Source organism: Heterodontus francisci, chromosome 2 (assembly GCF_036365525.1).
Source record: "Heterodontus francisci isolate sHetFra1 chromosome 2, sHetFra1.hap1, whole genome shotgun sequence".
Taxonomy (NCBI): domain Eukaryota; kingdom Metazoa; phylum Chordata; class Chondrichthyes; order Heterodontiformes; family Heterodontidae; genus Heterodontus; species Heterodontus francisci.
Genome location: NC_090372.1, coordinates 9,057,248 through 9,201,426, shown reverse-complemented (window position 1 = coordinate 9,201,426; position 144,179 = coordinate 9,057,248). Strand labels below are relative to the sequence as shown.

The window sequence follows — 144,179 nt, the reverse complement described above, 5'->3', positions numbered from 1 at the left end:
AGATTTCACAGCCTCCAATGGGGATCCGAGAAACAGCTGCTCCCTGCACTACATCCACCCATACCAGCCTAATGAATACCTGAAAGCACTAGTGGCTGTGGGCGAGATCTGCCAGGACTATGACAGGTAAGGTGTTGGAGAACGGTCAACGCTGTTTCACTGTTCTTACTCAGCTGGTCAGTGCCAATCAAAACAGAGCTGGAAGCAGCCATCCCATTAACAGGCTCCTGTTGCAGTATTCACTTCCCAGCCATGCCGAAGTAGCATTCATTGGGAACCTTATTTACATTTTAAGAGTTGTCTCTGCAAGGAAATACAGGTCCCTTCATTTGAAGGGGTGCTGCGTCAGTGAGAAAGCATCTGGTGATTCTTCATCTTGGAGTGGCTGAAGATTCACTTGAGAGCTGCGTGTGTCATGTTGGTCCGATGATGGGTTTCTGTGCTCTCACAAGATTTACACCATTCTGCCTGTCAACAGACAACAATGCTTTGTTCAATTGCTTGTATTTATATACAGACACGGCAGCATAAATCTTATATAAAATAAAGCACATCCTGTCACCATGCAATTGACGGATTCGCTGCTGTGCTACCTACTCTTTACTAGGTATCTTCATAAAGGACAACACAGTGTAGGAATTCAAATCCGATTTAAAATCATGTTTTTTTTTAAAAAGACACTTGCTTCTAACTTATTCCTGAGGATGGTGTCTCTTTCAGTTCAAAATATGGTGGGTATGTGTTGAGGGTTGGAGGAAGTTTGAGTTTTGTTATACGTATGACACAGAAGAAACTTGTTTCCCTCCACCTCGCACACCCCTCTCTCACTCCACCCCCAGCTACACTCCACCAGATGTGCATGCATAATATCAGGAACTGCTCTGGCTACAGGAGACTAACTCTGTACATTTAGTTAGACTATCCCAGAACCAGTAGGGGAAGGGGGAGTTCAAGTCTCTGACCGTCCTGGGCTGCAGTCTCAAAGCTTGTTTTCAATTCCCTCCATGCTCTTGCCCTTCCCAACTCTGTAACCATCAACAGCCCCACAACCCTTCAAGATTTCTTCGATCCTCCAAATCTGGCCTTTTGCACATCCCCGATTTTAATCGCTCCACCATTGGTAGCCATGCCTTCAGCTGCCTGGAAGCTAAGCTCTGGAGTTCCCTCCCTAAACCGCTCCAACTCTCTAGCTCTCTCTCCTCCTTCAGACCTACCTTTTTGACCCACAAATCTCTCCTTATGTGGCTCAGCGTCACATTTTTGTTTGATAATGTTCCTGTGAAGCACCTTGGGTGGTTTTAGATTTTAAAGGCACTATATAAATGCAAGTTGTTATTGTTGTGCATGTTGATAACAAGAGCCGACAGCAGCAGCTGGATATTGCCCTTAACTCTGTCATGCTGATTTTAGATTTGTAAAGTGGCCCCATCCCTCTCGGAGATTTCTCCCTTATGAGTGGGGACTCCACACACATACTGCACAGTAGGTGGGAGTGTGCAGTGATATTGCAGAAGGTGTTACATCATCTGCCGTGTGCAATACACACAGAGTTTTCAAAGCAAGCTCCTCCAAGAATGGGCTCTGCCTCGATGCTCCCCGATATTGTGACACTTTTGTAGCTTTAATGCTGTTTTACTCAGGTATCTTGTTTCTATGAACTATTTCAAATAGGCAGCACCAATAGCATTGAAGTTACAGATCGGCCATGTAATTCACAAGTTCATTGCAAACATGGGGCAGGATTTTCACCCCAATATGTGGCAAGAATGGAGGTAGGCAGGGGTGTGATTTTGCACCAAGTGTGCCGGTTTGCTGGAGACCAGATCGGGGGCAGTATAGATACCTGCTCACCAGCAGTGCCAAGGTCGCTTGCCAAGATAATCCATGAAGGTGGTCTGGCAGAAGTGGCCATTTTTTATTCCAGATTTGTTAAAGTTGCTGAGAGGGCACTTCAAGATGGTGGCCCCACTCTCCCTTACCTGCAACAGCAGTCTGCACCTGCTTCAGTGCTGGAGGCCTCCTAGAACCATAGAAAAGTTATGGCACAGAAAGAGGCCATTCAGCCCATTGTGTCTGCGGCCAGCAAAAAATACTAGCCGCCCATTCTAATCCCACCTTCCAGCTCCTGGTCCGTAGCCTTGCAGGTTACAACACTTCAGGTGCATGTCCAGGTACCTTTTAAAAGAGTTGAGGGTTTCTGCCTCCAACACCGATCCTGGCAGTGAATTCCAGACACCCTCCACCATCTGGGTGAAAAGGTTTTTCCTCATGTTCCGTCTAAGCCTTCTACCAATCACCTTAAATCTGTGCGCCCTGGTAATTGACCTCTCCGCTAGGGGAAACGGGTCCTTCCTGTCTACTTTATCTAGGCCCCTCATAATTTTGTACACCTCAAGCTATTGGCCCTCCAACTTCAAGAGTCCACCCACCATCCGTAATTGGATAGCGAGCGCTCTGTCTGAACACTAATTGGCCAATTCAGGGACCATCCGTGTCGAGTGACTGTTCCCGACTTTGCGGGGTCGGGACCACCATTTGACCCCCATGTGGGGGTCCCAACCCAAAACCCAAAATCCTGCCCCTGGTTTCTATGATACACCAGGCTCTGTTCTATTCTAGTGATGTAATGTTTGTTTTTTGAGGAGGAGAACAATTTCATTTGGTGCATTTTTTTTTAATGCTGTAGTACGGAGTGATGCATGTGGCTGATTTGCAATCACTGCTTTCAGTAACCAGTATTTCTTGTGACACTAATGCGACTTCAAAAATAAGTTCAAGTGACGTGAAGCATAAACCATTAAGGGGTATAAAGAGGACATGTGCTGTTTAATGCATAATAGTTCCCTATTTTCTCATCCTCCCCCTAAAGGAAATCATTTTGTGTGTAGCTTTGATTTTCAAAAGGCCTCGTCAGGAGTGGGTACTTTTATTTCAGTGATTAACATTGCTTTTATGTCATTTCAGTGACAAAATGTTCCCGGCATTTGGATTTGGAGCAAGAATACCACCTGATTCTAAAGTGAGCACAGTCGTGAATCGATCCCGTGTTCGTTTCAGAGACAGGGATTTCTTAGCATAAAACTTCCCACTGTTATCATCTGTCGACCTGCGCAGTGAGCAAGTGATGAATGTTACAGGATAATGTAAAAGGGGACTTCTCTTAACATTTGCACATGTGGCTTGTTATATGGAAAGAAATCTCTCTGGTTAATAAGGAAGAAAACACTAGCTTCAATCTTTACAGAATGTACTAGTGACTCATGAAAGTTTGCTCGATCTCTACATTTCACGTTGGCGCCCATTGGGCCCAATTTTAACTCTGCGCAAGAGGGTGTGTTTTGAATGAGTTAAAATCTCGCCCATTGCTTTCATGCATCTATAAACAGAGTTCTCTTCTGTGCCTTTCTTCTCAAAGGTGTGTTAGAAAAAAGAGATGAAACTTGCTTACCATAAATTCAGAAGAGCGAATTTTAACTCTAACCGTTCGTGGGTCAGCTGTCCATTTCTTACCTTACCCCGATTCCTGATTTGTTTCCACCAACTCCAATGGCAACTTAAATCAGGTGGGGAGCAAAGCAATGGCCGATTTGCCATTGCCCTCTTTTTTTTTTTACTGCCTAGGGGTTAAAGTGAAAATCCACCCTCTCTGGCAACATGAGAAAGGACCAGAAGTTAAAAGCTGCAGACCCCATTGAAGCATCAAACCCCAGCTCTCCCATTGTAGTACCTCTCTGTGTCTGAATGTCCCTAATGCTTCTGCCTCTGTTACTCAGTAAATTGTTTCAAGCATTTCTCTGAGCACAGAAATTCTTCCAGGTATGTGTTTTCCTAATTTATGTCCTGAGGTCTTAGTTTTTCTGGTATGATTTGCACTGATTTTATGGATTTTCTTTATTACCAATGCCATCTAAAGTATATCTAAATGATAAACTTCAGGGTTCAATATCTGACAATTAATTAACCAATCTAAATTCTTCTGTAATTTTTTGCTGTACCCTCTAGTTCTACTGCTTTCACAATCCCAGATCTCCTTTTAGATGATAGGACTACAAGAAATATTCCCTCCAGCCTTTATACCTTAGTGAAAATAATGAGGATTTAACATTTTAATTAACTAATTGCAGCATTACAGCAATAAAAAGACATATAGCACAGAACAAGGCAAGAATCTAAAAGGTACAGAATGAAGAATTTGTCTGGAATTCAGAGCTAGCCCAGCATCTATAGAATTACGGCTAGAAATTTGGTTGTCCTTTTCTTTGGGCACAGGGGTAGTGGTGGTGGGGGGGGGGCGGGGGGTTTGCAATTCGCGACCAGCCCGCGCCCATTCAGGTCGAGGTGGGCCGCATGCAAGCTTGGTGTACCCACCTCATTTGCAGGATTGTAGCATGTGGCCGAGCAAGGTTCTTCGCTGCTGCCTTTATCCTAGCGTTATCAGCTGCCACTGCGCTCAGCACGAGAGCCCAGTAGCGTTGTTCAGAAACCACGTGGTGAAGCCAGCCTGCTCCTCTTAAAGGCACCTACCTTTGGAAATCCAAATCTGGAATCCTGGCATCACATCAGCTAGTTGGTGCCATGCAACCAAATTTCTAAGTCTTGCTCGTGAATGTGTAGAATGTGGAGCTGATGTCTGGTTCACCCGTTTCATTATCTGCTCCACTACCCAGGCTGCCTGTTGCTGTCCGTCCAATGAATCTCATTATCTATCTCATCCCATTCGATCCGTTCATGCTTTACTGCATCTCAATATCTGCTTCATTCCTTGCCTCTGCACATCTCACCCATTTTCTTTTTTTTAAGACAAAGCTATTCCTAAGAATATCTGTTGAGAAATTTGCAGAAGCTATGGGATGAATTTTTGTATCCTGATGGGGTATGGGGGAATGTCGTGCTGCTGGCGAGCAGGTTCCCCTGCTCCATCCCACCCCCAAGCCATTTCCCCCGAGAAGGGATGGTTGGGAATGGCAGGGCTAACTGCCTACAAGCAGCGGCTAGCCAATTAAGATACTTAATGGCCTGTTGAGGCCGATCGTCGGAGGCCGACTGGAATTTTCAGGTCCCCGCAGGTGTCAGGAATTGTGCAGCCCCTGGAGGTGGGCTCCCGGCAGCAGACTGGGGGTGGTGGTCTCCCCCTCCATGATGGTGACCCGGCTGCTTAATCAATTTTTTATTTAACATAAAAGTTGGAGAGAGGGCACCTCAAATTGGAGGCACTCTGTCTCTCACATACCTGTAATGCAGGCTGCTGCTTCTTCAGTGCTGAAGGGTCTCCTATTGGTCCTCCAGCTTAACGAGCCCGCCTCTCCTCCTTAATTGGATGGTGAGCCTGCCCTCTGGCAATTAATTGGCCAATTCAGGGAAATTCGCAGGTGACTATTTCCCCCAGTGTGGGGTTGTGACCCCCCCCATTTGCCCATGGTGGCGGGATTCCGAAGCCCACGGGGAAAATCTTGCCCTAAAAATCACTGAGCGAGCCTTTTTTTCAATACAAGCAGCAGCTTACTTTTATTTAACGTCTTTCACACACAGGAAAAAAAAAAAATCCCAAGTTACTTCATAGTGACGTAATCAGAGGAAAATGGCCACCAAGCCTGCAGAGAAGATTCTAGAAGGGGTGACTAAATGCTTGGCCAAAGAGTTGGGTTTTAAGGAGGGTCTTGGAGGTTTTGCTAGAAGTGGCCCTCAGGTCAGGGGTAAAGGGTCTGGGAAGGGGGAGGTGATTGGGTTGTGAGGGTGGGTAGCAGTGGTCAGTGGGGAGGGCAGAGGTTGGGATTGTGGGGAGGGGTGTTGGACAGCAGTCACACTTGCTTTTAATGTAAATTTGGGAGGAACAATTCTGTTCCCCCGGCTCCAAATTCAAGTATTTTTTAAAATATGTTTTTGATGGTGGCCTGCAGCGGATCCTTTAAGGAACCCTCTTGTGGTGATGCATGTAGGCCTGGTTTTTATCTGAGCACTGCTGACACTGGCTGCCTTGAGCAATCCAACTTTGTACAGGGAGCCTCAAAACATGCCTTAGGCCCCTTATTTACATAAGCAAAGGGCATAATGCCTATGTCAGGAAAAGCTCTGGACACTAAAATAAAAGCAAAATACTGTGGATGCTGGAAATCTGAAATAAAAACAGAAAACATTGGAAATACTCAGCAGGTCTGGCAGCATCTGTGAAGCGAGAAACAGAGTTAATGTTTTGAGTCGGATACGACTCTTCTTCAGAACCTTCTGGACACCTTTTTGGGTCAATACAAATACGGCAACTGATGTGCCTCTAGCTGGTAATGAGCATGTTCTACCTGCCTGCCACACACGAGGCTTAATGAATGATAATCGTGCTGTGTGGTCATATTTGTAAGCCCTTATTTTTGTTGCACAGCTAATAATGTGCCTTTCGGAGTTAGTGACATGCGGCGGGTAGTAGGTTGGGGGTCAGTAGGCAATGGATGTATTGCTGCACTGATAGCTGGTGTGGCCTGAAAACTTTGTTAGAAGTTGAAACGTCCATCCTCACAAATGTAACCCACACCTCAGAGTGATTTTTAGGCTGCAAGTAATCTCTGGTTCACACTGCTGTTAAAAACCTTCACTCTTGTGGTCACAGTGTTGGCTGAATGTTTTCGATTAGTTCATTGTCTTATAATCACTCATCGACATCCGTTGATTTCTATGAATAATCACCTGGGGTGACATGCAATGAATTTGCTGTACTCATGTAATCTATTCCTGTCTAGGGAATGGGGCCTAACTCCAGTCGGAGGGTCTCATACTCTGTAACTTATGTCTTTATGACTCTTTTAAACTTAGTGCAATTTAATTTTTTCTGTCAGGGTGAGAAAATTGTCATGGTTTAATTTATGTAAATATTATCCGGATCTAGTATTCTCTGACTATCCATACATCTGTCAAATTCACATCTCCTTATGTGGCTTGGTGTCAGACTTGGTTTTGAAATGCTCCTGTGAAGCACCTTGGGATATTTTATTATATTAATGGCGCTATGTAAATGCAAGTTGTTGTAAACATATTGCACCCGTCTTGAAAGTTGACTATTGGGTTGTTTTACAAAAGAACATTTCATCAGCCCATAGTCTGTAAAGCAAGAGAAGACTCACTTATGATAATATGATTGGTCTTCCTGTAATTCTGTAGTGCTCGGAAGTTATTATGTGGAATTAAATTGGATAGAAGTCCGGCTGAGTTCAGGCTGAAGAAACAGAATGTGCATTACCGGGACTTTCTGTTCATTTGTGAGCCTCTTGATTTGAGGAAATGTTTTCCGTGCTTGCAATTCACACAGGAAATTTAAAAATTGTTTCTGTATGTTCGAAATTCCCATATGAATGAGGAACATTAAAAAAAACTTCCGCAATCCAGGAGACTCCGGAGCAAATGTTCCCAATGTGGCAGAACACTTAGCAGCAAAGCTTCATGCTCCTGTGGGTAGCAATTTTCGGAGCTGCCTGCCTGTGTTAAAGTGCTTTCCAATTGCATTCTTTCATCAGACCTCCTAATAATATAAAAATAAACTGTTCCCATTGCTGCCCTTCACACTCCCTGCCTGAATATGTCAACATCGCAGAATTAAAAAGTGGGCTGCTTAGCACAGTTCACTGCTCCAAAGCAACCATGTGCATGTTTTCTGTTGAGAAAACATGCTGTTTCTCTGTGGGGTCTGCCAGTCTCCTGCCAAAGATCCAGGAGAACCTTCCCATGGAATTTCAGGGCCGACAAGTCATCTTTCTTCGGAATAAGCATTTCGTTCTATTTATGCTTTAATGGCTGTCGTTTAACTGTCCTATTAATGTAGCTATAAAACAGTAGGGACTAGTTTGACTCACGGTTGATCGCTCTTTTTCTAACAGCTTTAACTATACTAAGTTGACTTTTGTACAAATCCCAATCCTCCCCCATCTTTAGTTTTCTTGTACCATTAAACTATTTCTCCTTGTTTTTAGCTTCTTTATAAGCTGCTTATTAACTAGTTGTGGTCTAGGTCTAACTATGTTCCTCTTTTGTTTAGAAACAGAATATATTCTCTCTCCTCACATCCTCATACTATATAATAACATTTATCTTCTGGTCTATTTTTAAACATTTTCCCCAAAATTCACTCTTTCAAAGTCTTGTACCAACACATTATTTTTGGTTTTACCGTTAATAAACATACTTTATATTTAACTCTGAAGGGCTGATTTGAACTTGGGGGTGTGAATCGTGAGGCTGGGGAGGCTGAAGTGGGCAGTGAACTGTCCCCCAGCCCAACCCCAACAAGAGTATGAGGCCTGGAGATTATAACTCCAGGGCTTCGTGTACAGGCCTTGACCTCTAACTCCCATCTAAAGGGAATGGCGTCCCCACTAGTGGACAGGGGTCAAAATTGGTGAGGGGGCAAGAGCACTAGGCCCTGCCCAGTGAATTTGAACTCATCAAACTCAATTAAGTCACTCGACTTAATTGAGGTGTACAAAATTATGAGGGGCCTAGATAGAGTAAGCAGGATCGACCTGTTTCTGAACAGGTCAATTACCAGGGGGCACGGATTTAAGGTGATTGGTAGAAGGATTAGAGGGGACATGAGGAAAACCTTTTTCACCCAGAGGGTGGTGGGTGGCTGGAATTCACTGCCAGGAATGGTGGTGAAGGCAGAAACTCTCAACTCATTTAAAAGGTACCTGGACATGCACCTGAAGTGCCGTAACCTGCAAGGCTACGGACCAGGTGCTGGAAGGTGGGATTAGATTGGGTAGCTAGTTTTATCGGCTGGCGCAGGCACAATGGGCTGAATGGTCTACTGTTGTGCTGCAATTTTTCTATGGTTTTATGGTTCATGATTGGGGGAGGAGGGCAAACCCAGGGCTTGGGAGGCTTAAGTGATGTTTCTGGATCCAGGAGGAGCGGTACCAGTGCAGGTCGAGGTTCAGCCTGCGGGTTAAAATGGAGTGTATATCACAACGATGTTATCGGGGCACAACACTGCTGTTTCAATATAAGATAATCAGAGGGTTAGATAGGGTGGATAGTGAGAGTCTTTTTCCTCGGATGGTGATGGCAAACATGAGGGGACATAGCTTTAAGTTGAGGGGTGATAGATATAGGACAGATGTTAGAGGTAATTTCTTTACTCAGAAAGTAGTAGGGGCGTGGAACGCCCTGCCTGCAACAGTAGTAGACTCGCCAACTTTAAGGGCATTTAAGTGGTCATTGGATAGACATATGGATGAAAATGGAATAGTGTAGGTCAGATGGTTTCACAGGTCGGCGCAACATCGAGGGCCGAAGGGCCTGTACTGCGCTGTAATGTTCTAAAATTCTCTGGGACATTCATGCCTGAATCCATGCAATTAGAAGCAGTGGAAATCATCAACACTTTGGGAACGTGACATGAGCCCCTGACTCTGCCATCTTATCCTCCCCAAATGCAACTGTTCTGCTGGGTGATGAAATCATTCCTTAAAAATCCCAGTACCTCGCCACTGTGAATATCTTTACTTTTGTGACAAGAATTGTGTGGCAAACATTGTATAGCGACTGTGAAGCTCTGTGATTTTAACACAAAAGATTTTGCAGTAACCTAAGTTTTATCTATCAACTCTTTAACGCTCCTTTTTTCCCCACCCCTCCCTCAATCCATGATTTCCAGGTGTCTCATGACTTTGCAATCAACTTTAATGAAGACAACCCAGAATGTGCAGGTAAAACCCAATGGATGAATCTTCTCACATACCTATAAATGCCTTTGTCATCTTTCTTAGCTCTGGGGGGAGGTGGTGTCACCGGACTAGTAGTCCAGAGTCCAGGCTAATGCTCTGGGAACATGGGTTTGAATCCCACCATGTCAGATGGTGAAATTTGAATTCAATTAAAAAATCTGGGATTGAAAAGCTAGTTCAATGGTGACCATGAAACCATTGTCGATTGTTGTAAAAACCCACCTGGTTCACTAATGTCCTTTAGGAAAGGAAATCTTACCTGGTCTGGCCTACATGTGACTCCAGACTCTCAGCAATGTGGTTGACTCTTAACTGCCCTCTGAAATGGCCTAGTAAGCCACTCAGTTCTCAGTGGCAATTAGAGATTGCCCACATCCCACAGACGAATAAAAATTTTTTTTTTAAAAAGCTAAATACAATGTTTTGATGGATCTATTTGTTCAAAATGTTTGTATCATTGGATGGAAATTCCATATCTGCATCCCAATGTCAGACTGCTTTCTCATTCTATTTTCTTTTGTTACTTCAAACACCATCAGTTGTAACAACTGCAGAATCAGATCTTTGTCTTTAACGAGCTCATGTTGCACGATCCAACATGAGTACTCAGTCAAATCATATGACACAATTCCATTTATATGATTCTTTATTATTGAGTTCACTAAATGATCTCAGGTACCAAGCTTTACCATTCTAGCCATACTACAACAAACGGTGGTTTGCTCAAAACACTGATACAAATTCTACCTTTGATCTCTACATGTCATGCACGCTAACGTTAAATTGCAATAAATGAAAAGACACACAGTGCAGACTTCAGATAACATGGAATCAAGAAGATACACTCCTGTTCATCGGTTTCTCCCAATGATTCCGTTACCATGGTTATATGGTCCTCCCAAGCATTATTACTTTATTACTATAAACAGTGAGTGAACAACATGTCCCACACCCACAAGACATGGGTGAATGACTTTCTCATTCCTTCAGCTTCTCATCCTTTACAAAGTTCAGCAGAACTGAAAGATGTTTTAACCCATCGTGTGCTGAGCCCAACAAACAGCCCAAGACATTGAGATATATGGGTTGCGTGAAGCCATATTCTCACACCCAACACTTTATGAACAAGAGTTCAAACTGATATGGATAAGTACTGAAGAATATTGAAGCAATTGTTTTTACCACTTACTCATTCTCCTACCTGACTGTACTTTTCGACAAGGTATACAAGGAGTTGTAGAAGCTTATCAGAAGTGCCTTCCAAAAATCCAACTTTATGGACCAACAAACATTGCCCCAATTATCCAGAAGGTGGCCAGTTCAGCTTCAGAGGAAATGCATACCAAGGAAGCAACAGTAAGTAACCATCATGAATACTACACAGGGTCCCAAACAATACACAACAGAAGGGGACCATCTCTTACTTCTCCAAAACATAGGGGGCAATTTTCTCCCTTTGCCCCACATACCAAAATTAGCTGGTGGAGTTCCTCCCCTGACCCTCTGGCAGCAGATTTGGGAAATGTTAGTGATCACAGTTTTTGTTCTAACTATTGTCTATCAGGTTACTGATAGTGCAGCTCCCTCTATATGGAATAAAAATTCTTTGTGCACTATTTTAATGATTTGGTTTATTTTGAACGAATTAATGGCTTTTTAAAAATAATACACCGAGGAATATCACCCCCGCCCCCCCTAATCAAGCGAAGGGAAAGTCCTTGCGCAAGCAGAATGTCCCTGATGAGGCAATTGGACGACAGCATTTTTCAGAGAATAGATTGTATCTCCTTTAGCTTTACATTCTCGCTAATCTCTTCCTGGCTCCACTCAATCTCACGCCGTTAAACCTGTTAATTATTTTTTCTGAATTATCTATCTGCAATATAGGGTTTCTTTGAGAAGTGTTTATTTTTAATCAGTCTACAGCTAGTCCATTCTACATGCAGTCCAGCTTCCATTACTATCTCAACCTCAGCCAATTGTCTCATGTTCAGTGAACTCTATAAGGGGAAATATTCCTTGGTGCAATCTGCATGTTCCATCACTCTTGTCTATCAGGTAATGTCAAGGGTAAGTGGATAAGTAGGGAGATCCACAGAGAAATTAAGCTAAAAATGGATTTTACAATGTAGAACATAGAAGCAGGTGGGGGGCATTCAACCCACTGAGCTCGTTCCACCATTCAATTAGATTATGGCTGATCTGTGTCCTAACTCCATATACCCACCTTTGCTGCATATCCCTTAATACCTTAAAAACTATCACTTTCAGTTTTAAAACTAACAATTGATCAAGCATCAATTGCCATTCGTGAAAGAGAGTTCCAAACTTCTTCCCTTTTGTATGTAGAAGCGTTTCCTAATTTCACTCCTGAAAGGTCTGGCTCTAATTTTTAGACTCTGCCCCCTAGTCCTAGACTCCCCAACCAGCGGAAAGAGTTTCTGTCTATCTACCTATCTGTTCCCCTTAATATCTTGAAAACTTTGATCAAATCACCTCTTAACTTTCTAAATTCCAAAGAATACAGCTCTACTTTGTGTAGTGAAGTAGAGAGCAATAATCAAATAACTGGGCATAATTGAAGGCAGTATGAGGAATGCCAGATGACAATTGGTAAGTAGGTAGCAGACAGTTGCAGTGATAATGGCAAGGTTTTGCTCCGTTACATTAGCGGATGTAAAAAAAAATTAAAGACTGCATAGTTCCATTGAGGATTTATCAGGGTGGGTTAGCTGTGAGGATAACCAAAAAGATATTTAGCATCACTTCATGAGAAGTAATTGTCGAAGTGATTTTCGCTAAGGTGAATGTATTTAACATTGAGACTGCTGCAGGACATGATGCCTTTTATCCCAAGCAGGATGATAGAAATGGGGAGAGGTTAGATTCGAGCCACTGGTTTTATTTAATAACTCATTGAGGTCTGGGTTGGTTCCCGTGGCTTGGAGGAAACCTATGTCATCCCATTATTTATGAGGAAATGATTATGAATTTTATGTGTGTGAGCTCTACCGTCCGATTCATCTCAAATTGTTGTATAATCGCTTCAAGAGTGATGTCCCTTTAAGAATGTATGCTAATGAGCTAAGTGCCAGGACGTAGTCATGTGACTAGGAACCAGAGTCACTCTGCAACTGTACATAGTTTGCTCTGTATCATATATAATAGTTAGCTGTTCATAAACCTGTTTGAGATCTTCAAAGAATTGGAATCAATGTAACTCATTGTGTTACCCAAGATAACACAAAGAACACAAGATGCAAATAACTCATCCAATCACATTGAAGTCAACGCTTTGTCATTTTAAAAGCCTCAATCATATTTCCTCTTAAGACTGTGGAGTAGAGATTTGTATGTGTTGCACCTGTGTCTCAGGGATAAAACAGGTGCATTGCAGACAAATTTAGTCATAGTACAGCCTGCGTTTGGCCTCCGCTAAATTATTTGGGCCTATTTTATAGGTGTCCAGGACAGTTGCCCAAAACAGGCATTAGGCTCCTTGTATATATTGATTAGGGAATTAACACCAGTTGAAGGACCCCTCTGAAATTTTTTTTACTATGAGCAGAGCAGGTGCTGCACCTGTCCAGCTCAGAATTCCTCAGTTTTAAATAAAAATTCCCCAGGGCTTCCTGCTGTCCAACATTTCCACTATCACCGGCCGGCCAGATTGTGTTTCATGCCAGGCTATTGGGCAGGAGATTCGGCTCCACGGTCCACATCACACCCAGGAGTTAAAATCTCTGCCAACCGAGTTTCAATATTAAGCCAATGGCCACATACAGTCAGGGCTGTAGAAGCTGAGAGCTGGATTTTAGTTCTGGGGTCGAGACCCCGACATTGGATCTAATTCTGGGTCCTGACCCTGCATCGTGCTGATGGAGGGGGGGTGCAAACGGGGCACCTGATGCCCGATGTGAGTTTTTAACAATTAGTGTCCAGGGACCATGCTGGCCGTCCAGTTAAGGGCCAATAAGAGGCACTCCAGCCCTGAGAGATCGGCAGTCTCACCCCGTCAGTTGTGGGAGCTGCTGATATATGCAGGAGAGAGAAAGGGGGCACCTCAAGATGAAGGCACCCTCTAAAGACTTTCTTAGAACTTGAGATGAAAATTGGCAGCAGCTGCCAGGTCGCTAATGTAGAGGGGGAGCCCCCTCCACGGGGCGGGTGGCCTGTGGCCGCAGCTGTGGACATCTCGCGATTGCGGCCACAGGGGGTTCAGAAATGGTATGGAGTGCCTCCCCATCCCCCGCCACCTGCCTGCCGCTGGAAGGCTACTACGTCCCTGCACCTTGTTTAGGCCGCAGCGGGAGGCCCACAGGCTAACTGGAAAATTCCAGAGCGGCCTTAATAGGCACTTATTGATGCCTAATTGGCTACCCCCCACTTATGGGCAGGTAGCTATTTCCCCCCTCCCCCATCCCCCGACCGTCCCCCCGCCCCGAACCAGCATGTTAAAACCTACAGGTATAGCAAGTAATTAGGAAGGCGTTTGGTATGTTAGACTTTATTACAATGTGTAAGGAAGTCTCACTACAATTATACAGGGCTTTGGTGAGACCACACTTGGAGTACTGTGCACAGTTTTGGTCTCCTTACCTAAGGAAGGATATGCTGCCTTAGAGGGTTTGCATGGACGGTTCACTAGACTGATTCCTAGGAGAGAGGGATGAGCGGGCTGTCCTGTGTGGAGAGATTGAGTAGAATGAGCCTTTATTTTCTGGAATTTAGACAAATAAGAGGTGATCTTATTGAAAAGTATAATCTGCTTTTAATTGTAACTACAATTAATACTCAGCTCTCCATTTAATCTTCCATTCAGAAGCTGGGATAATCTGTTTACATTGTATCATCCACAACTATGTAGTGTTGGTGAAATATTTGAATAATAGCATCAATGTTTGGGATAAGCCAGTATTGTTTAATGAATGTTGTACTTGTATCCAGCTGGTAATTGAACTATTTTAATACTGCTGTATGGCAGGAAACGTTTATAACAGGATGTCTAGTTTGACTATCCATTCTCAGATGCTGAGTGGAGAAATGGGGGGCTTGATTTGCAAATCGGGGTCAGGAATCCATCGCCTGGATAATTTCCAAGTCCCGGCCCCGCTCTGTCTGCACCACTCGTGTGACGCAATCTTCAAATGTTAAAGCCCTTATTGGGCTGGAGGTGACCTCGGTGCCCAATTAGTGGCGCTGAGATCTGCGAGGAGGCGGGAGATGCCTATTGGAGCAGGAACCTCGAAGGCAGACGGCAGCTATGACGGGGCCTGCCTGCCGCTGCCTTGCACAGGAGAGGAGACAGGATTTTGGAGGGCCAGAAGCCTCAGCACTCAGAATCAGCCAGGTACAGCACACAATCTCGCAGCGAAACGCTTGGTGGCGAAAAAAATTTCCGTTCCTTAAAAGAAACTTTGCAGCTGCCCACATTGAACCCCGATAGCTTTGTGTGAACATGTGCCAGCCTCTTCAGGTTTGGAGATTCCACTTTGAAAATCGCCTCCTGACCCTCCCCAGCCCATTAACAAGCTCCTCGAGGAGCTTAATGAGCCGCTAATTGGAGACGAGCCGGATCCCGGTTCCCGCTTTCCCTTTGGAAATTGCATCGCGTTCCGGAGGCATTTGGATGAATTGATGCCCTCCCGGAATGCAATTTTCAATCGCTGCTCACCCCGTCCTCCATTTGAAAATGCAGCCCGCGGTGTCTCCCATAATGAATCTCAGTAGGCAGCTTGATGTGATGTGTTCCATGGCCTGGGACTCATGGCCACAATCACACTTTGGGCCGTTCCCCCATCTTCCACATGTGGAGCAGGCGGCCATGGTCCACGCCCTGTGCTGATTCAGTTGAGCGCTGTCCACTGTCTCCGGGGAGGTCGAAGCCAAGGCCCTCTGCTATTGGCTCGGTGATGAGGTTTTGGGTTTTTAATGCTGCATCTCTCCCACAATTCTGTCCATCTGGATAGTGGGTTGATAGCAGCTGCATGAATATTAGCTGGTGGTAGCGGAACTAACTGTGTCTGGCTTCTTACCACACTGATTTGATTAACGCAGGACAGTTCCAATTGCCAATTTAGGCATCAAAAATAAAAAAAACTAAGCGGGACAGAAGGGATTCTTAACTGCCTCCCCCTAACTCCCCCCAGTTTCTGCCAGGCTGTGGAGGGGAATGGGTGGAGAGTTAAAATGGTTATTGCTGCAGCACCTGTGACCTTCATCCAATTACATGCAATTCACAAAGTGTGTGAACTGTTGGCAACAGGTTAAACAGGAACTTTCTAAACCCGTTTTAGAATGACAGGTTATAAAAAATAGCTGGAACTGAGAACAGCGTGTGGGATTACTTAACGATTGAAGGGAAAAGTTTCCTCCAGGCACTGTGTGTAGAAAAACAATCATATTCCTGATAAACAACTTGATGGTTTTGTTATATATAAAGCACAGAGGGAATTTTTCTGATTAATGTCCATATTGAATAGAGGGAAAAGCATCTCAATTTTCTTCACACAATGAATTGTTGTGATCTGGAATGCACTGGCTGAAAGGATGATGGAAGTAGATTCAATAGTAACTTTCAACAGAGAATTGGATAAATACGTGAAGGGACATTTTTTTTTTACAGGGCTATAGGGAGAGTGCAGGGGAGTAAGATTAATTGAATAACAATGAGCTGGCACTGGCTCAATGGGCCGAATGGGGCTCCTCCAATGCTGTATCATTCAATGATTCTAAATATCTTTCTTTTCTTTGACAGCAATACTTCATCCTTCTGATTCTGACAGATGGGGTGATCACGGATATGGCTGATACCAGGGATGCTATTGTCCACGCTTCCCACCTTCCCATGTCGGTGATCATCGTGGGAGTTGGAAATGCCGACTTCAGTGACATGCAGATGCTGGACGGAGACGACGGGATTCTGCGGTCCCCAAAGGGTGAACCCGTTTTACGAGACATCGTTCAGTTTGTGCCGTTCAGGAACTTCAAGCATGTAAGTGGGACCTCAGCTTTGTCCCAGGACGGGCTCCCTGATGTAGGGCGTCCTTGTGTTATTGAACAGTTTGCTGGGTTCAGTTTTCACATCTCCGACAGTATAACATGGGGCGGTTAATGCTAGTTCTGATTCATTGACTTTATTATTGATTTATGGAGAGTTGGGAATAAGGATGGAAATTAATCAAACGGTCAGACACCATGGGCTGAATTTTCACCATGGAGGCGGGAAAAAGGAACCGAGTTTGTTTTCTGGTCAGAAACCCACCTCCAGTGGGAAACTGATTAACATCCCGATTTTCACATGGGGAAGCTCTTAATTGATATGGAGACGGGTTTCCTGTCCACTTAGAGCCAGTGGGGGCGGGTACGGGGGTGGGTCAGGTGAAGTATGGGACTCGTTTTGACTCCCTACAACAGCCGTCACTGAGGCTGCTGATTGTCCTGAAGGAGAGATCTGCGGTTTGAGCCAAAGCCGTCCACTTCAGAAGGAAGTGAGATGTCACGCGGAGCTGGAGGCTTGGCACCTGGGGCAGGGCTACCCCTCACTTCATTGATGCCAACCTGGATCTAATACTGGAGGCTGTGAGGGAGAGGAGGGAGATCCTCTTTCCGAAGTGTGAGAGGAGGGGGCCACCAGGTCTCGTGAAGCACTGAGTGGGTCATGGGTTGTGCTGTTACTGTCCGTGTCTCCTGTTCTCCTCTCTTTGCACTGTATAAATGATGACACGTTAAGCCTGGGACTGCTTTTATTGCTGCCATGACAGGAAACAAGGTATGAGGTGGTGAAAGAGATAATGGAATCCTCCATGGTGAGGGCAAAGCCTCTGGGCAGATTTGCTTACTTCATTGGCGGTGAGTGATTAGATGCTCCAGGCTGTGTCTTCCATGCATGTGTTAACACAGATATCTCAGACTCCTTTCCATGCCATGTCCCTCAACCTGGGTTAGAGGGGCTGAGGTGAAACGTTCCTGGATCAGGAGATTCCTGGCATCCTCACAAGCCCATCATGCCCTGAGCCGTACCCAGCCACCCCGTTGTGCAGCTGGGGCATCTCCCTGTTCAGCGTCGTCTCCCTCTGCCTCTAATTCCTCCTCCTCTCTTACCTCCTGCTCCCTCCCTTATGAACTGTCTCCTTATTGTCCTCAAGGTCGACACCTCTCTGGAGGACCAGGTAATGGAGAGTGCAGCAGACCGCCACAATGAGCGAGACCCTTGCAGGAGAGAATTGGAGGACATCGCACAACCGGTCCAGGCACCGGAATGGAATCTTCAGAAGCCCGGTGGCCTGCTCAGTGGTCATCCTGCTGAGCAGGTGACTTTGGTTATATTGCCTCTGTGCCTTTGTCTGGATCTCCTGTAGACGGGTCAGTAGCCATGTCTTCGAGGAATTTCCCTTGTTCCCCAGGATCCATCCACGCACTTTGGGAGTTGGAGTGAAGATCTGAGGCTGCTTGTACTGCCGAAGGATGAAGGAGTCATGGCAGTTGCCAGGAAAGGAGCGCACATATGGAGGAAACTCTTGTTCAGTCACAGATCTGTTGGATGTTGAGGGAGTAGAAGCCCTGTTGGATCCAAGCGGCTAATCACTGGGTGCCTTGGTGATCACATGGGTGCATTCGATGATGCCCTACACCAGGGGGAATCCAGTGATGGTGGCGAAACCCACTGCCCTCTGTCTTTGTGAGGCCGTGTCTGACGTTAAATGAATGTACTCTCCAGCTCTGCCAAAGAGGGCATCAGCGATCAGCGAGATGCAGTGCTGTGCAGCCGTTTGCAAGATGTTCCACAGCAGATCCTTGGAAGGATCCATAAGTCAGAAAGTTTAAGGCCACAGTGACTTTGACAGCTGCTGACAGTGCATGGCGACCAGTGCTGTGATGTGTAACTTTTCATACCTAGCTCTCAAGGGAGACACAGAAAGACATGTTAGCCAGATGATTGAGTCCTTCCCTTTCTTGCATTTTTCATGGAGTCCTTGGCACAGGTTGAGTCATTTCTTCAGGCGTCTACTTTTTTGGAACCTAGTTTATGGAAAGGTCAAATTTGTCTCTGCGTTTATTATGTTTTAAATTCTAGTGTGTGGTGGGAGAAGAGCTGTCATGGTGACTGTTTGCCACGGAGTGGTGAAGTAAACCAGGCAAAAATGATGCTACGGAGATGGTTCTCTGATTTGATTGGTTGAAAAAATAGTGGCGTGCGATCTAATGATCTGGAATTTGATGTTTGGTGCATCAATGTTGTTGCTTGAATTTTCTCTACAACACAGCGGTACCAAGCACATTGACAAAGATTCACATCTGCGCACAGGCACAAGATTTTAATTAGTACAGAAACTATGGTATTAACAAAATGAAAGCATGCAAATGACAATTAAATGTTGAGCTGTAATGGCATTAACATCTGTCACAATGATCAACAGAAGATTATAATGAGAACATTGCTTTATAGTTAGAATTACAAGGGAGCTAAGGGCCTTGTACACACTTTATTCCATCTATCAGATACGACATTAAATTAAGACACCATTATAGATCCCATAACGCTCGACCAACATCACGAAAACAGACTATCCAGTCATTGGTCTCTTTGCTGTTTTTGGAACCTTGTCGTGCACAGATTGCCTGCTGCATTTCCCTACGTGAGCAGACAAGCACATATTCACAACAATTCTTTCTCTCCTTCCTGACTTCTTCTCTTTCCCTTTTTCTTTTCATTTATTACACTTCCACGTGTACCTGTTTACACTGAAAAGGGGGCTCCCTTTAACCACCGCCCATAATGGGTGTGGAGTTGGTCAAATGGCCGCTCACCCGCCTGAAGCCAGAAGTCAAAGGCCCAAATCATTGTCATGTTTGGGCCTCAGCGGCAAGACTCGGGCAGGTTGCCAAGCACTCAGTAAGTGCTGGCTGGCGGGCAGCTCACCCCAGCAGGGAGTGAGGAATTTAGTGGCTTTATTGAGGTTCACCCATTGGCACAGTATTTTTGCGAAGCAGAGTTCCAAGTTGGCAAGGTTCCCCCACCCCCATCTCACCCCTACTTCCATCACCTGACTGATTTTCCACTACCACCCACCCATTTTTCAGAGAATTAGGCAGGTAGGGATAGGGAATCACCTCTGCCCCCGGCTCCCTACCCCGCAATATCTCTCTCTCCCTGTGCCTGTTTATCAAAGAGGTGAAACGTGAGCTGTCTATAGCATTCAGCAACTTCTGAGAATAGATCAAAACTCGCTATGTCTTTGGATCATATAAAAAGACTGTGGGGTAGTAAGTGAGATGTAGAATTAAAGATATGAGATGGGAAGAGGATAGTGAGAGGCAGAAAGGAGAATTGAGGAAGATAAATTGGGGACTGAATTGGGGAAAGAGAGGCACAGAGAAATCAGAGTAGTGAGAAGGATGGGTTGGAAAGAAGAGGGAAAGCGGAACAGCTAAAGAGATGAAATCTGGAGGGTGTGAGATGAAGAATAAAAATAGCAGGAAATGTGGGATAGAGAGAGAAATGGTGGATGAGATATAGAGAGAAGAAAGGAGGTAATAGAATGAGGGGGGGTTATGGTTGAGAGAGAGATGCGAATGGAGAGAGATGCAGGCCCCAATCTTGACAGGTAAGAAGCTCAAAGCTGCTACTGGGGGTGAGGGGTGGGATTGTGGTCTGATCCTGGGGAGATGGGGTTCCGATCCCCAACCCAGGAGGTCTTTGTGCTAGGTGGTGGTTGTCCAGGTAGGTGGAGTTTGAGGGGCAGGGGGAAGCTCTTCTGCTCCCCCTGGCCCACAAGCAGTGCTGTAAAGGCACTAGCATTTCCCCAGAGGGTCCTTACCTCCCTTCAGCTTCTGGGTTTCCCAAGGGGAAAACCAGCTGCCAGAGTTAAAGCTGCAGAGCAGGTTAAATCAGAGGCTGTCAACCTTATTAAAATATTCAATTGGCCAACCCACCTCATAGGAACAGATTAGCTGCCCACCTCTTGTCCCACCTCCATTAAATCCGGATGTGAGCAGGTTGGGGTCAGATTTGAGATTTAATAGGTTTAACATCTCACCCAAACCCAACTCACCCCTTTTTGGGGGGCTATATTTCAGCCCGTAGATTTTGAGATGGCATGAATGATGGGGAAGGAGACAGGGAGATGGGTAGAGATTTTGCACACTTTACACATACATGCAATTGAGCAGGAAAGAAAGCAGCGTAAGTGTTATAGGAGATGGGATCAAAGATTTCCTGAGGCTGGGGATGAGCACCCCTCCTTAACCAATTCCTTTAATAAGTGCATTTACTCATTAAAGGGCTGTGTTCCCATGGTGACACAAAGCAGCAGAATATTAGTATACCAACAAGTTCCATCAGGAAGTGGTAGGATTCAGGTGTACACATGTGATTCTCCCTGTAGCAAGCTCCCAGTCTTAATGGGACCTTTGTAAAGAGGTCCACATTAAAAAACAAGGCAGCTTCCAACAAGATAAGAAGGAAAGTTTGGAGGACACGTTATTTTGCTCATATTTTAAACACTCACATTTGTTACAAGTCAAGAAGAACTGCAGACTGGATGAGAATCTGCAAGTTACTGCTGTAACCATTTTCATATTTGCTTCCTCCAAAGATTAAACATCAAAGTACTTAAAGCTCCAGACTGCAAATCCAACACAGTAAATATTTAATGATTTGTGCATCACTGCCTTGAGTATGCATGACTAATAAATGCAAGTCTCCCACTTTGATTAATAAAAAATGTAATAAATATTATACCTGCAGAATATTCAAAGAACTTTTCTGGCTATCACAATCAAAAAATGACTGCTTACGTCAAACATTTGGGTCTGATATTCTGAGACAAACTTCCATTTGTATCTGTTTTATATATCAATGTCCATCCTGTGTAAAATGGCAAGACATTTACAGTAAGGAGTAAACTAGAGGGTTGTTTTGCATCGAAGGGGTTTATTTAGGGCAAACCAAACCTGAGATATCTGATCTCGGGCAAATCCAGCTGCTGTGTAAATATTTTAAAACTTGTCCAATTCAGAGCTCCTGATGTTTGATTTGCCACTTGCTGCTACTTCCCTGCAGACCAGGTAGATTCAAAAGGCATGTGCTTTGATAGTTTGGAATTACTTAAGGGCATGACTCAGAGAAAAAGTTATCAGTGTGGTTTCTAAATCCTATTTTTTGTGCTAATTAAGGTGAAGACCACATATGCATCCAGCATTAGCTCCATTCTCCCTCTTTTCTGTCCTGATGACATGCCTTATTTCCAATATGTGAGGACTACACCCACTGCACCACTTTAACATTTCCTGCAGTCGTCACCTTCATAGATTCTTTCACTGACACCAGACACAATTTAGTTTGAGTTCATGTTGAACTGCAGAGCTGGGTTGTAATTGCTGAATCTTATTTATTCACTTAGTTTTCTTATTCAGTTATGCAGGGAGTGACACAGTTCTTCAGGTCGTGGTAAAATACAGAGAAACTAAGTCTGTGTTGCTTTGTAGGTTGTACATACTTGCAAACTTCAGCATTGAGGGTCTTACACAGCCTTGACATATGTGCAGGTCTTTACTTTAACACAGTCACGAGTGTCAGAGCAAGGGTCATTCCTCCTCGAAACTGTGTTCTTGACTATATAAATACATTGCACTGGTTTTGATCCAGTGTTGAAGGGGCAGTTGTTAATCAGTATCACTATCAATCCCTACATTTGCTTTGAAGATGATAGTAGAACAGTTTTGAGTACGACAAAGTGCGTTACCCATTTTAGGAGATCACAGACGCTGATGTGACAGGGCTGGACATATCAGATTTTTTTGTGGGATGGGAGTTACAGGAAATTGCACAATCTTGTGCATGTTACATAAACACAAATGGGTACAAGATTCTATGAGAGTGAAGCTCAAATGCCTTTAGTAGTCATTTCAATCCCCCAAATGATCTTGATATCACTCCCATGATATCTTTGATTCGAATGTCGGCAGTACAATTCATAGGAAGTTACTTTACCATTTTGAGTTTCTTTTATTCACTTACAGCAGCTGATATAAATCAATATTGATGAGCCTTGAGCTTCACACTGTTGCTACATCATGAAAAACATACTGAAAGACTATTGATTGTAACAATTACATGCTGGGAAAACTGTTCAGTGTACGCTGTGTTGTGCTTAGCAAGGTTAACATGGAGTAGTCATGGATTGCGAATCAACTATAACCACTGCTCAGCTAGTTGAACAATAAATGTATGAAGCTTTCTTTTGTGCATCAGGAATTGAAACTCAAACAAATTTTATTTGACCTTGGCCTGCCAGACGGAAATAAATATTTCTGCAAGATTCAAGAATACTTGAAAGGAATCCGCACTAAACCTATGTGTACTATAGCCAAAAACAATGAAGCCACTTAATAAACACAGACACAAATGCAGTAATCACTAAAAGTTTATTTTTTAATTACCATAAAAGTGTAAATAATATAGTTATACGATGCATTATAATAGTGTCCATCAGAAAAATGCCATACTTATTCACACAGTTCAGTCAATATAGTGGCGGTTTGGATTATTCATTGTAGTGATGGACATTGCAAAGGTTATGAAGTTGCTACAAACCAGAATTATCATTTAGCTGTTTCCATTGTTCGGCTGCATTCTCAGCTGAGGACTTTAAGGGTTCAGAAATACACCATTTTATGCTGTTTTCCTTGGGGGGGTTCTGCTATTCTTCTTCCACAGTCTCAGTACATGAGTGGGAGATCCCTCAGAGAAATGAAGGGTTGTGCTGGGAACTGTGCATAGGTGACGTTCAAATTAGATTAGATTAGAGATACAGCACTGAAACAGGCCCTTCGGCCCATTGAGTCTGTGCCGACCATCAACCACCCATTTATGCTAATCCTACACTAATCCCATATTCCTACCAAACATCCCCACCTGTCCCTATATTTCCCTACCACCTACCTATACTAGTGACAATTTATAATGGCCAATTTACCTACCAGCCTGCAAGTCTTTTGGCTTGTGGGAGGAAACCGGAGCACCCGGAGGAAACCCACGCAGACACAGGGAGAACTTGCAAACTCCACACAGGCAGTACCCAGAATCGAACCCGGGTCGCTGGAGCTGTGAGGCTGCGGTGCTAACCACTGCGCCAATGTGCCGCCCAAATGGGGCAATTGAAATAAGACCTGCTGACTTTCACTGGCCTGGATTTCACGATCAGACAAATGCTGGCCACGACGGTCTGGTGATTTCTGGGCTGTGGACTTCCTGTTACCCAATGGCAGTCTGAATCTGGCATCAAGTGAAGGGGATCTCCAGGTGTCCAGAAGCAGTGATGCCATCATGCAGAGTAAGCAGCCAATCACATTGAAGTATTCTCAGACAACAAACCGGGAAGTAAAACATGCATGTATATTTTACTTAAATAAATGATTAAAACACACACATGGGATTAAGGCAGAAGCTGAAATGACATAAACTTAAAATTATTTTAAAAATACATGAATTTTTTTTTTTAACATAATGGAAAAATTTGACATTCCACAAATATGAAATTAGTTTTTCAGGACCAGTGGCGCTGTTCTGCAGTAATTATGAATTTAGTATGCTGCTAAAAACCCGGTTAAACCTAATTTAACAAGGAGTACATTTTTCAAGGGTTTTTACTGTGAAACTAATAGTGGGGGTTTTCATCAGTTCACTGATTTCTAATTGATTGCAGACTGATGGAATTTCAACAGTGCACCCTATGGAGAAACTTAGAATCATTGACAGCAACTTTCTGGATTTCTGCATTTAACTGCGCAGGTGGGGACCCTAGATGTTGCTGTCAGTTTCAGAGGAGTAATGATGGTGGACGCTGACAGTTTCACCATCATTACTACCGTAAAATCAGGGCCAAAATTTATAAGCTATTGTACAAATTATAGGGAAGCATTTCTGAAGGGAGAGAAATTTAATTGTAAAGAGCTGCACTCATTTATATAGCGCACCAAAATTAATGAAGATCTCCGCTATTTGGAAGAGAAATGCAAGTATGAACAATCTTCTTATTACTCCGGAGAACTGACAGTTGATAAAGAATCATTCAGTTGACATAAACATCTGGTTCATTTCCGAGAAGCTCCAGAGAATTAGTTTGTATTAGGATTTGTGCTCACTGGACTGAGCATTGTTTTCAGTGCTGGGTATCGACCTCAAGCAATCAATGACGCCTTTAATTTCATGAGGGTTTTCACTGTGACTTGATCCATGCAAAATTACAGAAATCTCATTCATTTGGATTGCATGCAAATTGGATTAATCAGTACTGACTGGAATGGAAGCCGGTTACTTAAAGACCCATGATTAATGTTAGTGAGGCAGTCCTTTGCCATACCTGAAATGTTGGGTTTGCGTGAGGCTGTAATCACAGAATGGTTACTTCACAGAAGGAGACCATTCAGCCCTTCGTGTCTGAGCCAGCTCTCTGCAAGAGTAACTCAGCTAGTACCGCTCCCCTGCACTTTCCCCAGGGACCTGCACATTTTTTCACTTCAGATGCTTATCCAATTTAATGAGAAAACCCAAAGTCAGAATTCCCCTCACAAATATAAACGAATTTGATACATTAACTAAACTGTGGGGGTGGGGGCTAGACATTGTTTCACATTGGTAGTATCCTCCCCCATTTTATAACTTCCCCCTAACATAATAGTCCCCTTTAATTCCTAAATAAGACAGGACTATAATCTGTTTATTTTCTTTGCAGGCATCCCCGGCTGCTCTCGCAAAGAGTGTCCTTGCTGAGGTTCCTAACCAAGTGGTGGATTATTACAATGGAAAAGCAATTCCGCCAAAATGTCTGTCGGATTACGAGTCTTCCCGAACACTTGCACCGTAATACTTTAGTGACCTTCTACTTAGTACAAATTATGATGCATAGCACGTCTCAGTGACTTTTAAAATGAATAAGAGAAAATATTTTGCATGTGTAGCCACAAGGCTTGCATTCTCCTAAGCTGTTGTACTGTTGACAAATTTTTACAAGATGAACTACTTTGCATAACAGCATGTCGCCTTGAAACGTATCAGTATCTGTTTTTTATACAGGTTTATTGGGATTTTACTAAATTTCTTAATATTCTTACACTGTAAAGCATTTTGGAACATTTATTGAAAGTTGATTGTGAGCAGCATTGGCTCCATCTGTTACTAATGATGGATTTTTCAGATGCATGGACTGTATTTTGCATGTCTATAATAAAATGACACTGTTTTCCATTTTTTGTCCTTTTCTTATGTGGCAGCAGATTCTCAGCAAAAGCAGTTAACACTGTATCAATTCAATCTCGTAAAAAGAGTTGGATAGATACTTGGTGAAGGATATAATTTAAGGTTATAATAACAAACATAGAGGTACTCAAACACATTTTGAAATACAATGGTTATATTGCGACTACAACCATGTCATCTCTGTAATGAATAATATAGATTGGAAGGTTAGTTTGATATTCTGGAGCTTCACTATTCAAGAGTTAGGTAAAATATTTAAAGCATTCCTCCGGAAGCTAAATACATTCAATAGGATCATTACAGGCCACATTGGACCTTGTCAGTAGAATGAACAGTGTCACCAGTGGCTCAGTTGGTAGCACTCTCGTCTCCGAGTCAGAAGACTGTTTGTTCATAGTCCAACTCAAGAGACTTGAGAACAAAAATCTAGGCTGTCGCTCCATTGCAGTACTGAGCGAGTGCTGCACTGTTGGAGATGCTGTCTTTGCATGAGACGTTAATCCGAAGCCCCATCTGCCCTCTAGGGTAGACATAAAAGATTCTATGGTGCTATTTTTATTCGTTCGTGGGATGAGGCTAGGCCAGCATTTATTGCCCATTCCTAATTGCCCTTGAGAAGGTGGTGGTGAGCTGCCTTCTTGAACCGCTGCAGTCCATATGGGGTAGGTATACCAACAGTGCTGTTAGGACGGGAGTTCCAGGATTTTGACCCAGCGACAGTGAAGGAACGGTGATATAGTTCCAAATCAGGATGGTGTGTGGCTTGGAGGGGAATTTGCAGGTGGTGGTGTTCCCATGCATCTGCTGCCCTTGTCCTTCTAGGTGGTAGAGGTCACGGGTTTGGAAGGTGCTGTCTAAGGAGCCTTGGTGAGTTGCTGCAGTACATTTTGTAGTTGGTACACACTGCTGCCACTGTGCGTCGGTGGTGAAGGGAGTGAATGTTGAAGGTTGTGGATGGGGTACCAATCAAGTGCGCTGCTCTGTCCTGGATGGTGTCGAGCTTCTTGAGTTTTGTTGGAGCTGCACCCATCCAGGAAAGTGGAGAGTATTCCATCACACTCCTGACTTGTGCCCTGTAGATGATGGTGGACAGAATCTGGGGAGACAGGACGTGAGTTACTTGTCGCAGAATTCCCAGCCTTTGACCAGCTCATGTAGCCACAATATTTATATGGCTACTCCAGTTCCATTTCTGGTCAATGGTAAACCCCCAGGATGTTGATAGTGGGGGATTCAGCAATGGTAATGCTGTTGAATGTCAAGAAGAGATGGTTAGATTCTCATTTGTTTGAGATAGTCATTGCCTGGCACTTGTGTGGCACGAATGTTGGTTTGCTTCAGTATCTGAGGAGTCGCGAATGATGCTGAACATTGTGCAATCATCAGCGAACATCTCCGCTTCTGACCTGATGATGGAGGGAAGGTCATTAATGAAGCAGCTGAAGATGGTTGGGCCCAGGATACTGCCCTGAGGAACTCCTGCAGTGATGTCCTGGGACTGAGATGGTTGACCTTCAACAACCACAGCCATCTTCCTTTGTGGTAGGTCTGACTCCAACCAGCAGAGAATGTTCCCCCTGATTCCCATTGACTCCAGTTTTGCTAGGGCTCCTTGATGCCATACTCCGTCAAATGCTGCCTTGATGTCAAGGGCAGTGACTCTCGCCTCAGCTCTGGAGTTCAGCTCTTTTGTCCATGTTTGGACCAAGGCTGTAATGAGGTCAGGAGCTGAATGGCCCTGGTGGAACCCAAGCTGAAAGTCAGTGAGCAGGTTATTGCTGAGCAAGTGCCGCCTGAAAGCACTGTCGATGACCTCTTCCATTGAAGAAGAACAGAGGAGTTATTCCCCCTGGTGAACTGGCCAATAGTTCTCCCTCAATAAACATCATAAAAACAGATTATATGGCCATTACATTGCCGTTTGTGGGAATAAACTGTGTGCAAATTGACTGCCGCATTTCCTACATTAAAACAGTGACTACACCTCAAAAGTATTTCATTAGCTGTAAAGCACTTTGAGATATCCAGTGGTTGTGAACAGCACTATATAAATGCATGTCACTCTTTTTTCACTATTTCTAAGAGGAGCAGGGAAGTTATCCCTCGTGTCCTGGCAAATATTTATCCCTCAGTCAAGATTACTTAAAAAAGATAGTCTGCTCATTATTGCATTTAATTTGTGGGAGCTTGCTGTGCACAAATTGGCTGTCATGTTTTCTACATTACAACAGTGACTACACTTCAAAAGTAGTTTATTGGCTGTAAAGCACTTTGGGACGTCCTGTGGTCATGTAAGACACTATATAAATGCAAGTCTTTCTAGTAACAGACTTGACAAGGTGAATGGCCCTTTCTCATGTTCTGCTGGCAAGTTGTTATTCCATTGTACATACTGTGTTTACAATCCAAGCCAACTCAGCCGCAATCCATTTTCTTAAGGAAACCATGGCTTCTCAATACGAGGAAAGAAATAGCAACTACCAAAATCAAGGTTTTATTAAACAGATAACTTATCCCATTTTTGTGGGAGGGTGATGTATGGTAATTGGTATTCTGGGAAACTACTACTAAGGAACATTTAGCAGTGACGGGGAAAATTGCAAATTTGTGAACCTTGATGATGAATTTTCCACAAAATGTTGGAGCTGTTGACAACCCTGCTGGGGAGAAGTTTTACCAGAAGCTTGACAATATTTATTGGTTCCCATATCGCAGTATAGAACTGTACATTGACTTGCTATTGTTTCGCCTTTTATTGTATTACTGACAAAACCATATATCTAAGAGTTGTTATTAAACTAAAGGATTATTACTGTTGGCACCTAATGATTAAGAACTCGCTATTTCATGTCCCCACATCAATGAAATGGAATGTTATTTATCTAAACTTAAGAAGTTCAAAAGCCTGTCTTGTTTGACATAAGTTTCAATTAACTTGTATTTATTTTCATTCATCCCACCCTGTATTTTCTAATCCCTTCTTATCTTTCATGCTCTGGGAATAAAATGATAGAGTTTGGAATACTTGAGTCTGGAATTCAGTTTTTGTTTAATATTTTGAGGTATTCAGCAGAATTTTGACTTATTAAGGAAAATGCATTAAAGCCCCAATATTTAAAATTTCTTTCCTACCTTAGAATGCGTAATCTTTTTTTGTTTCCAATTTTAATGCAATTATGCATTTAAAAGTTTCTATTTTAGAGACTCTCCTTTTGGAACGGATCCATTAATTAGAAGTCTTTATTAGTGAGGGTGAAAACAAATCTGAAGTCCTAGAAAATCTGATGAAGCAGAGAAGCCTGGTTGATTCCTAGAAATTAGTCCACATAAAGGATGGATTCTTGATTTTATACTCAAATACCCACCCAACTGATTCTCACATTGAGGTCACTGTATGGTCCTGTTCTCTGGAACTCATCTCACCTCAATTGTTGCATCACCGATCCCTTCGGGGAATTAAAAACTTGAAGTATTTTTAGTGTAGATACTTGCCATTCCAAAAGGAAATGATTGGAAAGTAAAAAGACAGAAAGATTCTCTCGGTGCATTTTCTTGATGCTGAAAAAGCAGTTGAAGGGTTAAATGAAGTCCTCGAATTCTTTAGCATGCTGCAGTTTTTTTCACACACAATATACATCAGCCTCAAACTATTATAAAAATTAATATTACGCTCTGATTGAGTGGTTCAATTAAGTTAAGCTTTGGGAACCCTACGATGTTGGTTACTTGACTTCAAACAGAAAGCCTCGTGGCTTAGCAACACACTTTTTTCTAGTTTGATCTGTGATATAGCAAACAATAAGGAGAATGAAACAGAAAGCCTTTTATCCTAATGGCCATGCGGTTAATTAGTAAAAATGCTATCGTTGCCATCAGCAACCAAAAGGTGAAGCTGTGAGTAACTCAACAGAGGTTAATGAGTGAGATTTATGACCACAAAGAAAGAGACTGATTGCAAACCTGATTAATTAAATAGAGCTATGATTACTTTCCAGATACATTAAAATTGATTACATTTTTGAAACAAATGAGTCTTGACAGGTCTGAAAGGGTGAATCTCAAATGCATTTTTCAGAAACCCAACTTAGCAAAACCATCACAAGAACAGCAACAGTCACGAAACAATTCAATCTTTATTAATTGAATTGAAAGGCTACACAGTCTCTTGTGACAATTACCCTCTCCTTCCAAAATAAAAACATCAAAAAGACACCTGATTTTCTAACTTGCTTTTGTAAACTAATGGTAGCCCTTATCTATACCACAATCATCTTGATCCCACAGGCAGCTTTAGGAGAATTCATTGTTTTAAGCTGATGATTGAAAGTCTGATTGAAGTTTTGGAATAAGGAAAAGGCCGATTTTCTTTTAATTGTCAATCTATATCTAACCATCTCTAGATCTCAGAGCAACCGTTGGAAATAAGATATATTGTAAGTAATTTGAGGAGAGGATCTCTGATCTCTCAAAATGGAAAGTTTGGAATGTTTGCTCAGAACACTGAATTGCTTTAATGTGAGCTTAATGTATATAATTGCTTGAAAGTGAGAGTCCTGGGAGTTAATGCCATATAAAATGCCATTCGCACTTTTGGATTTATAGGGGGTGTTCCCACACGTCTGCTGTCACTTCAACAAACGACCCACATAAACCCTGGAAAAATGGTGTCAATGGCATTTCCACAGATCTTCTGCCGAAGTTATGACTGATGAATGTGAAAACTGTTGCAGAGATTCACTCCCATACAGTACAAGGGATAATGATCATTTTGGACAAACTATTTTTAGGTCACAGTTGGAGTACTGTTTGTAGTTTTGGATGACCCATTATGGAAAGGAAATTAAAGCAATTGAGAGCTTACAGAATACATTCACCAGGATGATGCCAACAAGTTTTAAGGAAAGACTTTGGAATCCTGGGACTATTTCCTCTGTATTCTCTGGAGTTCAGAAGAATGAGAGATGATTGCATTCAAACATACAAAATCCTTACAGGGCTCAACAAGGTTGATGCAGGAAGGATGTTTCCTCTGGCTGGGGAGTCTAGAACCAGGGGACACAGTCTCAGAATAAGGGGCAGGCCATCTAGAACTGAGATGAGGAGGAATTTCTTCACTCAGAGGGTGGAAAATCTTTGGAATTCTCGGCCCCAGCAGGCTGTAGAGGCTCAGTTGTTGAGTATGTTCAAGAATGAGATCGATAGACTTCTACATATTAAAAACATCAAGGGATGCGGGAATAACATAGAACAGTACAGCACAGTACAGGCCCTTTGGCCCACGATGTTGTGCTGAACCTTTAACCTACTCTAAGATCAAACTACCTACCTACCCTTCATTCTACTATCATCCACGTACCTATCCAAGAGTCGCTTAAATGTCCCTAATGTATCTGCTTCTACTACCACCGCTGGCAGTGCATTCCACGCGCCCACCACTCTCTGTGTAAAGAACCTACCTCTGACATCTTCCCGAAACCTTCCTCCAATCACCTTAAAATTATGCCCCCTGGTGATAGTCCTTTCCACCCTGGGAAAAAGTCTCTGGCTATCCACTCTATCTATGCCTCTCATCATCTTGTATCCCTCTAACAAGTCACCTCTCATCCTTCTTCGCTCCAATGAGAAAAGCCCTAGCTCCCTCAATCTTTCTTCATAAGACATGCCCTCCAGTCCAGGCAGCATCCTGGTAAATCTCCTCTGCACCCTCTCTAAAGCTTCCACATCCTTCCTATAAAGAGGCGACCAGAACTGAACACAATATTCCAAATGTGGTCTAACCAGGGCTTTATAGAGCTGCAGCATAACCTCGCAGCTCTTAAACTCAATCCCCCTGTTAATGAAAGCCAACACACCATACGCCTTCTTAACAACCCTATCAACTTGGGTGGCAACTTTGAGCGATCTATGGACATGGACCTCAAGATCCCTCTGTTCCTCCTCACTACCAAGAATCCTGTCTTTAAGCCTGTATTCTGCATTCAAATTCGACCTTCCAAAATGAATCACTTCACACTTTTTCAGGTTGAACTCCATCTGCCACTTCTCAGCCCAGCTCTGCATCCTGTCAATGTCCCGTTGCAACCTACAACAGCCTTCCACACTATCCACAACTCCAGCAATCTTCGTGTCATCGGCAAACTTGCTAACCCAGCCTTCCACTTCCTCATCCAAGTCATTTATAAAAATCACAAAGAGCAGAGGTCCCAGAACAGATCCCTGCGGAACACCACTGGTCACCGAGCTCCATGCTGAATACTTTCCATCTACTACCACCCTCTGTCTTCTACGGGCCAGCCAATTCTGTATCCAGACAACCAACTTTTCCTGTATCCCATGCCTCCTTACTTTCTGAATGAGCCTACCATGGGGAACCTTATCAAACGCCTTGCTAAAATCCATATACACCACATCCACTGTTCTTCCTTCTTCAATGTATTTTTTCACATCTTCAAAGAATTTAATAAGGCTTGTGAGGCATGACCTGCCCCTCACAAAGCCATGCTGACTATCTCTAATCAAACCATGCTTTTCCAAATAATCATAAATCCTGTCTCTCAGAATCCTCTCCAATAATTTGCCCACTACCGACGTAAGACTGACTGGTCTATAATTCCCAGAGTTATCCCTATTCCCTTTCTTGAACAAGGGAATAACATTTGCCACCTTCCAATCATCCGGTACTACCCCAGTGGACAGTGAGGACGCAAAGATCATCGCCAAAGGTGCGGCAATCTCTTCCCTCGCTTCCCGTAATATCCTTGGGTGTATCCCGTCTGGCCCCGGGGACTTATCTGTCCTCTTATCATTCAAAATTTCCAGCACATCCTCCCTCTTAACCTCAACCTGTTCGAGCATATCAGCCTGTTTCACGCTGTCCTCACAAACGACAAGGTCCCTCTCACTAGTGAATACTGAAGCAAAGTATTCATTTAGGACCTCCCCTACCTCCTCCGACTCCAGGCACAAGTTTCCTCCACTATCTCTGATTGGCCCTACCCTCACTCTGGCCACCCTCTTGTTCCTCACATAAGTGTAGAACGCCTTGGGAATTTCCTTAATCCTACCCGCCAAGACTTTTTCATGTCCCCTTCTAGCTCTCCTAAGTCCATTCTTCAGTTCCTTCCTGGCTCCCTTGTAACCCTCCAGAGCCCTGTCTGATCCTTGCTTCCTCAACCTTAAGTAAGCTTCCTTCTTCCTCTTGACTAGCTGTTCCACATCTCTTGTCATCCAAGGTTCCTTCACCCTACCATCCCTTCCTTGCATCAACGGGACAAACCTATCCAGCAGTCGCAGCAAGTGCTCCCTAAACAACCTCCACATTTCTGTCGTGCATTTCCCTGAGAACATCTGTTCCCAATTTATGCTCCCCAGTTCCTGCCTAATAGCTTTGTAATTCCCCCTCCCCCAATTAAATATTTTCCCATCCCGTCTGCTCCTGTCCCTCTCCATGACTATAGTAAAGGTCAGGGAGTTGTGATCACTATCACCGAAATGCTCTCCCACCGAGAGATCTGCCACCTGGCCTGGTTCGTTGCCAAGCACCAAGTCCAACATAGCCTCCCCTCTAGTCGGCCTATCTACATATTGACACACCTGACAAAAACTGCTCCATCCAAACTATTTGCACTAAGGAGGTTCCAATCAATATTAGGGAAGTTGAAGTCACCCATGACAACAACCCTGTTACCTCTGCACCTTTCCAAAATCTGCCTCCCAATCTGTTCCTCCATGTCTCTGTTGCTATTGGGGGGTCTATAGAAAACTCCCAACAAAGTGACTGCTCCTTTCCTGTTTCTGACTTCCACCCATAATGACTCAGTAGACAAACCCTCCTCGACGACCTCCCTTTCTGCAGCTGTGATACTATCCCTGATTAGCAATGCCACTCCTCCACCTCTTTTCCCTCCCTCCCTATTCCTTTTGAAACATCTAAACCCCGGAACATCCAACATCCATTCCTGCCCCTGTGATATCCACGTTTCCGAAATGGCCACAACATCGTAGCTCCAAGTACTGATCCATGCTCTAAGTTCATCACCCTTATTCCTGACACTTCTTGCGTTAAAATAGACACACTTCAACCCATCATACTGGCTGCAACTTTGTCCTGTCAATTGTCTAACCTTCCTCACAGACTCACTGCACTCGGTATCTGCCTGTTTAACAGCTACCCCATCCACTGATCCGTAGCTCCGGTTCCCATCCCCCTGCCAAACTAGTTTAAACCCTCCCGAAGAGCTCTAGCAAACCTCCCGCCCAGGATATTGGTGCCCCTCCAGTTCAGATGCAACCCGTCCCTCTTGTACAGGTCCCACCTTCCCCAGAAGGTATCCCAATGATCCACATATCTGAAGCCCTCCCTCCTACACCAGCTCTGTAGCCACGTGTTCAGCTGCACTCGCTCCCTGTTTCTAGCCTCACTAGCACGTGGCACCGGTATCAATCCTGAGATTACTACTCTGCTCGTCCTGCGGTTTAGCTTCCAACCTAACTCCCTATATTCGCTTTTCAGGTCCTCATCCCCTTTCCTAGCTCTGTCATTGGTACCGATGTGTACCACGACCTCTGGCTGCTCCCCCTCCCCCTTAAGAATCCTGTAGACTCGATCCGAGACATCCCTGACCCTGGCACCCGGGAGGCAACATACCATCCGGTATAGTGCAGGAAATTGAAGTAGATGATCAGCCATGATCTCATTTAATGGTGGAGCAGGCTCAAAGGGTTGAATGGCCTACTCCTGCTCCTATTTCTTATATTCTTATGTAAGAGGGAAGGCTAAGAGGACATTTATTTGAGGTTTTAAAAAACTCTGAAATGTTTTGATTGAGTAGGGAATGGTTATTTTTCTCTGGTTGGGCTGTCAGTGAAGTAATTGAAAATTGTCATTAAGAGAGTGAGGAAGACGCTCAAAAGAATCTTCTTTACTCGAAAGATTTCAGCAAGGATTGCCTTGGCACCTTTGAAGGAAAGCTAGATAATTGCATCAGAGAAACCAGGGTCTCTACCTCAACGATTCCCTGGTCCAAGACATTCCTTGCTCAAAGCCTTCTGTATAAAGGTGGAGATAGTAGAGTAATAGGATAGGATAAAAATAGATAAAGGGAAGGGGTTTAAAGGGTGCCAGTACTCAAAGTAGAAAAGTCACCCGGTTCCGGATGGGATGCATCTGAGGTTGAAGTAAGGGTGGAGATTGCAAAGGCTCTAACCACATCATTCCTACTCTCCTTACATATAGCAGCAGTGCCAGAAGACTGAAGGATTAAAAATATTATACTGTTGTTCAAAAAAGGGTAGTAGGGTAAACCCAACAGCTACAGGCCAGTCAGTATAATGTCGGATATGTGAAAAGTTTCAGAGACAACAATCTGGGACAAACTGAATCGACACTTGGAAAAATATAGATTAATAAATGACAGTCTGCATGGATTTGTTAAAGTCAAATCATGTATGCCTAACCTGATTGAGTTCCTTGATGAAGTAAAGGAGAAGGTTAATGAGAATTGTGCGGATAGGGTATATATGGACTTTCAAAAGGCATTTGATATCGTAACATGTTATAGAATTATTAATAAAAGTTGAAGCCCACGAGATTAAAGGGATAGTGGCAGCATTGGGACAAACCTGGCTAAGGGATAGCAAGTAAGGATTAGTGGTGAACAGTTGTTTTTCAGACTGGAGGGAAGGGTACAGTGGAGTCCCTGGGGTCAGTAATAGGATCACTGTTCTTTTTGTTGTACATTAATGACCTGCACTTAGGTATACAGGATATAATTTTGAAGTTTGCAGATGTCACGAAACTTGGAAATGTAGCAAACTGAGGAGGAGGATAGTGACAGAGTTGAGTAGGACATCGACAGGCTGGTAAAATGGGCAGACACGTGGCAGATGCCATTTCATGCAGAGGAGTGTGAAGCAATTGCATTTTGGTAAGGAGAATGATGAGAGGCAGTATAAATAAGTGATATAATTTTAAAGGGGGGTGCAGGAATAGGGAGACTTGGGTGTACATACACAAGTCTTTGAAAGTGACAGGACAGATTGTGAAGGCTGTTGAAAAGGCGAGATTTTAAGGTGATTGGCAAAAGAACCAGAGGTGACAGGAGGAGAATTTTTTTCATGCACCAAGTTATTATAATCTGGAAGGCACTACCTGAAAGGATGGTGGAAGAAAATTCAATAGTAATTTTCAAAAGGAAATTGGATATATACTCGAAGGGTAAATATTTGCAGGGATATGGAGGAAGAGCAGAGGAGTGGGATTAATTGTGTAGCTCTTTCAAAGAGCTGACACAGGTACGATAGGCTGAATGGTTCTATAGCATAGGGAAAATGACAAGGCATCGATACAGGAACACAAGAGATAGGAGCAGGAGTAGACCATATGGCCCATCAAGCCTGTTCCGCCATTCAAAACGATCATGGCTGATCTTAGGATTCAACTCCACTTTTCCACCTGGCAGACCAAAAATCTATCTGTCCCAGCCTTAAATGTATTCAATGATGGAGCACCCACAACTCTCTGGGGTAGAGAATCCCAAAGATTCACAACCCTTTGAGTGAAGTAATTTCTCCTCATCTCAGTCCTAAATGATCGGCCCCTTATCCTGAGACTGTGCCCCCGTGTTTTAGATTCACCGACCAGCGGAAACAATCTCTCAGTATCTACCCTATGCAACTGATGTCAGTTTTGAATTGTTCAATCACACAGACAATGGGCAAGTGATAATCTTCAATGCTGTAAATTTCTATAAATACTTAATACATTCATACATTCCTTCTGTGCAAAATTTAATGTCGATATTAATCTGTTTATTTTAAATGAGTTTACATTTCCATTAAAACAGAAAAATGCCATATCAATGCATCAAGTCTTCATTAATTAAAATCACAAAAGGTTAAACCTTTAATTAGAATTCAATTAGAATCAAACACCTTTTGCTCTATTTCATTCGTATTATCTGCTCCTTTGATGTTTCTCCCCTGCTATATATATATCATTATTTGACCAAGTGACATGAATAACAATCTGTACCCAGGCTTGGCCAAAGCCAGCCTTGAACTGGCCGCTCAGATATGTGCAAGACTGACACATCATCTGATTGTCTGTTCTGCTCCTGTGCAGAAGGGCTTCATGTTAAATCAGTGCTGTTCTTTGATAGTCTGATTAAAATCAGCAACATACTGTGTCGAAATCATGAGTGAGGATGCCCTTCCTACCCTTCTGAGATGCAGTAGGATAGCCCACCAGCTGGTCCCTCTGAAAGAAAATTAATAAGGTTGAAAGATCGTGTTAGGTTTCTCAAGGTTCCTTGTTATAAACCCCATCTTCCCTTTTAAATTTAAATTGGGAGCACCACAAATTCAGCTAACTGACCTGTGTGGCCTATTCTCCAATCCACAGGACCTGCTGAATGAGACTTTGTGCCACGGACATTGACACATTGGACTGAATTTTACACTGCCCCAGCGGGGCATTTGGTGGCATGGGGGCAGCCTAAAATTGAGCGAGAGGCTCCGGGAGGCCTACCCGCCCCGCTCCCACCTCCGGTCGACTTTACGGCGGTCGGGCAGGGGGTGGGGGGTAATGCAGGGAATCGGCCCACCCCTCCGAGACCAATCAGGGCCCTTAAGTGGCCACTTAACAGCCACTTAAGGGCCCTCACCCGCCTCCACGGGTATTTTATCCGAGGCAAGTGGGAGTGCTGGGGACGTGAAAGGCCGCCCAGCGATAGCTGCCAGCCTTTCTGCGCCTCGGAGGGCCATGGCAGTTGGACACAGGGTGAGGGCCGCCCCAGCCACCACCCCCCCCCTCCCCCCAAACAACCACCCTAGCCTCAGCAGGGCACGACTGATCCCCCCTGGTGAGGTATGCCCAACTTACCCACTCTCCAAGGTTCATGGCCTTGGCTGGGCTGCAGTCCCAGCAGTGGCCACCGCTCCCGGTGGCACTGCTGGGACTAAGAGCTGCCAGCCCGCTGATTGGCTGGCAGCTCACTGAGGCGGGACCTCCTTCCTCAAGGGGGGGGAAGTCCCGCCTCGCGACAATTAAAGCCTGGGGACCCGTAAAATCCGGGCCAGATCCCCAGGCTAGGTGGAAGCAGGTTCACCACTGACTTTCACATGGGTGGCGAATTCCCGTCCGCCTCAGGTAAAATCCAGCCCATTTTGTAGGGCAGAAGTTCTGATTAGCACCATACATCTCATACAAACAGGAACATAGGAACACGAGGAGGCCATTCAGCCCCTTGAGCCTATTCTGCCTTTCAATGAGATCATGGCTGATGTGTATCCTAATTTCATCTACTTGCCTTGGCTCCATATCCCTTAATACCCTTGGCTGGCAAAAATCTATCAATTAAAATCATTGGCCAGGATTTTACCCTTGGCGGACCAGAGCCATTCACCGACTGCAAAGTCAGTGGCGATCCGGCTTCCACCTGGCCTGGAGATCAGACCATTATTTTGCCGGTCCCCAGGCTTTAATTGGTCTGAGGTGGGACTTCCACCCACTTGAGGGAGGAAGTCCCACCTAATAGAGCTGCCGGCCAATCAGCGGGTCGGCAGATCGTAATCCCAGCAGTGCCACCAGGAGCAGTGGCCACTGCTGGAACTGCAGCCCAGTCTGCAGAAGAAGATGTTGGGGAGACCGGAACCAAGGTAAGTTTTTGGTGCCTCGCCGGGGGTGCTCAGTCGGGCCCTGGCGAGGCAAGGATTGTCGACTGGGGGTATGGAGGCGAGTTGGGTGTTGGGGGTGGTTGGGGCAGCGGGGGCAGCCCTCCATTGGGTACAGGGTGTCCGAACATGAGGGACCCCCCCCAAGGCCGTCGGAGAGCCACCTGCTTTTGTTAGGCGGCTTTCCTCGGGCCTGGGCCACCCGCCAGCCAAGGGTAAAACGGCCTTTAAGTGGCCGTTGTCATGCTAGGCCCCCACCTGCCAAGAATGAGGCACATTAACTTTGTCATGAACATGGATTTTAAACTGTTCCTGAAGTGAAGAAAGGACTTGTTAAACAGATCAGATGTGGCTGGAAAAGACATTTGCATATTAATAGATGGTGATTGGAAGGACAAAGGACTATTCCCTGACACATTCAACCCACAATGGACCTTGATCACCAGGTACTGTGTGTAAGAGGAGCATTTCAGAGACTGCTAAGGTGATACAATCCAAGACCTGGCCAGACCAGTTTGTCACATGACTAACCTGCTTGGCAATCTTGGTTTTTCTGAATTGTACAAGCAGTTTGAACTGAGAGTGTCTGTTTGCTCTTTGACTGAGAAGATCTCTCTAAAGATTTGTGGTTTAAAACTGAAAGGGAGTCGATGGATTTTTTTTTTAACAAGGATCACTGAGAGGTCTGGACTGTAAACAGTTACTGGAAGGCACCTGTCTTCAAATAATTACACAGCAGGGGTTGTTTTTGTCTTGGGAAAGATGTTTGCAAAGAAGTGACAGGTCAAGATTTATAGGGGTCAGGAGACTTGACTCCTGACATTGTTTATGGTTTTGTTTTGGATAGAGAGTTGGGATATGGACAATGGTTGAAAAGACAGTTGGAGAAAACTTGCCAAGAAAGCAACACCCAGCTCAGTCTGTTCCAGCTCTTTGAAAATGCCTGCCAATTTTCCATCTCTTGAGAAGCCGAGAAGCAAGTTTAAGAAACTGCCTGAAACCCCTGTTACTGCATTTTCCCTGGTAAGCCTACCCAAACTGATCTTCAATGTCACCTGACAAGAACTGTGCTTGGAAGATCCCAGTGACAGTCGTCTATACGTATTTGGGACGCCAAACCAAAAAGGACTTTGTCTTTTCATAGCTTCTCGGTTTTTTTTCAAGAATTAGCAAGTATTCCGAACAACAAATTTTTGGATTTTTTTGTGCTAGAGCTCTAAAGAGCAAATTTCTTTTTTTTTGAGGTGGGGGTGGTGGTTAACCAGCGTATATGTGTGTGTGTGAGGGGCTAAGGTAAAATGAGAACTTTCATATTTTGATCTGTGTGTTTATGCTCTGCTTTATTACTGGTTAAGTCCTGTTTTATAATAAACTGATAATTTTGTTATTTACTAAAGAAATTTGTGTCATGTACACCCCCCCCCCCCCCCCCCAAACCAGCCAAGAATGAGGCACATTAATTTTGTCATATGAACACTGATTTGAAAACTGTTGCTGAAGTGAAGAAAGGACTTGTTTAACAAAGAAATCACCAGGCCCTTGGCTGGGAAGACATTTGCATATTAACAGACAGTGCTTGTGGAGACAAAGGGGTTACTTCACTCATCCAATTTAACCCACAATGGACTTTGAGAATCAGACATTGAAGGTGAGGGAGCTCAAATTTCAGGATGACTGCAGGGATGGTCAAATCCACAAACAGATTTGGTCAGATGAGCTGGTCACGTGACTAGCCTGCTTGGCAACCTGGTTTTTCTGAATAGTTCAAACAGTTTTGAACTGAGACTGCAGTATGCTCCTGGACTGAAGAAGACCTCTAGGGTCTGGCTCTCCCTCTCTTTCTCACGGAGCTCCAAATCCACTGAAAACACATGAACCCCAAGACAGAAAGGTGTCCTACAGCAAACAAGGTTTAAGAAGAATGCAGGGCCCCAACAAAGAGCAAGATCTACCTACAATCAAGGACTCTACAGTGAGCTCAAGGAACTGTAACAAAAACCTTCTTCAAAGATTGCCTCAAACATTTCCACTTTATTTTCTTCTGCTCTTTTCTGTCTCTATCTGCATGTATGTATCATGTATGCTTGCTAACGTGGGAGCATCGTGCATCTGCTGGCGTTAACCGAATTAGAGTTTAAGTTTAAATTTAATAAATTTCAACCTTTCTTCTTTAAACCTAAGAAAACCTGTTTGTGCTGTTTTCTTTGTCTTATAATTGGAAAGCGGTGAACAAGGATTCACCAAGGGGCAACTTAAAACATGGTGTGTTTAAAATTAAACCCTGTTACGGTAAGACCAGGTGCAGGCTGAGGTGGAACCCTACACCCCTTTCTCACCTGTTTGTAACACCTGGTTGCTGTGTTTTATTCTGCGATAAAAACAGAGTCTACGATTGTCCGTATCGTAAGTGAAAAATTAAATATATGTTATGACCTGTGGAGAAGTGGAACTAGAAAAACAGTGCACGCCTCCCACCTCGGTTGTAATAGTTTGGCTGCCGTGCCTGTCATAGCTGATTAGCTGGAGGTAATGGCAGGCGGTGAGAGGTAGTATGAGGCTGGCAGCATTGGTAGGTGTGTGAGGGTGAGGTGGAGTATCTGGATGTTAGGTGAGAGTTTTGAGTGCCAGGGACTGGTGGTGGGTGAGTGATGGGGGTGTGGTGCATTGAGCAGTGTGAGAGGTTGGTAGTGCGGTGGGTAGGAGTTGTCATGTGACGATGCATTCATTTGCATGAGGTCATCTGATACCTTGTGGTATTGCCGCCGGGTCCCTGGGTCCAAACGCCAGGAACTGACTTCCCTAGACCCCTGCTCCCTTTCCCTTCTGAAGGTGTCTGAGGGCCTCCTTGCCCCCACCAATACCAATCCCCCCGCCCTGCCCCCCCTGGAACCAAGTGTCTCTTCTGCTACCCACTTCCATCACGAAAACCTCCAGTGCTATATCTGTGACCCTGGAGCCCTCTCTCTGTCCCAGTCTTCCATTTTCCTTGTTTAAAATTACTGCAGTTATATTCAGTAGTAGCCTCCTGTAATTCAGTGCAGCTTCCCTTTAAGAGGAACAGACTGCCTATAATAACAGATGTACCACATGCGATTCACACAACACTGCTTGGCTCCCTGCTGTGTGCAGAGACAGCCAGCAGCATGGCAGGCACTTGCCCTATGCTATAATCATGGCAATGATGCGGCAGCTTCAAATTTGCGTGCTTCCCGCCTTCACCAGAATCAGCATAGGCAGGTCACAGATCAAGAGCACATCGCCCAAATAACAGAGCAAACCAACTTTTAGCCCAGAGGCTCTGATCTGCTAATATGCCTCATCACCAGAACTTTCAAACAAGCACCAAGACGTAGCTTGGCTGGTGGTGAGAAGGGCCCTCCCCGTCAGATCCTTCATGCACACCCGAAGTCTCGCCCCCTCCGCACAGTGCCCCCGCGTTGGCTGTGGTGGGGAAGAGACGGTCGCCCACCTCCTCCTGGAATGTGCCTTTGCAAAGCAGGTGTGGAAAGAGATGCAGTGGTTTTTGTCAAGGTTCATCCCAAGCAGCTCTGTAACACAGGAGTCTGTGCTCTACGGGCTGTTCCCAGGGACGCACACCGAGACAAACATCAACTGCTGCTGGAGGACTATCAATTCGGTGAAAGACGCCCTTTGGTCTGCCCGAAACTTGCTGGTCTTCCAGCGCAAAGAGTTGTCCACCACCGAATGTTGCAGACTGGCACATTCCAAGGTCCAGGACTACGTGCTGAGGGACGCACTAAAGCTTGGGGCAGCCGCAGCAAAGGCTCAATGGGGAAAGACCACAGTGTAAGGTTCCCCCACCAAGCTAGACTGAGGGGCTGGATCCATGGGAAACCCCTCGAACTGTATCGTTAATATTCTGAATTGCTGTAAATGTAAAACTGTAATTGACATGACAATTGAGAAACGGAAGGGTTGGGAAGAAACTCATGACAGTATTGAAGGAAACTGATCTCCCTTGCAATGTTTGTATTTTTTGGTGCTGTTTGGAAACTGTTTGGCAATGTAATTTTTACAGATTTTTATGAATAAAGTATATTTTGGAAATAAAAAAAAAAAATTGATTTCTACCAGTTTCTGCGAAACTGGGAATTGTGTCATTTTGAATTAAGTACCCTAGAAAAGGAAAGGTGATGTGGAAATCAAGTCTATAATGGCTCAGAATTTTCTGATAGTGCTCGGGGCCCACTGCGTCAGTCTAGGAAATTCCAGGCCATTTCTTTGACCATGATTTGCACATGGCAGGAAATCCTACTGTTCTCATCATTGCTATAAATGCTCCTTTCTCCTAAATCACAAGAAGAAATGATTTTGTGAGAAGTTGAAATGGAACACCCAAATTGTACATGGATTTGGAGGGAGGGTTAAGCAAGTTGCTGTATTGGGCACAATCTGAAAATTAGGCAGAAATTGTGCTTGAAATGATGCTGGTTAAGTTACATTTCAAGTTTCTGCCAAAATACATTTGCGTAATCATAAACATAAAATCTTCCAGCACAATTGGGCAGAGTAAAAGGATACATTGATGTATTTAAGAGTTTTATTAAGACAACTGTAAATTTTAAATATTAGATTTTAAAATTCTCATCCTTGTTTCCATAGCCTCGCCCCTCCTTATCACTCTAATTTCTTCCAGCCTTACAGCCCTCCGAGATATCTGTGCTCCATCAATTCTAGCCTCTTCCGATTTTAATCACTCTACTGTTGGTGGCCATGCCTTCAGTTGCCAAGGCCCCAAGCTCTGGAATTGCCTCCCCAAAACTCTCTGCCTCTCTACCTCACTCTCCTTATTTCAGACACTTCTGAAAACATACCTCTTTGACCAAGCTTTTGGTCATCTGGCCTAAAGTCTTCATTTTGTGGCTCAGTCTTCCTGTGAAGCTCCTTGGGATGTTTTAATACATCAAAGGCACTATATAAACTCACCACGTCTCCTTCGACAGCACCTTCCAAACCTGTAAGCTCTACCACCTAGAAAGACAAGAGCAGCAGGCGCTTGGGAACACCACCACCTGCAAGTTCGCCCCAAGCCACACACCACCCTGACTTGGAACTGTATTGCCTTTCCTTCACTGTTACTGGGTCAAAATCCTGGAACTCCCTCCCTAACAGCACTGTGGGTGTAACTACCACACATGGACTGCAGCGGTTCAAGAAGGCAGCTCACCACCACCTTCTCAGGGGTAATTAGGGATGGGCAACAAATGCTGGCCTAGCCAGCGATGCCCACATCCCATGAACATATTTTTAAAAATGCAAGTTGTTGTTTTTGTTGAAAACGGTTTTATCACCAAGAAATAAACATGAGAGGGAACTTTCTTGGCTTCAATCTCAAACATCAAATGGATGTCTCACGACGCAGAAAAATCGAAACTGCCCCATTGAAACTTCCAGTTACAGAGGGTTACAGAGGTCCCAATGTTTAAAAGCAGAAGCAAATCTATAACAGATCTCAGCTGATTTCTTTCATGTACCAGTCCAATCACGCTCCAGCGGTTATCTCCCGCAGCTATCCATATTCATTGGCTTCAGATGAGCTCAACCTCATTAAACAAGCTTCTTAGCATAGTTAGAGCCATTCTGTCGAGCTGATTGAGTTGTTTCAAGCACTCTGAAGGCCATGGTTAAATACTGCTACCATTTGAACTTGTGCACTCTGGTTCTCTGTGCAGCTCACATAGTGTGTTCTATTTAGTTTAGATCTAAGCACTCTCTGTAATAATAATAGACTCATGAGAATGGAAAAGGACAATTATCAATCAGGAATCTCAACTGCTTCCAATATCCCAGCTCTGCTGAAGGACTGATAAACACCATGATGCATCTTTTAAAATGATGTGATGCAGCCACTCAGTTCAGGCCTCAGGTCTATTGCTGTTTGGCTGAATTGTCAGTAGCAATAAAAGAAGGCACTGAGAGTTACTGTCATTGACCATTTGATGTATAACATACTTTAAATCACCTGCAATAGATAATTGGCGTCATCGTTTGATCTCTATAAATTATTGAGTGTCGTACATAAAGAGGATTCTCCACAGACTCTGATGTAGGACTGCACCCAATGGCAGAAGGGTCAAGAACCAAAGGACACAGATTTAATGCAATTGGCAAAAGAATCAATTGCAACATGAAGGAAAATGCAGCGAGTGGTTCGGATCTGGAATGTGCTGCCTGAGAGTGTGGTGGAGGCAGATTCGTAGAGTCATAGAGTCGTACAGCATAGAAACATGCCCTTCGGCCCACCGCGTCCATGCCGACCATAATGCCTATCTATACTAATCCCACCTGCCTGCATTAATTCCATATCCCTCAATGCCTTGCTCATTCAAGTACCTGTCCAGATGCCTCTTAAATGTCGTTACTGTTCCTGCCTCCACCACCTCCTCACGCAGCTCATTCCAGATACCCACTATTCTTTGTGTGAAAAATTTACCCCTTTGATCTCCTTTAAACCTCCTCCCTCTCACCTTAAATCTATACCCTCTAGTTTTAGTCACCCCTACCATGGGAAACAGACTCTGGCTATCTACCCTATCTATGCCTCTCATAATTTTATATACCTCTATCATGTCCCCTCTCAGCCTCCTTCGCTCCAGGGAAAACAGACCCAGCCTATCCAATCTCTCTTTATAACTCAAGCCCTCCAAACCAGGCAACATCCTTGTGAATCTTTTCTGCACCTTCTCTAGCTTAATCACATCTTTCCTGTAGTGTGGCGACCAGAACTGCACACAGTATTCAAATTGCGGCCTAACCAACGTTATGTACAACTGTAACATGACGTCCCAACTCTTGTACTCAATGCCTCAGCCAATGAAGACAAGCATGCCATACACCTTCTTCACCACCCTGTCTACCTGTGTTGCCATTTTCAGGGAACTATGAACTTGCACCCCAAGGTCTCTCTGCTCAAGAACACTCCCCAGGGCCCTGCCATTCATTGTATATGTCCTGCCCTGGTTTAACCTCCCAAAATGCATCACTTCACACTTGTCTGTGTCACAATCATGGTCTTCAAAAGGGAATTGGATAAGAACCTAAAGGGAATACATTTTCAGGGACCGGGGAGTGGGACAAGCTAAATTGAAAGCTGGTGCAAGCTCCACAGGCCGAATGGCGTCCTTAAGTGCTACAATCATTCTATGACTCTATGATTCTCGGAGCCTGGCGCCACCACCCGGAGCAGTGTATGTCTCTAACCAGGTAGTCGAGACGTTGACCCAGGGGGCCATTAGTTACATTCCTGGGGCCAGAGGCAACTTTTTCCATGAAGGAACTGGTTTTAAGGAAAGGAGCCATGCATGCCTGTCAATATCAGGTAAAGGTAATGATTATAATTTACAAACCCATCTAAATATAAGGACATGTTTCTCTTGTCCCAAATTCCCCTTCTCTTGATAGCAGTGGTAATTGATGAGTTATGGCAGAACAGGTTCGAAGGGCTGAATGGCCAACTCCTATATTCTATGAGCCCTGGCAAGTCTCCAGTACCTCACCCAAAGCACCATTCTTCATGAATGAGCCCAGTGTTTGAGGAGCAGAATGTTACCAAAGATGGGGCTGATCACAACTAAACCTGATCTAATCTTCAGTATATGTTCCCCTGCCCCTCCCCCAACACACACACACACGCACACACACACACACTTCCAGTAAGGATAACAATACAGGGATCAACATTGTTACTGAGACCAGGTATCGCACCCTTATCAGCTCACCAACTATTTAGGTAGTTCAGATTTGAAGCAGGGTTTAGTACTTCTCATTGATTCTTGTACTCAACACAGACGCTTTTTGCATTAAACTTAATTTGCGATTAGTTGTGCAACCTTAGTGCGTCAGTATTCTTTACTATTCAAGGATATTATTGCTAAATCATTGGTTAGGCCTCAGCCCAAGTATTGTGTCCAATTGTGGGCACCATACATTAGGAAGATTTCAAGGCCTTGGAGAGAGTGCAGAGGAGATGTACCAGCATGGTAACAGGGATGAGAGACTTCTGTAACATGAAGAAGCTGGGGTTGTATCCCATAGAGAAGGTTATGGGGAGATTTAATAGAGGTGTTCAAAATTATAAAGGATTTTGAAAGCGTAAATAAGGAAAAACTGTTTCCACTGGGAAAAGGGTTGGTAATTTGAGGATTTGAGGTAATTTCAAAAGAACCTTAGGAGAGATGAAGACAATTTTTTATGCATAATCTAGAATCTAATTGAGGTATAATCTAGGATGGGCTGCATGAAAAGGTGGTGGAAGCAAATGCAATAGCAACTTTCAAAAGGGAATTGGATATATACTTGAAAAGTTTGCAGGGCCATGGGGAATGAGTGGAAGTGATTTGTTAGTGTGTTTAAAGAGCCAGCACATGCACAATGGGCTGAATGACCTCTTTCAATGCTGTATCATTCTATGGACGGAATTTAATGTTAGGTGGCCCCACCCACCAGCTAAAAAGTCAGGAGAGAGCCCACCTCTGCAGGGCCTGGAAGCCACATCGCTATTTTGCATGGCCCAGGCCCTTAATTGGCCTCAGCCAAAGCTTCTGTCCCTCTGGGGCAGGAAATCCTGCCTCCAAGAACTGCTGGACAATCTGTGGGCTGGCAGATCTTCAGTCCCAGCAGCGCCACTGGGAGTGATGGCCACTGCTGGGACTGCACCCAGCAAAAGGAGCAACATGAATGTCACCCTTGGAACAGGCAAATAAGGATCGCGCCTTGCCAGGGACAATCAGATGGGCCCCGGCAAGGGGGCTTGGGGTTGATCAAGAGGGCAGGGTGAGGTGTTCCAGTGGGGGTGGCTTGTGCTGCTGGCGGGGCCCTCTGTGGAGCACAGGGTGCCCAATCAGAAGGGCCCCCCCAGCCCTCAACGAGATGGCCAGGTATTGCTGGACGGCCTCCTCGGGTGCTGAAGTGCCCGTCTACCGCTGGTAAAATGCCAGCGACAGTGGCAGGAGGACCTTAAGTGTAATTAGTTGGCCACTTAAGTGCCTCAATTGGCCTCGGGCTGGAGGGCTGTCTGCCACCTCCCCCACCGCTGGTAAAATAGCAGCGGTGGGGGGGGAATAGGCACCCCCCCCCCCCCCCCACTCCACTTCCCACGTGATTCTACAAATGATTCAGTACCTGATGCATTTTAATTTTTTGTAAACAATATTTTAGTTTTCAAAAGGTAACCACTGTCATGACAAGGGCGGCACAGTGGCGCAGTGGTTAGCACCGCAGCCTCACAGCTGCAGGGACCCGGGTTCGATTCCGGGTACTGCCTGTGTGGAGTTTGAAAGTTCTCCCTGTGTCTGCGTGGGTTTTCTCTGGGTGCTCCGGTTTCCTCCCACAAGCCAAAAGACTTGCAGGTTGACAGGTAAATTGGCCATTATAAATTGTCACCAGTATAGGTAGGTGGTAGGGAAATATAGGGACAGGTGGGGATGTTTGTTGGGAATATGGGATTAGCGTAGGATTAGTATAAATGGGTGGTTGATGTTCGGCACAGACTCGGTGGGCTGAAGGGCCTGTTTCAGTGCTGTATCTCTAATCTAATCTAATTATTTGATAGGTTTATTTGCCCGGAGAATAATGTTATAATTAGAGCTTTCACACCATGCAAGTTTTTGTTTTAAAGTTTAATTGGCACCAGGCAAGACACCTTCTGTGTACATAAATTTAAAAAAAACATATTCAGAGGATAAAAGAGCACCACATGTGCTGGAGCGCAGGTAGGAGGAATTTATTCTGCGTGGGACATCTAGACTTTCTCATTTCAATATCCTGTTCCTTCTATCTTCGGGATCTCTCTTTTGATTTTTTAAATATATTTTGTTTAAAGAGAGAATATTGATAGCATCAGCGTGTAACATTGATTGGTGAGGAGTTCCGGTGCTCCTCAGTTGGAGTGAAGTAAATTTGCACCAGTAAAGATAGATGCACAAATTCTGGTATTAGCGTAGGTACACATGAGTATGGAAGGCAGTAAAAGCAGTCATAAGGGTAAACAGACCAAAAATGACATCTCCCGTGCAACTCCGATTGGAAAAGGACTGAAAGACAATTAACAAGAATTAAACAAAAGCAAAATACTGCTGATGGGTTAGGGTTAGGGTAGGGTTAGGGTTATGGTTAGTGTGAGGGTTAGGGTTAGAATTAGGGTTAGGGTGAGGGTTTGGGTTAGAATTAGGGTTAGGGTGAGGGTTAGGGTTATGGTTAGTGTGAGAGTTAGGGTTAGGGTGAGGGTTAGGATTAGGGTTAGGGTGAGAGTTAGGGTTAGGGTGAGGGTTAGGTTTAGAATTAGGGTTAGGGTTAGGGTTAGGGTTAGGGTTAGGGTTAGGGTTAGAATTAGGGTTAGGGTAAGGGTTAGGGTGAGGGTTAGGGTTAGAATTAGGGTTAGGGTGAGGGTTAGGGTGAGGGTTAGGGTTAGAATTAGGGTTAGGGTGAGGGTTAGGGTTAGGGTTAGGGTTAGGGTTAGGGTTAGGGTTAGGGTTAGAATTAGGGTTAGGGTGAGGGTTAGGGTTAGGGTTAGGGTTAGGGTTAGGGTTAGGGTGAGGGTTAGGGTGAGGGTTAGGGTTAGAATTAGGGTTAGGGTGAGGGTTAGGGTTAGGGTAAGGTATTTGAGCAGCAGGGGGGCTGAAGCCTCCCCTCTCGTGTTTACACACTCATTTCTTGCGTTTCATTTCACTAGTATCTGCCACTTTTATTCGGCTCACGCCTTGCATTGGTGGCTGTCCAACTCTTCCGACCATTCTCCACACCCACCTAGGATTATCATTGGAATTGGAATGTAAGGCATATATTACTAACTTTGCAGTGAGCATATCTAATTGAAAGAGCATAGATTTTAAGGTAAGGGTTTTAGAGTAGATTAAGCGAATAGTGTTGAGAATAGCAGGGTTAGGTTTTCTGGTTAGGTTTAGGCCAATTAGGGTTAGGGTTAAAGTTAGAGTTAGGGTGAGGGTTAGGGTTAGAGTTATGCTTAGAGTTAGGCTTAGGGTGAGGGTTAGGGTGAGGGTGAGGGTTAGGGTTCGGGTTAGGGTGAGGGTTAGGGTGAGGGTGAGGGTTAGGGTTAGGGTTAGTGTGAGGGTTAGGGTTAGGGTGAGGGTTATGGTTAAGGGTTAGGGTTATGGTTAGGGTTAGGGTGAGGGTTAGGGTTAGGGTGAGGGTGAGGGTGAGGGTGAAGGTTAGGGTTTGGGAACCTGGCAACTACACCCAGACGAGGGCAGCTGGATACAGGAGGTGAGTGCTTACTGAACTACCTGCTGGATCCAGCGTGCCTACCTGGGAAGCCCCTGCAATCAGGCACCTGCCACCCCCGGCATTCGCCACAGGGTTTCTGACCACCCCCATCCCCCCTCCCTCCACCTGCCCGAGATCAAGCCCTCTCCCCTTCAATTGACTCCATTCACTCTCCACTGGGATTGACCTGCTCCCCCTCCTGCTGAGATTGTTCCCCCCCCACTGGACCCTCCCTACTGGATTAACCTCTCCCTCACCTCCCCTCTCCACCCCCCACCCCTTGCAACAGGTGCTTCCTGCTGACTACTTCCAGCATTTTCTGCTTATACTTCTGTTAACCTTGCTCAGTGAGAGCTGCTGATTGATTCCTTCATGTTTTTATGGGACAGGAAGACAATTAGAAACTACACTGACAGGACTAAGAGCACAATAATTATATGTTCTTTCAGTTTAATAGGATAAGCTAAGCCCATTTGATTTATCACTTCCCATCCATTCTTTAATATAATGTGTTATGCACTTTAATTGCAACTGTGCAATGCTAATTAAATATAACTTTACTGCATTCTAAATGCCCGATTGCAAGTTCATTATTTAACCAATGCTGTTTGAATAAAATAGATTAGTTGCAGATGATAAATGTTAATTCCTTTTTACCCATTACCAAACGAAATCATTTCTGGTGTAAATAATTATTATAAATTAGACAGATAGTGTACCTTTGAACTTGCTGCGCAGTACCATCTGAATGTGCAAGTTTAAAGTTTTTTGTGTTTTGTTTCCAATTTTCCTCAAACTAATAATATCCTGGAAACACTACTAGAATTAGAACACTACAGCGCAGTACAGGCCCTTCGGCCCTCGATGTTGCGCCGACCTGTGAAACCATCTGACCTACACTAGGGGCAGGATTTTGCCTTTTCGGTTGAGACCCCAACGTCGGGGTCAAATGGGGGGGGTCATGACCCCGCACTATTGGGCGAACAGTCACCTGGCAGCGATTTTCCCCAAATTGGCCAATTAGTGGCCAGAAGGTGAGCTTGTCATCCAATTAAGGATGGTGGGGGGGAGGTCTTGAAGCTGGAGGACCAATAGGAGGCCCTCCAGCATGAAAGGAGCTGCACTCTGCCATTGCAGGTAAGGGAGAGAGAGGGCTCTTCCGTATTGAGGTGCCCTCTCAGCAGCTTTAACATTCTTAACACTAAAAAATGGCCACAGCTGCTCAGCCACCATCATGGAGGGGAAACCCCTCCACAGGACGGTATGCAGCTACAGCTGTAGCCAGGCAGGCAAGGAGAGCCTCAAAGGCATCCTGGAGTTCTGCCCTGCACCCACCCACCCGAGTCTGCCCCTTGGAGGCCACCTCCAGGCAGCTGGCCTGTTTCCGATGCCATGGGAGGGCCCGTAGGCTGACTGGAAAATTCTTGTTGGCCTCTGATAATTGGCTTTAATTGGCCATAGACATACCTCAATTGGCTGCCCGCCATTTGTGGGTGGACAGCCCTTCCATCCCCGATCCCACCTTTGGGAAAATGGTTCGGGGGCAGGATAGTGTTGGCAAACCGGCACGCTTGCTGGCAGTGTGAATTTTTGCACTCGCCCACCTCCTTTCGCGCCTCCATATTGGGGCGAAAATTCTGCCCTAGGGGAGATTTTCCTAGCTCCAATAACTGGGAATACTGAAATATCCAAACGTATCAAATATTGGAAAATGTGGCTTGTCAGAACTTCCATTCCGAGAAGGATCCGGTAGTTTTTCCTTCCATTTAAATTAGTGGAGGAAAAGCAGTTGTCCACCCAAACCAATCCGTGTATCTGATATCCAGAACTGTCCTGTTCCTGTTCCTGAGAAGGGGACATGAGCTATTCAAATTCCCCACAGTGTGATTTTACTTCTGGAGCCTGCCACCCACTCCCCACCCCCCACCACCCCCCCCCACCCCCCACCCCCAACCTGTATCCAGTTAGTAACAAGAATAGAAAATGTCACCAAGTTGTCAATTTGCAAAGTACCCCTCGCTAAATATGCAATCCTTTCTTTCGAAAAGTAAATCTTTAATGTTCTGGAGGTAGCTATATGTCAATGCATAAATTGTTTCTATTAACTGACAAATTACCTCTGTGAGGAGCAGATACCTAGGGACAGGCTATTTACATTCTTAATGCTAAAACATGAAGTGTCTCGCAACTTTCATTGTCAGAACATAAATACAGTCATTGCCCATGCATGGTTAAATGGCAGACACAATGCTCAACTGAATGTTTGAACTGCAAAAGCATTTGTAAATTGATTGTTGGTGCTTCAACTAAAATTGATAGTGTTCAGCTAAGTGTGTCCTTATTGCAAAGTGTATTGTAAAGTCTCTATCCATTCTCGCTCATCCTTCCAATGCCATAGCGCCCAAGGCAGGAGGGCCATGAGTCATGGTCGGCCCCAACCCTGGCATTAAAGTCCCCCAGCAGCAACAGGTGTTCGGTATTGGGGATGCTACTAATGATATTATGGAGTTCCTCATAGAACTGGTCTTTAGCTTCAGGTGGGGAGCAGAGTGTTGGAGCATAGATGCTGAGTAGGTGTACTGGAACAGAGGTGGTGAACAGTCGGATGGACAGTATGCGTTCCGAGCCATTTGCAGGTGGCTCTATCATGCTGAGCAAAGAGTTTCTGATGGTGAAGTCCACTCCATGCTGTCTTGGTTCTTCAGGATCCCTACCCTGCCAGTAGAAGGTGTAGTCTTGCTCTCTTAGAGATCCGCTCGCAGGGAGGCGTGTCTCCTGAAGTGCTGCAATGTCCACATTGAGTCTACTGAGCTCGTTGTTAATGATGGCGGTCTTCCGAGAATCGTTGATTTGTGTAATGTCTTCCGACAGGCCAGGACACATAGTTCTGACGTTCCAGCTTGCAAAACAAAGGGCTGATACCTTCTTTCCTTTTTTTGTCATGCTGTTTGGTGCGGTGTTACAGTCCGCTTGTCGGGCAATGACCCTGAGCTCCAAGCACCCATTGAAGCAGGTAGACTGTGGCGGGACAGAACCTTACTGACTGGGGGCTGCCCGGTTTGAGGCAGGCGGTAGCTGTCCAGTGAGATGCGATGACCTCTCCCACCGACAAAGGCAACCCGTGGCGCCCAATCTCTATGCCAATTGAGCTGGACTTATAACCCGTAACTGCTGCCTTCCGGGTTGATTTGGTCGCTGTGAGGTGACTATGGAGTGACCTCTCCATGCCGCATGTCTGGGCGGATGTATGGAGGTTGTGAGTTGTCCCAAAGCGTCAAAATCTCCCTCTCGGCCTTCCTGGTGGGGTCCAAAGGAGTGCAGAGCATGATGTTTGGCACCGGTATGGCTGCAGGAACTGGCGGAAACATGCCAAAGGTGACATATGACAGCCTTCGGGGTTCCGCTCCGGATTTTCTGTTAGGGTTTACTTCTGTTCTTGCACCTGCACTGTTTGGGATCTTCTTCTCCCTGCTGCTCTCACATGCGTTCAAGTCTTCAGAAGAAGGAATTTTCCTCCACACAAGATCAGGGGGCAGGTTGTTCAACCTTGCCCATCTAAGAACGAAGACCAAAGTACGGAAAGTCCTCAGCAGGGAACTTCTCTTTGCTGACGATGCTGCTTTAACATCTCACACTGAAGAGTGTCTGCAGAGACTCATTGACAGGATCGCGGCTGCCTGCAACAAGTTTGGCCTAACATTCAGCCTCAAGAAAACGAACATCATGGGACAGGACGTCAGAAATGCTCCATCCATCAATATCGGCGACCACGCTCTGGAAGTGGTTCAAAAGTTCACCTACCTAGGCACAGATATCACCAGTAACCGGTCTCTCGATGCAGAAATCAACAAGCGCATGGGAAAGGCTTCCACTGCTATGTCCAGACTGGCCAAGAGAGTGTGGGAAAATGGCGCACTGACACAGAACACAAAAGTCAGAGTGTATCAAGCCTGTGTCCTCAGTACCTTGCTCTATCGCAGCGAGGCCTAGACCACGTATGTCAGCCAAGAGTGACGTCTCAATTCATTCCATCTTCGCTGCCTCTGGAGAATACTTGGCATCAGGTGGCAGGACTGTATCTCCAACACAGAAGTCCTCGAGGCGGCCAACATCCCCTGCTTATACACACTACTGAGCCAGCGGCGCTTGAGATGGCTTGGCCATGTGAGCCGCATGGAAGATGGCAGGATCCCCAAAGACACATTGTACAGCGAGCTCATCACTGGTATCAGACCCACCGGCCGTCCATGTCTCCGCTTTAAAGACGTCTGCAAACGTGACATGAAGTCCTGTGACATTGATCACAAGTCGTGGGAGTCAGTTGCCAGCGATCGCCAGAGCTGGCGGGCAGCCATAAAGGCAGGTCTAAAGTGTGGCGAGTCGAAGAGACTTAGCAGTTGGCAGGAAAAAAGACAGAAGCGCAAAGGGAGAGCCAACTGTGTAACAGCCCCGACAGCCAATTTTATCTGCAGCACCTGTGGAAGAGTCTGTCACTCTAGAATTGGCCTTTATAGCCACTCCAGGCACTGCTTCACAAACCACTGACCACCTCCAGGCGCTTACCCATTGTCTCTCGAGACAAGGAGGCCAAAAAGAGAAGAGAGAATTGTAAAGTTGTCATTTCTATTCAGATTTAACTAACTAAGCTCGAAAAGCACAAGTGTGTTGGGGCTAACTATACTCCTTATCATTTAAACTGAAATATATCCTGGCATGGAATCTGTCTTTTACTTCTGTAGCTTGACTAAAATGGGATACTAAAATGATTAGCAAACTCTTTAAAAAGTGTCCATCAATATGATCTCTCCCTCTTGGGTGGTGGTAATCCATTTTATATGATCCATCTTTTGTAATGAAAACCTTTCTCACAGTCGATATCTGGGTCAAACCTTTTTGTTATCACATCTTTTATTACTTTGTAGTAAAGCTTCATTTTTCTTGTCGCTATGTGCCCTCCTGAATGGACTTGTGCCCTCATTTTTCTTCTGTGTGAGTGGGAGGTAATCTAGATAGGCAGGGGTCATTGTGTGGGTGGATTATTAAGTGTGGTCTCCCATGAGACTGGGTGATTTACCTGGTGTTGTTCAGTATTTTATCACAAATTACCTGGAAGAGTGGTCTGGTAACTTCATTTCAAAGTTTGTAGATGACACCAAAATAGTAGAACTGGTTAATACAGTGGAGGATGCAGACAAGCTGTAGGAAGATTTTGAGTGTTCGAAAGGTGGGCAGTCAGTTGGCAAATGCAGTTTATTATAGATACATGTAATGTCATACATTTCGAATAAAGTAATAGGCAGAGGAATAACAGGATTAATGGAAAAATACTGATCGAGGTGAACCAGGAAAAAGATTGGGGCTTTTTTTTCACTCATTCACAGGATATGAGCATCGCTGGCCAGGCCAACATTTATTGCCCATCCCTAATTGCCCTTGAGAAGGTGGTGGTGAGCTGCCTTCTTTAACTGCTGCAATCAGTATAGTGATAGTAATAGCAGATAGATCACTCAAGACATCAAGCCAATGCCTGATTAAAATAATATATATTAGGTTGCATAAGAAGAGTGTACATCAATGGAAGTGATCTGACCATTGTGTACAGAATTGGTTTGGATCTGCCAAATACATTATATGCACTTCTGGAACCTGCAATAGGAAGAGGAGGAGACCACTCAGCCCATTAAACCTGTACTGCCATTCAGTGAGATTATGGCTGGTCTGTATCTTAACTCCATCCACCTGCCTTGCCTCCATATACTTTTACAGCGCAGTCTCGCAAAAATCCATCAATCTCAGATTTAATATTATTAATTGAGCGAGCATTTACTGTTTCTTGTGGGTGAGTTCCACACTTTTACCGCCCTTTGTGTGAAGAAATGTTTCTTAACTTGTCTCCTGAATGGCCTGGCTCTGAGTTTAAGGTAATATCCCCTTGTCCTAGACTCCCCCTCACCAACCCCACCCCCCACCCCCCACTACCACTCACCCCCACCTCATACCAGCAGAAACAGTCTTTCAATTCCTTTTAAAACCCTAAAAACCTCAATCAGATCACCCCGTAACCATAGAAACGATGCCACTCATCTAAAAAGAAACCTTGCATTTTATATCGCGCCTTTCACAACCACCAGACAGCTCAAAGCACTTTACAGCCATTGTACTTTTTGAAGTGTAGCCACTGTCGTAAAGCAGAAAAATCTGGAAATCTAGAAACAGAGAAAAGCTAATAAGGTGTTGATTGGGTCTGGGCTGCAAAACATAGGATTGGTTTCAGAACAAGAGGCTCATCTAATTGGAGGGAAGGCTGGTGGGGAAGTACCTGACTGAGGCGTTCAAATTAATAAAGCTCAAGAATGTAGCAGGAAGGCACATGAATTGAAATATATTGAAAAGGAGGGTAGCCTTCTCCCTTGCCTGCTCCCTCTGCCAGCGTACACTGAGCATCATCTGGTATGTAACAACATGCAGTAAAGTGATGTCAGGCTTTTCCTTGTCCTTGTTGGAATATGACCATCCTCGACCTGACAGAGTCTGAGGTTGAATCAAGGTGCTCTAAAGCTCCATTGGGGGCCTGATTTTAACCCTGTCTAAGTGAATGGGTTTTGGGTGAGTTAAAATCAGGCACTTGCAAGTGTAGCACCATTGTGCTGCTTCCTACTTTAGAATCCCTTTGTAAAATTGGGAAGACTAAAGAGGCTGGATGGGAAAATGCAAAAATACATATCATTATAATTTCCATTGAGAAATGCCAGTTAAAATGAAAATCAAATAGGTCATGACGTCTTAATGACAAAGTGAGTGCACCAGGCAATTTCCTCTGATTGTTTTGTGTGCATTTTGGACTATTAGGCACATTAAATTGAATCTATTTTGGTTGAAAGCTGCTGCGCATCTTATAAATAGGCTGTATCTTGATAAGTAATGGCATATAAATGAAGGCTCATACATTAGTTAGTTTAATTGTTTAATATTCATAGTTAAGGCACAGAGATTTTCTACATCTGCTTGGTAAGGATGGTTATATAATACTGTGGATGAACTGACAGGTGATCCAATCTTGTAATTGGAATCCCAGTTCCTACAGGAACTGCAGGAATAATAATAATATGGGAAGCATTTCTTACAACAGTTTTTCAGTTGTGATGAAAGATCATTGACCTATAATGTTAGCTTTGTTTCCCTCTCCACAAATGCTGCCAGACCTGCTGGGTATTTCCAGCAGCCTCCTCCCGAAGTCCCCAGCATCACAGATGCCAAACTTCAGTCAATTCGATTCACTCCGCATGTTATCAAGAAACGACAGAAGGCACTGGATACTGCAAAGGCCATGGACCCTGACAATATTCCAGCAATAGTACTGAAGACCTGTGCTCCAGAACTTGCCGAGCCCCTAGCCAAGCTGTTCCAGTATAGCTACAAACTGGCATCTACCCGGCAAAGTGGAAAATTGCCCAGGTATGTCCTGTACATAAAAAACAGGACAAGTCCAACCCGGCCAATTACCGCCCCATCAGCCTACTCTCAATCATCAGTAAAGTGATGGAAGGTGTCATCGACAGTGCTATCAAGCGGCACTTGCTCAGCAATAACTGCTCAGTGACGCTAGATTTGGGTTCTGCCAGGGCCACTCAGCTCCTGACCTCATTACAGCCCTGGTTCAAACATGGACAAACATGGAACTCAAGAGGTGAGGTGAGAGTTACTGCCCTTGACATCAAGGCAGCATTTGACCGAGTATGGCATCAAGGAGCCCTAGCAAAACTGAGGTCAATGGGAATCAGGGGGAAAACTCTCTGCTGGTTGGATTCACACCTAGCGCAAAGGAAGATGGTTGTGGTTGTTGGAGGTCAATCATCTCAGCTCCAGGACATCACTGCAAGAGTTCCTCAGGGCAGTGTCCTAGGCCCAACCATCTTCAGCTGCTTCATCAATGACCTTCCTTCAATCATAAAGTCAGAAGTGCCTGGAAGTGGGGATGCTCGCTGATGACTGCACAATGTTCAGCACCATTCATGACTCCTCAGATACTGAAGCAGTCTATGTAGAAATGCAGCAAGACCTGGACAATATCCAGGCTTGGGCTGACAAGTGGCAAGTAACATTCATGCCACACAAGTGCCAGGCAATGACCATCTCCAAGAAGAGAGAATCTAACCATCTCCCCTTGACATTCAATGGCATTACGATTGCTGAATCCCCCACTATCAACATCCTAGGGGATATCATTGACCAGAAACTGAACTGGAGCAGCCATATAAATACTGTGGCTACAAGAGCAGGTCAGAGGCTGGGAATCTGCAGCGAGTAACTCACTTCCTGACTCCCCAAAGCCTGTCCACCAACTACAAGGCACAAGTCAGGAGTGTGATGGAATACTCTCCACTTGCCTGGATGGGTGCAGCTCCAACAACACTCAAGAAGCTCGACACCATCCAGGACAAAGCAGCCCGCTTGACTGGCACCCCATCCATCACCTTCAACATTCACTCCCTCCACCACCGATGCACAGTGGCAGCAGTGTGTACCATCAGCAAGATGCACTGCAGCAACGCACCAAGGCTCCTTTGACAGCACCTTCCAAACCCGCGACCTCTACCAACTAGAAGGACAACAGCAGCAGGCGCATGGGAACACCATGACCTGCAAGTTCCCCTCCAAGTCACACACCATCCTGACTTTGAACTAAATTGCCATTCTTTCACTGTCATTGGGTCAAAATCCTGAAACTCTATTCCGAACAGCACTGTGGGTGTCCCTACCTCACATGGACTGCAGCGGTTCAAGAAGGCAGCTCACCACCACCTTCTCAAGGGCAATTAGGGATGGGCAATAAATGCTGGCCTGGCCAGTGATGCCCACATCCCATGAATGAATTTTTTAAAAATCTGCTTTTATTTCAGGTTTCCAGCATCTGCAGTATTTTGCTTTTCTTTCATTGAGTTAAACTTTAGCTTGAGGTGAAAAGAAAGAGTTTGCATTTCAATAGCACCTTCCAAATCCTCCCAAAGTCTTGTAAAGCCAATTAAGTACTTTTAAAGCGTAATCACTGGTGTGATGGAGGGAAGCATGTCAATTTTCAAACAGCAAGATCCCACAATGACCAGATAATCGTTTTTTTTGTCGTGGTGTTTGAGAGACAAATTATGACAATTACATGAAGAGAACTCACCTGAGAGGGCAGACAGACCTTTAGTTTAATGTCTCATCCGAAAGTCGGCACCTCCAACAGTGCAGCACTCCCTCAGAACTACACTGGAGTGTCAGCCTCGATTTTTCCTCACATCTCTGGAGTGGGCCTTGAACCCACAACTTCTAATTCAAAGGCAAGAGTGCTATCACTGCCCAAAGGCTGACATACTTATAAGGTTCAAGGGCCTTCCCAAGTGACATGATTCATGAGCAAGTTCAAAGAAGCATATCTAGGTTAATGCAAGGACTCAGGACTACAACTTAAGAAGACAGAGGCCTCGATTTGAAAAGGGGTAGGGTGCATGGGAGCCCCAAAGCAGGCTACAAGCCCGGGAATCTGGGGAAGTGGAGGCCCAGTCGACCTTAATGACTGGGCCTCAGTACCATAAATTTGTTGGCTGACTTTCCTGAACATAGCTACATCACTAGCTGGCTGGCAGTGTAAGAATGGGACTGACTATATTACTTTGCAGAAAGCCAGTATGCACCCGATGAGCTGAATGGTCTCCTTCTGTTCCCTTATCTAATGTCTCTAGGAGGCTGCAGCCAGGACCAAGGTCATTGGTGAGGGGGCTCTGGATGTAATCATATGGGGGGTCAAGGGGCGGGCATTAGATGGGGTGAGCACAGCAATAGAGGCCCAAGTCTTCCTTGCAAGGCCAGGAGGAGAAGGGGGAAACCTAAAATCTTATTTAATCACTTACCTGCCTGGGCCTCTTCCAGCCCAGGATCCACCTCCCAGCAGGTCTGGCCTGTTGAGGAAGCCAACACTGCTCCCTCCTTCAGGCCTCTAACAAGGCAGATTGGGTTCCGATGATACCATGGACTCCTGATCTGCATATTTAAAGAGGGCCTTGCTGCCTTCTGATGGCTGCACCTGGTCCTGACCTTATTTGGGAAATCCTGGTTGGCCCTGTAAGGAGCAGAGCCTCTGCCAAGCCTCTCACAAGGCCGATTATGTCAGAGGGATGTCAAGAACTCCCTATAACCAGGACTTCCCATGTCCCTCTGCCCATAAAGGACCTGGTGAAAAATTGAGTGGTGGCATGCTAGGTGTGATGAAGTATACTGGCCTCCAGGAGGCTGCACATGGACCCCACTGGGGTGAGGGGGTGGGTTGGGAGGGTCCAGGTTTGTGAAGCACCTTGGATCCCTTAGATGTGCAAGGAAAAAATAGGTATAGGATTGCCCCCACACAGAGCGGGGGGTGGGGGGACGACATAGGAACTCAGAGTACATCCTGTCCAAGGCCTGCCCACTACCCACCCCCTTCCCCCCACCCCCCCCCCCCCCCCCCCCGATAGCAAATCTAGAAACAGGGAAGACAGGTTGTTTAGCTTTGTCTGCAATTATATATACAAATAACCTCAATCACAGCAACAGAGAAATGAAAACAAGTCTACGACTGATGAGCTTGCGTCATCTCTATTACATTATTATTCCCTATTAATAGTTGCTGTATTAATCAAAGTACATTCTCAAAACAGGTTGGAGATGTACCAGACAAACAAAATAGTCAACTGATTGACACTAAGTGATGAATAGCAGTGCCTAAACTTCTGTTTTTAAGATTTGCAATCTTTGCTACAGTAATTGCTTGCATCAATATAACAGGAGTATCTTTGGGTGTGAAGACATATAGCAGAGTTTATAACTTCTGCAGCAGCAAGCTAATAAAAAAAGGTGCAAGGTTCAGCCTTTCATAGCATATATATAATATCCATTGGGAAATCTGTGCAATCTCAGAATGTCTCATTAAAAATATTGCAGTTGGCTAATACATAACTCAAAACAACTCTATCCACAGAGCTATTACAACACGTATATAGGCTTCATAAACTACTGTGCCGTTTACCACTTTTCAATTATTCATTGCAGCTACTCTTGTTAACGATGCTCGTAGAATGACTAACTATTGGTTTTGTTATTTCCTAGATTCCAGAATGTCCCTTGCTATTTAAGAAAGGAGAGAGAGAGAAAACAGGAAACTATAGGCCAGTTAGCTTGACATCAGTTTTTTTTATCCATTCATGGGATGTGTGCGTCGCTAGCAAGCATTTATTGCCCGTCCCTAATTACCCTTGAGAAGGTGGTGGTGAGCTGCCTTCTTGAACCACTGCAGTCCTTGGGGTGTAGGTGCACCCACAGTGCTGTTAGGGAAGGAGTTCCAGGATTTTGACCCAGCAACAGTGAAGGAATGGTGAAATAGTGCCAAGTCAGGATGGTGTGTGCCTTGATGGGGAACCTGCAGGTCGTAGTGTTCCCATGCATCTGCTGCTCTTGTCATTCTAGGTGGTCGACGTCACAGGTTTGGAAGGTGCTGCTGAGGGAGCCTTGGTGCATTGCTGGAGGGAATCTTGTAGATGGTACACACTACTGCCACTGTGCGTCAGTGGTGGATGGAGTGAATGTTGAAGGTGGTGGATGGGGTGCCAATCAAGTGGGCTGCTTTGTTCTAAATGGTGTCAAGCTTCTTGGAACTGCACCCATCCAGGTAAGTGGAGAGTATTCCATTACACTCCTGACTTGTGCCTTGTAGATGGTGGACAGGCACTGGGGAGACAGGAGGTGAGTTACTCGCCACAGAATTCCCAGCCTCTGACCTGCTGTTGTAGCCACAGCGTTTATGTGGCTGGTCCAGTTCAGTTTCTGGTCAATGGTAACCCCCGGGATGTTGATAGTGGGCGATTCACCAATGGTAATGGCATTGAACATCAAGGGGAGATGGTTAGATTCTCTCTTGTTTGAGGTGGTCATTGCCTGGCACTTGTGTGGCGTGAATGTTACTTGCCACTTGTCAGCCCAAGCCTGAATGTTGTCCAGGTCTTGCTGCATATGGACATGGGCTGCTTCAGTACCTGAGGAGTCGCGAATGGTGCTGAACATTGTGCAATCTTCAGCGAGCTACCCCACTTCTGACCTTATGATGGAGGAAGGTCATTTATGAAGCAGCTGAAGATGGTTGGGCCTAGGACACTACCCTGAGGAACTCCTGCAGTGATGGCCTGGGATAAGTTGATTGACCTCCAACAATCACAACCATCTTCCTTTGTCGTAGGTATGAATCCAACCAGTGGAGAGGTTTCCCCCTGATTCCCATTGACTCCAGTTTTGCTAGGGCTCCTTGATGCCATACTTGGTCAAATGCTGCCTTGATGTCAAGGGCAGTGACTCTCACCTCACCTCTGGAGTTTAGCTTATTTGTCCATGTTTGGACCAAGGCTGTAATGAAGTCAGGAGCTGAGTGGCCCTGGCAGAACCCACACTGAAAGTCAGTGAGAAAATGCTGCTTGATAGCACTGTCAATGACACCTTCCATCACTTTGCTGATGATCGACAATAGACTGAAGGGACGGTAATTGGCCAGGTTGGGTTTGTCCTGCTTTTTGTGGACAGGACATACCTGGACAATTTTTTACATTGCCGGGTAGATGCCAGTACGAGGGAAAATGCTAGAATCTATTATTAGGGACATGGTAACAGGGTGCTTAGAAAATCATCATACCATTGGGCAAAGTCAACATGGATTTATTAAAGGGAATTTTGTCTGACAAATCTATTAGCGTTTTTTGAGGTAGATATGGGAGAGCCTGAGAATAAGTGTATTTGGATTTGCAAAAGGCATTTGATAAGGTGCCACACAAGAGGTTATTACACAAAATTAGGGCTCGTGCAGGTTATATATCAGCATGGATTGAACAGAAGAACCCAAGAAATAGGAGCAGATGTAGACCATATGGCCCATCGAGCCTGCTCTGTCATTCAATATGATCATGGCTGATCTTGGGCTTCAATTCCACTTTCCTGCCTGCTCCCCATATCTCTTAATTCCCTGCGAGACCAAAAATCCCAGCCTTAAATATATTCAATGATGGAGAATCCACAGCCCTCTGGGGTAGAGAATTCCAAAGATTCACAACCCTTTGAGTGAAGTAATTTCTCCTCATCTCAGTCCTGAATGCTTGACCCTTTATCCTGAGACTGTGTCCCCGTGTTCTAGATTCCCCGACCAGTGGAAACAATCTCTCAGCTTCTACCCTATCAAGCCCTTTCAGAATCTTGTATGTCTCAATTAGATCGCCTCTCTTTCTTGTAAACTCCAGAGAATATCGGCCCAATTTACTCAGCTTCTCATCATCGGACAACCCCCCCTCATCCCAGGGACCAATTTAGTAAATCTTTGCTGCACTGCCTCCAGTGCAAGTATATCCTTTCTTAAATGTGGAGACCAAAACTGCACACAGTATTCCAGGTGTGGTCTCACCAAAGCCCTGTACAATTTTAGTCAGACTTCTTTATTCCTGTACTCCAATCCCCTTGCAATAAAGGCCAACATGCCATTTGCCTTCCTAATAGCCTGCTGCACCTGCATGTTAACTTTGTGTAATAAAAGCAAAATACTGCAGATGCTGGAAATCTGAAATAAAAACAAGAAATGCTGGAACCACTCAGCAGGTCTGGCAGCATCTTTGTGCTAACTTTGTGTGTTCCTTGTACGAGTACCCCCAAGTCTCTCTGAACAACAACACTTACCAGTTTCACACCTTTTAAAATAAGTTCTGCTTTTCTATTTTTACGGCCAAAGTGAACAACTTCACACTTCCCTGCATTATACTCCATTTGCTATCTTGTTGCCCACTCACTTAACCTGTCTATATCTCTTTGCAGCCTCTCTACATCCTCCCTGCAGCTTACCTTTCCACTGAGCTTTGTATCATCAGCAAATTTAGATACATTACTCTCTGTCTCTTCATCCAAGTCATTAATATAGAGTGTAAATAGCTGAGGCCCCAGCACTGATCCTTGCGGCACTCCACTATTTACTGCCTGCCAACTTGAAAATACCCCATTTATGCCCACATTGGTTAATGGACAGAAAACAGTGTAGGAATAAATGGGACATTTTCGTTTTGTAGGCTGTACCTAGTGGGGAACCGCAAAGATCAGTGCTTGGGCCTCAGCTATTTACAATCAATATCAATGACTTAGATGAGCAAGCTGAGTGTATTGTATCCAAGTTTGCTGACGATACAAAGCTAGGTGGGAAAGTAAGCTGTGAGTTGGATGCAAAGAGGCTGCAAAGGGATAGAGACAGGTTAAGTGGGTGGGCAAGAATGTGGCAGATGTAATATAACATGGAGAATCGTGAAGTTATACACTTTGGTAGGAAAAATAGAAAAGCAGAATATTTTTTAAAAGATGAGAGACTGGGACATGTTGGTATATAGATGGACCTGAATGTACTGTGGCACAATGACGCAGTGGTTAACATCGCAGCTCCAGTGACCCGGGTTCAGTTCTGGGTACTGCCTGTGTAGAGTTTGCAAGTTCTCCCTGTGATCGCGTGGGTTTCCGCTGGGTGCTCCAGTTTCCTCCCACAGCCAAAGACTTGCAGGTTGATAGGTAAATTGGCCATTGTAAATTGCCCCTAGTATAGGTAGGTGGTAGGAGAATTGAGGGAAGGTAGGGGATGTGGTAGGAATATGGGATTAATGTAGGATTAGTATAAATGGGTGGTTGATGGTTGGCACAGACTCGGTGGGCCGAAGGGCCTGTTTCAGTGCTGTATGACTCTGTGAATGTACTTGTACACAAATCATAGAAGGTTTACATGCAAGTACAGCAAGCAATTAGGAAAGCAAATGGTATGTTAGCCTTTAATACAATGGGATTAGCGTATAAGAGTAAAGACATCTTGGGCCTTAGTGAGGCCACACCTGGAGTACTTTGTACAGTTTTGGTCTTACATGTAAGGAATGATATAGTAGAGTTAGAGGGACTACAACAGAGATTTTGTATACTGGTTCCTGGGATGAGGAGATTGTCCTATGAGGAGAGATGGAGTAGACTATGTCTATTATTCCCTAGAGTTTAGAAGAATCAGAGAGGATCTCATTGAGACATATGTGGAGGTGGGGGGAAATTTATTTGCATAGAGCCACTTCTAGCAGCACAATGCAGACTTAGGTCAATTTACTGGGGACAGGCTGTGCCACAGATTATTATCTGTGCAGCCCGTGCGGTGTTCTTCATTGATGCCAATGAAGTGGCAGTACGCAAACGAATTTCACCTTCCATAACATTCTTAAAGGTCTTGGCAGGGGTCACATTCCCAGAGTGTGGGGTCAACCATTTCGGACAGAGATGAGGAGAGATTTCTTCAGTCAGAGGGTTGTGAATCTTTGGAATCTCCGGAGAGCTGTGGTGCACAGTTGTTAAGATATTCAAGACAGAGGTCGGTAGATTTTTGGACACTAAGGGAATCGAGGGACATGGAGATCGGGTCAGTGGAGTTGAGGGAGCAGATCAGCCGTGATCATATTGAATGACAGAGCAGGCTTGGTAGACCAAATGGTCAATTCTTGCTCCTATTTCTTTTGTTCTTATAATGACTGAGCAAACAAATCATTTACTAAAATGGTGAGTTATTATTACCCAAAGCAGACAGCATCAATGAAGTTATTTAAAATGCAAGATTATCTATCACAGCTGTGGTCTTTTTCATTCATAGAATCATTGAATAGTTACAGCACAGAAGGAGGTCATTTGGCCTGTCTTGTCTGTCCTGTCTTGTTTGAGAAAATGTTCAGCACCTACATACAATTAGGGCAAATCTTAGGAATTTATGTTTCCGGCATGCAGCTTCCTTCATCAGGAGTATATATGAGTAATTCAGGTGCAGAGGTCCTGCTAACTAACATATAGAATCTTTGAAATCTACCCAGAAAAAAATGGTGTGTTCTGAAAAAATTTCCGAGTACCTGATGCAGTGGCGTAAGTGTGGCAGAGTGGGACATGTGTTGGCTGAAATCGGAGGGAACTGATTCGGAAATTCTGCGGTCACCAAGTTAAGTAATCCTGGCGAAACAAGGGCCCGCGAGCAAAAAGGCCTCTGATATGCTAATGGGAGCCTCTAAGATTTGACAAGGCAAGGAGAGATTTAAAGGAACTGAGATGTGCCAGTTGAATCATGAAGACTTGCTGGGACAGTCAAGCATTTGCATTGAGTTACCAATAGCAGGATTGTTCCCACTGCTCTCAGTGCTGCAGTGATCTGCCACTTGTCTAATTTCCCTTTGAACATTTCCATAAGGAAAGAATGATAGAGGCAGGATTATGATTTTTAAAAAATTCAAATAGTTAAGCTTGCAGTATACAGTTCCTAAAAATAAAGACTTGTGTTTATACAATACATTTCAAGAACTCATTACAGACAATGACGTACTTTTGAAGTGTAGTCACCGTTGTAATGAGGGATACATGACAGCTGATTTGTGCAAACTCCCACAAACAGTAATGTGATAATGACCAGATATCCTGTTCTTTACTGATGTTGATTGAGAGATAAATATTGGCCCTAAGAACGTAAGAAATAAAAGCAGGAGTAGACCACATGACCCTCGAGCCTGATCCGCCATTCAATACAATCTTGGCTGATCTTCTACCTCAATTCCACTTTCCTGCCCACTCCCCATATCCCTTGATTCCTTGAGAGACAAAACATTATCTAGCTCAGCCTTAACTATACTCAATGATGGAGCATCCACAATCCTCAGCAGTAGACAATTCCAAACATTCACAACCCTTTGAGTGCAGAGATTTTTCGTAATCTCAGTCCTGAATGATTGGCCCCCTCATCCTGAGACTGTACCCCTGTGTTCTAGATTCCCCAGCCAGGGGAAACAACCTCACAGTCTCTACCCTGTCAAGCTCCTTCAGCATCCTGTATGTTTCAATGAGACCACCTCTCATTCTTATAAACACAAGAGAGTATAGGCCCAATTGACTCAGCCTCTCATAGGCCAGGATGCATAATAAAACATTCCAAACTACTTCACAGAGAGAAAAACAGAATTGATGGTAGACAGAGTTGTACAAGGGGACTAAAGCCATGGTTCAAGAGATATCATTTCAAAAGGCCTTTGGAGGAAGAAGAAGAGGTGGCTTAGGTAAGCTATGGGGCTGAGATGCTTGGCTCAGGGCCCGAACAGGGACACCCTTTTGTGCACTGCTGGATTCAGACTGTCCGAGCAGTCCTGGCGGGGACAAAATCCAAGGTGTGGGTGCAGAGGTTTTGGTGAGAGCGGACGAGGTGAGGAGTAGCTTGGGGAGAAGTTCGAGGGTGCTGCTGGGAAACCGATGCTACCATCTCCCATACGGATAATGTCACAAAGCAACAAGTATCTCTTCTGCAGTCTTCCATTGAAGCATATGACAACTGATGCCAAACTTGACAATTCAGTAATGCAGGCCATAAGCACAGTAGGATAAGTAGCACATCAGGCAAGAATCACAGAATTGTGACAAAAATGTAACAACAGGAAGTACCTGCATATAAAAGGATTTTCAACATATTGTGGGGGGGGGGGCGGGTTGTGGATTTTAACTTACCTGACCCATTGGGAACAGGAGGGGTTTGCCAGTAGAGCATGGGGAACCCGGAATTTGCCTGCCCACCTCCTGTCTTGGAGGCAGCTTGGGATCGGGTTCAGTCTTACAACACAGTACCCCCTCCACCCGCCTGCTTTTGGGGTTAGAATTCGTCCCATTTTATATATAGAGGATCTGAAAAATACACATTTGAAAAATCCATTCGGTCAGCAAGGCATTTACACGTTTCTTACAAGACTCCAGCTTCCTAAGCAAAATTAATTTTGAAGCATTTTCCCAAAGACTCTGTTTAATAACGACTCCTGAATCCAACGTCTTAGTTGTTCTCTGAGTGTGACATTCAAAGAAGCCGATTCTGTCTGTTAGCCCAGAAAAAGGTTAAAAATGTAGAACTGAAATTAACCTTTCAGCATTTGACAATTAATTATAATGGTTATGATAATGCAGTGGTTACATGATTTGATTAGTAAGCCAGAGGCTCAACTATTAATTCCGAGAAAGTGACTTCCAATCCCTTTGTAGCAGTTCAAGAGTTTCAATTCAGTTTTTTATAAAATCTGGATATAAAGAGTTGGTATCAGTATAAGTGGTAATGACGGACAAAACAAAAAAATTTTGCTTCCCCAACGTCCTTTAGAGAAGGAAACCTGCTGTCCTTACACAGTCCGGTCTATATAGGAACAGGAGAAGGCCATTCAGCCCCTTGAGCCTGTTCAATCATTCAATGAGATCATGGCTGATCTGTGATCTAATTCCATATCCCCCTTTGCCCCATATCCTTTAATATCTTTGGTGAACAAAAATCTATCAATCTCAGATTCGAAGTTACAATTGTTTGCGGAAGAGCGTTCCAAATTTCTACCACCCTTTGGGCTGAATCTTGTGGTCGGCGGCGGGTGTAAGAAATGTTGGCTAGCATGCACTGGCTGAGCGCCGAAACGCCACCGTGATCTTGAGCCCGGTGGCTCATTATTATATCATTATTATATGCAGGGCTGGCCGCACGCCCCGCCACCCCCCCCCCCCCCCACCCCCACAAGCACATGGCGGGGGCGGCCTTTCCGATGCCGTGAACAGCGGCAACTGTTTCTGCGCAGGTGCTGCCGCTATTTTTGAAGGGCTTCCAGCCCTGCGAAGAAACTGCAGAGTTGCCCCACCCCCAACAACTGCACACCAAATGTACAGTTCACCCCTCCACCCCCCCCCCCCCCACTACACTACCAATGCAAAGTTGACCCCTTCCCCCTCCATTATTACACAACAATTGCAGAGTTCACCCCTTCCCCACCTCAGCGGCAACAGCTTTCCCTGGACGGGAACGTGAAGGGGTGTGTGTGCCACACGTCGCGCTGAGGATCCGCAACTACAGGTAAGATTGCTTTGGTTTTCGTTTTAATTCATGTAAACAGGTAATTTAAATATGTAAAGTCAGGTCCCGTTACAGAGCGGTGGAGGTGGGGGGAGGGGAGGTGGTGCCGCTACGGAGCTTCCCCACCACCAGGAAGATCGGGCCCAGCAATCCTGGCGTCAGATTCCATGGCGGGCCACTGCCGCTCCGATCTTCCACCCGCTCCCATCACTGAGCCTGGGACAAGATTCCGGCCTTTGTGTGTAGAATTTCATTCCTGTAGGGTTCGGCTCCAATTTTTATACTATGCCCCCTCGTACTAGACTCCCCAACTAAAACTCCTTATCTACCCTATCTGTTCCCCTTAATATCTCGAAAACTTAGATCAAATCATCCCTGAACCTTCTAAATTCCAGGGAATACCACCCTAGTTTGTGTAATTGCTCCTCGTAATTTAACTCCAATAGTCCAGATATCATCCTGGTAAATATACATCGCACTCTCTCCAAGGCCAATATATCCTTCCTAGGGTGTGATGCTCAGAACTACTCACAGTAACTCCAGGTGTGGTCTAACCAGGGCCTGAATAGCTGAAGCATAACTTTCAACTCCTTGTAGGCTAGTCCTGTAAATATAAAACCCAGCTATATGTGATTTCAATTCCACACCAACATGGTTGATTCTTAACAACTCTCTGAAGTAGACTAACAAACTACTCTATTGCATTAAACTGCTAGACGGGATGAATTGCCCACTCCTTTTGCATTCTTTTGTGTGTTTTCTCTTCTGCTTAACTTAGTTAACTTTATGCTAGTGCACACATGCCCTGTGGGAAACTGGCTCAGTGTGAATACAACTGCATGCCTGTGCGATACAGTCAGAATAGCTTTTGTATAAATATTCATTCTGAAAGGACATTTTAATTAAAGTTGATGATTACAATACATGACTACAATACCATCAGTCATGCAGCTTACAGTCTTGAGAGACCATGGAGGGCAGAGTGACAGCAGAGTACCAGAAACACCAATGATTAAAAATACATTAAAATGCACTATCTGAAGCGAAGTACATGAAAGGCTAAAAAATATAATGGAATTGCACAGCACTGGGTTTTTTTTTGATCAGAGAATGTCATCTCCTTGGTGTTACATTGAAAATGATAGGGACCTGTTCTGTGGGGGAAAAAAAGCTAACTTTGAAAGTGTATCGACCATTTTTGACTGTTCTTAGCTAAGAAGTCTATAATTACTGGCGATGCAAAAACTGTGCACAATGCAAGGGATTTTGGAATATTTAACAAGAATCAAGATAATGGGGTAGAAATTGCAAATGACCCATTTTCTACACAACCACAACAAGTGCCCTAACCAGCAGGCTCAAAGCTTGCCCAAAATTGATCCTTGGGCCTCATTGTCATTAGTTGGCTGAGCTGCTGGTACCTGATGTGCCTCCACAGGCAGCTCGCCCCTTTTCTAAATATCACTTGCCTCATCGACAGCAGCCCAGACTCATGCGAACATTGGATGCAGGCTGTCCCGCTGCTAAATCAGACATCATGCATAGGGATATGGGCAAAGGAGCAGGCCATTTAGCCCTTTGACTCTGTTCCGTCATTCAATGAGATCATGGCTGCGAGGAATGCAATTTTTTACGGTAAGACTAGTGCTGGAAGTCTCAAACCTGCTGCATCATTACCAATTTCATGCCAAGGAGGTTGGGTTAGTGGCTGAATTGATCTGACTCTCTGGAAGTCATCACTATGTGGAGCTGGTGTGCTGGTCGCACAAGAGCATTCTGCTTTGACAATGAGAGGAATGAGCAGCGGCTGCAGGAAGTGGTTCTCAGTAGGGATGCACTGTTTCCCTATCATGTAAGCAAGACACAAGACTCATGAGGGCTCTGGACAGAATAGATAGTGTTGAGAACCAGAGGACACCGATTTAAGGTGAATGGCAAAAGAGCCAAAGGCATCATGAGGAAAAGATTTTTTCCACAATGAGTGGTTAGGATCTGGAATGCACTGTCTGAGCGTGCGGTGGAGGCAGGTTCAGTGAGTGTTTAGGATCTGGAATGCACTGCCTGAGAGTGTGGTGGAGGCAGGTTCAGTGAGTGTTTAGGATCTGGAATGCACTGCCTGAGAGTGTGGTGGAGTCAGATAGGGATTAATTACCAATAAAATTGAGTGAATATCCATTGAATTTTAGATGGAAGAAAGTTCTGTTTCTGTCTGAGGAGGAGATCATCTCATACGAGGGGTAGTTACTCTGTAATATAAGTGAGGGTCAGTGTGGACTCCTGCACAGCTTGATGGCTGGCACAGACACAATGGGCCGAAGGGCCTGTTTCTGTGCCATACAACTCTATAACTGGCTGTGGTTACTTTTGAGGACGAGTTTCCTCAGTATCATTTAACTCTGCTAAAACATCCCTGGAGGGTTGTTGTGAAAGTGGAACTTTGTATATATACTGGCACAGTTTGTGGTATTTTAATGTCTTTCTCTTCAGGATCATTCAGGCAGCAGATGCGTGGGATGTGTGCAAAGCAAGCTGATTATGTTGGCAGCAGATGGCATTTTCCGATAGGTGAAAGCATCCATGTACATCTGCTGTTGATGAAGTGACTATTGCATGCAAAACGAATGTGAGAAAGGCTGGTGGATTTCTAATCAAATGCTATCAATCAGTTTCATCCCTGTTGGTTTACTGGATCAAAGGAATACCCCAGCATTTGTCTGTAAAGACATGTTGCCCTATATTGTAACGTGCAAGGAACAAGCTGGAAAGGGTTTGCTAGTCAACGTCTTGTATTGCTTACCGATCTGGGGAATCCTGCCCTCCCCCAGAAAGAGTTGTTTTTGGACACTTTATTTGGTGCAATTTCCAACATTTTTAGAAAGTATATTAAATGTACAAACATACAAAATTGTTGGACAGGGAAAGAATAAAAAAACTCAGATTAAAACCCACACCAGATTGAGGGAAAGAATTCCTGTCTGCTCCTTTTTCGCAAAAAGAAAGGCTTGCATTTATAAAGCGCCTCAGGATGTCCGAACGCACGTCACAGCCAATGAAGTACTTCTAAAGTGTACTCACTGTTGCAATGTTAGAAACACTGCAGTCAATTTACACACAGCAAGCTCCCACAAACAGCAATGTGATAATGAGCAGATAATCTGTTTTTTTTTGTCAAGTTGATTGAGGGATAATATTGGCCGGGACAGTGGTGATAATTCCCCTGTTCTTCCAAATTGTAACAGAATCACAGAATTGTTACAACACAGAATGAGGCCATTCGGCCCATCGTGTCTGCACCAGCTCTCCGAATGAGCAATTCACCTAGTGCCATTCCTCCGCCTTCTCCCCCTAACCCTGCACATTCTTCCTTTTCAGATAACGGTCTAATTCCCTTTTGATTGCCTTGATTGAACCTGCCTCCAGCACACGCTCGGGCAGTGCATTCCAGATCCTAAACACCAGCTACATGAAGAGGTTTATCCTCATGTCGCTTTTAACAGAGAAGGTTGATGAAGGGAATGCAATAGATTTTGTCTGTATGAATTTGAAGAAAGTGCCTGACAAAGTACCATATAAAAGGCTGGTTAACAAAATTGAGGCTGATGGAATAGGAGGGTCAGTGTCAGCTTGGATAACAGCGTGTCATGGTAAATGGTTGTTTTACAGACTGGAAGATGGGAGACAGCGGTGCTCCCCAAGGGTCAGTGCTAGGACCACTGTTCTTTATGATATACGTAAATAACTTGGACGTTGGGATTTGGAGTTGAATCCCAAAATTTGATGATGATACCAAACTTGGAGATGTGGCAAATAGTGAGGATGATACTAATCGACTGCAACAAGACATAGATAGGCTAACTAAATGGGCAGACAAGAGGCAGATGGAACTGAATACAGATTAATGAGGTGATGCACTTTGTCAGAAGGGATAGGGAGAGGCAAGTTCTAAAGGGATGGAATTTTTTCTCTTGTCGTCGGGAGCGGAGGTGGACAAGAAAATGATGGCCCACATGCCGCTATGCCACCACAATCTTCCTGGTGGGGGCCCAAGATAATGAATCAGTTGGGTCAGTGCCATGGGGCCTTTTACATCCTTATGAGCGGGCAGACAGGGTCTTGATTTAACATCTCATCCAAACGGCAGCACCTCTGACAGTGCAGCACTCCCTCAATACTGGATGGGGACTGCCAGTCTAGATTGTTGTGCTCAAGTCCTGGCATGTAACGAGTTCACAACGTTGGAATGCAGGGGCGAGCAACTACTAACTGAGCCATGGTTGACACACGGCTGATGTGGGGAATACTACAACCAGAACATTTTTGAGTTGTTAGGTTAAATATAGTATCCCGTGAATGATTTATTTTGGAGAAGGCAAAGCATCACAATCTATTTAGAGTCAGTTTTTTACATTAAAAATAATTTCCTGTTTTAGAAAAGCATTCAGTTGCAAGCAAAATCAGAAGTGGCAAACAGACCAATTGGTAGAGGACGTGAAATATCATGGGCTGAGATACCAATATCATGGAACTTGACTTAAGGTGTCATGAAGTTGACAGTGAGATACCAGGGGCTAGATTCTACGAGCCCGTGCTGATCTCAGCGGTGAGTTCAAAAAATGGCGGTCCGCTGCGTGGGCCACATACCAAACAGCCGCCGCAATCATGAGCGCGGCAGCTCATTTAAATAGTCAGGGCGGCCTGCCAACCCTCCCAATCACATGGAGGGGGGCGGGCTGTCGGTCCCCGGCAATGGAGTCAGCTGCCTGTGCGCGAGCGCAGACGCCATTTTTAAAGGGCAGCCAGCCCTGCTGGCATATTGAAATATTTAAAGACATATTCAATAAAATTAAATAAATGCATCTCTTTTGCCCCTCTCCCACCCCCCCCAATAACAATTCCATTAAATATTTGCCCTTCGACCCCAAAACACTTCGCTTTAACATCTGACCTTCCCCCACCAAACTACACAAAGTTTAAAGTACAACCCTTCCCACCATCCCCTACACCGATGTTGTTCATTTGACCCTGTTCCCCACCCCTGCCCCCTCACTGATAAACTTACCTCCTCCCCCTCCCCAACAGTGTTATCATTTATTGTGAGGGGAATTGAATACAAAAGTAGGGAGGTTATGCTTCAGTTATACAGGGCATTGGTGAGACCACATCTGGAGTACTGTGTACAGTATTGGTCTCCTTATTTAAGGAAGGATGTAAATGCGTTAGAAGCAGCTCAGAGAAGGTTTATTAGACTAATACCTGGAATGGGCGGGTTGTCTTATGAGGAAAGGTTGGACCAGCTAGGCTTGTATTCGTTTACAAGAGTAAGAGGTGGCTTGATTGAAACATATAAGATCTCAAGTTTTCTTGACAGGGTGGATGTGGAAAGGATGTTTCCCTTTGTGGGAGAATCTAGAACTAGGGGTCACTGTTTTAAAAAAGGGGGGCGCCCATTTAAGACAGAGACGAGGAGAAATTTTTTTCTCTCAGTGGGTCGTGGGTCTTTGGAATTCTCTTCCTCAAAAGGCAGTGGAAGCAGATTCTTTGAATATTTTTAAGGCCGAGGTAGGTAGATTCTTGATAAGCAAGGGGGTGAAAGGTTATCGGGGGTAGGCGGGAATGTGGAGTTTGGTTACAATCAGATCAGCCATGATCTTGTTGAATGGCAGAGCAGGCTCGAGGGGCCGAGTGGCCTACTCCTGCTCCTAATACGTATGTTCATAAGGTTGGTTTATCCTGAGGCAGCCAGTGCCAGGGCCAGTGCCAGGGCCAGGGCAAGGGCAAGGGCATGCCAAAGTTTCAACAAGGGCCTGAGATAGATGTTAGGTCCTTTATTTGCTTAGACCTCAGGATGATTTGATAGAGGTATATAAAGTAGTTAAAGAACTCGATAGGATTCCTATTGATGGATTATTTCAATTTGATAGATTGGGGAGGACATGGGGTCATGCATATAAGTTATGCAGGGTAAGTTAGGTTAGATGTGAGATGTGTCTATTAGACCTAAATTTCAATTTATGTAAGAGGATATATTAAATATATAAGTCCTACGTTATATATATTTCCTACATTACATAGTGACTGCACTTCAAAAGTACTTCATTGGCTGTACAGTGTTTTGGCGCCTCATGACGTTGTGAAATGTGCTATTGTTACGACCGCAGTAAGACTGTTAATATTAAAACACGAGATATGAACTCTCCAGACCAACTTAACGAATTAAATGACAAGATTTCACGTTTTAAGACTTATTATAGCAACTAAACTAAAAATCAGCATTAACTAAAAGTTCTTTGTAAATAGTTAATACTCCAAATTACAGAGCAAGGAATTTTCCATCACTTATTAAAAACACTTGAAAACCCCCACACCACATTTATATGTCACACAGTCCTCATTGAAATGGTATCCGTGTAACTAAAAGTCCCAAACTCCTCCCAGTTGCAGTGGATTGGGTCTCCCAGTCCTTCTCAAAGTCAAAGTACTCTTCACTCACTTCTTCCGAACACTTTTGACCTGGACATCAGTGAATAAGGTTGTCTCTGGTGATCCTGTCGTCTTTTTTTGTCTGCAAACCTCAACTTTCAAATTGGGTTCAAGTCTTCATAGCCTTTCGCTGTGTCAGTGTTCAGAGAGCAGGTGTTCCCTCTTTCTCTGTCCTGATGCTGTTACCACTGGTCTTTGTCTTCTGGTTTTCCTTACAGCTGCAGACTTGTCCAACCCTGTGGAATTGATCCAAAGATCAAAAGTCAAAAGTCATTTGCTTTTTCAATATGCAGAGCCCAGAAGTTTGGCTAAAGCAGAGCCACCCAGGCCTTTCCTTTGTTTCCAGATAATAGCAATTGCAACAAGCTTTTACATTTTCAGAGCCATTGGCTCCTTGTTTACGATCTGGAAGTCTGAGAGGCTGAGACCTACTGTTCTTCAGGTGTTACAACCTTGCCTTCTGCTTTTCAAAAGGGTCTATTGATCTGGGTTCTTTGTTGTCCTGGTAACCAAGATCTCTGTCTTGTCTGTAAGCAGAGTTGATGTGAGGTCACATAGCTCTTCCGACTCCATCTTTACACCACATTAAACATCTCAGTTTTTAAAACATAATCATGCTACAAAGTCCAACATTCATAACAGTACTATATAAATGCAAACCTTTCTATGGAACAAGTGTGCTGAGTACTGATTCTCTGCAACCCTAAGCTGAACATTTCCTGGCTAGGGCAGAGTAACATCTAATAAAAGGCCGGTGAAACAGCAAGTGATATAAGTATGATCAACATGGTCCCCTAGACTTGTTTTGGCTGCCTTAGGAGGTTGGAGATGAGTTTTTCATATTTCTTCTTCTAATTGGCCCTGTTTTATTTTGCCTCTCCTGGGAGATTGCATGGCAGCTGGTGGGACGGGGGAGTTTAATCCTGAGTTTAATTCATGTTGCCAACTCTGGTTGGACATATTCCTGGAGGTTTAATCACATGACCTTCTTCCACCAACCGCCCATCCCCACACTCCCGCCAGTGTCACCCAACCTGACAATCCTCACGGTGCCCCACCTTTCCACATCAATTGAAAAGTGGACAGACTCTTCATCACCCAATTTGATAATACTTGACTGTCAGTCAAACTGCCATTTTTCCCATACCTGATGTTTTTAATAACTAAAAAACAAAAGTGTTCAAAGTGCTTTTAAAAACAAGTTCTAATTTTTTAATGCTCCTGTGATTTTTCTCCTTGATTTGCTCTCAATAGTGTCCTGGTGATTAACCTTTCATTCCTGGAGACTCCAGGGCAAATTTGGACAGTTGGCAACCCAATTCAGACATCACGATGGCGTGGGGCAGACTTGATGGACCAGAAAGTCTTTTCTGGGATGGTGGCAGGAGCTCAGTAGTAAGGTAGAGGAATAGTGAAGGGTCTGATAATTGATTAAGCTTTCTGCTGCACGTCTAGCTGGGGCCACCCTATGCATTGGGACTTTTAACTGCAGGATGTATCTGGTGTCAAGTGGGTAGAATTCAGTGCCACGTGGTCAGGGTTGAAACCTGTTTTGAGAGGATCAAACATGGAGTTGCAGAAAAGATGGGCAGAGATTTGGGAGGTAACAGCACATTCAAGGACTTTGGCGAGGAAATGGAGATTCGAAGCATGGCAAGACAGAAAAGGCGAGGGTGACGTTGTTGAGAAGTGAGGTGATGACAGTTGTTTTGAAAGGGATGGGGACAGTACCTGAGGAAAGGGAAATATTAACAATGCCAGCTAGAAGGAGGCCAGTTGAAGGTCAGCAGCTTACTGAGAGTAGGGTTGAGAGAACAGAAACTTTTAAGCAATGAACGGCACTGATATCAAAACCTTATGGAAGCAAGTACAAGAGGATAAACATCAAAAGAGGTGCATCTGAAAAACCTTAGAAAAGAGGGACTCTTACTCCCAAGTGAATAACATTAATCTGGTGATGGATCATTGACATGAAATGTTAACTCTGTTTCTTTCTCCAAGGATGCTGCCAGACCTGCTATGTATTTCCAACACTTTCTGTTTTTATTTCAGATTTCCAACTTCCGCAGCATTTAGCTTTTTTATTTTGGATTAACATTATTCCTGGGAGCATGTGTGACTAGACCTGTAGGTATTTAATCTTTATAATTAATTTCACTCCATATAACTCTCCGAAATAAAGTGTGATGAAGCAATGAGTGAAGTGCTTGGCTTTGACATGAATGCTGCTGTCAAAGGAAAGCGGAACGGAAGAGTTGGGCTGCGGACGGAGCGTTTGAGAGAGGGACCACCGGAAGCTGGGGGACGCTGAATGGTGGCGGACAGAAGGTGGCATGGCGGCTGCGGCGGGAGGATGGCGGCTGCTGCTGGGGATTAAAGCTCTCGGCAGAGGATTCGGGCCTCAGAGGTTTGATCCGGATTCTGCAGATTGTGCTTTAATGTTGCAGAGCGATGTCTGATTCAGTTTCTCTTGCAGGCAGCAGCACGAGGGAAAACAGGCCGAGGATTTGGCTGCAAGGCCCCTCTCTTCCCCCCCCCCCCCCCCTCAAACAACCTTCCCAACTCCGACCACCCACAAAGCTCGGACTGACCGACCCTTGCCCCCCCCCCCCAGCTCGGACTGACCGACCCTTGCCCCCCCCCCACCACCACCCCCAGCTCGGACTGACCGACCCTTGCCCCCCCCCCCCACCCCCAGCTCGGACTGTCCGACCCTTGCCCCCCCCCCCACCCCCAGCTCGGACTGTCCGACCCTTGCCCCCCCCCCCACCCCCAGCTCGGACTGACCGACCCTTGCCCCCCCCCCCCCCCTCCCCAGCTCGGACTGACCGACCCTTGCCCCCCCCCCCCACCCCCAGCTCGGACTGACCGACCCTTGCCCCCCCCCCCACCCCCAGCTCGGACTGACCGACCCTTGCCCCCCCCCCCACCCCCAGCTCGGACTGTCCGACCCTTGCCCCACCCCCAGCTCGGACTGTCCGACCCTTGCCCCACCCCCAGCTCGGACTGTCCGACCCTTGCCCCACCCCCAGCTCGGACTGTCCGACGCTTGGTCCCCACCCCCAGCTCGGACTGTCCGACCCTTGGTCCCCCCCCCCAAGCTCGGACTGTCCGACCCTTGCCCCCCCCCCCCCCCCCCCCCCCCCCCCCAAGCTCGGACTGACCGACCCTTGCGCCCCCCCCAAGCTCGGACTGACCGACCCTTGCGCCCCCCCCCAGCTCGGACTGACCGACCCTTGCCCCCCCAGCTCGGACTGACCGACCCTTGACCCCCCCCAGCACGGACTGACCGACCCTTGCAAACCCCCCCCCCCGGCCAAGCTCGGACTGACCGACCCTTGCCCCCCCCCCTCAAGCTTGGACTGACCGACCCTTGCCCACCTTTCATCCCCCCCCCCCCCCCCCCCCAAGCTCGGACTGACTGACCCTTGCACCCACCCCCCCCCCCCCACGGTCTGACTGATGGACCCCCCCCCCTCCTCCCATCCCACCCCTCTCCCCATCCCACCCCTCTCCCCATCCCTTTTGGTTTGCTTTTCCAAATAGTCGGCACATTCAGTCTGGGCCGAATGGCCTCCTGCACTGTATGATTTTGCTCCAACACAGTTTGGACTTGGTTGCCTGCAACATTAAGGAGGCTGGAACGATAATGAGACAGGCATGTTGTAGGCTGCAAACTGCAGATACCAGCTCATATGGTGGATAAGACATCTCAAACTTTGGGTTCACAGTTTCCAGAGGTGTTAAATTTGAGGCTGAGTATGAGAACGATGGCTCGTATATCCAGGGTTTGGTCCCTACAGTAATTTGTATTGTAGACAAATAAGTTGAAGCCTGTGCTTCTTGGGGCTCCTCATCTTCAATTGGTAGAAGCACGGTTCACTGGAGTACGGTGTGGGTCCATATGTGGTCAGAAGAATGACGCAACGTACTTATTTTTAGTGCATTGCACAGTTTTGGGAGGAGCGGCTGGACCAGCTATCTGGCTAGAATGGACTCACATCTGTTCTGTTCAATTGTCCAGTGATCTAATTGTTCCCCCTGGGCAGAGGTAAGTTAGGTCTCATTAGGGTCAAGGTGTTTTCAAGTTAATGTGACTGGAGGTGTGGTTTTTGGAACAAAATTGATCCTTTGTGGCAATTTGTCAATCTGGTATTTGAGCCAAACAGGGCTTTGCTGATGGAGTAGTTGGGAGCTACAGAGATGTCATTCGAACTGGAATTCTAGCCACTTGACTCTAATCCTGCAGTGAAAAGTCCCAAACTGTAGGATGGGCCCAGCTATATGCTGAGCAGCAAGCTTATCAATGATCAAAACCTTCATTATTCCTTTACCATACTACTCTGCTGCCACCATCCCAGACTTGAATCCCTCCTCCTGAACAAGTTTACAGCTTCCCTGTCTGCCTCTCCTGGCATTCTCTGAAGTCTCCATTCAAAGCACTCGTCTCTGACTCCTTACGACCAGCAATCTCAACTTCCCAAACCTCTTTTCCCATCCACCTTCTTGCTTAATAGACCCTACCTTCACCCCCTCAAGTTCAAGGAGCACAGCTTTGTACCTATTTAATACACAGCTCACTCAGCTGTTCATTGCAGATCTGGCTGGACTACATCAAGCACCAATAAGCTCTCCTCACTATTCCAGGATCATCCTGGAATGCAAAGATAACCTTGGCTTCAGTTCTGCACTACCAACCGTCTCCTGAAATCCCTCATCCCTTCCCCCTCCACGCTCCCCCCTCATCTCCCAACAAGTGTGATGAGCTCATGGACTTCCTAGTCTCTGCTGCTGCCACATCCCTCCTTTCCCCATGCCTACCAAGTCAAAGTTCCTCCCTTAGCCCTCAACCTGCAACTTCTCTTCTGCCTCTCCTCATGCCCTCTCTTGCCCTATCTTGTCCATGAGATCCACTCCTCTCTCAACCGTACTTCCAGTAAACTGCTAATCATTCAACTGTCCCCCATGGTAGCTGACGTTGTAAATATTTCCCTTTCCTCGGATACCATTCCCATCCCTTTCAAAATGGCTGTCATCACTTCCCTTCTCAAAATGTCACCCTTGACCCTTCTGTCCTTGCCACCTACTGTTGCACTTCTAATCTCCTTTTCCTTGCCAAAGTCCTTGAATGTGTTGTCTCCCAAATCAGTGCCCATCTTTTCTGCAACTCTATGTTTGAACCTCTTAAATCAGGTTTCCGTCCCTACCACCGCACTGAAATGGCTCATGTCATTTATGACATAATTTGTAACTGATAATGGTCCCCTAACCCTCATCGTTCTTGACCTGTCTGCAGCCTTTGGCACAATTGTCCAGCGCATCCTCCTCCAAGACCTTTCTGTTGTCCAGCTGAATGGGACTGCCCTTGCTTGGTTTCATCATCTATTCAACCATAGACAGAAAATCTCCTGCGATAGCTTTTCTTCCTGCCCTCGCACTGTTTGAACCCCTTTTATTCCTTATCCACATGCTGCCCCTTGACGACATCATCTGAAGCTGTGCCATCCGGCTCCAAACATCCACAGACAACACCTAGCTCTACTTTTTCCACCACCCTTCTCAACCCCTCCACCGCCTCTGTGTTGCCACGCTTCTTGTCTGTTATGCACACTTGAATGAGCTGCAACCAAATGTTGGTGCAACGAAAGCTGTTGTTTTCAGCATCCCCCATAAACTATTCCCTCTCCATCTATTCCATACCCCTTCCTGGCCACTATTTCGTGCTAAATCAGGTGGTTCACATCCTCGATATCTCTGACCCTGCGATGAGTTTCTGGTCCCATATCGTCTCCATTACAAAGATTGCTGACTTTCACCTCTAATGCTGTCTGTTTCCATCACTGTCTCAGCCCATCTTCTGCTAAAGCAGCTCTCTTATTCACTTTTCAACCTCTAAACTTGACTCTTGCATTGCTTTCCTGACCAACCTCTCATCCTCCGTGAACTTCAGGTCATCCAAAATTGTTGATAGAGTAACCCATACAAAATCCCATTCACCTACCACCCCTGTGCTCACTGACCTGCATTGGCTGCAGCTCCAGAAATGCCTTGGGTGTAAAGTTCTGATCTTTGTGTTCAAACCCCTACATACCCTTGCTCCACCCTATCTCTGTAACTTCCACCAGAAATTCTCACCTAAAGGGTTTTTTGTCCATCACCTTAAATCTACATCTTCTGGTTACTGACCTTTCGGCTACTGTGTTTCTCGGGTTCTAGCCTGTTAGCTAACCATGGGTTCAGGTTTTTGAATAAGACACAATTACATTTATACATATTTTAGAAATCAATGTAACCTTTATTTATGACAAACTTCATGTAAAACAACAATTACCACGGCAGTATGAGAACCTGCTGCTTTGAGGCAACCCTTGTCAATTGGGACATGGTGACTATCTTCATCCTGGCAGCCATGCCAGCCGTGATATTTCTGCTGCGGAGGATTCACTGTGGCTGCCAGTCTAGATGCGGACCCTCTTGATACATTTTCTTATCGTTGTTCCAGCATCCTGCTCCACCAACAACTTCCCAAACTTTAGTGCATGAAGAAAGGATGTCATATTTAAGGAAATAGTTCTCTTGTTGAATTACCACTTTGGTATCCTTGCAATTTGTATCACTAACTACCAGGGAAGGCTGTTTTAAAAAAAAAAAACCATACAGGATCCTTTCAAATATTATAAATAGAGGCATAGCAGTACAAAAGCAAAGAAATTATGCTCAACCTTTTGTAAAAGACTGGTTAGGCCCCAGATGAAATATTGTGTTCAGTTCTGGGCTCCACATTTTAGGAAGGTTGTCAAGACCTTGTAGAATGTTCATAGGAGAATTACTGGAATGGTACTAGGGATGTAGGATTTCAGTTATGTGGAGAGACTGGAGAAGCTGGGATTGTTCCCTTAGAGCAGAGAGTGTTAAGAGGAGATTTGATAGAGGTGTTCAAAATTATAAAAGGTTTTTATGGAGTAAATAAGGAGAAATTGTTTCCAGTAGCAGAAAGGTCAGTAACCAGAGGGTGTAGATTTAAGGTGATGGACAAAAAAACCCTTTAGGTGAGCATTTCTTTTACACAGCAAGTTATGATCTGGAAGGCACTGCCTTAAAGGACAGTGGAAACAGATTCAATAGTACTTTTTAAAAAGGAATTGGATAAATACTTGAAGGGAAAAAGTTTGTAAGGCTATGGTGAAAGAACAGGGGAGTGAGACTAATTGAATAGCTCTTCCAAAGAGCTGACACAGGCGCAATGGGCAGAATGGTCATCTGTGCTGTATCATTCTGTATTTCTAAGTATCAGTTACCCTATCATAGCAAATTCTTCCTGCAGTCAACATTTGTTCAACCATGGGATCTCCTAATCATAAGTCTGCTTACTATTCACTCTGAGAAACCTACCCCTTTCTATGCCTTCCTGTCTCAACCTATAATGCAATAATTAGTTGCAAAGGCATGCCCCCCTTCCTTATTCATTCAGTCACTCAAAACCCATCTGTTTAAACAATTTCCTTACACGCATCCTTACAAACATCCTTACAAACAGCTGCAAAACAATAATTAGGCACTGATTAATTACTTTAATACATCATGGCTTAAGGATCACTTTATCATGTTTGACGAATAAAAGTTTAAATTTATACTTGTATAAAACAAAGCCCAGCAATGCTAAACTAGCACTTGTCAATCACATCAGCCACAGGATATCAGTTGCTGGTCTATTCCGCTAGCCATATCTATTTGTTACGTATCCCCCTTCACCCTACCATTAGCGGCTGTGCCTTCAGCTGTTTAGGCCTTAAGCTTTGGAATTCTTTTCCTATCTTTCCACCTCTTGCTTCTTTTAAGACATTCCTTAAAATCTGCCTCTTTAAGCTTTTAGTGACTCTCCTAACACCACCTTCTGTGGCGCGGTGTCACATTTTGTCTGATTACGATTCTGTGATGCACTGTGGGATGCTGCCATTTGTAAAGGCACTGTGTAAGCATGAGTTGTTGCAATTTCTGTGTATTTTTCTATTTCACCCCAGCTCTACTCACCGTTCTCTGCATCTGTACCTCTTCTGCAGACCAGGGCTTCCAAAGCACCAAACTTAGCTTCTTCAACTCAGAGTTGGGCGAGTTGTCCAGTTGTACTCTTTGCAGGGCCGCTGCTTCTGGCTTGCCTGTCATATTTCCACAGGTCTGGTGCAAGGTGTAATTGCACTAACCAGTTTATATAGATCGTTTCCATTATGAATGTTGACACAGGAATATAGAATGGAAAAGTTGACAGGAAATGCCTGCATATGTAAGAATTTTAATACTTGCAGGTACATAATATAAAGCATCATATAGATACCAAGGAGCACAGGGTGAAAAATTAATCTTGGTTCAGGTGATAATTACTGAGCCACTTGAAATACAAACTTATTTATTGTTGAAATCAGCTGAATCCATCAATTGTAGCCTCACAACTTTCTCCCACGTATTCACTTACAAGGTCTTATGGTATTAGTAATACTACTTTAAAAAGGTTTCCTAGAATGTTTTCAGTACAATTGTACCTTGAATTGTCTGAGTAAAAATGCATTTTTGTCCTGTTTTTGTTCTTCTAGATGTCCATTATTCATGTTTGTTAGAACAAACTCAGAGAGTACCTGGTGGCATGAGCATCTGTCTGATGAAAACATTCATCATTTAAGAAAATTGGTTTCTGAAGAATATAAATCTTTGACCGCTAGCAAATCCTGCCCATTAAAAGATGAGCCATGGCCCAGATTACCTTGGGAGCCCGGTTAGTTAAAACTGCATCCAACTTTATAGGAAATTAGTGTAAATATCTTCACTCTGTGTGTATTTTTAAAGGTATCTTTTAAAATTTGGATTTACAAATACATTTTTTTATGTCTTCATCCATTAACAAAATAACTCCAGGGGCAAGTGCTTCAGATGCCCAATACTTATTTCTAGATGTGCCTTATATACATTTTCTTATTTTGGATTTTTTTTTTACAAGTATCTTTGAGGACATTGTAGGCAATCTCTTATTTTGGTGTGTTTGATCTGTTCACAAACTTTTTTGGAGACTTTTTAATGGACAAAAGGTGTATCCAGAGTGTTCTAATGTAAGGTTATCGACCTGAAGCATTCACTCTGTTTTTCTCTCCACGGATGCTGTGTGTTTCCAGCATTTTCAGTTTTTATTTCAGATTTCCATTATCTGCAGTATTTTGCTTTTGTATCAAGTCTATCAGTAAATGATGTTGTCCTGTAAAATGAATGTAACAAAGCACAGTGCTGTATTCAGAAACGACTACATACAGCTTGTGTTTGCAAGTTATTAAAATTACTAGACTGAAAGCTGTACACACTCTAGATACTCATTGTGGATGTTTCAATGATACAAAAGATCTGCAACATTTTCATTGGAAAGGAGAGTATCAGATGGCTCACGTTATCAGTTTGCAGATCTTAAAAATCTGTATGTAGGTTTGACTTGTCCACCTGTCTTGCCAATACATCACCTGTTAGAATATTTTTTGCAAAGCATACCTTTCAGAATATATGCTGTATCCGTGCAGCATATGACTTTTCATTAGAACATTTTGTCCATTAAAAAGTCTCCAGAAAAGTTTGTGAACAGATCAAACACACCAAAGATACTTGTAAAAAAAAAAATCAAAAATAAGAAAAGGTATATCTTGTGTCTGTACTCTTTCTGTGTTCACTGCTTTTTGGAGAACTCATTGGTCCATAGGAATGTCATGGCTACAAATCTTTTCAAAGAGGCAATTAGTCTATGAGAACCAATGACAATTTGCATTTTTCTAGCACCTTTAACATAGAAAACCATCCCAAGGTGCTTCACAAAAATCTCATCTAATAAATATGGATGCCAAGTCGAAGGAGGAGAATCTGGCCCAGATTTTGCTGTCAAAATAATGATGGTGACGGTGTTCCCTATCATTTATATGTAAACAGTATGTTAACTTCAGGTGAGGGGCAGATGTGCGATTAAACTTGGGGTATCCAAAAGGTTGATCTCTGACTTGTGCCACTTTGGTGTTGGCTGTGTGATAGCATCTCGAGGTCTGCCTCACCATTGAAATGCATTGAATAGCATGAAGTTTCTGTTTTTGCGCAGTCGGTACAAACTAAGCTCTTCACTGATGACTTTGACCAAACTTTTGATCACCTTTCCTAATTCTCTTTGTGGCTTGGTGCCATATTTTGACTGAGAACATGCCTGTGAACTGCCTTGGGATGGCTTTGCAACAATAAAGAGGTTATATAAATGCAGCTTTTTGTAATTCTGATTGAGAGAAGCATACTGGAGGGGACTGGCTAGCTATTCGTGGTAACTAAGGGGAATTGAAGCGGGGGAATTCATATTGGACCTTTTTATGCTTTTTGGCCGTTTGTACAATCTCATTGGCAGAGGTATGGGGGTAAATTATCGATATGTATTCAGCTGGAATTGGCATTTGGTATACAGAACCAAAGGGAAAAGAAAATATCCTTTTATGTTTTAAAAAAAATACTTTATATAATGAATAATGTAATGAGCAATATGCATGCATAGTATACTGTTAGTGATTGTGGTACCCTATCTTCACCCTCTTCCCTGCCACAATGTTGTGCCATTTTCATTGTATTTAGCACGGGTAGTACCATTACAGCACTCTCACACACACCGTATTGTGAAAGATATACAAACTACTGTTAAAGTAGTACATAGTATCAAATAATAAGGATATGTAAGCAAATAAAGCTGATAAGTGGACAGTAGAAACAGAGTAGCTGCTAGCCTATTCTTTAATACTTGGAATCGTACAACATCTAAGCAAATGTACAAAATCTGGGCTCTTATAATATCTTTAATAGAGCTATCATGTTGAAGGTGGAGATGAGGAAGAATTTCTTCTGAGGGTCGTGAATCTTTGGAATTCTGTGTGCCAGAGAGCTATGGAGGCTGAGTCATTGAACATATTCAAGGCTGAGATATAGAGATTCTTGAACTATAGGGGAGTTAAGGCTTATGGGGAACAGATCAACCTTAATGTTATTGAATGGCGGAACAGGCTCGAGGGGCCGAATGGCCTACTCCTGCTCCTATTTCTTATATTCTTACATATTTGTTCTTGCAAGAAATGGTAAGGTGCTCTATGCCCTTTTAATTCATGTGGTAGAAATGAATCCTCATCACAAAATAATGTATTTTGTTGTGTAAACAGAATAAATATTCTACATAAGGAAAACCTTCTATAGCTAGTCAATCCAGTAGTATGTGCCCTGTCGAATATTACATGGTGTGTCTTGCCAAGCAATCTGTTGCCACCTCCCACCTGACCCCTGATATGTCTCTTCCTCTGTTGACTCCCTCCCACCACCACAGTATCTAAGGGGCAGTATGGTCAGTGCAGGAATTGAGAGAGGAAATATTTTCAAGATTATTGTGTAAACAGAAGCAAAGGAAATGGGATTAGGCAAAAGAGAACGCGAGGAGAAGCAAGAGAAAATGTGAAGGAATGGTAAAAGAGATGAGAGTGAGAAATGAAGGTGAATGAGAACAACAGGGACATTGAGCTTTGCCGGTTTTCTCTTTGGTTAAACTTGCCAGTGTTTCTAGATAGTTGAGTAAAGTGAAGGCTGATAATTATTTGGTGGGATCCTACCTGAAAATATTTGAAATAATCTGGATGAGTTTTAATTTATAATGTATTATTTGATCTATTAATGTCTGAAAGTTCAGTGACCAGCGATGGAGAAATGTTTTATTGTATGGATTTTAAGGAATATCTAAAAAAGAATTTTAAGGACTTGTGCTCCTGGTGGGGAACATTGACTTTAGAGAGGGTAGTATTGGGAATGTAGGTGTACTGTTCCATGACTTTTCATCAATTAATATCATAGAAAGTTATAGGAAGCATGCGTTCAAATGTCTGATGTGCTCTTCCTGGTCAAGGTGCATGATTTTGCAAAATGGCTCCTCTATTCTAATTATGTTAGGGGTCAGGGTATTTCAGTGCTTTAATTTTATCTTTACATAATAAAAGTATTGCCCAGGTAGTTATCCGGTGTGGTTCAGTAAAGCAGGTAAAGAAATTGTGACTGAGGGACTTCCCTGGTTAAAAGTGAATCATGTCTATCTTTCTCCCTTTTGAAGGCTCTCGTAGGGTCGGACTAGTTGCAATGAAACTGGGGATGATGCCTTTGTGGACCAAAGCGGGTGAGAAACATGCAGTCACATTACTTCAGGTAAAAGTATGGCACGAAAATAAATGGCATTATTAATCAAGTCAGTTTGGCTTTTGTGATTTTAGAAGGAGAGAATAGAGCAGTAACACAGAATGGAGTACTTAAAGCAATGATAGATACAAAGCAGTACTGTTCAATGTATAAACTTATGTCTCGCTAATCATTAAAAGAAAAAAAACCAGACATTTACGCATACACAAATGTACTAATTGGGTGAGTTGGAATAAGTTTTTTGAAATAGTTTCTGCAGCCTTTTCCTATTCTTTTGATAATTATATCCCAACCCCAGCAGTGGTTACTCATTTTTTTTATTGAGGATTTTGAAGTCGTCACTTTTGAGAAAAGGTGTAATGTGAGCATGTACCATTTTCAGGTAAAACAGAGCTGTGAAAAATCCTCAGCAGTATCTGTCTAAGAACACAAGAAATAGGAGCAGACCATATGCCCCATCGAGCATGCTGCGCCATTCAAAACCATCATGGCTGATCTTAGGCTGCAACATTATTTTCCCGCCCGCTCACCATATTCCTTGATTCCCTGAGAGATCAAACATCTGTCTAAATATAGTTACAGATTTTGTCCTTTCAAACTTAGATTGAAGCCGAAAAAAAGCAATTTTCATTATTCAGTCCTGGAGTAAAGTTCATGTGGTTTACAGGTCTCTCACAGCTGGTGGTAATTTGCAGTGATTAATTAAATATATTACACAGCATATTGTACAATATTAATATTGGCTTGCATGTGTTTTTCTCACTATAGTGAATTGGTGCTAATAAATACACTACCTCAATAAAATGCTGTCTCAATGTGTTTTTTTCCAGGTGCTAGATTGCCATGTTGTATCATATACTTCTAAAGAGCAATATGACGGCAAGAAACCTGCACTGGTAGTGGGTGGAAAGAATACATCTCTGTTTAATGTAAGGAAGTGGTTATATGTATGCTTTATTATTTGGCTTGATACATTAACAAATAAGCTATTTATGTAAATATGCAGAGTAGACTGCAAAGAACATGCATGGCTGTGTGTTATACTGCTCTATGTCTCTGACTGACTATTCCAAATTCTGAATTTTCCACTGTTTTAAGTACCTTCAGTTTATTTTCCCATTGCAGTAGTGAGCTCAGGAAAGGCAGCTCGCCCGAGCCTTTCTAAACCAAAAAATTATTTCTTTTGATACAGCTTGTGTTTTGGAGCTGGCATTCTTGAGCATTGCCTTAGGGCACCACACTTAGGATGGATGTTGCAGCCTTAAGAGAGGGTGCAGGAGCGATTTTACCAGCATGGTACCAGAGATGAGCAACTTTAGTTCCGTGGAGAGACTGGAGAAGCTGGAATTATTTTCCTTTGAGCAGAGAAGGTTAATGGGGGATTTGGTAGAGGTTTTCAAAATCATAAAGGGTTTAGATAGAGTAAACCAGGAGAAATTGTTTCCAATAGCAAAAGGGTCGATAAGCAGAGGACATAGATTTAAGGAGATTGGCAAAAGAACCAGACGCAATGTGAGGAAACAGTTTTTTTATGCAGCAAGTTGTGGTCTGGAATGCATTGTCTTTCAAAAGAGAATTGGATAAATACTTGAAAGAAAAGCAGTTACAGGATTACGGGGAAGAGCAGGGAAATAGGACTAATTGGATAGCCGCACCAAAGAGCGGGCGCACGCATGATGGGCCGAATGGCTGCCTTGTATGATTCTAATGCCAGTCATGTACAGAGCTTGCATCTGAAAAGGTTTTCATGCTTGGTATTTGTTTTCTGTAAAACCATTTGTATGGTGTGAGGTGTGACATTTTTATGAAAGTTTTTGTGGTTAAAATGGATGTAGTGATACAAAGAGTACAGCAAGCAAAATGAACCACAGTGCATCATATATACAAAAATCCAAACATATATGCGAAATATGCAAAAACTGCAATCATTTGAAATTTGCCCACCACTTTACATGGATGCTCCCAATTTCAGGTAACAGTTCTGATCCAGTAAGTGTCAGGAATCACAGGTATCTGAAAAGATAAGCAGAGGCGATACCCACAGAAGCCAGCCTTCCTATCAGGGTTCGAGGCAGGAGCTCACTGCAATTCATTCGAATGGGAAGAGAAGGCACCCTGTGGGAAAGGGAAGAGAAGCCTGAAATGTAAGAGGGTTGTCCACGTAAGGCTAAATATTTTTTTAATTCACCACGTTTGAGGTGATAACACTCTCAGTGCCTCCCAACCTATTCTAAACATTTCCATAGGAAGTGCATGTTTGGAAACAGCTTTATTGCCTTTTGAAAATAAAATCTGTTGTTGCTTGTGATAACTTGCATTTAACCATTTATTTATTAACGTACAAAATGCCCCAAGGCATTTTAAGGGGGAAGGACTGGTTGTTGGGGGAGAATATAGGTAAAACATTAAAAAAGGTATGGACAGTGAGTTTGTGTCTATGAGTTGGGGATGACTGAAGGCTTGACTAAATAGATAGGATTTGAGAAGATTTTTCTAAGCTGATAGAGATGTGGAGAAGCGGAGGAGATTAGGAAGAGATTTTCAAAGAGTAAGGTTGAAGCGACTGAAAGAAGGGGTGATTCATAAAAAGCTGGAGTCAGGGAGCTGAAGGAGATGCAAGTTTGCAGAGAGGATGGGGCGAGGCTGTTGGATTTGAAGACACTGGTGAGGATTTAAAATTCAGTGTAAGTCAGCAAGGACAGGATTGATGGGCGAATGGGAGTTAGTGTAGAACAGTGCATCTTGAACAATTTGGAATTTATAGAGGATGATAAAGCAGATATTGGAGAAATCAAGTCTAAAGGTGATAAAATCACAGATAAGGGTTTCAGTGACAGCAGGGTTGAGATTGTGGCAGAGGCAGGTGATGTGGAGATAATAGGTTTTGATGTTTGATGCTGAGCTTTAGGTCTAATGGGATATCAAGATTTCACATAGTATGAAGTAAAAACAAAAAATGCTGGAAATTCTCAGCTGGTCTGGCAGCATCTGCAGAGAGAGAAACATTTCAGGGTGAGGATCTTTCATCAAGGTCTGGTTCAGTTTCAGCAAATACCTGAGGAGGGGATTGAAATTAGTGGCACGGGAGTGTGGTTTGTGGTGGTTGGGGATTAACAGGTTGGTGGTAATAAAAACAAGAAATGCTGGAAATACTCAGCAGGTCTGGCAGCAGCTGTGGAGAGAGAATTGACGTTTCAGGTCAGTGACCCTTCTTCAGAACCTGGTGGTGGTAATGTTTGGCCTTGGTTTCCACGTTTTCAGTTGGAGAAAATTTTGTTGTCCCTTCCATGCTTTGATGTCAGTCAAACAGTCTCGACAGTGCAGAAGTGGTCATAGTCAGTGGAAGTGGTGAAGCGAGTGAGCTGGGTGTCATCGGAGTACAGAGTCCAGTGCCTGTGGAGAATGTCACTGAGCATGTATATAAGGAGAAGGAGGAGGTTATAGATTCTTGGGAGATGTTAAGATAGAATTCATTGCTGTAGATGTGCTGACAGCATTTGGACATTTGCAGAGAAGTCGAGGAGGTTTAATTACTACAGTACACTTAGATTGTTGGACTTCCTTGCTAACTATTGAGTGAATGAAGCCTAAGTATGGAACCATGTCTTAAAATGAGTTACTTTCATAATGTTTGCTATGAGTATTTATGATAGCTGCAATTAAGTTAATGTTTAGTCAACAAAAAAAAAAATTCAGATGGAATCGGATGGTATCTTGCATCATACTCTGTTACCATTCTGTGATTTGCCCTTTTCTTTGAAAAGTGTCTGGGACTATAGTGGAGATTTTGCTGGGTCTGTGCCTGGGCACAGACTATTGGAAAATTGGACCGGTCAGTGGGTACACTTGTAAAGGATCTCACGCTAGTTAGGCTACAGTTCTGGTTGCCACACTACAGGAAGGATGTGATTGTACTGGAGAGGGTGCAGAGGAGATTCACCAGGATGTTGCCTGGGCTGGAGCATTTCAGTTATGAAGAGAGACTGGATAGGCTAGGGTTGTTTTCCTTAGAGCAGAAAAGGCTGAGGGGGGACCTGATTGAGGTATACAAAGTTATGAGAGGAATAGATAGGAAGAAACGTTTTCCCTTAGTGGAGGTATCAATAACCATGGGGCATAGATTTAAGGTAAGGGGCAGGAGGTTTAGAGGGGATTTGAGGGAGAAAAAAAATTTCAGCCGAAGGGTGGTTGGAATCTGGAACACACTGCCTGAAAGGGTGGTAGAGGCAGGAACCTTCACAACATTTAAGAAGTATTTAGATAAGCACTTGGAACGCCATAGCATACAAGGCTGTAGGCCAGGTGCTGGAAAAAGGGATTAGAATAGATAGGCTTGATGGCCAGCATGGACACAGTGGGCCAAAGGGCCTGTTTCTGTGCTGTATAACTCTATGACCTGGCTTTCCATCCATGAATTTACATCAGGAGAGTGTTGAGCAGGTTCCTTTAAAGATTCTCTAATGTGTGCTGTGCCTAGGTGGACCACTGCACCAGGGAACAGACCCAGGAAAATCTACCCTTGTAATTTATCAGAATGAAACCAAGAATTTCCCAATTTGTCTTGCCCACTTTTTTTTTGGAAGGAGGAAATTCATACAGTCAACACCCTTAGATACATGAAAATTTCCCCAAAATGCTAAATGGGCAGAGTGAGGTATGTTTTAGTAAAGACGTGCTGTGCACATGTAGAAGCCAGACACCGGTTCATGCAAAATTAGTCTCATTTTTGCCAGCACAGTTATGGGTTTCTCAGTGTGAAAGATAGGCTGATAGGAAATATTGAAAAATCAGTAAGTTTTAGCTTGTGCTATTTTTAAGATTGAAAATCCTGCTGTATCCACAGAGTTTAAAGTGCCATCTTATTATAGTGTATTTCAATATAGTAGTGATGCATAACTATTTCTCATACACAATAGCTGTTGTAGATTACCACATTGAAAAGGTTTAGTAATTTAAATAATGACATCCTTTTAAAATGGTTCATCAAGTAGCCCAAGAAAATTTGTAATTCCCCGTTCAGTGTGAGCAATTAGCTTCCGGGTGATCTGTAATGGATTGAATATGGCTTCTGGATTGGCCAAAATAATGGAAATAGTTCCACAATCTGTGTAAGACATAGTGAATTGCCACTCCTCATCAATAAAACAATTTAAATGCTGTTGCTTCTGTTTTGCAGTGATCTATTTATATTTTGTGCATGTTTTTTAAATTTGGTTTCGCAATTAGCAGTTACAGAAACGTGTTTTCTCAGGAATAGGACAGAGGTTACTTTGCCTGAACCGTCATAGTACTGGCATTGTGTGTCTTTTTTTTTGGAAAAATTCTGTTTGCTCAAGTACCCACTGTTGTAGATGAAAAGAGACTGACATGTAAAATATAGTCATTAGAAGCAATCAACCTTTAAGTGCAGATCAATTTGCGTACCTGTGGTTAGAGATTAATGTAAAAACTAATCATAGGAAGTTATTTTATGGTACAGTACAGTAAGCCATGAGCAATTGCTAATAGGGAATTTTTAAAGTGCAACTCGGAATACCAATTTGCTCCCTCACAGATGTTAAAGACAAGTTCCATGTGAAAACTTGAAGTCTGTGCTTCGGTGATTTAGTTGTCTCGTGATTGTGCACCCATTTTGGTGCAGAGGGTTCCAACTTCTCAACAGTAGAACTTTATTCCTTCCCGTAATATATGCTGTCACTGAGCATTCTGCTGTGTGTTACGACAGCTAGTGCTGGGAACCTTTTATATCAAGTACCTCCCTATTGACTAGGAAGTCGTGCTCTTGGCGTCAGTACTGTTAACCACATCGATGAACAAATTAGTGCAAAGAATTAATTATGTTGCAACAAGTTTCTCCACATGCATAAATCTCACTTCAGGTGACTTAGTTCAGCGAAGATAAACACGGCACATTACAGAAATGTTTATGTGCAACAGCTGCGTAGCCAAAAATATGTCTGCTCACCAACAGTCAGTTTATTTCGACTGAGCAGGCAGCTACAGATCATCGGCCCAGGGTGATCAGACCAGTCTAGTTCAAGCATTTAGTTTATATTGCATTCTAATTCACAGCTATATCCTGTTGTATCCAGCAACGCAACCTCATTATTAAATTTGCCCTATCTTCTCTAAGTAAGCTGTGATTTGTTAGTTAGACATACAGCACTGAAACAGGCCCTTCGGCCCACCGAGTCTGTGCCGACCATCAACCACCCATTTATACTAATCCTACACTAATTCCATATTCCTACCACATCCCCACCTGTCCCTATATTTTCCCTACCACCTACCTATACTAGGGGCAATTTATAATGGCCAATTTACCTATCAGTCTGCAAGTCTTTTGGCATGTGGGAGGAAACCGGAGCACCCGGAGGAAACCCACGCAGACACAGGGAGAACTTGCAAACTCCACACAGGCAGTACCCAGAATTGAACCCAGGTCGCTGGAGCTGTGAGGCTGCGGTGCTAACCACTGCGCCACTGTGCTGCCACATTTGCTTGTTCATTGGTTTAGCCTTGTTTTGTTTTTTCTGACAAGTTTATTCCCTCTATCATTATTCAAAACCACCTACTGTCTGCTTCTGTAATCAATCTAGGGTAGGATTGGAGAGTGTCCACCTTCATAGTATCTATTCTGCTCTTGTCAATGTGGTTTGGTCCAGGTCCATAGCACTTGGCTGATACTAAGCAGAGGGCCCCATTGTGATCAAACATTTGCCAGTTTTTGGAGGAAATGACCAATTCTAAGAAGGAAATCCACTAATCCACCACACGTTGGCATCAGTCAGCTTTTTTTCTCAATTTTTTTTCCATAATTGTTTTGGACAGCTTCAGATTTAAATTCATCACAGTTTTTTGCTACTTTTTTTTTTACATTATTTTTCACTCCGTACTGAACCCTGGTTAACGATATGGAAACTTTATTTTGCACATTTTGACTTCCATGTAAACTCACGCTGCAAAGAAAACTTGATATACATTTTGACTGCTCCAACTTATGCTCCACATTGGACTCTTCAGGTCAGTCAAGAGATGCTCATCAGTCTTTGTTTATGAACATAGTATAACTGTAGAAACGCCAACCAATTCTTGGCTGCATGAATATGACTCTAGTTACGTTTTACAATAGGTGGAGAATTGGAAAAAGTGGATGTAGCATAGGTTTCAGTAATATATTTGTATTGGCTGTGGCTCACGTGGTAGCACTCTCGCCCGAGTCAGAAAGTTGTAGGTTCAAGTCCCATTCCAGGGACCTGAGCACAAAAACCTAGGTTGAGGCTCCATTGCAGTACTGAGGGAATTCTGCACCATTGGAGGTGCCGTCATTTGGATGAAATGTTAAACCGAGGCCCCAACTGCACAAAAGATTCTGTAGTACTATTTCAGAGAAGAGCAGGGGAATTCTCCCCTGTATCCTGGACATAAACCCTCGTTCAACGTCACTGAACAGATTATCTGGTCATTATCACATTGCTGTTTGTGGAAGCTTTCTGTGCGCTGCTGGATTTCTTACATTACAACAGTGACTGCACTACTTCATTGGTTGTAAAGTGCTTTGGGGCATCCTGAGGTCACAAAAGGCACTATATAAATACAAGTCTATCTTCGTTTAAAGTATACAAGGAAATGCTTCTAAACTATAAAGCTGACGAGGGTAATGTTTTCAACTGTACAGGTAGTTATGCAGCTGTTGGCGTGGAAGTAGGCATTGAGATTCTCCTCTTCCCTGCCTCCACTGAAACCCTTGGTGGTTTAATGAGTAAGTCAAGAATGCATGGAGGAGCACAGTTATTAATTATTTCTGCTTACTTTCCTTACTCGCTTCTCCCTTCTACTTCTGAAAGTGGAGATTCTTGCTGATGACACTATTGAAATATTCTTCCAGTCCTTTTGTATTTTCAAAGCAGAAGGATAGTTTCCATAAGCAGACTGTCTCATGTGAATCCTTCAGTGTAAGACCAATGCGAAAACATGCCACAAGTCTAATAATTGCCCCTTAACTAAGGTGTATTGCAGCAGAGATCGTTTGCAATGCTCACCACATTCTGATGTCTACTCTGAAAGGTGATAAATACCACACTGTTAGATGTTGCGTTTGGATTAAAACAAGTTCATTTATTTGTCATTTACGTTTTAAGTTAATATATTGCAGTAGTAAGGCACAGCAAGATATGATTTTTTAAAAATTTTAAAAATCAGTTCAGAATTGAATTTCAAGACATTAAAAGCATCCACTTTAGATAATGTTTCTTATATTTCAATAACCTGAAAGATTTTGGAGATGAAATAGTTAATTTGTAGCTGCAAAGTTTGTATTTGGAAATGGCTACTCAGCACACACTGCTCATTTGTTATTTAGATTAAACTGAAGATTACAGGAAATTACAGCTGTACAATTTCTAGCATTCATCCAAAATCAGAATTGCTATATGAAGACTAATGTATGGCATACTAATGAGGAACTTGACACGTACCATCTGGGTCCATCACCTGTCCAACCTTTAAACAATGTACATTCTGTAATAAAGCTTCCTTACCTGAGTAATTAGCAGATCAATCAGTTTCATCCCTTTTGCCATTTTGAAGTTTAGTAAGGAAAGACAGTTTTCATTTGCATTCTAGAAAATGTTCCTATTTTACACAGGATGTAAAGTGCTTTCATCACAGCATGGTGTAGTTCCATAGTTGCTAGCAGTCCTCCAGTCTCTCACCTAAGCAATCATTATTTATGATGTGTTCTTTAAGTACAGGAGGGAATACTGTAACACAAAAGCAAAATACTGCATTTACTGAAAATCTGAAATAAGGAATACTGTAATCCTTTTCCTTCTCTGTATTGAATATAATCCAATCCCAGTGTGCTGTGCTGCTTTTGTTCACTGAGTTGGTGCTTGTTTACTAATTCAGTGGTACAGTCTGTTTTGAACATAATACTAAAAGCATCCTAATTGATTGATTTAACCTAAATTTCAGCCGTACCTCACCTTTTTCCAGTGGATAGATTATTCATGTTACTTAATGAACTAAATGTATCTGTGTTACTTAGTGTACTAAATGTAGCAAAAATGATGCAATCTGATGTTAATTATAGTAGATTTATTAATGGGCAGAGCAGTACTGAAGAATAATTTCATAATAGCCAAAACTTCACATGCACTTGCAGTCACCCAATGAACTGGTTAAGTGCAAACAAGAAATGCCCTATGTACAAGCCATATTTGCCTTATGTGGCGTCATATCTGACTCCGAGATAAGTTTCTTACCAGATATCTGCGCCATCACTAAGACCACCTATTTTCACCTCTGACATAACTGATTCTGCCCTGCCTCAGCTTATCTGCTGAAACCCTAATTAATGCTTTTGTTATGACTAGCCTTGACTATTCCAACACACTCTTGACTGATCTCCAATCCTCCACCCTCCATAAACCTAAACTCATTCACAACTCTGCTGCTGATAACCTAATTCACACCAAGTCCTGTTCACCCATTACCCTTGTGCTTGCTCACTGACCGATATTTATTTGCCTTTAAGCAGCACCTTGATTTTGCCTTTGATCTTGCCTGGGCTGGAGCATTTCAGCTATGAAGAGAGACTGGATAGGCTAGGGTTGTTTTCCTTAAAGCCGAGAAGGTTGAGGGGGGACCTGATTGAGGTATACAAAATTGAGGTGCATAGATAGGGTAGATAGGAAGAAACGTTTAGTGGAGGTATCATAACCAGGGGGCATAGATTTAGGGTAAGGGGCAGGAGGTTTAGAGGGGATTTGAGGAAACATTTTCTCACCCAGAGGGTGGTTGGAATGTGGAACGCACTGACTGAAGAGGTGGTAGAGGCAGGAACCCTCACAACATTTAAGAAGTATTTAGATGAGCACTTGAAACACCATAGCATACAAGGCAATGGGCCAAGTGCTGGAAAATGGGATTAGAATAGATAGGCTTGATGGCTGGCATAGACACAATGAGCCGAAGGACCTGTTTCTGTGCTGTATAACTCTATGACTCTCAAAGTGTTAGCTTTGTTTCCAAATTCTTCCATGAACTCGGCCCGCCCTATCTCTGTAATCTCCTCCAGCCCCATGACCCTCCGAAATATTAGTGCTCTTCTAATTCTGACCTCTTAAGCATCCCCAATTTTACTTGATCCACCATTGGTGGCCACGCTTCAGCTACTAATGGCCTGCGCTCTGGAATTCCCTTCCTAAGCATCTCCACCTCTCTTCCTTGCTTTCCTCCTTTGACAATTCTCCTTAAAAGTTACTTCTTTGACCAAGCTTTTGGTCATCTAGCCTAATATCGCCTAATGTGGCCCAGTGTCAAATTTTGTTTGTTAAAGGTCCTGTGATGTATCTTGGACATTTTATTGTTTAAAGGCACTATATAAATCTGGGCTGTAGTTGTTGAATTGTGAATTAATTTTTTTTCCTTCTGCAGAAACCAGAGTCTGTTATGGAGAAGTACAGGCTAGCTGGGATACCCCCAAAACGGAAAATAACAACTTTCAGGGTGTCTGAAAACGCTATCATTAAACCAGGTAATGTCTCAAACAGAACTTGTGCGTTTGTTTTGTGATAGGCAAAGACAGACAAAGAATGTGACCTCATTGGTATTTAGTGGAGGCATTATGTCCCAAATGCTCATAGGGGTAAAAAAAAAACCACATACATACAGCTTTCTCCTTTCAGTAACACTAAACAGTATGTTGGTCAATCCAGGTCTAATGATTATTCATTCTCATCAGGTGGCATGTATATTAAAGCATTTGCTGCCTTTCTGGTATAAGTAGCTTGTAAACATTCCAGCAGTGTTAGTAGAATCAACATTAATTACAGCATAGCTCATCATCCAATGGAAATAGCCAAATCGTATCAATTGTATGTTATAAATAAATAATCGCAAATTTGAGTCAGTTAAGGTTTTGATTTGTACTTTCAGTTACTAAGGTGCTTTTTTTTGGAAGAAGGAATTAATTTCTAGCTATTGATAAAATCAGTTCTGAAGCAAAGCGTAATTTTAAAATAGTGATTTACAATTGATTGCAAAAGTAACTGAAAATGAGGGTTGGATAGAAACGTAAACATACTTTTCTCTTTAAAATCCATTCTGAAACCATTCTGATTAAAAGTGTGTTCATGCTGCCCCTACTCAATGTTTGTACACATGATTTCCAGCAAGAGTCCCTGCATTGCATTTGGGAGGGAGGACCCCTGAAGGTTTCCCCCTTCCCATCTCTCTATGCATTTGTGGTGCCATTAAAGGGTGAACTCTGCATTGAAAGCGGGGCCTCTCTTGGATGGTAACCCAGTTATGTCCCCTCCTTTCTTATCAACTCCAACCTCCTGCTTACCCTATTATAAATTCAGCGGCGTAAGTTTGAAATCTGCCCAACTTGGACAATGCTCAGCACTGTTGAATTTCTGTGCTCGTTTCATATGAACAAGCTGGGCCAGCGCAAAATGAGCTGGGCAGGGAAATTGATTGCTGCTGCAGGCCAAAATGGTCTACAACAGTGTAGGTACACAGCAGGTTATGAGCCATCGAGTTGCTGTCACACCCCTCCTCTGTGAAGATGTTGGTCTGTAATCACTTAACTCAGTTTCCACGGACATTATTCATTTTTGATGGGTGCCAGGTGGAAATGATGGCGATGGTGTTGTGATTTTGGTCCCTTGTCGTTTATAAACAACTTGCATGCTCCTGCTTTTAGCTAACTCAGCACACATAATGCGATTGAACAAGAGGCTTTCCTAGTCTCTATTGTTCAGTTACACTTTGCTTCAGCAGCTGACACAAACACAAGTCCAATATCCTAGGACACCTACTTGAAATTGGAGCAAAAGTCAGAACTCATAATTAATCAAAAGGTGCATCATGCAAGTCTGCAGCATCTTGTCCTGTGGACTGAACTTTGATCATCCCTTGCTTGTATGTCTACTGAGCCCACTGTGTAACTTGGTATCTGCCTTTTTAAAAAAAAGGCACAACTTGAACAATGAAGTACTAGCTCCCCTGCTAGAGATAATAGATGTCAGGGTTAATTTTCTGCTGCTTAACACCCTGTGCTGCTAGGTGCAGGAATATTAGCCTTTTAGCTGTCGGGTTTGATTGCAGTCCTTGCAGAGTTGGGCTGATCTCAGACAGTATGGTAGTTCAGTGTCTATAATTGGCCTCAATGTCTCTGATTTACTAAGCTGTGACTACCTGGACAAGGTATTGGATTGCAATCAGAGGCCCAGAACTATTTTCTGGCTATGGGTTAACTCTTTTAGGAGGTGAAAATTAGTGACAGAAACTAGGAAAGAATTAAATGTAAATATGATGTGCAATGTAAATAATTATAAGATCCATGCAAACTTTGTGGTTTATCCTTTTTAATAATTCAGACTTTGATGCTTGAATCATTTGCAATGATTTGTAATTGGTAGCTTTAATTTGATTTTAAATTTGTTCAAGGCACTCCATTGTATGCTGCTCATTTTCGGCCGGGACAGTATGTGGACGTCACAGCAAAAACGTAAGTCCAAATCTTGGAACACCTGCTTGAAATTGCAGCAAAAGGCGGAACTCGTAATCTTTCATTAAAAGGTGCTTTTCGCAATTCTGCACCACCTTATGTGGGCTGAGCTTTTGTGTCCATCCCTTGCCTGCCTGTCTAGCCTGTAAACTGGCCTTGTAACATTGCATTATGGAGATAAGATCATAATACAGCACACATTTTAAAAGTTGTAAACAAAATTTCACCCGTAAATATTCAAATTGTATATAATTCATTTTCAAAGATGACAAAATAATTGCAGTACAGACTACTTTGAAAGGCCCTGTGCATTCCCTGGGGAACAGAGTCTGAAACACAACATCCTGTGATGTTACATGGCAGTGCCAACCAACACTGCGGGGGAATTTTATCCTAGCGGCAGGGGTCTCGACATCAAGAGAAACAGATGCCAAGATCCCCACGCTGCTTTACTGGAAGGCCCGCTGAATTTAGTGCTAATCAGGCACTTCAATGGATAGTGGTGGGCCTTCCATAGGATCTACACCCTGTCGCCAGAAGTCCCGACCTTGGAGAGCTGCTGGACAATCAGAGGCCAGCTGCTGCATTGCCACTGCGGAGGTGTGTCTGCTGCTAGAGGTGATTGTCCTGGAGGCCGGGGAATGTCGCTGGAGCCAGGCCTCAGGTAGGTCTAGGCGAGAGGGGTCGGGAGGGGTGTCAGCAGCAAGGGCAGGGGGTGGCCCTCAGCAGGCCCCCCTCTTCCCAATGCTGGGTCCCTGGTGCAGGCGCTAAGTGCCTTTGAATGAGGGAACACCCCTCTGGATCCGGGAAGCAGTCTGCACGGTTTTCTGTGGCATGCTTCTTATACGGCGACAGGGCTGCTCGCCGAACGGCTAATTGGGGTTTCAGTGGGAAAAGGCCCTTAATTGGGAGTTAATTACCCCGTTAAGGGCCTCAATTGGCATTGGGGCGGTAGGCCATTCACAGGCCTTCCGACCTTGGACTAAATTTTGGCAGAGGCAGGATGGTAGCAGGACCCCCCACCACCCGGCCAATATCCCACCTGATTTTATGCTCTCTCCACCTCCAAACCCGCCACGGGGAAGAGTGTAAAATTCTCCCTAGGTCTTTCATATCTTAGAAAAAGTTCCGACTTCTAGGGCGGCACAGTGGCGCAGTGGTTAGCACCGCAGCCTCACAGCTCCAGGGACCCGGGTTCGATTCCAGGTACTGCCTGTGTGGAGTTTGCAAATTCTCCCTGTGTCTGCGTGGGTTTTCTCCGGGTGCTCCGGTTTCCTCCCACAAGCCAAAAGACTTGCAGGTTGATAGGTAAATTGGCCATTATAAATTGTCACTAGTGTAGGTAGGTGGTAGGGAAATATAGGGACAGGTGGGGATGTTTGGTAGGAATATGGGATTAGTGTAGGATTAGTATAAATGGGTGGTTGATGTTCGGCACAGACTCGGTGGGCCGAAGGGCCTGTTTCAGTGCTGTATCTCTAATCTAATCTAAAATCTAATCTTAATGGATTTGTAGGGAATATTGTGAATGCTATCTTAAAAGAGCTGTGTGCCTTAATTTGTTTGCCATTTTGATGGTAAAATGATTTAATATTGATAGAATCTTTTAATCTCTCTTCAACAAAAGATTTTCAGAAGTGGAAATGGTTGAACAGTAATTGCATTGTTTTTAAATTTTTCGAGAAACATTTGCCGTTTGTACACCTCCTTCAACAGTATTTCAATGCGCTTTGCCATCTGAGGCAATTCATTGCTAATGTTGGAAGTTAGTTCTCTTACTTCTTTGGTATGTTTTATGCAGCACTTATTAAACCTCTGTGCCCAGAGTGAATGCATTAAAACTGCCAGATCTGAATTGAAATGATTGTGCTATGTCCCAGCAGCATTGTGGGGATTGCAATCACTCAAATTAATGAGTTCTGATTTCTTTTAAGCTTTTCAACAGAAGGTCATTTTGTGGTTTGAACTTCCTTAGGCTGATGGCCACTCTTGAATCTGGTGATCTGTTTGCTAACTAGTCATGCTGTGCTTCTCATTTGGAAAGGCTAAATTGTGATCACTATTTTGGGACCAACTTGTAGTTGCCTGTCTCTTTATGCCTAAGATGTTAATTGTGACCCTACAGTCGAACTTTTGCCTCTGAGTCAGAAGGTCATGGGTTCAAGCTCTACTCCAGTGATTTGACTCGGCTAACACTTCAGTGCAGCACTGAGAATGCTGCACTGCTGGGGCGTACCATCTTTCAGATGAGATGTTAAACAAAGGCCACTTCTACCTGCTTAATGTGGACAAAAATGAGCTGTGGCACTATTCAGTGATGTGCTGGGAGGTTTCCTCTTGTCCTGGCCTGATCCATATTCATGTCTCATATTCATGTCTCATATTCATCACTCCATAAAAACAAAAAGATTACTTGGTCATTTAACTCATTGCTGTTTGTGGGAGCTTGCTGTGAGCAAATTGACTGCTGCATTTCCCAATATTACAACAGTGACTGCACTTCAAAAGTACTTTATTGGCTGTGAAGTGCTTTGGGACATCCTGCGGAAATGAAAGATGCTCACATCCATGCAAGTTCTTTCTGTCTCTTGATGCATTTACTTTTCATCATGATGAAGGTAATTATGTCTGCTCATTACCTTACATTTTACACCAATACTCAATGAATTTGTGCTATGATTGCATGAATTCATAAGGACTTTTAACTCTTGATTATACAGTGTATGAGATTTTCAGTACTGGACTGCTTTATATGATTAATGCTCTAGAAATGCATCAAAATCCAGTAAAGCAAGTTTTGTTGATTTCATCTTCCATTTGATTTTAATTTCATATGGCAATATTTTCACTCTGAATAGCAGACCTACTTGCACAATTTATTGTGATATCTTTTTAATATAAGAACAGAACTGTATCAAACTGACATGCTTGTCAGTTTCCACATGTACCCTATAACACCCCGGTTCTACCTCACCACCAACTCTCTTGACTCCTCCACTGTCTCGAAATTGTCACGCTGCTTGTCTGACATCCAGTAATAGATGAGCAGAAATTTCCTCCAATTAAATATTGGAGCCATTGTCTCTGGTTCCAGTTCCAAACTCTTTTCCTTAGCCACCGACTCCATCCCTCTCCCTGGCAATCAATTGAGGCTGAACCAGACTGTTCACAACCTTGGTGGCATATTTGACTCCGAAGTGAGCTGCCAACCACATATCTGTGCCATCACTGAGATCGCTTATTTCCATCTCTAACATTGCATGACTCTGCCTTTGCCTCATCTCATCTGCTGAAACCCTGAACCATGCCGATGTTACCTCTATACTTGACTATTCTAACACACTCCTGACTAGCCTGCCATGTTCTATCCTCTGTAAACTTGAGGTCATCTGAAACTCTGCTACCCATATCCTAACACGTACCAAGTCTTGTTCACCCATAATGAATAAAACTAACCCTCACCCTTGTGCTTGCAGACCTACATAGACTCCTGGTTAAGCAACGGCGTGATTTTAAAATTCTCATCCTTATTTTCAAATCCCTCCACAGCCTGGCCCTGTCGTATCTCTGTCTCTCCTTCAGCCCCACAACCCTCCGAGATATCTGCACTCATCTAATTCTGGCCTCTTGAGCGTCCCTAATTTTAATGGCTCCATCATTGGTGGCTGTGCTTTCAGCTGCCTGGGCCTTACACTCTGGAATTCCCTCCCTAGACCTCTCCACACCACTATGTCTCTCTCCTCATTTAAGACACTCTTTAAAACCTACCTCTTTGACCAAGTTTTGGTCATCTGACCTAATATCGCCTCATGTGGCTCGTGTCAAATTTTGTTTTATAACGCCCCTGTGAAGTGCCTTGGAATGTTTGATTATATTAAAGGCGCTAGATAAATACAAGTTGTTGTCAGCAAAGTAAAATTTTAGACACTTGTTTGTCATTTTGTACTGATTAAATACAGAGAAGCCCACTTGAGTACAAATCCCTAATGCGTACAAGTCTCCAATTTCAGACTCTTGTATGTGGTCAACTTTTGGCGCATATGGAGGATTCATCTTGACTTATACCATATTCAGGATAAATACAGTATGACTGCTTGTGTATAATGGGGAGTGGGAACAATGTGAAATGGTACAAGAAAGGTATTATGGTCCTTAAACATTACTGTTTAATAACTATGCACCATATCCTGCTGAAAATTAATGGTAACTCTTGGTATTTCATTATCCATCTGGGGCTAAACGTTGCCAAATACTGAACTGTGTGGTTATTGCTGCCTTTTGAAAATGCAGTTGTGAAATTACATTTAATTACCGTTTAATAAGCGAGAAAACTGTGATATTAGAGAACTGAACTGAAGGAAGAGGTGGTTAAAGGCCAAACCTTGAAATGCATTTTAATTATCTGCTTTCAGACTCTGCTGTTCTCAGGATTTCATAACACAGTTATGTTTTTGTAGCATTGCATGTTGTCAGCTGGACAAGGCAAGTTCCACTCTTCAAAATCCATTTGAAATTATTTTGATGGTTTAAGGGTTATCTGTAATCACTTTTTTGGAAAGTAATAAATATACCCATCCTTTATTATTGCTGTTGTAGGAGGCTTCAGAATTTGGATATTTTATGCAGGCAGTTTTTTTTTAAGCACTTTACAAAGGAACATAACCAAAAGGCTTCTCTGCTAGCCTTAATGTGTCTGCTCATGACCAAAGCAAAGGGATGAAAGATTTACCGATACAATGGTTGTGTGGTGTTTTTTCATTTTCTGAGGTAGGTTAACAACTTGTTTATAATCTATGGGGAAACAGCATCATACTTCGTTCATTCACTTCTTAATGACCTAGACTCCTGACCTGTTTCTATTTTGAAAAAAAGCTTGTCTGAATACAACATGGTTAAGAAATTGGTCTGTGCAAGGCCTACTTTTCAGGTCCTACTTGGCCATCTAATGACCTAACATGGCAGGTGGGAAGTGTTTGTACCTTTCTGGCTGGGAATGCGCTGCCTGCCATATTGGGTAAAGACAAAAAAAGGCATCCAATTCTCACTCCTGAAATAGGCGCTAAGCCCTTTGCATATGCAGATAAAGGACTTAACGTCTGTTTGAGGCCCCTGTCTGAGATTATTTTGCCCTTAGGCAGCTGGTACCAGCTCGCCAGGAAATAGGCATAGGGATCCCTTGCTAGGACAACCAGGAAGGTAAGTAACTTAGCTGAATGTGGAGCTGAGAAGAGCTGGAATGTTCCTCCCACCCCCACATTAAAGGAACAGGATTCTCTCGGCCCCGGGACATGGGAGATGCTATTCTTATCTGATGTGGGACTGCCTGAGCACTGGAGAAATTCTGTTTGAGTTTGTTGATCCATTATTTTGAAAGAGGTCAAGACATGGACACTGACATCTGACTTGAAAATGCTGATTTTTAAAATGTCTCGCGGCATTGATTATATTGAAAATGCTGGTCCCTTTAATTAACCAGGATTTACTTCAGTGTTAATAGAGAGCAGGTGATTCCCATTGCAGTTTGTATTTAAGGGCTGGGTTTTTCCCCAGTCGGAGAGTTACTTCTGAACAGGGAGTTCATCCAGAATGGAAGAGTGGGAACTGGTATTTGGACTGAACTGTGAATTGAGAATAAAACAGTTGTGGATCAGAGACTGTCTCCTGCTTCCTGATTTTGGTGAATGGATATCTGCCAATTGAACAATCATGGCCAATTTTCTTTGTGCAGCATAACGTATTGTGTATTTATGCATATATTTACATATTTCCTGTTATTCATTGATCACCTACCCTTGCTAGATATGTATCTACGAATATTGTGATAAATTGAAAGAAATAATGAACCTTTGACTCCCTGTTTAAATTCTATTTATGATTCTGGTAACACATTTTTGAAGAGTTTTGTTTTGTAATCCAAGAAAAAGTCAATTGAAGCTGTTGAGTGTAGTCACTTTGTCATTGTTGTAGGATTTATTGCCTGCTATGGTTTGTGTGATTTTTAAAAGTGATACAGGAGGTTGCTAGAAAACAGCAGTATTGCTTGAAACAGTCAACTGATTAATATTAGCAAATCAATCGATTCAAAAGAGTCACAGTAGTTTTAGTCTATTAACTCCTGTATCTGTTCTGTGACTTTTTTTTTACCGTTGAAAGAACCCTGGCTTCTGAATTTTTTTTTTAACAGTTAAATCTGGGAGTTTCCTGCAGATTAGTTAAAGATGAAGCAGCATGCCTGTGGCATTTGTGACTGTGCCAAGTCGTGCGTGATGGATCACCAGGTGCCATACCCAAAGTGATTAGAATAAAATCTGAAGACAAGTTGTATTAGCTGAATAATGACTGGAAAACCTGCCAGCTCTGGTCTTGTTTTGCTTCTTGATTGTTTACTGAGGTGGTACAGATTTGGTTTTTGCAAGGAGAATTCATGTGTTCAAACAGCTCTTGCAGTAGGTACTACAATAATTGCATACTGCCAGAACTTAGAAACATTCAACTTGTTAAATTCACTTTTATAAAGCCATGCTGTGAATCCATCAGCTGCTAAATTATTGAAGTGTTCATCTTGAAGTTCCAATTATTTATTCTTGAATTAATGGAAACTAGCAGGGATGAATCTTAAGGCCAAGCACAACCTGAGAGTATTTGAAGAAGTGAGCAATTGTCTTTGATTCTCGGTGGCATTGTGTAAAAGTTGGGTGCATTGCTTGTAAAATGGATGTTTAATTGTCAGTGGTTTTGAATGCATCTTGAATATTGGGTATAGTTCTCATAGAATGAAATTTAAGGTTTACGTGGACAGTACTGGGAGAATTGAAGATGTCTTGCTATTTTGTTTAACTGGGTTAGAGAAGAGGGGACTATGTTGAGAATTTAGGGGACAGGAGCTTAGTGGCTGAGCGAGCAACTAATGATAGAGTGGAAGGGTGAGGAATTCAAGCAGCGGAAGGTGCATGTGGGGATGCAAAACAGGTGGTAGAGTAGGAGCAAGATTAGCAAGCTGAATCAGAATTTTGGAATTGACTCAGGTTGGTGAAAGTTGGAGAAGATGGGGAGCATTTCACTTAATGCATGTAAAGACATGGGTTGCATCACTTTGGATAAGTTGAAGATTGAGGTGGTGAGGTCAAGTTGAAGAATGTTCGGAGAAGTCAAGCCTCGAGGTGATTGAGGTATTGACTACAGTTTCGTCAGCAGAAGGGAAGAGTTGGAACCAAGCTAGAAGAAAATAACACAACAATGACAGGTAAGCAGAGCTGTGAATAGAAGGATAGCGGGTATAAACCAGGTAATTACAGGCTGGTGAGTCTAACATCAGTGGTTGGGAAACTATTGGAAAAAATTCTGAGGGACAGGATTAATCTCCACTTGGAGAGGCAGGGATTAATCAGGGATAGTCAGCATGGCTTTGTTCGGGGGAGATCATGTCTAACTAACTTGATTGAATTTTTCGAGGCAGTGACTAGAGGTGTAGATGAGGGTAAAGCAGTTGATGTAGTCTACATGGACTTCAGTAAGGCTTTTGATAAGGTCCCGCATGGGAGATTGGGTAAGAGCCCATGGGATCCAGGGCAATTTGGATCCAAAATTGGCTTAGTGGCAGGAGGCAGAGGGTAATGATCGAGGGTTGTTTTTGCGAGTGGAAGCCTGTGATCAGTGAAATACCGCAGGGATCGGTGCTGGGACCCTTGCTGTTGTAATGTACATTAATGATTTAGACGTGAATATAGGAGGTATGATCAGTAAGTTCGCAGATGACATGAAAATTGTGTCGTAAATAGTGAGGAGGAAAGCTTAGATTATAGGACGATATAGATGGGCTGGTAAGATGGGCAGAGCAGTGGCAAATGGAATTTAATCCTGAGAAGTGTGAGGTGATGCATTTTGGGAGGACTAACAAGGCAAGGGAATATACAATGGATGGTGGGACCCTAGGAAGTACAGAGGGTCAGAAGGACCTTGGTGTACTTGTCAGTAGAACACTGAAGGCAGCAGCACAGGTAGATAAGTTGGTTCGGAAGGCATATGGGATACTTGTCTTTATTAGCCAAGGCATAGAATGTAAGAGCAGGAAGGTTATGATGGAGCTGTATAAAAACACTAGTTAGGCCACAGCTGGAGTACGGTGTACAGTTCTGGGCACCACACTATAGGAAGGATGTGATTGCACTGGAGAGGGTGCAGAGGAGATTCACCAGGATGTTGCCTGGGCTGGAGCATTTCAGCTATGAAGAGAGACTGAAAAGGCTAGGGTTTTCCTTAGAGCAGAGAAGGCTGAGGGGAGATATGATTGAGGTATACAAGATTGAGGGGCATTGATGGGTTAGATAGGAAGAAACAGTTTCCCTTAGCGGAAGGGTCAATAACCAGGGGGCATAGATTTAAGGTAAAGTGCAGGAGGTTTAGAGGGGATTTAAGGAAAAGTTTTTTTTCACCCAGGGGATGGTTGTAATCTGGAACGCACTGCCTGAAGAGGTGGTAGAGGCAGGAACCCTCACAGCATTTAAGAAGTATTTAGATGAGCACTTGAAATGCCATAGCACACAAGGCTACAGGCCAAGTGCTGGAAAATGGGATGAGAATAGTTTGGTGCTTGATGGCCGGCACAGAGATGATGAGCCAAAGGCTCTGTGCTGTATGACTCTATGAAATATCCAAGTTACACCCATCTTAACTCTGCTTGAGTTTATAGCCAGTAATGTACCAATATAAGCCAAAGAGGAAGGCTTCCCAGCTTTGCAGATTGTCATCTAGAGCAGAAGTTCCCAAACTGAGGGGTGCAACAGGGGTACGAGGAGGTTGCTAATTGTAATTCACTAAACAGGTAATATACGCAATAGCTAATCTTTTCTTTGGTAGAACGCCCTTCTGCTTTCTCAGGCTAGTTCTCAACTCTGCAAAACTTGGGCATACCACCCTGCCGACTGTTCCACCTTACAGGTATTTTCAACATCTTTCAGTTTAAGTAAATCTCTTTTTCAGTTAACAAAGAAAAGTTTCTTGCCTTCTGGCCTGTACCTCTGTGCAGCATATTTTTCTTTTGAGAAGTGCTCATAAGCCCTGGAGTCCTTGCAACCTTAAGGAATACATCAATAGTAGCATGTTATTGGCCCAACTCTACTTCAAGAATATATTAAAATGCTCTTCTGTGGAACACTTTTTTTATTGCCCCTGCATTAAAAATTCTTGGGTCTCCATGATGTTTCGAGGGGGAAGATAAATAACCTTCTATTTAAAATCATGTCGCTGCTCCTGCTTGGATTTTGTGTGGTGTCATCTTAAGTGAAGAAATAATTTAAAAATGGCAGTCATTCTGATGGGCCTCGATGTTTGCAGAAAATAATGAAGTTTGTATATTACTGCCTCCAGAACAACCCAGCAGTTTATTACTCCCTGCTTCTGCCCACAAACAATCAGACTGCTGACTCATTCTGGGCTCTCTGCAGAGGATTGTTCATTGTGCACCTGGCCACATCTACAACCTAAAGTGAGGAGATGCTGGAGTTTCCTTGCTGTTCAGTTGCTTATGCTGTCATAATGGTGGGGAAATTCTTTGTATTAGCTCATGCTGCGCTGTCGGTACTTCATCAGAATTGCGAGGGGAAACACCGTTTTCTTGTGGAAATGAGATTTGCACCGTGATTCTGGCAAAGTTCTGCCAGCAAAGGGGAAGAAAATCCAAGGAATTTCCAGCCACTAAGTTCTAATGACATGGTTGAACTTCATGTTAAACCCCAAATGTGTAAAGGAGCATATATAATACAGGTAGAGTGACAAAACTTAAAACATTTCTGTATTACCAGCTATAGCTACGCTTAACATTATTCAAAAATGCTGTTTCTTAGAAAGAGGGAGGGGCCCACATGAGGCAAGAATCTTCAAGAGTCGATGGGGGTGCTAAGCCAAAAATGTCTGATCTGGAGGAAGTTGTGGCATCTCTAGGTCTTGATATAAGACAGGCAATTTTGGACTATGGCTGAAATCATTCGATCAGTGGCAAAGTGAGGTACGTATGAATTAGGAGCAGGAGTAGGCCTTTGGTCCCTTGAGCCTGCTGCACCATTTGGTAAGATTATGGCTGATCTGATTGTGGCCTCAACGCTACGTTCCTATCTACCTGTTGTAACTTTTGACTCCCTTGTCAATCAGGGATCTCTCTAACTCAGCCTTAAAAATATTCCATGACCCTGCCTCCACTGCTCTCTGGGAAGAGAATTCCAGAGACTAGATGTTGTCTGCATACGTGCAGAAGCTGACCACCTGTTTCCACATAATACTCCTACGGTGTAGCATGAAAATGATGAGAGGAAGTCGAGGATAGACCCTGCATTACAGTGGAGATGGCCATACTGGCGGAGAAGGCAGCAATAGAGAGCTTGTGTGGAGTCAGCTGAGAGTGGAACCAGAAGAGAACAGTGAGCCAGAGATGAATGCAGAGGAGAGATGGTGGCAGAAAGGATGAAGAGGTATAGAGTTGCACAGCATGCGGTTTTTGACTTTGAACCCACGAAGCCTCAGTATTATAAAGTGTGGAAACCAAATTGCAGGTACTTGAATAAGGAGTTGTAAAGATGCTATGAGGCAACAGTGAAAAGAAAAACTGAGTAAAGAAAGAATTGCATTTATATAACATCTTTCATGGTCTTGGAACACCCAAAACACCCCACAGCCAATATAGTGCTTTTGAAGTTAGTCATTTGGATTGCTCTTTCAAAGATTTGATACAGGCACGGTGCATCATATGACTTTGTCATGTGTTGTATGTTTCGAAGAACATTTTTCTATCTGCTTCACAATCCTGAACTGTGTAGTGTTATCAGTAAGCTTATTTAACTTGGTATGTTACAGAAATTTTTGATTGTAACATTTAAAAAATCTAGATGGTTCACTGTACTGAATTAACACTCCGATTGTTAGGATTTCCTGATCAAATTTTTCTATTAAAAGGACATCGCTCTTAAAAAAATATGTAACAGTGGTACTGGAACATAAAGTAACCCAAAGGGAACTAGATGCATTAAAAGAAAAGAGCTGTCATTTGGCTGAAAGTGATTTGCTTAATGGATCCTCTATCTATATATATATATATATATATATATATATCCTTTTGGCTTACCTTACCTCAACTCTCTGGAATGTCCCTTCTCTGCCACAAGCGCCTATCAGGAAATTGTGCATCCTGTTGCTAATTTTCTGCCCATTAGAAGTTCATGGTGTAGAAAAGTGTGGGCTGCTGCTTGTTTTTTTTTTTAGGTATTCCTACCAGGTAATAATTGTATTAGGATTGCAGCAGTTAGAAAATTTCTGCCTTTTGACAAAATTCACTGACTAACTTAGAACGTTTTACTTTGGAACAGAAAATCGGACGGGATGTTAAGCGTCTGCCGATTTGTATCCCCCATTTTGTCCTAGCTCCGAGGACCAACTTCAGCTTATAAAACTAGCAAGTATAAATCATTTCCTGCTGGCATGGACATGATTGGCTGAATGGCCTCCTTCTGTGCCGTAAATCTTTCTGTGTTTGTATTTCCGCCAAAACTTTTCTGTCAACAAAACACCAGTGAAATAACTCAAAGGATATATGCGCAGATAGAGGATTCATTTAAACCAATCACTTTCAGCTTGGGGGTTACCATTGACCAGAAACTTAACTGGAGCAGCCATATAAATACTGGGGCTACAAGAACAGGTCAGAGGCTGGATATTCTGCAGCGGGTAACTCACCACCTGACTTCCCAAAGCCCGTCCACCATCTGCAAGGCACAAGTCGGGAGTGTTGGAATATTCTCCCCTTGCCTGGGTGAGTTGCAGCTCCAACAACGCTAAAGAAGTTCAACACCATCTAGAACAAAGCAGCCCGCTTGATCGGGACCCCATCCATCACCTTAAACGTTCACTCCCTCCACCACTGATGCACAGTGGCAGCAGTGTGTACCATCTACAAGATGCACTGCAGCAACTCGCCAAGGCTCCTTCGAGAGCACCTTCCAAACTCACGACCTCTACCAGCTAGATGGACAAGGGCAGCAGACGCGCGGGAACGCCACTTTATCTGCAGGTTCCCCTCCAAGCCACATACCAACAAATGCTGGCCTTGACCGGAACACACTCATCCCATGAAAGATTTTTTTAAAATATAACTGGCTTCAAAATTTAATTAGGTCTTTTTTCTAAACATTGAAATCGCATGACATGAAGAAATCTTTGTCTCCTCGCCCTTCTTAGTCTGTTTCTCTCTAGAACACAAAACAGATGCTACAACAGCTGTTCCTATGCTGTGAATTAAATGTCACTTCCTCCTCCAACCTTCCAGTTGATCAGACCTGTGAGGGTGAGGTCTTGGATTATGAATTTACGGTGGCACATAACAGCTGCATCTCTCTGTCTTGGTTTGCCAATGGCTGCAGTTATTTTCAAGTATGTATGCTGCTATCCTCTACTCCCCCATGCTGCCCCAGAAATTCCACAGGGAGTTCTATAACTACAATTATATCCAAAATATTTGATGTGTACATAGTTATTCTATTGTATAATAGACTTTTCTCTGCAAATCCTTCTATAAAAATCTAATTTGCAGCAAGCTGATTTTTAGTGAATTTGGGTTGCTCACTTTATCCTTGATTTGTGACACTTGGATCTAAGTTTTAGAACGCAATCTTGTGTTGTGTTCAAGCATTGAGAGAGAGGTTTATTTTATCGTTTACAGCATTTTAAAATAGTTCTCATTATCGTGTTAAATTTTACTGATTGCTATTTAATCAGTATAAATATGGTTGTGTACAGTATAAATATATCATTGGTGTAACTTGGGTGAGGAATGTTCTAGTCTGTTGAATTTTTCTAGAAAGCCTTTGGTGGGAAGAGGATGGAAGAGGGACCAAGGTCAGAGGAATCCAGCCACTAATGAATCTGATTGCTGGAGCAATAAAACATTACACTTAAATACATTCCAAGGGAATGTTGGTTGTTGTGGAACCAACCAGGGAGCAGGCTATTCTAGATTTGGTGTTGTGTAAAGAGGTGGGATTAATAAATGGTCTCATTGTTAAGGTCCTCTAGGGAAAAGTGATCATAGCATGCTAGAATTTCAACTTCAGTTTGAGGGTGAGAAGCTGGAGTCTCACACGAGCGTTCTGGAGTTAAACAAAGGTAATTATATAGGCATGAGGACAGATTTGGCCCCAGTGGACTGGGCTGGAAGACTACAAGGTAGGGCAGTTGACGAGCAGATGTTTAAGGAGATATTCAATTTATTAATTTTTTTTTTTATTTTGGAGATACAGCACTGAAACAATGCTGAGTCTGTGCCGACCATCAACCACCCATTTATGCTAATCCTACATTAATCCCATGTTCCTACCACATCTCCACCTTCCCTCAATTCCCCTTCCACCTACACTAGGGGCAATTTACAATGGCCAATTTACCTATCAACCTGCAAGTCTTTGGCTATGGGAGGAAACCGGAGCACCCGGAGGAAACCCACGCGGTCACAGGGAGAACTTGCAAACTCCGCACAGGCAGTACCCAGAATCGAACCCGGGTCGCTGGAGCTGTGAGGCTGTAGTGCTAACCACTGCGCCACTGTGCTGCCCAACTAAAATATATTCCAGAAAGGAAGAAATATTCTAGGAGGGGGATAAAACATCCATGGCTAAGCAAGGCAGTTAAGGATAACATAAAGACAAAAACTAAGGCATACCATATTGCAAAGGCCAGTGGCAGGCTGGAAGATTGGGAAACTTTTAAAGATCAGCAAAAGGTTACTAAAAAAGTAATTAAAAAGAGCAAAGGTAAATTATGAAAGAAAACTAGCGCAAAATATAAAAACGATAGCAAAAGCTTCTATAAGTTTATAAAAGGGAAGAGAGTAGCTAAAGTAATGTTTATCCGTTGGAGGATGCGACTGGGGAGTTAATAGAAGGGAACACAGAAATGGCAGAGACACTAAATCAGTATTTTACTTAAATTTTCACGGTGGAGGACATTAGTACCGTCCCAATAGTACCGGGTAATACAGAGGTTATAGAAAGGGAGGAACTTAGAACAATCATCATCACTAGGGAAAAATTATGTAGCAAACTATTGGGGTTGAAGGCAGACAAATCCCCAGGGCCTGATGGCCTACATCTTCGGGTCTTAAAGGAAGTGGCAATGGAGGAGTGGATTCATTGGTTATAATATTCCAAAATTCTCTGGATATGGGAAAGGTTCCAGTGGATTGGAAAAAGCTAATGTAACGCCCTTATTCAAAAAGAGAGGGAGGCAGAAAGTAGGAAACTATAGACCAGTTAGTTTAACAACCGTCATTGGGGAATTGTTAGAATCCATTATTAAGGCAGTAATAACAGGACATTTAGAAAGTCAAAACTCAATCCGTCAGAGTCAACATGGTTTTATGAAGGGTAGATAGTGTTTGACTAATTTGCTAGAGTTCTTCGAAGCTGTAACAAGCAAAGTGGATAATGGGGATCCTGTAGATGTAGTATATCTGGATTTCCAGAAGGCATTTGATAAGGTGCCACACAAAAGGTTAATACACAATAATAAAAGCAAAATACTGCGGATGCTGGATTTCTGAAATAAAAACAAGAAATGCTGGAACCACTCAGCAGGTCTGGCAGCATCTGTGAAAAGAGAAGCAGAGTTAATGTTTCGGGTCAGTGACCCTTCATTGGAACTATGGTTAATACACATGGGGTTAGGGGCAATTTATTAGCTTGGAAAGAGGATTGGCTAAGCTACAGAAAACAGAGTCGGGATAAATGGGTCTTTTTCTGGTTGGCATGGTGTAACTAGTGGGGTGCCACAGGGTTCGTTCCTCGGGCCCCAACTATTTACAATCTATATAAATGACTTGGATGCAGGGATAGAAGGTACTATAGCCAAATTTGCAGATGACACTAAAATAGGTGGGATAGTAAGTTGCAATAAAGAAATAAGAAATCTACAAATGGATATGGATAGATTAGATAAATGGGCCAAAATTTGGCAGATGGATTTTAACGTGGATAAGTGTGAGGTTATCCATTTTGGTCGGAAGAATAGAAAGGCAAATTATTATCTAAATGGAGAGAAACTTCAGAGTGCTTGCGTACAGAGGGATCTGGGTGTCCTCGTGCATGAATCGCAGAAAACTAGTTTGCAGGTACAGCAGGTGATAAGGAAGGCAAATGGAATTTTGGCATTTATTGCTAAAGGAATAGTGTATAAAAGTAGGGAAGTGTTGCTGCAACTGTGCAAGGCATTGGTGAGACGGCACCTGGAGTATTGCGTATGGTTTTGGTCCCCTTACTTGAGAAAGGATGTAGTTGCATTGGAGGAAGTTCAGAGGAGGTTCACAAGATTGGTTCCAGAGATGGTGGGGCTTGTCTTAGAAGAGAGATTGAGCAATTTAGGCCTTTACTCTATGGCGTTTAGAAGAATGGGAGGCGATCTAATTGAGATATATAAGATGATTAAGGGGATTGACAAAGTAGACATAGAGAGGATGTTTCCTCTTGTGGGAATCTAGAACGAGAGGTCATAGTTTTAGGATAAGGGATGGCAGATTTATAACCGAGATGAGGAGAAATTACTTCTCTCAAAGGGTCGTGAATCTGTGGAATTCACTATCCCAGAGTGCGGTGGATGCCAGGACATTGGGTACATTTAAGGAGGAGATAGACAGATTTTTGATTAGTAATGGGTTGAAGGTTTATGGAGAAGGGGCAGGAAAGTGGAGTTGAGGCCAAGATGAGATCAGCCATGATCGTATTGAATGGCAGAGCAGGCTTGAGGGGCTGAATTGCCTACTCCTGCTCCTAGTTCTTATGTTCTTGCGTTCTAAGAGAATAACCACAAACATTTCTGTATTTTCCTTCTCAAATTGTTAATGAACAATGTATTCTGAGTTAGAATCGAAAAGCATAATATTTTTTGAAAGCAGTGAAGCTTGTAAATGTTTATTTTTCAGAGAGACTTGACTGTGCTTGTACAAACATTTGAATTAGTTGCAGGAGTAGGCCATTCGGCCCCTTCGCGCCTGCTCCGCCATTTAATAAAATCATGGCTGATCTGATTGTGGCCTCGACTCCACTTTCCCGCCAATCCTGAAACCCTTTGACTCTCTTGTTATCCACCTCTGTCTTAAAAATATTCAGTGACCCTACCTCCACCGTTCTATGGGGAAGAGAGTTCCAAAGACACTCAACCCTCAGAGAAAATATTTCTCCTCATCTCCATCTTAAATGGGCGACCCCTTATTTTTAAACTGTGTCCCCTAGTTCTAGTCTCTCCCACAAGGGGAAACATCTTTTCAGCATCCACTCTCAGGTCCCCTCAGGATCTTGTGTTTCAATAAGATTATCTCTCATTTTACTAAACTCCATTGGATACAGACCCAATCAACAAAGAACGCAGAAAGTACAGCAAGCAATTAGGAAGGCAAATGGCATATTGGCCTTTATTGCAAGGGGATTGGAGTGCAGGAATAAAGAGGTCTTGCTGCAGTTGTGCAGAGCTTTGGTAAGACCACATCTTGAATACTGTGTGCACTTTTGGTCTCCATATTTTAAGGAAGGATATACTTTTTTTTATTCATTCATGGGATGTGGGAGTCGCTGGCTGGGCCAGCATTTATTGCCCACCCCTAATTGTCTTTGAGAAGGTGTTGGAGGCAGTGAAGGTTCACTAGATTGTCCCCTGGGATGAGGGATTTGGTCTTATGATGAAAGGCTGAGCAAATTGGGCCTATATTCTCTGGAGTTTAGAAGTATGAGAGGTGATGTTATTGAAACATACAAGATTCTGAAGGGGCTGGGTAGGGTCAATGCTGAGAGATTGTTTCCGCTGGTCAGGGAATCTAAAACACAGGCACACTCTCAGGATCAGGGGCCGATCATTTAGGACTGACATGAGAAATTACTTCACTCAAAGGGTTGTGAATCTTTGGAATTCTTTACCCCAGAGGGCTGTAGATGCTCCATCGTTGAATACATTGAAGGCTGGGATAGACAGATTTTTGGGGTCAGGGAATCAAGGGATATGGGGAACGGGCGGGAAGGTCGAGTTGAAGCCCAAGATCAGCCATGATAGTGTTGAATGGTGTAGCAGGTCGATGGGCCATGTGGTCTACTCCCATTCCTAGTTCTTGTGTTTTGTGAGTTTTAGAGTTGTAAAGTGTTCACAACTCTCAGATTGTAGGTTACATCTCTACAGAAGGTTTGCTGCACCAGAATTTAGATTATGCATGTAGTATTTGCCTGAGTTGTCATTGTGAACATGCTGATAACCTGTAGGATATTGTTTCTATGATTTGAGTAGGCTTGTGTGTTAACTTGAGAATGAGACCCACAAGTTAGTTGTCTTTGCTATCTGATGTGAGATATAGAGAAGAGAAATAAAGAAAGACTTATATTTATAAAGCACCTCTCATGACCTTAGGATGTCCTAAAATGCTTTACAGCCAATGACATACTTTTGAAGAGTAGTTACTGTTGTAGGAAACACAGCAGCCAATATCTGCACAGCAAGCTCCCACAAACTTAAATGTCATAATGACCAGATAATTTATTTTGTGACGTTGATTGAGGGGTAAAGATCGGCCAGGGCACTGGTGATAACTCCCCTGTTCTTCGAAATAGTGTCAAGGGATCTTTTACACCCACCTGAGAGAACAGGCAGGGCCTCAGTTTAATGTCACATCTGAGAGATGACACCTCCAACGGTGCAGCACTAGATTTTTGTGCTCAAGTTCCTGGAGTGGGACTTGAACCCACAATCTTCTGATCCAGAGGCAAGAGCATTATCAAGTGAGCCACAGCTGGTATCAGCTGTATGTATGTTTAATTATTAACTATATTGAAGTTTGATTGGGTAAACTATAAGAGCATTCTGTACAATTGAAAATTTTTTGGCAGTGTATTATTTGAGGTGATGGGTCTGTTCTGTAGAAATTAGGAGAATGGAACCTATGTGATTCTTCACTTCACTTTAAGTAGCAATTAGCTTTAAATAAATGTATGTTTAGTCTTTGCTGTTCTATCACAGTGTAGTCCAATACGTTGGCCACTAGCCACGTGTACCTAATTTGGGATCCAGATGTGGGTCCGTTTGTTTGTTTCGTAAATAAAAATGCTTAATAGCATGTGTACTTCAACCTTTCCGTACATTTGTTGGTAAAATCTTAAGATGCAGGCAGAGTATGTTACTGTTTTGATTGTTGTGACTGCTTTACTTGGTTGCCCCAATAGTGGCTAATGTTCAGTAACTATACACAAACTACATTTACCCGTATTGTGTAAGTGCATGTAAGGTCTTTTCTACTAAAATTGGTGCATATGGCTCAAACAGTGTTACCATAGACATACCTGTGGCTAGTCAGTAATCTTGTCTTCGACAACAGTGTTCTACGTGAATTAAAATAAGATTATGTGCCTTCAGTGTTTTTATTTAGAAAAGAATCCTCTGTATAATTAGGGGTTATTTAGAAACTGTCTCCATTTTTTTTTCTTTAACCATTTTCATTTTCCTTGAACTTGGGTTAGATCATAGTTTTAGTTGAGCAACACTGTTTAATCCAGTTGTTAAAATAGTTTCTAAAACGTTGGGAAAGCCGAAATTAAAATATACATTTTTGTTTCAAATAAAGCTGTGGCAGAATTCCATGAACAGTTAAGTAAAGCTACAGGCTACATGGATTCATGCCAGTACTCTTGAGTATCACTCAGCTGGGATTCCCCAAATATTGTGTATTAAGACAATTGGACAAAAACGCAAATGTTCTGCTTGGTTTAAGAGAAAAAAACTATTGATATTTACCTTTTTCAGAAAAATAGGATTGAGTTTTCCATTTTATAAGATTTTGTTTTATATTTGTGATTCTTACTTATCTACTTTCTGATCTTGCCTAAATTGCTGGGTGGACATGCAGAGAAGAGTTCATCAGGCATTTCACTACAGAGAGGAAAGGATAAGTTGCCCTGGGCTGATTTATAGAACAGAATTTGCAGGCACTGTCCAGAAACTGAACTGGGCATTTATTTAAAAAAAAAAGCAATGGACACATGTAATTGAATAGTTATGCCTGTGTAGTGTGCCATATTCTCCAGGACATCACTGCGGGAGTTCCTCAGGGTAGTGTCCTAGGCCCAACCATCTTCAGCTGCTTCATCAATGACCTTCCTTCAATCATAAGGTCAGAAGTGGGGATGTTCGCTGATGATTGCACAATGTTCAGCACCATTCGCGACTCTTCAGGTACTGAAGCAGTCTGTGTAGAATTGCAGCAAGACCTGGACAATATTCAGGCTTGGGCTGATAAGTGGCAAGTAACATTAGCACCACAGAAGTGCCAGGCAATGACCATCTCCAACTAGAGAGAATCTAACCATCTCCCCATGACATTCAACGGCATTACGATTGCTGAATTCCCCACTATCAACATCCTGAGGTGTTATCATTGACCAGAAACTGAACTGGAGTAGCATATAAATACCATGGCTACAAGAGCAGGTCAGAGTCTAGGAAGCTTGCAGTGAGTAACTCACCTCCTGACTCCCCAAAGCCTGTCCACCATCTACAAGGCAGAGGTCAGGAGTGTGATGGAATACTCTCCACTTACCTGGATGGGTGCAGCTCCAACAACACTCAAGAAGCTCGACACCATCCAGGACAAAACAACCCCCTTGATTGGCACCCCATCCATAAGCATTGACACCCTCCACCCCCGTGCACAGTGGCAGCAGTGTGTACCATCTACAAGATGCACTGTAGCAACGCATCAAGGCTACTCAGGCAACACTTTCCAAACTCGCGACCTCTACCAATTAGAAGGACAAGGGCAGCAGATGCGTGGCAACACCACCACCTGCAAGTTCTCCTCCAAGCCACACACCATCCTGACTTGGAACTATATTGTTGTTCCTTCACTATCACTGGGTCAAAATCCTGGAGCTCCTTCCTGATAGCACTGTGGGTGTCCTTACCCCACATGGACTGCAGCAGTTCAAGAAGGCAGCTCACCACCAGCCTCTCATGGATAATTGGGGATGGGCAATAAATGCTAGCCTGGCCAGTGGCGCCCACATCCCATGAAATGAATTTTAAAAAAATTAAAATCAGTGATGGAAATATTGCCTGGTTTTCAACTACCCAAAATTCAAATATCTTGGATTTTTTAGTTTAAAATCATTCAGGCAGTAATTAAATAGAGTCAACCAATTGCTAGTGCTCTTGGCTGAGAAAAACAGGCTGATCTGAGAAAAACATAAAGCAGAAAAGGATCAGAGGAAAATACCCCCAAAAATTTAAAAGAATTTTTATAATGAAATTTGAGGGGATGTAGTCAAGTCAGATTGCAGATTTTAAAATTGAAAACATTTTAACTTGGAATCTTTCATCATGTGTGTCCCATTTAATAAGATGGAGTGATTCTTGTGAAATGTTTGAAATATTTCAATTTGATACAAAGAAATTTATAGAATAGTTCTCATCTACACTTTTATGTAGTGTTGGGAATGGAGTCTTCCCTATTAAGCAGTTTAGCTATTAATTAATTGGGTTAGCCAGTGCCACATCACAGTACAAATAATCATGTGCTTGCACTGTATTTGAAGCATTATCTCTGCAAGTCACTGTGCAAGCAAAGTGTTGAAATCTTGAAATAGTTCATTTTATTCTCAGGATTCACTCAATTGATTAGTGACCAGAAAAATTAGGTACTTTCAACAGCGAGTTCAAACTGGCACATGTAATGATGGTGTACAGCAAAACAGTCTTCAACCAAGTTTGTATTCATAAAATCAATGCAACTGACATATGTTCTACACTAAGTATTGTTATAAATCGAAGAAAACTCTTCTAATTTCTCCCAACTTATGCAAGTTGTTTTACCTTTGAATTGAGGTTGCCCAGGCTAAACCGCTTAGAATTTGGGTTCCAGAAATTGGGACCTTCCGCTTAGTGCGGAAACTACGTATCTGCCTTAATTGCTGATTATGTAGCCTGTGTGCCTTTCAAGAGAACACACTTTTCAGCATAAACACCTGAGCTATTGCAGGTAACCACACAACTCCTCTTCCTTTTCTCAAACTAAGCAGCGCAAATCTGAATGTTGTATCACTTGGTTTCTCCTGAACGGTGGAAGCAAAATGTCAACAGCCCAGAATCTGAAGATTTCCATGCTAACATAACCTGTAAAACTGGGTCACTCACAGATTAAACATTAGTTTTCAATTGTCAGATTGGATCAATAACACTTCTCCCAGTATCCCCCATTATCCCTCTTTGCAGAATTAACCAGTTCTTATTAGTGCAGAAGTAGATTTTGTTTGAAACAGTTAAAACTCAATGAGAAAGAAATAACAGGCAGATAAAATGTAAACATCTCCATATACTGTTGTGATTGCTCCATTTAGAATGCTGCTTCCAGTGATTTATGATTTTCCCTCGAAGTAAAACTACAGATCACCTTTGGCATATGTTCTAAGTTTTGATTACTTTTGCTTTTCAGTCTGTTGTAAAAACCTGGAGGAATGCATATGAATTATGATGAACTTTGAGACTGTCAGTGTGTGTGTGTTTGTGTATATATATATATATATATTATATATATTTCTAATCCTATGAATCTCTTGCAGAATTGGCAAAGGTTTTCAAGGAGTTATGAAGAGGTGGGGATTTAAAGGCCAACCCGCAACTCATGGACAGACCAAAACCCATCGGAGGCCGGGAGCTTCAGGCCCGGGAGGAGTATGTATTATTTCTGTTATTTGTGAAAGTAGCATTTACAGCACTACTCTGCACCACAGAATGCATTGAAAAGGCATAAATGGTCTGCTTCAACAATTCAAGGCTTGAAGCTGTTTTCGTTCTGCCACAGCTCTATCTGAAACAGTTTGCTATTGTGTTCAGTTCTGTTGGGTGGTTGGTTTTGGTCCAGATCCATAGCAGTTCTTCTGGTCAGCATTTTGAAAACATACAATTTCAGAAATTGCAACTCATTGCACAGTAAAACAGATTAAATAACTAGTGTCAGAGCTTCTGGCTGATTTCTTTTTATGTTGAATAGATCAAATGTGGGGTATGGTGTGTTCTTTGTCTTGAGTTCAGATGTCCCTCTCATAATTTCATACCTTTGTGCCCAAACTTTAATCTGTATCTTAAATTTAATATAAATGTCTTTGTAGCTACAATTAAGACATTGAGTTTGTTTTCTTTCTAAGAGGCTTGGGGCAATATTAGAATTCTATAAGTAATATACTTATACAATCATATCTAAATAATACAAACATGTTGGACTAGTAGGCTTAGCGAGTTGATTGCAATCTTTAATATTGAAAGAAACAATATCCAAGTCACTATATGCAGAGCAAAACAGTATGTAGTCTTAAGTTTAAATAATGCAGAGTCTCATTCATTGTGTCACACTCTTTTTCTTGTCATCTTGAATGCAGGATCCTGCTAGAGTTTTTCCTGGGAAGAAAATGCCTGGAAAAATGGGCAACATCTACAGAACAGCACTTGGACTAAAGGTCAGATTTACTAAGCATATCGAGTTGTGATTAAACATGGGATTGGGGTGGGGTGCAGGGGGAGGAGAATTACTGTATTTCTTTCATTTTGATTGAAACACCTTAAGACCTTTTTGTTGTCAAACTTGGAATGCCTGTTCTGACAGCTGCTTTATGTGACTAAATCAAGGTGACGGTCATACGTAAAGGGACAAAAAGTTTTTCAGAGCTATTTTCTGCGATTGGAACTGCTGTAAACTGTTGGGAGTTATTTTGTAGCATTGAATTATATGCTATAGAGCAGGCTCGATGCTGAGGTGATTTTAAGAGCTTTGTCAGACTTTTAGCTCTTCATTCTCAACTTGAATTCTATGCCAGCACTTGATGGAGAATAACTTTTACTAAATACATTTCAGGTAATATGTTTTTTGCTTTGGTACATGCGTTCTATTGTAAATTTCATACTTGTTTCACAATTTGTGGAAACATTGTGGGACTGGTTGTTTGTCTCTAATGTAAGTTCAGACAATCCGTATTTTGGTAAATTGTAATACTTGGCTTACTCAATTATAATAGTTTTGCTAGGTGACGTTTGGATGGACATTCGCAAATTTCTTTTGGGCCTCCTTATCTCGAGAGACAATGGATACGCGCCTGGAGGTGGTCAGTGGTTTGTGAAGCAGCGCCTGGAGTGGCTATAAAGGCCAATTCTGGAGTGACAGGCTCTTCCACAGGTGCTGCAGAGAAATTTGTTTGTTGGGGCTGTTGCACAGTTGGCTCTCCCCTTGCGCCTCTGTCTTTTTTCCTGCCAACTACTAAGTCTCTTCGACTCGCCACAATTTAGCCCTGTCTTTATGGCTGCCCGCCAGCTCTGGCGAATGCTGGCAACTGACTCCCACGACTTGTGATCAATGTCACACGATTTCATGTCGCGTTTGCAGACGTCTTTATAACGGAGACATGGACGGCCGGTGGGTCTGATACCAGTGGCGAGCTCGCTGTACAATGTGTCTTTGGGGATCCTGCCATCTTCCATGCGGCTCACATGGCCAAGCCATCTCAAGCGCCGCTGACTCAGTAGTGTGTATAAGCTGGGGATGTTGGCCGCTTCAAGGACTTCTGTGTTGGAGATATAGTCCTGCCACCTGATGCCAAGTATTCTCCGAAGGCAGCGAAGATGGAATGAATTGAGACGTCGCTCTTGGCTGGCATACGTTGTCCAGGCCTCGCTGCCGTAGAGCAAGGTACTGAGGACACAGGCCTGATACACTCGGACTTTTGTGTTCCGTGTCAGTGCGCCATTTTCCCACACTCTCTTGGCCAGTCTGAACATAGCAGTGGAAGCCTTACCCATGCGCTTGTTGATTTCTGCATCTAGAGACAGGTTACTGGTGATAGTTGAGCCTAGGTAGGTGAACTCTTGAACCACTTCCAGAGCGTGGTCGCCAATATTGATGGATGGAGCATTTCTGACATCCTGCCCCATGATGTTCGTTTTCTTGAGGCTGATGGTTAGGCCAAATTCATTGCAGGCAGACGCAAACCTGTCGATGAGACTCTGCAGGCATTCTTCAGTGTGAGATGTTAAAGCAGCATCGTCAGCAAAGAGGAGTTCTCTGATGAGGACTTTCCGTACTTTGGACTTCGCTCTTAGACGGGCAAGGTTGAACAACCTGCCCCCTGATCTTGTGTGGAGGAAAATTCCTTCTTCAGAGGATTTGAACGCATGTGAAAGCAGCAGGGAGAAGAAAATCCCAAAAAGTGTGGGTGCGAGAACACAGCCCTGTTTCACACCACTCAGGATAGGAAAGGGCTCTGATGAGGAGCCACCATGTTGAATTGTGCCTTTCATATTGTCATGGAATGAGGTGATGATACTTAGTAGCTTTGGTGGACATCCGATCTTTTCTAGTAGTCTGAAGAGACCACGTCTGCTGACGAGGTCAAAGGCTTTGGTGAGATCAATGAAAGCAATGTAGAGGGGCATCTGTTGTTCACGGCATTTCTCCTGTATCTGACGAAGGGAGAACAGCATGTCAATAGTCGATCTCTCTGCACGAAAGCCACACTGTGCCTCAGGGTAGACGCGCTCGGCCAGCTTCTGGAGCCTGTTCAGAGCGACTCGAGCAAAGACTTTCCCCACTATGCTGAGCAGGGAGATTCCACGGTAGTTGTTGCAGTCACCGCGGTCACCTTTGTTTTTATAGAGGGTGATGATGTTGGCATCGCGCATGTCCTGGGGTACTGCTCCCTCGTCCCAGCACAGGCATAGCAGTTCATGTAGTGCTGAGAGTATAGCAGGCTTGGCACTCTTGATTATTTCAGGGGTAATGCTGTCCTTCCCAGGGGCTTTTCCGCTGGCTAGGGAATCAATGGCATCACTGAGTTCCGATTTGGTTGGCTGTATGTCCAGCTCATCCATGACTGGTAGAGGCTGGGCTGCATTGAGGGCAGTCTCAGTGACAGCATTCTCCCTGGAGTACAGTTCTAGGTAGTGCTCAACCCAGCGGTCCATCTGTTTGCGTTGGTCAGTGATTATGTCCCCCGATTTAGATTTGAGGGGGGTGATCTTCTTGATGGTTGGCCCAAGAGCTCTCTTCATGCCATCATACATTCCTCTGATGTTTCCGGTGTCTGAGGCCAGCTGAATATGACTGCATAGGTGTTGCCAGTAGTCGTTTGCGCAACGCCTAGCTGTTCTTTGTGCAGTACTTCTGGCTGCTTTAAGTGCTGCGGATGTTAAATCGCTGGGGGCTTTCTTGTAGTTCAAAAGTGCAATGCGCTTAGCGGCTATGACAGGTTCCAGCTCTTCATTATGAGATTGAAACCAGTCTGCATTTCTCTTCGCACTTTTGCCGTAGGTGGTCAAAGCTGACTCATAGATGGCGTCTCTGATGTGGGCCCACTTGGTCTCAGCATCCCCTGTGGGAGTGTTTTGAAGGGCTGTTACAAGTGAATTTAGAAATTTGTGTAACAGCTGTGGGTGAGAAATTCTGCTCGTGTTGATGCGCGGGTGGCCCTTCTGCTTGGAATGATGCAACTTCTTTGGTCTGAGTCTAACCTTGCTGCACACCAGGGAGTGGTCGGTGTCGCAGTCCGCACTGTGGAAGCTGCGTGTGATTTGAACACTGTTTAAGGCGGCTCGCCTTGTGACAATGAGGTCTAGCTGGTGCCAACGACGTGATCTTGGGTGCCTCCATGAAACCTGGTGACAGGGTTTAGTGTGAAAGAACGAGTTGGTGATGCAGAGGTTATGATAGGTACACAACTCAAGCAGTCTCTGCCCGTTCTCATTCATCCTTCCAACGCCATAGCACCCAAGGCAGGAGGGCCATGAGTCATGGTCGGCCCCAACCCTGGCATTAAAGTCCCCCAGCAGGAATAGGTGTTCGGTGTTGGGGATGCTGCTAATGATGTTATGGAGTTGTTCATAGAACTGGTCTTTAGCTTCAGGTGCGGAACAGAGTGTTGGAGCATAGATGCTGAGTAGGTGTACTGGACCAGAGGTGGTGAGCAGTCGGATGGACAGTATGCGTTCCGAGCCATTTGAGGGAGGCTCTATCATGCTGAGCAAGGAGTTTCTGATGGCGAAGCCCACTCCATGCTGTCTTGGTTCTTCAGGATCCCTGCCCTGCCAGAAGAAGGTGTAGTCTTGCTCTGCTAGAGAGCCACTCGCGGGGAGGCGAGTCTCCTGAAGTGCTGCAATGTCCACATTGAGTCTACTGAGCTCGTTGTTAATGATGGCGGTCTTCCGAGAATCGTTGATTTGTGTAAGGTCTTCCGACAGGCCAGGACACATAGTTCTGACGTTCCAGCTTGCAAAGCGAAGGGCTGGTACCTTCTTTCCTTTTTTCATGTTGTTTGGTGCGGTGTATCAGTCCACCTTTCGGGCAATGACCCTGAGCTCCAAGCACCCATTGAAGCAGGCAGACTGTGGCAGGACAGAACCTTATTGACCGGGGGCTGCCCGGTTTGAGGCGGGCGGTAGCTGTCCAGTGAGGTGCAATGACCTCTCCCACCGACAAAGGCAACCCGTGGCGCCCAGTTTCTACGCCAATTTATCTGGACTTATAACCCGTAACTGCTGCCTTCCGTGTTGTTTCAGTCGCTGTGAGGCAACTATGGAGTGACCTCTCCATGGCGCATGCCTGGGCAAATTTATGGAGGTTGAGAGTTGCCCAGTCGTCAAAACCCCCCTCTCGGCCTTTCTGGTGGGGTCCAAAGGAGTGCAGGACACGACGTTTGGCACCAGTATGGCTGCAGGAACTGCCGGAAACATGCCAAAGGTGACACATGACCGCCTACGGGGTTCCGCTCCGGATTTTCTGTTAGGGTTTACTCCCTTAGCCTTGGTCTCTCCCGAGACGCCCACAAGGCAGTGGGGTTGTTGGGGCCCCTACGCAGGTGTAGGATGGTGCCGGTGGGAGGAGGGGATGCAAGGGGGAGGGGTAGAGGGAGGGGGTGGGGGGGGTGCAGGGGAAGGGGGTGCGGGGTGAAGATGGTGCAACGGCGCAAATTAGCTGTTACATTTCCCTATGTTCCAAAGGTAACTGCATTGCAAAACAATTCGTCGGCTGTGGTGGACTTTGGGACATCATGAGATTTTGATATAGAAACAAGAAATGCTGGAACCACTCAGCAGGTCTGGCAGCATCTGTGGAAAGAGAAGCAGAGTTAACGTTTCGGGTCAGTGACCCTTCTTCGGAACCCGGAAACGTTAACTCTGCTTCTCTTTCCACAGATGCTGCCAGACCTGCTGAGTGGTTCCAGCATTTCTTGTTTCTATTTCAGATTTACAGCACCCGCAGTATTTTTCTTTTATTATATGAGATTTTGATAGGTGCTATATAAATGCAAATTCTTTCTTTGTACATAATAGGTCCCAAATAACAACTGAAATTCCTTGGTAAATGAGGAAATGACTTTTTGATGAGCTCAGTCTGGATGTTAGTGGAATATACGACAGTGTGCATTGCAATTTTTAAAAGAAGTTTAGAATGGGGGTTTTCATAGGAGCCTTAAAGGAGGTGGGGTAGGGGTAGCAAGACAAATAATAAATGGAAAATCGTGTGCAACACACCAGCTTTTTGATCTGCGTAACTGACGGGTGTGGGGTCTCTGTCAGCTGTGCAAACTTGGAGAATGGGCCCTTGTACCTCATGACGAAATGTTTTTTGCATATGTATGCTGTCTGTCGGGTCTTTTTGCTTATCCCATTTCTGTTGCAAATCCTAGTTTATTAAAAAGGTATTTATGCATCCATAGGTCTGGAGAGTGAATACCACACAGAACATTCTTTATGTTCATGGATCTGTCCCAGGGCACAAAAACTGCTTTGTAAAGGTAAGAAGATTATAAACTACAATGTATTTCAATAAAAGAGTTGTTAACAATAGTGCTGTAATGCAAGTTGTGGTAATTCTATTACTCGTGTGTGCAGGTTTTTCTAGAAGAATGAATAGAATAGTTCTTTCTAAGAAGTTTTAGAAATTGCATATCTGTAGTTTAGGTAGTGCTATCCATCAAGCAAGGAAGGATAAAGTAGCAGAAATGGATTCTGCCTTGTTTGAACCGAATATGGGAATGAAGGCCTTGCCCTGTGGCCACTAGTTTGAAAGTGGAACTTTAATGTGAATATTCTTGAATTTTATGAAGCATTCTAATAGTAATCTTCTTGGACAGTCTCACAGAAGTACAGAAATATGTTTTTCTGGAATCTGGTCTCAGATTTCACAAAAATTAGTAACTTTTAGACATTTTGCCACTGTATGTGGGGAAAATTTAAGTTATGGCTTTAACTTTTCTCCACATGACAGAGGAATTAGTGTATACTCAGTAGTAAGAATTCAATAAGGATTCAAAAACTCTACCTTTTTCTAAGCTCCATATAAAGCCATGTGAAATAGTGTTGGAATTCTGGTGAGTTTGCGAATGTGTTCTTTGATTGTGACATTTAAGGTAATCAAATCCTACTGAAACCTAAATAGGATCTAGGTATAACTAGTCTGTCGTACTGGCGTAGCTGCTGTTTCAATATAATAGCGATTAAGCGTCTCTTCCTGTTTCCAGTTATTATCCCATCTGTGATGAATAGATCCAGAGACAAATTGAGCTGAGGTGGACAGGTTTCTCTTTGTACTGCTGCAATTTTTTATCTGAACGCAACAGCTCTTCACTCCTGTTTGGCAGACTGAATAAACTGTACAAGAAACCAGTTCAGTTATACTTTGGATCTAAGTAAAGTAATTATTATCATGGGGTAACTCTGATATTCACAACAGTTCTATCTAAATTGGCTAAAAGAAAGAGCTGATCTCTGCATTTGAATTTTGTTTAGCCGTTCATTGCCTTTGTACACTTCAAGTTTGGGATCATTTGTGCTGAGACATTTTTCCTCTTTACCTACAACCTTTGCATGCAGCATATGTAGATGCAGCATAAAGCTCTGCAATGAGTCTTAACTCCACTTCAGTACTTCTGAATGTTCCTCTCTTATTCTTTCTAAACTTCAAATAGACTTTCTTACATACTGCTCTCTAATTTTACTTTGCTAATATTACAAATCAAAATTTTTTTGACTTTTTACTGTAACCTGTTTATTCACTGGGCCTCTAAACTGTGGCATGCTTTACTGCCTTCAGTCATTCATTCATTCCTTCGACAAACTGCAGACTTTTGAAACCCAAACCTGACTTCACCATTTCTGGAAGTACTTTTCCCCTTTTCAACCTTAGTATCTAGAACTATAAATCATGGCCCTTAATATAATATCTCAAATTAGAGAAAAAATAATAATGTTTGGTTATTTTGTTGATTCAAAATAACAATTGAGTGTAATTCCAGTGAATGTATTTGCAAAACTGGTGCTCATCTTGATGGTGCCACTTCAGAATACTGAAAACAAAAATATAATGGGCCTTTTCTGCTCAATCTCCTATCATGTCCAGTTAATTTAATAAAATCTGGAAGTTTACTTTTTAAGCATATAATATAATAGAGACTGTTAAATGAAAAAACAAGGCATAAAATCCAGTGTAACATTGAATAATAAAATCAAAATACTGTGGATGTTGGAAATCTGACATAAAAACAGAAAATGCTGGAAATACTCGGTAGGTCAGGCAGCATCTGTGGAGAGAAAAAAAGTTAATGTTTCAAGTTGTGACCTTTCATCAGAACTGAATAATAAAATCTGATGTTTGCACTTGCATCTTCAAATCTGTTTCTTCTCTCTCTCCATCTGAATATAGGAGAGGAGCTTTGTGACATAGAGAATGAATGGAAAATTGTAAAATAGTGGAGCAACTTGTATGCAGTACTTGCTTTGTTTACAGCAGACTTTTTAAAGATTTAATTGGTTTTGGAAATATAAGAAACACAACATGTCGCCATTAATGTCAAAAGTTAAATGTCTACACCTGAACTTCTGCAGAGAAGCTCACATAACAAGCCAAATATAGCAAGCATTGCTTTGATCACGGTGAGGTATCCATCCTGGAATTGTATCAAACACTGCTTTGTTTCAACCCGGAATCTCCAGCTAGTTGCTCTGACAGATTTGTTCCTAATTATTTAACTAAAAGTCATCTTGGTGTGCTCTTTTCTTTCCATATAATTGATGCTGACGAGCTTCAATGACTTTGTGAATGCCTGTGTTTTCTTTCTTACTGTTCCCAAGACAGATTGAAGAACTTGAGCCATAAACAGGAATTGATGTCGAATCTGCTTGATCGTGACAGCTGGTTCTTTTAGGAAATAAAGGCTGGTTGCCAAAGATCACTTGTTTTAAAAGCGTGTCCTGTTCAAAGGGAATAGAAAATCATAAAAGTCTGCTGACGTATACAGTCCTTGCAGCTGTGCCTACCGTGTGTTCAAAAGCATCATATGCCTCATAAATAAGCAAATTTATACAGATTATTAAATTACTAAGCATAATGCTTCATATTATTTAATACAGAAGCCTGGACAGTGCTGTGTTTGTAGGTTGGGCCATCCTTGAGATACAGAAGATTGATTTACCGATCTGTAACAAACTGTGAAAAATGAAGTTGGAACATTCTTCTAGAATTATGAGCTTTGTCCACTATGTGTACTGTATTAGGAAAGTTAGTTGGGAGATTAAATAAGCAGCTTCACAAAAGTTGCAGCATACAAATGGATTTTTTTAAGAATGGTGCTGGAATATTGGAGATACTAATAGTCAGTGCTATGGCTTAAGGGGGCAGAAATTTGATCTCCACTGCTTAGTTTTAACTCTGCTGTACAATTGTTTGAGGTGAAAAGAAAAACGAGACAGTGGCTGATATGATAGCTAAATTCATAATTGAATATTAGTAATACGATTCATCTATACCTCAGCTGGGAATTCTAGAATATCGGGTCAATTGGAGTTGCTCCATGTATGACCTTAGCCTTCAGATCATTAAACATAGGTATTTTCTCTCCTGATTTTTGATCATCTTATCCTTCAACCTCTGTCCCCATTTGAGAAAACTCACAGGTGCTTACTCTCACGATCTCTGCTGATACTACTCTGAAAACTTCTGTTGTGAAGTATTGGAGAATAGGCGAATGTGACTGGACTTCTGATTTAACATCCCTTCTTGTGTGCTACCCTATGTCTCCTCTCAGTGGGACAGCAGAGGTCAATAACCATAAATGGACTGTTTGACACCTGTAAAGAGGTCCTATTATATTTTATTTCATGAGCACGGAAATCATTTGAATCAATAGTTTGTGCTGAGTTGAGTTGAACTTCCCATTTTAATGTTTCTGCATTATTATAATCCTTCATAATCAGTCACTCTTGTCTATCTTGCTAACTGACCATTAGACTAAAGGAGTATATTGCAGGCAGTGACTAAAAACAAGAACAGTTGCAACCAATTATAATCTCTGTTGTGAGCCAATGACTGATTCCAGGCAAATGCTAACCTCCCAAAACTAAGTAGCCATTTTTCATTTAAGAGCCCGGTTTCCTGTACTGAAATGATTTTTGTCCATATGTGCATATCAAATCTAATGCAGATCGTTAATAAGAAAAAGTGAACTCTTAAAATTGGGTGGTATGGTTTTATTGATTAATATTTGGAGGTGCAAATAACAAGACATGAGATTAAAGATGTTAAATAGGGATATCGGTACTAAAAAGGTGAATAAAGGTCAGAACTGTGGAGAGAGATAAAAGACCTGGACAAGAGGAGGCAGAAAAGTGTCCAAGAAATAAGATGCAAGAAAGGCAGGCCATTGAGTGAATTAAAAATCAATTTTGTTGGAGTTAGTTTTAATTAAACCTCAGATGCTATAAAATTGAACCTGATGGTGACTGATCAAAACCACAAAAATTAGCCTGCAGCTCTGACAAAAGTGCCTTAGTAGCAAAATGTGGCTGAAATTGGCTTTTATCTATCAGTAATATGTACTAAAACTCAACTGATTATGAGCATACTTGTAGCTGATAATGTGATCTCAGATGACAATAATTGGCATTTTAGGGATTTACTAAAACCAAATTTCCATTTTCCCTTCAAAAGCCAGACCAAATAAGTTCACTGCACAGAAGCCCTTTGGCGTCATGTGGTTGTGCCAATTCCATTGCCCTGTATCTTTTTTTATTCTTTCACAGGATGTGAGCAACACTGGCTAGGCCAGCATTTATTGCCCGTCCCCAAATCTTTCTCTGCTTGAAGTATTTATCTACTCTTTCCTAAAAGATGCTGTTTATCTCCACCACTCCCTAAAGTAATATTTAGTTAAAATAAATTTGATGCATGCAGTAAGCTATACTCAACATATTAACTGCTCTACTGTGGACCAGGAACTTTGTTAGGTTGTTTTACAAACTGAATTTATGTTTGACCCTTGGTCTTCTATCATAAAAGCAAAGCACTGGCCTCAAACCTAATTCGGAGCTTCTTTGTTGCTGTGTTGATACGCGTCCATAACACCACATTAATCATGTGTGTGAATGGTGCACCACTGTTTTGTATTCACATTATCACTAGAACCACAAATAAAAAGCAAAAAAATCGCAAATTCTAAAAAATCTGGAACTGAGCAGCAATGCTGAAGTCACACAGCAGGTCCGTCAGTATTTCTGAAGAGAATAGACGTGTTAATCTTTCCGGTGACGAAGCGTTACACCCAATGTGTTAACTTATCTGTTCTCTCCACAGATGCTGACTGACCTCTTGCATGTTCCCAGTGTTTTCTATATTATCGCTAGAACTCTCAGTGCTGCAGTCTCAGATACAAATAACCACCATTTAATGAATAAACTGGCCCAATTAATTTTTACTTCCAATAGGTATAAATGGGGAATGTTATTTAAAACGTTCCCCCAGCAGATAACTTTCATCACAACATTCTATTTTCTTAGTCTTAATTGAGGTGAGCTCATTCCTGCATGAGATTTTATGCTTAGTTGATTGGGGTCTGACTGGCAATGCTGCCAGACTTGTGCAATAGCCCGTAATTGCCCACAACTGGATTCACACCAAAATTTGGATGAAGGTACTCTCGGTGCTGACTTTTCCAGGAGGAAACTCGCTACGAAGTTCTTCATCTCCAAAGTGAAATTTATAGTACCATTAGCCTGAACTTGTGCTTTCAATGTTTGCATTTGCTTTTCTGAGTAATATGAGACCAGTAAAAAGACCAAATCCTGACGTTTGTTTGCATCTTTTCCCAATTGAGTGGATGTGACACACTGAAGTGAATGCAAAAATAAAGTTGCTATAATCACCAGAAAGTTACCATGTGGACGACGACAGGTTTGAATTATTGATCTCAGTGCGGGTAATATCTGAGACTAAGTTATGGGCGGTATCATTCCCAGATCACAGTTTTCTATCTGAGTGGCCAATTTAAAGTTGCATTGGTGGTGGCCTTGAAGCAGGTTGTTTTCAGTTCCACATGGTGCGTGAGTTGGGTGGGGACTGAGGACGCCAGAGAAAAGGGAGAAACTTGTATCCTTAACACACAAAAAAATGTAATTTATGACCTGGATACACTGGCAGTATTCCACAAATCTGAAGGATCAATGCTTGTCGAGCACCATGGGTCCAAACAAAAGGTCCACTTTCAAGGTTCAGTTGTTGTGCTTTATTGGATGGATTGGTAGCTGAAATCTCAGGATGAATTTATTCGTGTTACTACAGATTGCTGCACAAAACCATGACTGCTAAATGAAAAATGTGGAATGTGAATCATTTGTTTGAATTATTTGTTCACTGAGCCATAGAAATATCCTTCACTACCATAGAATAAATAAAATTTGAGCCTTTTTTAAAAATTCGAGCTAGGTAGTGCATTAATCATTAGAAAATGGGAGGGCAAGCACTTGGTTAAGTTGTTTCATGGTGTCTGTTCTGTACATTGTCCCAATAATGGATTTGGAAATATACTTTTTGGTTACAACAATATCCTGTTATTTGTAGATTTATCAATTGGTGCAAGTTTGTTTTGGCTATTTAATTTACAATTAAGGTCATTTAAATAATTTGATCTAATTGCTTTGTTAGAATGTATATTTTTTACAAGCAATGAGCAACAACTTGCAATTGTATAGCACCTGTAACAGAAAAAGCCCCATTACAATTGGTATAATCACGAATTGGAGATTCACTTCTGGGCTGCTGAGTCTGTTGGGCCGAGTTGTCATTGTGTTTATTTGCCAGATATTCTGTGCAAGGTACTTCCTAGTTTCCACAATGTGTTTGTTGATAAAGGGCACAGGTGGTAGATGGGATGGAATGTGAACTTTCCCTCAATTCTCTGTTCTCAGCAGAAAAAAAGTTTCCATAAGCGTGCCCATGTCCCTTATGAGCTGAAACTTACAATCCTGTGCTTGTCATGACCAGGATAATGTGGCAAGGGTATAACTATTGCCCTTTTACCACAGTGTTAAGTGCCACAGACCCAGGTGGGTTGCCCACTCTGCAAAGTGAAAAAGGGAGAGAGGTCAAATTCATTCCAGCATCTAGGCTTAGTTTTGCCACTACAAATTAATCTACACCTAGCTCGGTAGGTTCAAATCCCAGAGTTAACTAATGACCCATTCCTGATGCATGTGGGATATCTGAACAGATTAATCAGTAGTTTAACTCACCACTTCGTCCTTTGCAGCTCATTCCCGCTTAGCATCTTCCAAGCATGAAAAAGAAAATGTAACGATAGTGTACCATACTGGAGTACCATCAAACTTGGGCACTTCCCAAGTTAACCAGGCCGAGAGAGAGAGCGTTTATACGTTATTGCAAGCTCCAAGCAGCTATTTTCAGAACAGTTCTGACACTTGATAATGAACAAATAGCTTGCTTTCCCTTTCAGCAGCGGATGTACTTGTGCCACAGGAAGACCAGTGCAAGGACAAATGGGGAGAATGCTCATAATGGGAGAACCTTCTCTGTGTTTTTCTTTTAAACTAGACTTGTGAACATATTCATGAACCCTGCTTGATTATGCATTCACAGTTTTTAATTACAAGAAGGGGGAGGTGGTGGCATAGTGGTAATGTCACTAGACTAGTAATCCAGAGCCCAGACTAATGCTCTGGGGACATGGGTTTGAATCCCACCATGGCAGATGGTGAAATTTGAATTCAATTAATAAATCTGGAATTAAAAGCTAGTCAAATGGTGACCATGAAACTATTGTCGATTGTTGTAAAAAAAAAAAAATCAACTGGTTCACTGATGTCCTTTAGGGAAGGAAATCTGCAGTCCTTACCTGGTCTGGCCTACATGTGATTCCAGACCCACAGCAATGTGATTAACTCTTAAAATGCCCTCTGAAATGGCCTAGCAAGCCACTCAGTTTAAGGACAATTCGGGATGGGCAATAAATGCTGGCCGAGCCAGCGATGCCCACATCCTGCAAAACGAATTTTGAAAAACGGCAATACTATAGGCCAATGGATTGTGAGGGAGGGAAGCGTAGAGATTTGCACATATCCCATGGAATTGTCCAGCTGTATAAACATGGACCATCAATGAACCAGTGTGTTTGAATGCTGTGGCTGGATTAAGGCACCAGGTCACATTTAAAAATTACTACACAATGGGTTCTTATAGGGTGTAGGTTTTCAAAGTCTGGTTTACTGAGTTGGGGGCATCTTCAAACTTCCAAATTTTCATATCTGTTGTCAAAAAGGGAAGATGCCTTACCAAAGAAGGAGGTATTAGGAGCAATGACCAAAACCTTTGTCAAAGAGGTGGGTTTTTAAAGAGAGGGATCCTGGAGTAATGGGTGGTTTTAGCAGAGAGTAGGGCCTGATAGTGCTTGATGAAGTCCAGCCAGATAGATAGCTAATTCACTTGGGCTGGATTTTCATTTGGCTGAGGAGGCAGGCGTGGCTGTAATTTAGCATCCGCGAGCTGTGTGCCAGCTTTCTGATGGGGTTTCATCTCCCAATGATTTTTGAAGAGGTTGAGGGTCCTGTATATCGGACACCTGCCTGAACCGGTGGGAAATAAATAATTAAGCGCACTCTCTCGTCCCTGCCTGGATTTTCAATCCGACACGTGAGATACCTATGAAACAGTGGCAGCCCCCCAGTGGCAGGCCGAGTAGACATCGGATCCAGACCCTGATCTATTTGAAAGCTGCTGCTCCGAAAATCGGCCACAATCACAGCAGTGCCTGTTACTATGGGGGGCTTTCCCCCAATGTCCGACAGCCCTAACTCTTTTGGCCCATCTAGTATCCCCATTTGTGGCCAGCAACTGCGCCTCCCTACCTACATCTGCAGCTCCCACCTCTTGTTGGTGGGGCTGCTGATCTGTTCGTGCTGGATGGCCTCCTATTAGCTGTCCAGACTTGGAAGCCTGCCCAATGTCCTCAATTGGACGGGACTCTGAGGTGGCCACCTCCTTCAAAATCATCCCTGGGTCCCACTGCCAGCCCGTTGTGTGCCAGATGCACTCAAGTCTGAGCCCCTTAGATTTGAGGGAGCAAAGATGGGGACCCAACTGGGGAAACGACCGGGAAGAGGCAGAGTAAATATTTTGCTGGCGAGAAGGACATCAAAGGTGAAGGTGGTATAAATTTTCTGGAAGTTGGAGAAATTAGTAAAATTTAGACTTTCTCAAGTTTACGAGGTTTAATATGAATTGAGTTCTGAGCTCGAAGAGCAGCGGAGTTATTTCCCCTGGCGTCCTGGCCGTTATTTATCCCTCAATCAACATCGCAAAAACAAATTATCTCGTCACTATTATATTGCTGCTTGTGGGAGTTTGCTGTGCGCAAATTGACTGGCATTTTCCCTATATTAGAGCAGTGACTACACTTCAGAAGCACCTAATTGGCTGTAAAGCACTTTGGGAAGTTCTGAGGTGTGATAATGCAAGTGTTGTTCTTTCAGGTACCTGAGGATTGTGTCAGTATTTGCAATGAGTCTGGAAAAGTGTGTCAGCTTTTATAATGGTTGTCCACACAAAGGTCACACAATAAAACAAAATGCTGCAGATGCTTAATAAATAAAAGCAGAAAATGCTGGATAACACTCAGCAGGTCAGGCACCATATGTGGAGAGAGGATGATAGATAGGGTTAGCATTTTAAGTCAATGATCTTTTGTCAGAACCGGGGTTATATTTCACGTAATTAGCTTTGTGCTCAAGTCATTCCAGGATTTGCAAGGGATAGCACACATGCTCTGCATCTGGCTGTAAATACGAGAAAGATAAAATTGTTCTGTTACAAAGGAAATCATAGAAAAGGCTTCCGCAAATTAGAAATTTTCTACAATAATTGGTTTTATTGGTTTGGAGTAATGTGTATTCTTTGTCATAGGTGGTTTAACACATTAAATCATACTGACTGAATTAAGGATTAGTGTGTTTTTACAAAGCCTTATATGTTTGTTTTGTACCAGGTCAATGACACCACATTACCTACACATCAGGAAGACAATAAGAATCCACCATTCCCAACTTACTTTGCTGATGGAGGTGAAGAACTGCCAGAAGACCTGTTTGATGAGGAAATGTACCAATTCACTCTGCCCTCTATCACTGTCTCCTAATGCTTGACACTTTCAAGGGGTTTAGGTGGCAGCTACTCATAGCTCTCACATCCTGCCTCTTTGTTTGTTTTGCCCAGAGTCGTTTTTTCATGTATTGGCTGATGCCATTGGTCGTCCTGATGAGAAGTGAAGGAAAAATAAAATCAATTCCTGGAGTGGAGTTAACCATGAATTGAAAATGCACTGCTGGTTTTAAAAAAAAAAGAGTATTTTGAGGCTATTTGGAACACAAGCTTTGAGTGTGGACTGGTCTAAATTGAAGAGCAAGAATATTCCATGATAAGCAACATGAATTTGTTGCAAGAGGCAACTGGAAGACGGTCTGAAAGAGAAAAAAAATCTGCTGCAAAACTGAAAACTTTATTCATTGTAACCCAGTTACAGACTGCAGAAAATGCAACTTTATCCAAGATGACCACATAACATCATGGAAGGGTATTCTTTTAATATATATATATATATATATATATATATATATATATATATATAAAAAAGTGGGGAAGCCTCTGGCAGGAAGTATACATGAATTAAAATATTTATAGAAAATAACCTCCAAGTGTTTTTGTCTGACTAGTTTTAAAATTAGTGCAGTATAATGGTGATTTGCTATGTATTCTGTGCAGAACAAAATCAGACATCAGGGAAATCTCTGGTTCAATCCCTTTTTTTTTTGCTGAGTTAATAAATCTCGAGGGCCAATGGTATTGAAACACCGGTTGGTTTCAGCTGCACTGCAATTTGCAAAGCTGCAACAAATATGCCATCCATACTGATACCATCAGATTTGTCATCTCTATCATTAAATAACACATGGTCTGTGAAAACACTGAACAGTTTGCTCGATAGCTGCTGACAGTCCGGGTGCAAATAAGACACAGATCTAAGCATATTACCTGACAAAACACGATGGAGCTCCATGGTAATCACCAGATGACTTGTTTTCATTTCAGCACTGTGGAAAAAAATTAAATGCAGTGTACTTTGAAAAGTACGTGTCAGGAAAAGTTGGAATTTCTCGCTGAATTCTATACTGCTTCAACACCAGCTATTTTGAACCTCTATACTTTAAATTTTGCGGCCGTTTTAGATTCTAAATTGCCGCAAGTCCTTGCCCACATGCACTTAGTTGTCATCTTGCTCTATGTAAGTTAAATTGTCAGACTGTTCTAATCTGCAGGCATTGATTAAAGTGTGGTGGATATATATTCCTACTATCCTTCATGTTGGCAGAATTTTTGTTAGTTGATTTATAGAAATTCTGAATGATTTTGAGCTTTACCATAGGACCTGAAGGTACATTGCATTAATGCTGCAACGTTACTGGGCCGTTTTTAATCGTCCAGTATTGGACATGCAGTTCTCTGTATATATGTATTTTGATTATACCTCCAATTATTTGAAGGTCATTTGAATATAATGGCTTGGATTTTGCAGTAGTAATGGCAGCGAAACTCAGCATTCAACATCATTACAACTCTGAAACTGACAGCAGCTTCTGGAATCTGTGCATGTGCAGTTAAACGCAGAAATCCAGAAGTTGCTGTAAGTGATTCCACGCTTCTCCATAGGGTGCATTGTTGAAGTACCCATAGATGACAGTCAATTAGAAACCACCAAACTGAGAGCTTTCTCTTTTACACTAATATCGCTGTTAAAAGCCTCTGAAAATAGTGTGCCTTGTTCATGAGGTATAACTGTTTTCAATGGCATACTAAGTTCTAACTACTGCTGAAGAAACTCTGGCCCTGGAAAACTAATTTTATATTTGTGCAATGTCAAATTCCATAGTTTTTAAATTTTTAAAGTTTGTTTGATATTTCAGCTTCAAATGTGTATGACTCAATCTTTACTTCACTCTAAAATTTATAAAAAGTGAAGGATAATCGGTGCATTTCACTTCCTGGTTTGTCCCCGTGGAGAATTTCTTCAATCTGATTGGCTGTTTACCCTGCTTAATGACATCACTGTTGCTGGATGCTGAGAGATCCCATTGATTTGATGGCAAATTCAAACTAACATTGGGAAAGGTGAATCCATGCCCGGCTATTAAATTAAAATTTCATGTTTTGCATTTCAAACCTTTTTTGAATTAATAAACCAAGGTATCTAGAAAGGTTCATCTATGAATTTAGTTATCTCCAGACGTGACTATTTCAATGTTCTCCTGGCTGATCTCCCTCTTCCATCCTCTGTAAACTTGAGCTCATCCAAAACATTGCTGCCTGTAGCCTGATCCACACCAACTCCTGCTCACCCATCACCTCTGTGCTTGGAAACCAGTTGTGCTTACCTGGTCTGTCCCCATATGTCATTCCAGACCCCCTGGTTGACTCATTACTGCCCTTCATTATTGTTGTAGTTGACTGCTATGTAATTCATTATCTCCAATAAGAAAAGGACCAGTTATCTTCCTTGACCTTCAATGGCACTGGTATTGTCGAGGCCCTACCATCAGCATTATAGGAATTGCCATTGACCAGAAGCATAGCTGGACAAGCTAAATTAATAATATCTAAGTGGTTAATGGAGCAGAGCACAGGCTGGATGTGGCTTGCCTTCTCACCTGCGATGCTCAATTCAGGAGTGATGGAATATTCACCACTCACCGAGATGGGTGCATCTGTAACAACGCTGAAGAAACTCAATACCATCCAAAGCAGAGCAGTTTGATAAGTATCCCTGCATTGGACTCAGTGTCCGCCCCCTTGACCACTGCCACAGTGTGACTGCAGTATATGTGATCTCAAGGATGGATTGCAGTAACTCACCAAGGTTACTTCAACAACAACACCTCCCTCCTCTGTAACTTCTTCCACTGTGAAGGATCAGGTTAGAAAGGTTGTGGAAACGTCATCTCTCCCAAGTCACACCATCCTAACTTGGATATGTATCACTGATTCATCATCACTGGATCAGAATTCTGGAATCCTCCTCTGTAATATTGTGGAAGCACCATCACCACAAAGACTGTATCAGTTCAAAGAGGAGGCTGACCAACACCTTAGTAACTAGGGATGAGCAATAAATGCAGCCTTGCCAGCATCAGTCACAATTTGAGAAAGAAATTATGGTGTAAGTACACAATTGTCATAGAATTACGCAGTCTTGATTCCCTGGAGGAGTGTTGATACCCAAATTGCTAATGTAAAGTTTTGGAAGTGTGTAATTAGCAGAGAAGTAGCACTACTTACCTAATTAAGACTATAGGGAACAAAGGGTGTGATAAAATTGAAGACTGATTTAGCATGGTGTTGCATTCATTAATGATGTTGCAGTGCCTACATATTGCCTGCAAGAGTGGTGGAAGAAGATTCAATAGTAACTTTCAAAAGAGAATTCATTAAATACTTTTGGGGAGAAAATGACAGGGCTATGGAGAAAGAGCAGAGAAATTGGGACTTATTGGATAGTGCTTTCAAAAAGCTGGCACAGGCACAACGGGCTGAATGGCCTCCTTCAAAGCTTTATAATTCTGTGATTCTATATGATGCTATAGGGGCTAAAAACTAATTTCAATTGAAACTCATGTTCCAGCTTAACTTGCAATCATGGGTGGGGATGGGGCCAAACCATTCAATTCAAATACATGCAGCTTCTGGAAGTATGTGTTCGGTTGGTCAATTCAAATTTTTTTTTTAATGTAAATCCGCTTGGTCTCAGTCATTTTTTAAAAAACTCATATTCAACCTGTCTTCAAATTAGAAAACCTTCCTGAAGTCTTCAAAATGAGATAGTTGGGCCATAGGCAGAGAGAAAAATAAATATTGCATCTATTATAATGTAGCAGAACACCCAATTCTTTTCCCTCTCAAAAGGCAAAGCACTGCAGGTGCTGGAAATCTGAAATGTAAACAGGAAATGCTGTAAACACTCAGCAGGTCAGACAGCACATGCGGAGAGAGAAATAGTTATCGTTTCAGGTCAAATGTTAACCCTCTCCACAGATGCTGGCTGTCCTGCTGAGTATTTATAGCATTTTCTGTTCTGAATTATTTTCTACTACTTGAGCTAGCTAACCTTAAGTTGTTGTGGTGTTAATATGATCTGTTTGCTGTACCATTTAATAATGTGTTTGGTGATTGACACCTAAGCCAAAGTTTAGTATTGTGCTATTCTCCTGCCTTCCTATGACCAGGAGGATCATGAAATAAAACCAGTGAACTGAATAAGCTGAAGTGTGTCCCTGCCAGAATGATGAAGGGAAAGTTTGTAATATTGCTTTTTCCCCAGGCAGCTGTTGTAACAGTTATATTTAGTGCCTTTGTTGATTTGTTTTTCAGTAAACCTTGTACACAAATTCACATGGTCTACATATCATTTATTGAAAATGGGCTCCTATCACATCTGGTGCACAGCTTCAATGAACTAAGTTGACTTCTGCTCACCTAAAACTCTGCTTTGTTACCAAGATTTCTATTGAAACCAAAACACTCAAATGAATTGTCCTTCATCTTCTGGTTTGCATTCAACCTGTTGTTAATAATCAAGATCCAGTTGTAATTGGACTACGAAAAATTATTTTTCTTCAGCAAAAGGTTAGTCTTGATTTTCCCAGAACATAGTTTTCATGTTGCACAAGCATCAAGCGAGCCTCATATCTTTTCACAGAGTAAAGTTGGAATCAACATGAACTGTATTTTAGATGGTACATTGCTTCTTTCATATCATTAACTGAATTTAAAAGCTGCAACAATTAGTGAAGGTTTAATAGCATCTAAAAGTGCATTCTCAAATGCTGAAGGATCCATTTTAGCTACCAACCTTGCATTTTTTTTTCTATTACAGAATATTTTGAAAGAAGGAATTTCCATTGCTTTCTAACAATGTTCAATGGGGGGAAATGCTCAAAACTTGGGAATGATTCCAAAGTCACAGCATGCTTAAATAAAACTCCCCCGCAGTATTAATGCACCAGTACTGCTGCTGTTTACAAGTTATTCTGCTTGATTAGTAGATAGGTATATTGAATTTCATTTTCCATTTGTTTTGCTGAAGGGAGAGTCAAAGGCAGCGAAGTAATAAATTCTGAGTGGCTTTATATATACTTTTTTGAGGATACCATGTGCCTTGGCTCCCTCTGGATTTACTCAAAGTATTAAATTCATCAAGCTTTTAATGCAGTTTTCTAGAAACACAGCCATTGCTCCTTACTCTGCGCATGAACAATTACATTTTGAAATCATTCAAGGACAGTAACCTTATGGCATTGTACATCTGCAAATATTTGGCCTGCAGAATTTTTTTTTTAGAAAATATTGCACCACATAATGAGGCAGCTGCATAGCCTTTTCAGTATGATTTTTTAAATTCATTTTTGTGGGATGTGGGCATTGCTGGCTAGGCCAGCATTTGTTGCCAATCCCTAATTGTCTTTGTACTGAGTGATTTGCTAGGCCATTTCAGAGGGCAATTAATTGTCAGCCACATGGCAGAGGGTCTGGAGTCACATATAGGCCAGACCAGGTAAGGACAGCAGATTTCCTTCCCCAAAGGACACTAGTCAACCATATTTTTTTTTACAACAATCAACAATGGTTTAATGGTCACCATGAGACTATCTTTTAAAAAAAAATTCTAAATTTTATTAATTGAATTCAAATTTGACCATCTGCCTTGGTGGGATTCAAACCCATGCTCCCAGAGCATTAGCCTGGGCTCTGGAGTACTAGTCCAGTGACATTACCACTACGCTACCGCCTCCCATTGTGGGGATGTTTTAAAAAAAAAACCTGTCAATTGGCTCATTCCCACTGTAGGGACTAGGTGAGATATATATAGTAAGAGTGATGGGCTATCCTCGGCTCCTAGTACTTGTTCCTGGCACTCACCATGACAGAAGGAGTAAGCTTAATTTATAAAAGCAGTCTGAACACGAGGGCCAGATTGAGCTAGAGATAGGTGTGATTCGGCAGAAAAAATAGAATGCAGATCAGTTTGAGGGCAAGGAGGTGACCACTTTCATGACAGGCGAAGAGAATATCACTAGTATGGATTCCCGTAGGTTTTATTTCTCATTTTCTATCCCATGTCTGAGGTCAAAACCCAATAAAATACCAGAATCATTTGGCTAAGATGAGAATGTCATTTAATTTTTGAAAATGGCATTCTAGGAATGACATTTAAAGGTTAATAAAGTTACGCTTTTATAACACCTTCAAATAGAACAATCTTCAAATACTTTACAAGGGGAAGGTTAACGGGAGAGGTGGATCCAAAGGCAAGCAAATGTTTGTCTTTATTTACAAAAAATGTTGCGGTAAGATGAATTGCTTTGCAACACATCATTGAGATACTTGCATTTGATTTGATGGTAACTAAAAATAATGCATAACTCTCCTGGTTGCCCTTCTCTGGACAAGAAGAGCTTTAGACTGAGAGGTTGTTTCTGCTGGCTGGGGAATCTAAAACACGGGGGCCCAGATAAGGGGACGATCATTTAGGACTGAGATGAGGAGAAATTTCTTCACTCAAAGGGTTATGAATTTTTGGAATTCTCTACCCCAGAGGGTTGTGGATGCTCCATTGTTGAATATATTTAAAGCTGGGATAGACAGTTTTTTGTTCTCTCAGGGAATCAAGGGATATAGGGAACAAACAGGAAACTGAATCTGAA

General features: G+C 43.2%; 2 protein-coding genes across 7 annotated transcripts in view; both read left to right on the top strand.

Moving 5' to 3' along the window:
• Positions 1-25,956, top strand: part of cpne4b (copine IVb) — a 379,388-nt gene extending 353,432 nt beyond the window's left edge. For all 6 annotated transcript variants that reach the window (XM_068054266.1, XM_068054259.1, XM_068054275.1 and 3 more), the window contains 6 exons: positions 1-126; positions 2,965-3,019; positions 9,638-9,689; positions 10,930-11,063; positions 16,465-16,701; positions 25,445-25,956. The exon at positions 1-126 is cut by the window's left edge and continues 8 nt beyond it. In XM_068054266.1, coding sequence (XP_067910367.1) covers positions 1-126; positions 2,965-3,019; positions 9,638-9,689; positions 10,930-11,063; positions 16,465-16,701; positions 25,445-25,576 — 736 coding nt within the window. In that variant the 3' untranslated portion in view covers positions 25,577-25,956. The remainder of the gene's footprint in view (positions 127-2,964; positions 3,020-9,637; positions 9,690-10,929; positions 11,064-16,464; positions 16,702-25,444) is intronic.
• Positions 25,957-77,600: 51,644 nt separating this feature from the next.
• Positions 77,601-141,867, top strand: mrpl3 (mitochondrial ribosomal protein L3). Its single transcript, XM_068054251.1, has 10 exons — positions 77,601-77,717; positions 83,899-84,077; positions 87,450-87,541; positions 88,363-88,461; positions 97,973-98,072; positions 99,992-100,052; positions 121,670-121,781; positions 122,486-122,563; positions 127,808-127,885; positions 137,417-141,867. The coding sequence occupies exons 1-10, from the start codon at positions 77,644-77,646 to the stop codon at positions 137,564-137,566; spliced, it is 1,023 nt and encodes a 340-aa protein (XP_067910352.1). The 5' UTR covers positions 77,601-77,643; the 3' UTR covers positions 137,567-141,867.
• Positions 141,868-144,179: the final 2,312 nt, after the last annotated feature.

Bases quoted from the DNA above. Each gene is read 5' to 3' on its own strand.
- mrpl3 (XM_068054251.1), top strand. From the start codon at position 77,644: ATGGCGGCTGCGGCGGGAGGATGGCGGCTGCTGCTGGGGATTAAAGCT. The intron at 84,078-87,449 runs GTTAGTTAAAAC...TCCCTTTTGAAG, and splicing joins CAGATTACCTTGGGAGCCCG to GCTCTCGTAGGGTCGGACTA. The intron at 98,073-99,991 runs GTAATGTCTCAA...AATTTGTTCAAG, and splicing joins AAACGCTATCATTAAACCAG to GCACTCCATTGTATGCTGCT.